The following is a 144,179-nucleotide window of genomic DNA, read 5'->3' as shown; positions in this document are numbered from 1 at the left end:
TTCTTTTCCCTTATACAGAAAAATCTAAGCCAATTGGTTAGTGGCCTAAAAATTATAAAGCTGTTATATATTTGGTCAAGACTGGAAACAAAACATTTGTTCAACTTAATAACAAGAGAAACATGGGTTCTACCTTTCATTTACTTATGAAACATCTGGGGCAATTGTATTAAAACTGTGTGGATATATCCAATGTCATCAAAGTAGGCTCTTGGCTGCACTCAACTTCTATGGTGCTTATAAGATTCTATTTCACCAAACCTGTGAAGAAGTGACTTCATAGTACCCTCTTTCATTCAGCATGGGAAGTCATCCTACAATAATCCTTCCCTTAACAAAACAAATTCTCCATGTTAAGAAGATTTTTAAAAATTGTTAGGAGCAATAAATACATTTAAATATGTTTATAATCACTGAGTGGGAAAACTGAAAAACCAGAAGCCACAAAGGAAGATACCAACACATTTGACTGCATAAAAATTTTAAATTTCATTTGGCAAAAGACACTAGAATCAAAATTAAAAGAGAAACAAACTGGAGGGAATATCTGCAATATATACACAAGAACAAAGAGTTAATATCTTTACTATATAAAGAAGTCTTACAAATCAATACAGAAAAGATGAACATTACAGTAGAAAAAAATATGAACAGACAATTCACAGAAAAAAAATCCAAATACTATTCACTACATGAAATGATCCTCAACTCTACTGATAATCAAAGGGATGCTAATGGAAACAATAACATATTATGTTTCCCCTGGTATAGGTTTGGTGTGAGACAGATAAAAAACAATAATAATAAAGCCCAAAGCTGGTGAGAGTGTAGGGAAATGGTGATCCTTATGCTGCTGGCAACATAAATAGTGTTGCTTTCCTAAAGGGTAATGTGTATCAAAACATAAACTCTATTCAGTTCCACTTCTAAGTATACGTCCTGAGTAAATCATGTTCAGGTAACAAAGATGTACATACATGGATGTTCATGGGGTTGCTATTTGTAGTACCTGAAAATTGGAGCAGCATAAGCACCTGTCAATAAAGATCTGGTGAAGTAAACCATGCTATAACAATCCAATAGAATTTCATGCAGTTGAAAACATGGACAATGCCATCAACATAGGAGTAAATAAAGAAGACTACTGTCTGTGTGGTATCACCCCATGTATGTTTTGAAAAATGCATAAAGAAAAGTGGAAAATGACATACCAAATCTTTAAATGGCTGACTCTGGGAGTTATGCCCTGGAAGAGAAGGCAGGGAAGGCATGACTAAAGGCCCTAGGATCATTTGCACAGATGCCTCCCTAGAAGACTGAAATTTGGAAAGCAAAACAGAATAATGAAGCCTGCAGGTAAAGTCACCTTCGCCTCTGGCCCCAGCTGCCTGCTGCTCCAAGTGTTCTGTCATTAAGGGTGCAGGGAGATGTCTTCCAGTTACAGCAGTCCCTACAAGTAAGGCACCATGAACACAATTGGTTTGTGTAACCAAATCAGGGGGCTTAGAATGCTTTTTCATTTAGCATCACTGAGCTAGCTATTCCTGGCTGCAATGCCCTCAAGAAAAGGGAGATGAAAGGGTCTGTTGTAACACTGGAATGGGGTGAGAGTGTGGGAGGGGGGGTGTTACAAATTGCTAAGGAACTCTGGAAACCACCAAGACTGACTTAATGAGCTGTGCCCTGGCCTAGGCAGAGGAGATGGTAAAACAAATCGCTTCATCAGGGAGGGAGGGAAATGGCAATGGCTTGCCTTCTGGGAGCTGTCAGAACATGCTGGGGCAGAGTCCCTTCAGAGGCACACTCTGCAAGTTGTCAATTGAAAGACAGAAGGCCAAGCTTCGGTAAGCAGGAAACACCACAGAATAGTGGAAGCAACCTAATGAGACTCTTAGCAGGTGCAGTGAATATCCCTATCTGTAAACCCATCTGCAACTTTCTGGAATCTTGTGCTCGTCATGTGCATGACACAGAGTGGGAGGTAGGTATGGTCTGGGAGTGACCATGCTCATCCAGTGTCATGACAGAGGAACATTTCCAAGGCTATAGAAAGCCAACCCAATGATAGAGAATAAGAGTCACTGGGGCAAAGAATAGATCAGAGTTCTCTGGGTCAAGGTAAACAACAACAACAACAATAACAACTCCTCTCATTCCTCTCCTTTCCTCAGTCACGGCTATTCCCAGAATGAGAGACTGACTTAGAGCCCCAACCCCTGGAGACGTAGGGAAGAGCAGAGATTTTAGTGGTTGACATTCCATCTCTTGCTCTCTGTACTCCCACCACCTCCAACAATAGAGACAAAACTTATCTACTGTTAAATATGGGCTTGAAGAGAGAGTACTTGAAAAACAAAATATCTGGTGGAATACAGCTTTTCTCAAAGGAACCAAAGTAGTCTTGCTTTGGATGTAGGCAGGGAGAAGTTGGGGTCCCACCAATCTTGATACACTCGTCAACTTGAACCCAGGACAGACAAGAGGAAGTTAGACAAAAACAAAGAGACTTTCTGCCAAGAGTTCAAAGAAAGAAATGTCTCTACTTTCTTAGTAATGTTTTACTCTTGAATACTTTTAATATTGAAACAGATTAGACTCTTAAATACTGAGAACAAACTGAGGTTTGATGGGGGGTGGGGAAGAGGGGAAAGTGGGTGATGGGCATTGAGGAGGGCACCTGTTGGGATGAGCACTGGGTGTTGTATGGAAACCAATTTGACAATAAATTATATTTAATATTTAAAAAAAAGAAATAGATTTTCTCAAAATTACAAAGTAATTATGGGACCAGACAACCAGGATGGCAAAAAATGGTTTCACTGTGATATCTGAAATAGTTTCACAAGATAGATTTAAACATGTTAACATTTTCATTTCATTATACTGGCAACATAATTAGTTTCAGAATGTAAGTACCAAAGGTGTTGATTCAAATGTAATCTCAGTATTTTAGCTTGGAAATATAAATGTCAATGAGTTACAGTAATATATTTTTAAAAGTCAAAATGTATACATATATATACATACAAATCTTTGCTTTATACTTTTTTGGTACGTCACAGCTCAAGTAGTGGGATAACAATGGCCGTAAGTGTTAGGTCTTAACCACACTAATGAATTTAAAATTTATACAATTTTGATCAATGAAATAAAAGTGAGAGCTCAGAAATTTTATATATACACATATATGGTGAATTGATTTTCAACAACAACAAAAAAGGCAATTCAGCAAATGGTCCTCAAATAATGGAATATCCACTTTTGAAAGGAAAAAAGGGGAAAAGAAAGGAAGGAGAGAGGGATGAAGAGAGAGAAGAAATGATGAAGGAAGGCTGAAAGGAAGAAAAAAAGTAAAATAACTACATCTGTACTTCCTCACATCCTCACAAAAATGGACTGAAAATGGATCATAGACCTAAAAGTAAAATTTAAAACTTTAAAAGGGCATGACTGAATTTTTTTGGTTAATGGAAATATTCTATATTTTGATTGTGGTGGTGATTACATGACTGTAAGCATTTGTCAAAGCTCAGAGAACTAAACATACAAAAAAGAGTGAAGTTTAATGTTTACAAATGGCAACTTAATTTAATTTTTTTTAATTATGAATGCTAGAAAGGGATCACTTTATATAAAACCTATCAACTCTATTACTAACATCAAATGTGACTTAAGTCAGGATAAAAACCTAAATTTTCTCATCTCTTTAATAAGTATACTGAAGTCAATATAAGTGGTTCCTAGAAAATAAAATGAAAAATAAAATGAGAAAATATATTCATAAATATGTCATGGGTTGATTAGTGGGAAACAAAACCCCAATGAATTGTATACAGTTCAGAAACCATGAACTGTATACAATTCAGAAACATTGTTATTTCAAAATCATATTTCTTAGCCCTTGAAAACAACTTTTTAGAGACCTGATTTGTTTTTTAACCTCTGGAAACATGAATGTTTCTTCAAAATATAACCGTAAGATGTAAAACAACCAACCAAGGTCTTTCCCTCTTTATCATTAACAATAAAGCTTTTAGTGCAAAAGCAATACAAAATAGCCATGCCACAAACAAGCACTATATTTTCAGCAAGCATGCTACATACAGCAGTTTCCCAACAGTGGAGATAAAAATTTTAAGACCTTTTGAGCCCATCTCTTCCCTGCACGTAAGTTCCTGCATAAGGGGAGACTTGTGCAAAGGCATTTTCTTTCTCCTCTGCTCTACAGGCATACTTGTGAGCAACGTCATGACAGCCCAGCACACATGCAAGTGTGCCCACTGGCATTTCATTTGGAGGCATGGCTGTCAGCAGGGCTGGTAACCCACACACAGCAGCCTGCTACAAGAGGAGTCCAATGCCTAACCCTTAGATATACACATATTAGATACATGGAATGGGGTTCAGGACACTGTACATCGGCTTCCTCAGAGGCCATGCCATTACCATTACACTTGTACAAATTGATTTAAACTCTATTTAGACAAAAATTGAAAAATAAGTGGAGGTTTTTCTCCTTTGGGAGGTTAACAGGATACACTGAAAATCAAAGAACCTCCACACTGGAAGCTATATAGTACCACCTCTCATCCAAGATAGTTTTTCCTTTACTGCAAGTACCTGAGGAGTTGTCCCTTAGCTTATGCTTCCATGTACCCACCCATGAGAGCAGGAAAAACTTACTGGCATTCCCAAAATAATTCACAGTTAGAAGTGGATTTTCAGGGGCGCCTTGGGGGCTCAGTCGGTTAAGTGTCCAACTCTTGATTTCAGCTCAGGTTCAGGAGATAAAGCCCCAAGTTGGGCTCTGCACTGACAGTGTGGAAGCCTTCTTGGGATTCTCTCTCTCTCTATCTCTCTGCCCTTGCCCCCTTCAAAATAAATAAACTTAAAAAAATAAAATAAAATAATTTTTCTACAAGTTCCTTACATTGAATTAAGACTTGACTACATGGAAATTTTAATTTCCACTAATAGACCTTTTGGTGCCATTAAGAACAAATCCAATCTCTCTTTCATATTATAACTCTCTAAATATTTGAAGGTGGCTTTAATTTTCCATTTAAAGACTTTTATGTCAGCTGGCAATTCGCAGAACAAAAAATAAGTTGTTAAAATAAATATACAAAATTCTACAGTCTAATAAAGTTTACTTTGTGGCTACTAAGTGTTTAGCACACTTCACTTCCAACATGTAAAAAGCTTGGATGTCATCACTGTCCTCTTTACAACAAGCAAAAAGCTGAACAAACTGAAAACCAAAGGCTTTTCTTGGACCCATTAGAGAATTGAGGATGCAAGGCTGTCTGCCACCTTGATATCTGGCAAGATAGAAAACCTAGCATGTCACAGCTGAGCTCTGCTTACCTGGAGCAGAAATGCTAGAGCCATAAACTGGTAGGGACCCTTAAATGGTAAATTTGATTAACTTCTAGAGGCTGAGGGTAGACTAGTGTAACAGTGAGAATATCTTGGGGGGCTCAGCCTTGAGGGCATCTACACTTCTTGAGGGGGGAGGGGGAACCAGCTTCTTATGGTAAAAAACCAAGAAAGATTCCCTCAAGACTGTGGCAGGGGAAGGGGAAAAGTGACATTGTGAAATACACACAGAGAATTCCCCTACAAATGCCCACTCTCCAGTGGGAAGGACTTTACCAGAGACTTCTCCAACCTGGGGAAAGAACATTTCTCCAACTCTAGCCCTCTCTAGCTTTCCTGCCTCACCAAAGATTGTGGGGAGCTAAGAGACATTTCTGACAGTCACACTCAGGGACAGAGGTCCACTAAAAGGCTGAGATTTAATAAGATTATAGAGAGGCACCTGGGTGGCTCTGTTGGTTAAGCATCTAACTTTGGCTCAGGTCATGATCTCACGGTTCATGAGTTCAAGCCCCACATCAGGGTCTCTGCTGTCAGCACAGAGCACTTTTCAGATCCTCTGTCACCCTCTCTCTCTGCCCCACCCCCCCCTCAAAAATAAATAAACATTAAGAAAATTAGATTTTTTTTTTTTTTTTACCACCACACCATCAGGGCTCCACTATAAAAGCAGCGGATTATAGCCGAAAGAGCTTCAAGACACAGACTCTATTTAAGAGAGTCCTTAGTTAAGCCCTAAAACAACAGGAGAGACAAAAGCAAGGACACTAGAGAAATTTGAAGCCCCCAGCATCTATAGTTACAGAAAATATTAAACACAGCCCAAATCTTAGCCAGATTAACATTAACATCTTACACTAAAATCCTATTTAACAATTACTATTGCCTAACACATAATGTTTGACTTTCAACAACAAAAAAACTAAAAGGCATGTTAAAAGGCAAGAAGAAGCACAGTCTGAAGAAACAAAATGAGCATCAGAATCAAACTCAGACATGGCACAGATTTTTTATCAGACAGGGACTTTAGAATAACTGTGATAAATATGTTAAGAGATCTAAGGGAGAAAAATGCACAATAAACGAGAATGCAAGGGTAAGAGAAGCATAAAGATGGAAACTCTAAGAATCAAAAGGAAATACTAGAAATCAAAACCACTCAGTGGGCTTGAAGAAGTGTCAATAGAAACTTCCCAAACTGAAATATAAAAAGAAAAAAAAAAGAATGAAAAAGACAAAAGTATCTAAGAATTGTTGGACAATTTAAAAATATATAACATACACATAATTGGAATACCAAAGGGAGAAGACATAAGAGAACACAGTAGAAGAAATACTTGAAATAATAATGGCCAAGAATGTTCCAAAATTAATGGCAGACACAAACTAAAGATCCAGGAAGCTGAAGGAACACCAAGTAAGATAAATACTGAAAAAAATCTACACCTAGGCATATAATATTCAAACTGTAGAAAACCAAAGACAAACAGAAAACTGTAGAAAACCAAAGACAAACAGCCAGAAGGGAATAGGGCTAAGGTTATTATAGAGGAGTAGGGATAAAAAATACAGCACACTACTAATCAGAAACATGTAGGCAAGAAAGAGTGGAGTCAAGTTTATATAATCAGCACTGTGGTAAGTGCTACGAGGAAGAGACGATATTATCTGGAACCAAAGAGTTAACTAATTGGAGAAAGAAGATTAATATATTAAAAACAGGTAATCTTAACAATTAGAGCCAAGTTGGGGCGCCTGGGTGGCTCAGTCGGTTAAGCATCCGACTTCGGCTCAGGTCATGATCTCGCGATTCATGGATTTAAACTCAGAGTCGGGCTCTGTGCTGACAGCTCAGAGTTTGGAGCCTGTTTAGGTTTCTGTGTCTCCCTCTTTCTCTGCCTGTCCCCTTCTTACGCTCTCTCTCTCTCTCTCACAAAAATAAATAAACATTAAAAAAAATTGCATCCATGTTTAAAAGTGAAAATTCCTTACTTTATTTCTCTACTTCTGCTCCCTAGGAGTAATTCTGTGTAACTGTTCGGTGTGCCTCCTTCCAAATAATGTTTCAGGCATATAAACAGATTGATGAAGTTTTAAGTGTATATTTAAATACATGATTCTTTTTTTATTATTTTCTTTCTTTCCATCTTTTTTTTTTTAACAAAATTGGATTATAGTGTATGGTTTTGCAACTCGCAAAATCACGGATATCTGTTCATGGCTATGAATGCAGCTGAATGCTGCCCTCCCCCACTCTTTTCAGTGACTACCTGGCATTTTCCTGTTGATGGGAATTCATATTATTTATAATACTACAAATTATGCTACCATAAGGACAGAATATGTGTGTGAGTGTGTGTGTGTGTGTGTGTGTCCTTGTCCAATATATTCTCATCAATAATGTGCCTTTGTGGTCCTATTTGGAATTCTCCAAATTCTAGATAGAATGTAAATCTTTCTGGGAGAGAGAAGTGGCTTTTCATGGCCTTTTTAATTTGGAGGTTTCTAAATACTACTGGGGAATGAGCACCTTTTCAGGTGGTTATTAGTCATTTGTGTTATTTATTTTGTAAATTATCCATTCTCTATTGACTTACTTGTTTGAAGGCACTTTTATAGTGGCAATATTAATCCTTTGTGTATAAGTTGCATGAAAAGGTGCTCAACATCATCAGGAAAATGCAAATTAAACCACACTGAGATATCACCTCACACCTGTTAGAATGGCTATTATCAAAAGATAAGAAATAACAAGTGCTGGCAAGGACATGGAGAAAAGGGAAGCCTTGTGCACTGTTGGAGGAAATGCAAATGGTGCAGCCACTATGGAAAATAGTATGAGGTTCTTCAGAAAATTAAAAATATTATTATTATATGATCCAGCAATTCTACTTCTGGGTATTTATCCAAAGGAAATAAAATCACTATCTTGAAAAGATAATTAGTTTTGCATGTTCACTGCCCCATTATTTACAATAGTCAAGACATGGGAACAACCTAAGTGCCCATTAACAGATGAATGGATAAAGAAAATTATATATATATATATATATATATACACACATATATATATGTATATATATATTATAATATATAAATATATATATTTCCATATATAAACATGTATATATACAATAGAATTTTATTCAGCCATAACAAATAAGGAAATACCACCATTTGCAACAACATGGATGGATTTTGAGGGCATTATGCTAAGTGAAATACTGCATGATCTCACACATGAAGTCTAAAACAAACAAACAAAAGCCAAACTCATAGATACAGAGAACAGATTGGTGGTTGCCAAGGGTGGGGGGCATGAGGGAATAAACACAGGTGGTCAAAGGTCCAGTTATAAGATACATAAGTCCTGGGGGTGTAATTTACAGAATAGTGACTATAGTTAACAATACTGTATTATATATTTGAGAGTTGATTAAGATGAGATTAAATGTTCTCATCACAAAAAAATGTGTAACTATGTGCAGTGGTGTAGGTTAAGTAAACTTATTGTGGTAATCATTTCACAATATATACATATATCAAATCATTATGTTGTATACCCAAAACTAATACAATGTTTTGTGTCAAATATATCTAATTTTTTAAAAAAGAATCCAGCTTGGGGCGCCTGGGTGGCGCAGTCGGTTAAGCGTCCGACTTCAGCCAGGTCACGATCTCGCGGTCCGTGATTTCGAGCTCCGTGTCAGGCTCTGGGCTGATGGCTCGGAGCCTGGAGCCTGTTTCCGATTCTGTGTCTCCCTCTCTCTGCCCCTCCCCCGTTCATGCTCTGTCTCTCTCTGTCCCAAAAATAAATTAAAAAAAAAAAAAAAAACGTTGAAAAAAAAAAAGAATCCAGCTCTTTCCACATAATATTCTCCAACAATGACAAAATAACAACAAAGACAATAAATGTAATTGATAAATCTAATTGTGCACTAGGAACTGTAAGTTGGGGTAGGGCATCAGTACAGAGATCAAGAGGGCTGGAGTGGCCATAAGGTCTTTATGGAAGAGAGAATTTAAGCTGGGCCATGATGTGTGAATGGTTATGTGGGTTGTTAGGAGGCAGGACTATCCTTGGAATATCCACAGGATAATAAGACTGGCTGACTACATCCCAAGATGTATTCTGGAAGTAGGATGGTTAGGAAATAGTCATCTACAGAGAGATATTGCTAGTGCTATAAGAACAATGTATTTTCTGAATGTAAAGCTGGGGAATCCAGTCCTTCTTTAAAAGACTGGCTTTTTACTTCCCTTTACCCATAAGATGAACAGAGATTTGAGCTGGTGGTAAGATGTCTGGTAAACTGGAAGAGAAGTGCAGAGCTACTGTACTCTTCTTCTCCCTGCTGACTATTCAGAAAAAGTGGTGGCAGCAACCAGCTTGAGAATCCACCCATCAAAGTTTGAGATCTGCTAATCAGAATATCAAGGACTGGGTTTGAACAGTTTTTTAGTTGTGAGGGGTGTGAAGAGGAGATAGAGTCAGTATAGGAATCACAGAATGAGCATGAGGTCAAAGGGGAAGCAGTACCAGAAACTAAGGAAGTTTCTCCCAAAGTGACGATAGTCAGTAGCATCAGCCGTAGCACAGAAGTCGAAAAAAAGGTACTGGATAAAATCTGTTGGATTCGACATAAAGTTTTGGTGGCCAGGTTTTGTTTTGCCTATTATGCCCCTTCCTCCAGTTGGGAGCTGTTCTCTATCCTCCTCTCAAACACACACATATTTTGAACCTGATAGTTCTTGTGGTAGCTGCCTATTAGAATTGTGGCCAAAGTGGACAAGCACTCTAAGCCAACATTAGAATTAAAGTAGAAATGACTCTGAGAAAGGAACCACAGAACAGGAGGCCCAGAACTGTTACTGGCCATTTCTTGCCACATAGAGGAAACTGATCTACAGTAGGAGAAACACCACCAACATGCAGAAAGATATCGGGAAATGAGTGTGCTAGTGACATTTAAGTTTCTGGTTCCATTTCTGACACCCAGCTGCATGCCTATCCTTCTCTGGCCTATGAAACTAACTCCAGTATCATTCAAATAAATCCCCCTCTTCACATAAGCTACTTCAAGGTAGGTTCCTATAATCTGAATCCAAAAATAGTTGTGAATAATACAATATGGGTTTAAATGCAAATTAGTGGAATGAATTTCTACATGGGGCTATGTATTTTTTTTTTAACTAAGTTGACAGGTCTACAACTGCTAATGGTGGATAATGGAGATGGCTTCACATGTGGTGACGTGGCAGACATTCACTAAATGTTCATTGACTTAAAATGCCTCTTCAAACATGCTCTTCTTCCTGGAATACCATTTCTACCTTCTAACTCACTGATCTATAAAGTTCATCCCATATATCACTTCAGCCAGGTAATCTTCCTTGATTTTCCACAACCCTTTTCCTCTCCTCAGACTGAGTTAGTGGCTCCTCCTTTGTAATTTCATAGCCCCTTATGCATAACTACCAAAGCACTTTAAAATAAAAAATAAATTGTAAATGTTGCTCACTTATCACTCTCTCTCCTTCACCCTTCCCTGCTCCTACCACAGGACTTCATTGAGCACAGAACCTGTCCTGTCTTCTTCTTTGTTATCTATAGCTTAGCATGTTGTGGGCAATTCTCAAATGTTTATTGGATAAGGGACTGAGTGGATAAAGCACATATTCATGTATGTGTGGAAAAGGGCTAAAAGCCATTCCGTCTCCAGACAAAGATTCTGTAGTTGTTAGTTTAGCAGCCAAACAATACTGGAATAAAGTTACTTGCAAAATATTGTTCTAGTTACAGAGGTATCCTTTAGTAGTATACCATTTGTTGTACTGGAGAGTTCCCATCGAGGGTTTTTTAGACATAACCTTCCAGATGTTTCCACCTTGACATAGAACTACCCAAAGGGAAATTATCTGCATAAGAAACCTTTCAGTTTGGTTGATTCCAAGATTATCCAGATAATTTTCTGGAACAGAAAGGTATTTCTTTTGTGCCTGAAGATTCATGTTTTCCCAAAAGAGAAGATAATATTATTCAACACTTTGGCTGTAGGACGTCATGGAAAAGAAGAGATTAATAAGTGAAGGGGAGGTGCTGGAGGATGGTAAAACTCAGTCCTCAAAGGAATAAATCTTTCCACACGTCCAAATCCATTTCTATACTAATGTTACTTCTCAGTTATCTTCTTTGACATATTGTGGGTTTCTAACTGCTGCAATAAAACATAGTATTTTAGGAAATATGTCCTTTTCTTGTTCTCAGAAAGAAAGCAGAGCAAAAGAAAGCAATAAGGTGAATATTTTATGGAACTGAGAGGTGATTCCATCTATTACTTAAACACATTTAAGTTAACCTTCACATTTTTACACATGAGAAAATTGAGTTCGGAATGGTCAAGTAAAGTTTGCAACCAAATTTTACAGTTTGGATTACAGTAGGATTCAACTGAAATCTAATTCTAAAGCATAATCTTTTTGTATTATGCCATATACCCCCTCAAAGAAACACAACAAGGAGAAAAATGCAAATATATTAGAGTTGTAAGCTAAAATTTTAAGCTCGAATACTTATTTAAGAGTGGGTATCCCTGGATGTATTTCAGGGGACTTTCCCCTTCACACTTTATATATTTCTTGGTAAATTTTCTTGTTTTTTAAATAAACTGTAGTACTTTAGTAAAAATAACAATAAAGAGATACTAAATTATGTATGTAAAACTAGATTGGTAAAAAAAAATTAATGATTATCTAGTGCTGGTGAGAGATGCAGGGAGAAAGGAGTAAGTACACCATACACTGCTGACAGGTAAACTGAGATGACTTTTTGGAGGGTAATTTCTTTTCTTAAAAAAAAAAAAAACTTTTTTAATGTTTACTTTTGAGAGAGAGACAGTCAGAGCACTAAGCAGGGGAGGGGCAGAGAGAGACGGAGACACAGAATCCGAATCTGAAGCAGGCTCCAGGCTCTGAGCGGTCAGCACAGAGCCTGATGTGGGGCTCGAACCCATGAACGATGAGATCGTGACCTGAGCCTAAGTTGGACACTTAACTGACTGAGCCAGCCAGGTGGGCAATTACAACACCTGCCAAAATGGTAGGTGTATTATTAGCCTTATCCCCACCTTATAAATGGGCTATATTCTAAAAAGTTCATTAGTAAGTCAATTATACAATAAACTTACCTCTGATCCAATTCCACTTCTAGAAATATAGCCTGCAGAAATATTTGTACCGGTACACAAAGATCTGCATGTGTGTTCACTGCAGCACTGTTTGTAATAGAAAGGGGTGGGGAGAGAAGAGAGGAGGAAGAGAGGGAACAGAGAGAGGAGAGGCGAGAAGAGGCTAAACTCATTAACAGGGGCTGATGAAATGTATAGTAAAACCGTATCACAGAATATGATATGATCATTAGAAGGAATTAACATCTATGTGCAATGCCATAAAAGCATATATTTGTACTGACAAGGAACATACGTATAGGTACTGATGTGGAAAGTGAAATAAAATATAATTGAATGAAGAAAGGAAATGAATATATATGTGATAATAACCATTATATCATTTTAAAGTATGAATATAAGGTCTAGACACATAAAGAAATATGTATATACATTCCATAGTGTAAAATTACAAAGATTTAGTGACTAAAAACTCAGTAATTTTTATGTTGGTTATTAAAAGGACATTTGTATATGCTGGGTTAAATAAGATGTACTTTTATTTAACCTCACCTGTTTATTTTTACTTTATTTAATGTAGCTATTAGAAAGTTTAAAATTATATATGTGGCTCACATTGCATCTCTATTGGACAGAATTGCTCTATATACATACATATTATTTTCAGTTTGTCTGGCAGCAAGCTTCTATTTGTTCCTTTAATAATTTTAATACTAAGCTGATATCAATAATTAATGCCTGTAATTCACAAATTAAATATTTACAATTCACTATAATCTGAGAAATTATACTGCTAATTTTTCTAAGGAAATTACTTTATTCTGTAGTCAGTATAGGAAAGAAACACCTTTTATCACTGCTCTATTACAAACCCTACTTATAGTCACTTAAAGCTTCCAAACTTTCTGCTCTCTTTATAGAGAAAATGTATACAAAACAAACATCAAGTTGAATAGTAAGTTTGTAAACTTCTCTAGATAGCCATCAAAATAGTCTAACAATGTAAGAATAGTCTCATTAACAATAGCTACTCAAATATTGCATAAATTCTGATCCATCAACCTTGTAGAGATGCTGGAAAGCAGTATAAACAATTTTCTTTGATATCTCTTTCCCCACTCCTTTTCAAAATATTTTTTCATTTGAATTCACTGCCAATGTCAATCACACTTTAAGTTCTCTTCTATTGTAACTGTTACATGAAATAAACACCTAAACGTGCCTAGCACACTGGCAAAAGATTAATAAATGTTAGTGAGTTTTAATATATTAGGCTTATCCCCACCCTACAAATGGGCTATACTCTAAATAAAGTTCATTAGTAAGTCAATTGTTTAGAACTTGACATGTATTTTCATACACACAGCCGTCCATAAACACACATATATATTCACATGTACATAAACATACACATGTGTACATATAACTTAAAATAATAAATACATAATGTACATATAATTTAAAAGTACTGTTTCAAGATCTAGATACATATGCCACGAATAAGTTTCTGCTCTCTGGTATCAGAGGGACTCTCTTCCCAATTTTCTAAAGCACTCAGGATACTCTTCAACATATAGTAATCACTTGACAAATTATTGGCTAATTCAGTTGTGCATGTCCATTCCAGATATTTTTGTTCTGGGGGTTATTTTTGTATGAAAAGAAGAAAACATAAGATAATATCATAATAATATACCTTCTTATATTTAGAGGGCTTTACAGAAAAAGGCTAGACAGAATTTGGCATGAGAAGACTGAAGTAGGTTCAATTTGTATAAATCACAGTAACTTAGCCTCAGTGTAAGAACTTTCTAATACCAAACTGTTGAACACTGTGGTGGCTTTTAGGAGGTCTTCTTTGGAAAGTATGGAATTCGTTTCTGGAATATCAGAAGGCTGCATATCTGGACCATATTATTTTGCTCCCACCCTTCAGAGTTACCTTAATTAAACTGATTGGTGTTGCGGGCTCAAATTTTTAGGCATGGCCACCATAATGAGCTAACCTTAGGGAATAATAACTCTATCTGTTACGGAACTATTAAGTACTTTATGCTCCCTATGTGAACCCCCCACCCCATGAGGAATTTCTAAGTGAAGTGTTAGAGGAAACAGGGGTTTTTTTTCCCTAAAAATAAAAAGAGTGGAAACAGGCTTTTTAAATTGGCTGTTAGGAAGCTTAGAGACAAGTGAGAAGTTCAACTGTAGGAACATAGTAGGCTTCATGGCCTATATAGTTGTTTTTTTTCACCTAGATCTTAACTTCCTTCTCTTATAGGATCTTTATTTATGAAGTTCAGATTCTCACTAAATGTTAAAAGTACATAAATCTATTTATTTATAAACTGCCTCATATCCTTTATGAATCAATGTAGAGGAAGAATAAATGTATAATTAAGCTTTTCTCTTTTGCATCATATAATTAATTCCTCAGTCTCTATGTCAAAATATCTATGTAAGAGAGCTACCACTTACTCCTTGAACACATAGAAATATGGCAATTTATATGTGGAAGAAAGCTAAGGACTATTCATGATTAGACTTTGACTATGAAAAGTGTTTGATTTTTGTATTTACATATATTCATTAATTGCCAAGAAGCGAAAGGCAACCCCACATGGAATGCCGAATATACAGAATATTCTGTTTCCCCCTTTTGAAATTGGTATAGAATAGACACTCCAATTTGTTCATTTAAGATCCATGACCAAATAATCTCTTTTTCCCACATAAATATTATTTTTCATGAGCAGAACACTTATACCACACTTATACCTACTAAACCAGGGTTTTATGTGAAAATGATTTCAGAGGGCATTGGAAACCCCAGGTTTCTTTTCGATCCTCCAGTGTCTTTAGAAAGCAATTCCTAAGCCACCATTTCCATCACCCTTTTAATCTCCGTAAATTGTTCATAAGAGCTGCATCAAGGCAGTCTGCCATCAATTATGTCCACAATGGCAGCTCAATCATATATGCACTACACCAATTATTCTAAAGAAATATTACATTTAAGAGAATTAACTATAGAAAAAATCACTGCACATACCAGAGAACTTACAGAAAAATAAAATGTCATATGTGAAAGTTTTATTCAGATCTTTCAGAATATTTTATAACAGGGCATAAACACAATGTGTTGTGCTATGCACAACATTCAGCCTTAACATACGCTTCACAGTTCAAGATTTATTTATGCCATTAAAAAGTGAACTTTAAACGATTATAAGCTCAATTTTAAACTTCCTTTCTTTATACTGTGTAATTTTTAAAAATCTTTCAGCCATTGAAGTTTGCCATTTATTCTTATGGTTAAGTTAGGGGTTTTTTTAAATTATTTTTTAACGTTTATTCGTTTTTGAGAGAAAGAGAGAGACAGAGCTTGAGCGGGGGAGGGGCAGAGAGGGAGACAGAATGTGAATCAGGGTCCAGGCTCTGAGCTGTCAGCACAGAGCCCGACACAGGGCTCCAACTCGTGAATTGTGAGATGACCTGAGCAGGAGTTGGACACTCAACCAACTGAGCCACCCAGGTGCCCCAAGTTAGTTCTGTTTTTTAAACTTTTTTTTTTTTTGGATATATATGCTTTTTATTTTGGAAGAGATTTTGAGTAATCTATTTCTTCTATTAGATAATTATATATTATACCATATATCAGTAAGTTGCTTTCATTCAAACTGGTACTGATTTTCTCAAGCAATTCTTATTTGGTATTTTTCACCGAATTCCAACAGTTTGTAGCTTGTAGCACTTTTGTAAAACTTCTATTATTTCTAGTTCTGTTTGAACCAGTCTGAATGACCTTTGCAGTCTTACCTGTTGTCATTCCCTGTGTGGTAAATCAAACTACATTTTAAATTTAGTGCTGTACTTCATTTTCCAGAACTTAACAAATACTAGGTTTACTGAAGAGTCAGATTCCATTATTCGTTTACTTCACAAACTTTATCACTCAGTTCTCTTTATGGCATTCAATGTTTGGATAAAGTAGATTAATGAAATTATTTATATATATTTTAAAAGCAAATTACTGAACCAATAATTAAGTTGTTTAAAATCTACCCAAATTCATATTGATTTATGAAGCAAACACTAGCCTAGAATGCAGATACATACAACTATCTGTCAAATAGCTCATCATTAGCAGGACACAGGACAAACTTGGGCAGATTATTCTCAAATTATATTACTGTCATAGTTACTTTTTCTAAAATGTATTTTGTAAAACTCTATTAATAAATGCAACAGATAAACCATTTATTAAAATATCAAAAATTGGAATTTCTCCTTCAAGTGATGGCAACAAATAACCTAATTACCTGACTTAAGTGTAAAGACTGATATCTTCCTTTATAATTACAATTCAATTTATAAATGTAAGGTGACATACACATTTAATGGAATTTGCTGTAAGAGATTTTACATTAAATTCACTGAGTTCCTTAGATATGGAAGAACTGAGAGCATATGAGAGAAAAGTTATAAAAGTGCATATTTTTAAAAAAGATATATATATTCACTAATGGGGTATGTGTAGAGACAGGGTTAAATCTTTATAATGACTAGCTCCTCCTACAAAATAATAAATAGAAATGTGGTTTTGCCTAAAATTCAAAGGATTCTTTTTTCCTATAAAAAAAGCTATTTAATGACATTCCAAAACATGTGAAAATATGTCAAAGGTATTGTTCAATGGAAATGCTATTATATTCTAAAAGGTCTTAAACATTCTATGTAAGCAAGATACATTCTAAGTAAGCTTGTTTTTCAGAAATAAAAAATATATTTCAATATTGGCATTGTTTCCCTGATCTAGTATTTTATTACTTACTCTAAAATATTTTTTTAAACACACAAAAATTCAAATTTCTAGCTCAAGCTCAAAATCCTAGGGTAAGAGAGTTATGACATACTAGTCAATTTTCATGTATTTACATCCCTAGGTAGCCTAATGTTATTATCTGTTACTATAAAACCTTGTTGTACATCTTGACCCCAGGAAGGGAGGCTTCTAGTTTTTGCTTTTTAGGAATCATTTAACCGGACCTCCTTATTATGATTATTTCAAAAGCAATATCTTTAACACCTACCGTTCATTCTCACATTGTATTAATAACCATCTTAATTTAAAATATATTCATTGGTCAGAAAACTATCTTCAATCTAAAATATCTGAATCTCGGGGTGCCTGGGTGGCTCAGCCGGTTAAGCATCCAACTTCAGCTCAGGTCACGATCTTGCGGTCCGTGAGTTTGAGCCCCACATCGGGCTCTGGGCTGATGGCTCAGAGCCTGGAGCCTCTTCGGATTCTGTGTCTCCCTCTCTCTCTGCCCCTCCCCCGTTCATGCTCTGTCTCTCTCTGTCTCAAAAATAAATAAATGTTAAAAAAAAATTTAAAAAAAAATCTGAATCTCAAAGAGTAACTCAAGGTATTTTTAATTGCAGAGTTTGCATTTGGTGAAGCAAATATGAAAGGGTGACTGTAGGGATGAGGTGAGGGGTGTCAAGTTCTCTAGTTTCTTCCTCTTTTTCTCCCAGAGAGAGGTTACCATTTCTCCTCAGCCCTAGTGTCGAGCTCCCAAGCTGCATTTCTGTGTACTGTGGAGAGATGGGCTGAGGGTTCGGAGAGGGAAGCATGGCAGGCAGGCACACAGGTACTGCAAAATCCTACCTCTGTGGTACCCCGTTGGGAAAGGGGGAGAGAAGCAACAAAGTTGCATAAATCCAAGTGTAAAGTTATCATAAAAGATTGAAAATAATTGAAATGAACATTTAAAACAAAAGATTTTTATGATTAAAAAGAAATGAGGACTAAATTTCAGAAATTGATGAAATCAGCACTTTTCAAGATTTTATTTTTAAGTAATCTCTACACCCACTGTGGGGCTCTAACTTACAACCCTGAGATCAAGAGTCCTATGCTTCACCGACTGAGCCAGTCAGGTACCTCAGAAAAAAAATGTTAAAATAATTTTTAAAAACTTTTATGTTTTATCTGTTTTGTTTCCTCTTTATAACCTCAAATTTTGCTACAAAGTACTATCCTGACACGTTTCTTTATTCCTTCCCAACTGCAAGGATGGCATTTTAAAGTTACCTCCACAAAATAGGCATCCTATTAACCAAATTATTTCACAATTATTTTAAACTAATCACAAATGCAAGTGTCTCATTTCTAAAAGTCACTTATCTTCTTGAATGTCAAGCAAAAGTTACATTTTCAAACACAGTCTGTCTTTATAAGGAAATTTGGGACACATTAGAAATCTACTTGCTAGACAGAAGAGCAACAACCTAGAAAAAACACATTTCCCTTTAAGTACTGGCTGGATATATCAGACGGTTTCTCAACAGCTCACAGGCCCCTTTCTCTGAGCTTCTATCTGACAAGAGCAAATCCCAAATTTGGAAAAGGCTTCTACTTCAGATTTTTTTTCCCAAATATCTTTGGCCCTAAGGGTAATGGACACATCAGAGATTTTCAACAAATGCCACATTTTTGTCAAGAAGCCAAGAGATCTTAAACTTTTTGTCCAGAAAATTTTCTCTCTCTGCCACAACCCATTTATCAAGTTGCCAGTGTTAAATGGGATTTGTAAAATTACAAAAACCTAAACTATGAAAAAGACAAGGTACCAAACCATACAGAACATGCTACCTCTAGTGTGTAAAATGGTCGTATGCTTCAAATTGTACAGACTACCCCAGGAGAAACAGGTAACAATGCATCTGAAAAGAGAAAGTGAGAGGCTAGAGCAGAGCAATGGGAGGGCCCTCTCTTTTCACTGTATTCCCTTTGGTGGTATTTGCTTCCCCCCCCCCCCCCCCCCCCCCCCCGCCGCTGCCCTGTGTGCCAGCATTGTTTTTAAGGAAAGAAAAATCCACCCCCCCCAAAAAAAATCCTTAAAAATACATTTCCTGTGAAATCCAATTTAGTCAATAGTATTTAAGAATCTACCGAGTATAAATTTCCATACATAACTTAGGCAGACAATAATCGGATGAAGTGAATTTGATGAAAAGTTTTAATGGAGTATCAATTGGACTGTTTTAATCTGTCTGTATATGAATGTACATATACATCCTCCAGACTACATCTACTTTCAGAATCATCTGCATATATCCAAATAGTGTTTCCAGCATAAAAGTACATAATTTCTAAAATGAGACACAAATAATTGAGAAAGAAAAATGTTAAAGATTATGGATTTTTTTTACCCCACAACTACTGACTTCTAGTGAAGGAGTAATATTCAGGGCATCAAGTTCCCCAGCAGCCAGAAAGTAACTCTCAGCAGAGAGCCTCCAGACAGGATAAAGTGGGTTTTTTTATTTAAAAATGGGAGCCTTCCATATGTAAATGAACCCGTAGTAGGAACAAATACAGTTGAAAAACAAAATAAGCAACAACTAGATGTGAACTGCTATCCTGTGGTTCTATAACAAACTACACAAGGTGAAGTATACAGCGTGAACAAAGAGTAAATAATTATCTGGAAAAAAATCTTATTAAACACTTTTTCAAGTAGGTAACTAATCAACATGAACATTATGACACTAGGTTTCATTTCTGAGACATGTTTGAACTTGAAAAATAAAACATAATGGTTCACAACAGACTTTTTAAATCCATAGATGCCCTAAGACAAATATTTTTACTTACCTTGTTGTCGCTGAGAAAAGTTTGAAATGAAAGATTTTCTATTTTTTATTTAAGCGAATACAAGTAAACAATACTATTTGAATTAAACCAGAATTTAAAAGCCAAACTGCAGTTTTCAGGATTCCAGCAATCACAAGTACATATGTAAATGCTTCTTTGTGTGTCACTAATTTAAAAAAATGAATAGGCAATTCCAGTGCAGGTGAGGATGAAGACCTAGCCCAAATGTTTCATGTTCAGGAAAGACCTGTAAAAGTCTGTGAAAGTAACATCATGTTAAATTGTAGCAATACTGATCTTGCCAAGTCAATTAACTGACAACTGCAAACAATTCATGTAACTTCGCCTTTCCTTCTTTTAGTATTTTAAAATACTACTCTACACACTTGCCTGGTTGACACTTTGTCCTCATAGATGACCATACTGATCCCTCCCCATACCCCTTAGCCCCACAGAGGGCAGATTCTTTGCAAAACTCACTGAAATGAACAAAACAAAGATTAAAACAATAAGAGCAAAGCTATGGAAGACATTCCAAAGGGCTGAAGCCAAACAGGAAAAGGAATAGGTAGCACTGTTCTTGCCTTCAAGACATGTACCCTTAGGTTAAACTGGAATCATTTTCACACATCTTTTTCTTCTTCTTAAACAATAAAATCTGGCTTAAGAAAGCATTCTCCTTGTTTTCCTTTCTCTTGCCCCACCAGTATCCAGGAAAACTTAAAAACAGTATCTTCATCTCCCCATTTTCATTTTTTTTTTAACTGCAAGGTTGTTTTCAAAATTTAGACAATATGCTTTACACACTTCTTTTGTCTTATTCTTTGCCATGTTCAGCATTTGGTGGAGAGAACTTAGACTAAGTTCTTTGCTCTGCAGGTAAATTTGCAAATTAAAGAGTGACAAAGTTGGTTTTTTTTCTTAAATCAGTTTATCTATGGTTTCATATTTTTCAAAAGAAATTATCATTTTTACCTGGTTTCTGTATCCACTTCATATTCCTTGAAGAGGTTATGTATTTTCTGACAACAAAAAGACCCCTTTCAAACAACTAGAAATATTTAGGTTTTCAAGGTTTTTTTTTTTTTTTTCTTTTCTTTGATCATGGTAGTGATAGGAGAATAAACCCTAAGTTGGATATTTACTTGACAGCCAGAGAGGGAAGGCGGGAGGGAGGGGAGAAGGAAGAAAGCAGCAGCAACAGCAAAGGGAAAGAAAACTGTGATGAACTTTACATGTGCAAATTGAAGACGAAACAGCCCAAGAAATAAAAATGTACTCTTTTTCTTATCCAACCTCCATCCCCACAGATAAAAACAGAATACTTACAAGTTAGCATCTGTGTATTTGTGGGTGTCTCTGTGTGCATGTTTTCTCTCTTCTTTGGATTTGGCTACTTGGAGCTAATTTAGAAGTGCCTGTTTGGTTACCCGCAAAATGACGCTTAAGGGTCTAAAGATGCATAAATTAGAAGCCTTACAAAGGCAGAGGGTGGTCATTGTACCTCATCTCTTTATGCGCTCTTATGGTGGGACCCAAGAGCCTTTTTTTTTTTTTTTTTTTTAACACTTTAGATGATGGCGCGAATGAGAGGCTGGTCACCGGGGAGGACCAGGAGAGCCCTGCACACCCCCCTCCAACTCAGCACCACATCGCCGCTGTCCCAATATACCGGACTTTGCTACAAAGTCCCTTTTGGAAAACTGCGGTCTGGATGGAAAGAAGCGCCGAGTCCTCGACGTCAAGCCTGGACGCCGACCTCAGAGTTTTCTATTTCTGGTGCTCGAGGGCTGGGGTAACTGCCGGGGATCCAGGCGGGAAGGATGGAGAAAGCAAAGGGGGGTGATGTTCTCAAGAAACACCCAACTGCCCCCTTTACCTTTTTTGCCTCCATTACAGGGGGTGGAGGGTAGAGAAAAAGATGTCAATGACCATTGTTTGCTCGTTTGGGATGTTGCTCCGCCCCCCGAGTCTGTCGTAAACCTGGCGGCGGACTAAAATAAACCCCAGATCCCGCGGCTCGGGGGTTCGCCGCGCCGCCGACTCCTCGTCACAGGCGCTACCGCCGCAGCCGGGGTGGCGGCGACGAGCGGCCGCCGCGTCCCGCCCGCGCCCGCCCCGGGCACCCCTACCTGGCCGTCCGCCGAGCCATGTCGTTGAGCCCCAAGCACACGACGCCCTTCTCCGTGTCCGACATCCTGAGCCCCATCGAGGAGACCTACAAGAAGTTCGGCGGCGCCATGGACGGCGCGCCGCCCGGCCTGGGGGCGCCCCTGGGGGCCGCGGCCGCCGCCGCCTACCGCGCGCCGCCGCTCGGCCCCTCCTCGCAGGCGGCGGCGGTGGCGGGCATGCAGCCGCCGCACGCCATGGCGGGCCACAACGCGGCGGCGGCGGCGGCCGCGGCGGCCGCGGCTGCGGCGGCGGCCGCCACCTACCACATGCCGCCGGGCGTCTCGCAGTTCCCGCACGGCGCCATGGGCGGCTACTGCAACGGCGGCCTGGGCAACGTGGGCGAGCTGCCCGCCTACACCGACGGCATGCGGGGCGGCGCGGCAGCCGCGGCCACCGGCTGGTACGGCGCCAACCCGGACCCGCGCTACTCGTCAAGTGAGCGGGGCGGGCAGCGCGGGGACTGAGGGCAGGCGGACGGCGCGGGCTTTGCCTGTCACCGCCCAGGTCGCGCGCGCGTGGCTGGGGGTGCTGGGCTCCCGGCCGGGGGCGCGCGGGGCGGGGGGTCCGGGGACCCAGCGCGGGGCCCTGGGCCGCCGGGCGCGCGGAGGGTGCTGGGACCCAGCCGGGGGCGCGCGGAGGGGGGGTGGTGTCGTGGGACCTGGAGGGGGGCGGGGGGCACTAGGCCCCTGGGCGCGCGGAGGGTGCCGGGACCCACCCGGGGTCCCGCGGGCGTCGCGGCCGGCGGGGTGTGAAGAGCGCGGGGCGGCGGCGGGAGCGGGCTCCCGGCGGGCCTGGCGCTCACAGGGCTTCCCCTCGGGCCCCTCCCCAGTCTCCAGGTTCATGGGACCATCCGCGGGCGTGAATGTGGCCGGCATGGGGTCGCTGACGGGCATCGCGGACGCAGCCAAGTCCTTGGCGCCGTTGCACGCGGCGGCGGCGGCGGCGCCGCGAAGGAAGCGCCGCGTGCTCTTCTCGCAAGCGCAGGTCTACGAGCTGGAGCGGCGCTTCAAGCAGCAGAAGTACCTGTCGGCGCCCGAGCGCGAGCACCTGGCCAGCATGATCCACCTGACGCCCACGCAGGTCAAGATCTGGTTCCAGAACCACCGCTACAAGATGAAGCGGCAGGCCAAGGACAAGGCGGCGCAGCAGCTGCAGCAGGAGGGCGGCCTGGGGCCGCCACCGCCGCCGCCACCGTCCCCGCGCCGCGTGGCGGTGCCCGTGCTGGTCAAGGACGGCAAGCCGTGCCAGAACGGTGCCGGCACTCCGACACCCGGCCAGGCCGGACCGCAGCCGCCGGCCCCGACGCCGGCGCCCGAGCTCGAAGAGCTGTCGCCCAGCCCGCCAGCGCTGCACGGCCCGGGAGGCGGTTTGGCGGCCCTGGACGCGGCGGCAGGGGACTACGGCGGCGGCGTGCTCGGCGCCAACCTGCTCTATGGCAGGACGTGGTGACCGCGCGGGCGCCCCGGGTTGGGGTCCTGCCTGCGGCGCGGAGGGTGTGCAAGGAACTTCGAAAACGGATGGGGAAAACACACCGAAGCGGACCCTTGTGTACGCGACTATCAAAAACTAACGAATAGGTCAAGGAGAGGGGCACGCTCTGGACCTCTCCGCTGGGGGTTGGGGGACCGCGACGGCCCTGGAATTGAATAATACCACGCCAGGAGACTGAAGTGGTGATTTCTTCTTTCCAGAAGTTCCTAAATTATTCGAAAGCTGGCTGTGTCTACATCCACCACGTTCCTAACCAAAGCTCTCAGAGTTTTAAAAGTAGGAAACGTTGTTGGTGTTTGTAGCTCTAAAAACCAACCCAGCTTTAACAATGAATGCTTTTTTGGAGTGGAACTTGAGAGATTAATTTTCAAAGGCCTCCCCCTTAAGTGCAATTTCATTAATGTTTGATTGAAAGTAAATTGTAGCTCAAGGTGGATCATGCACATAGCAACATTATTGCAGGGGAATCATTGCCATTTAGGTAATAGAGAAATGAAATAAAAATCAAAACATTGCTTATATGCATTGATAACAGCTTTTTAAATTTAATGCTGATTTTAGAATGTTTTAATCGTTATTTGGCGAATTAGTGTTCCTATATTACCCTGAAAGAGGATATTTCCTTCCGTAAGATTGCAGCTCATTATAAGAAAGAAGGGTTGCAAACTACTTTTTATGTGAAATCTGGTCTCACAGATCAACTGATAAAATAAATGCACGCTATCCTTTCATAGACAAATTATTTTCTTTAAATTATTTGCTTGTCTGAATTTGAATACCTTACCAGAATACTAGAACAAGCAAGCAAATTTGCTAAAATTGACATCAATTAATCTATATTTCAAAGCATGTCAAGGAGAATAAAGTGATTTATTGAATTGTAATCAGAATGTAAAGAATAAGAAATATTTACAATCTTCCCACATCTCGAACTCAATAGGGGTTGCACACCGATCTTGTTGGTGTTTTATTGTACAAATAATGTATTTACTCTTTAATATGCCAATTTATATTTCCTATGTTTCAAATGGATATTTAAATATAACTTAAAAGAATCCGAAGTATTTTTTTTGTAAAAGTCAAGTGGTCATTTCTTTTTCACTAAGTTGTACAGGTTTTATTTTGGTTTGGCTTTTTTTTTTTTTTTTTTTTTTGCACTTTTTGGCATCACATGACAGTGCAGCTCAGTTTACTCACAATTTAAATAACTGGTATTGGAGTAAAAACACCAAAAGCAAGCTGAAGGACTTTAGTTTATATAAAATGAATGAAAATTATAACGTGGATAAAGCATGATTTATAAATGATAAACAAATGGTTGCCAAAGACCCTAAAACTCCTATACATTTGAAGTTTTAGAATTAGTTTGAGGCTGAAACATTTCATTTCACTTCATTGTTCAGGTGTTTTTTCTGAATGTGCAAAGTGAATCCTATGGAAGGTGTTTTAGAAGTTAAACATGCACTTTCTTTAAACTGTATTTTACATAATAAGTAATAGTAATCATAAAACTCCAGTCCCTTTGACAGAGGGGAAAAAGCAACCACTGAAGAAACAAGGGGATCAGCCTTTATCAAAAGTCTGTGAATGCATTTTTGGAAAAGAACTAATTTTTTGAAAACATTTTACATGAAAAATAATTTGAGCAGAAAATAATACTATGAAAATGGTGCAGTCACACCTACAGAAAATTCTCCCAATTTGGGCTTTTGCATATTAATTGAATTAACTTTTAAAATGTTTGCCAAGCTAACATAACTATTTTTGATGTGCCAAGTTTCGAAATGTTTGTTTATATTGATTTGGTTTCCTCACAGTAGTACCAGAATTTTGAAATTTTACTTCCAGAAAACATGTTCCAAAAGTCCACAAGATTTGCAATATGTATATATATTTTACAGCCCAATACTTAACAATAATAGCTTATGGACTAAAGGCTCCAAGTAACAAAGAAAATAAGTCTTCATGGACAGTTTTTTCCCTTGATATAATTTATTTCTAGAGCAAAGAGTCTCTTAGACTAAGTGAACTCTGAATCGAAAAGAAAAAACAGCCGCCTTTATACAGTATTTTCTGAAAGTGTATTTGCTGTAGGCGTATCTTTTTCCTTTCAGCATTGCTCTCAATAGTAAGGGAACCACTGCCAGAACTAACTGCTGCAGATGGCTTGACGTTCTACACCCAGAAATGCACTGAGTTTATGTGTGCACATCCTGAAATTAGGATAGGGTTTGGTTCTTGAAACATTAAAATAGAAAATGTTTTTGCTAAAGAATTCCACATTCTGATTAGCGCAAAGCAAGAGCTTTTTTTCCTTCTTTTGCAATTAGTGCTTTGCAGATCTTTTATAACAACACAAATGGCCAGACTAGGTGAAACTCATTAACTGAAGAGGAGGATAAGTGTCTTCACAACCAAAAGGGAGGGCCCGCGCAGGATCTGAGTGGAACAAAGCCCCCTTAAAGTTTAGCAGAGGCCACAGCAAAACTTGGTTCCAGAAATGCTAACTGCAGATGTGGTATTTTTTAAAAAAATGTTTTGGGGTTGTACAACAAATTTATCTTTTCCAGTTGATGCACGGAAACAAAAACCCAGAATCAAAGTTTCAGAAAGGAACAGCAGGGATTGCAGGTACTTTTTTTGTAATCTGTGTCGGGATGCAAATTGAACCACTGGGTGTGTGACAGTGCAGTGTTAAAGGACACAGGAAGGGTGTTTTGTATATGGAACTCGTGGAGGGTGTAACCCAGTGTCTTCTATTTAAGGCTTTGCTCAGAATTAAAACCTAATGGTCAGAGCAAGTAGTCAATCAGACTTTTATCAACACAGATGTTGTGTTCAAATTCCATCCTGCTATCAGTTGTTTACTTTCAATTTAAAGCAAATCAGAGAATCCTGTTCATTAAGTGCAAGCACCTTCCAAAGAGTTGCTTTGTTAGCTGCATTGAATACTGATTTAGAAAGACTTTTGGAATAAATTTGCGAACCACAATCACATAAAGACCCACGGACTGCATTGTTAGATATCAGTTTGTGCATAAAATAATGCATTATGTAGTGGCAAGACAAATTTCAGATGTTCAAAGCATAAATGATGTTGCCCAACTGTTTAATGTAACACTAACGTGTGAGGACAAACCCCTGTATGTTAACTATTTCAGTCCAGTTTTTTTAAAATGCTGCTACTTCCATGTCCAAACCCAATGAGACAGAGAGTTAGGAAACATTTTATTAAAAAAATTTTTTTTGGAATAGCCTTTTACTGCTAGTGAAACTGGTGAACATCTGGAGAAGATTCAGAGAAAATGGCAGATGGGAATTGCATTCACATCCCTTCAGGAATTCCCTCTCCCTAGTAAGTATTGAGATAATTTTGTAATTTCAAGATTACTTTTATTATTTTAAAGTTGGGACGTAGTGGAAGCTTCTGGGAGGGTTTTTTTGGTTTCACTGTTTTTGCTTTATACATTTATCTGCAATTGGATAAAATGTGTACCCAAAACTGAATGAAAGACCATTTTTTAAAATCCCTTGTAACCTCTATTTCAGTCATTGTTTAAGTGACTTCTAATAAAGGTTTAACCACTAATACTGCCTAACTCTAAGTTGTGCAAACTTAGAGTTATTTTGCAGTAGTGAATAAGCTCTATTCCCATTTCAAATACAAAAATCATACCATGTTCTCTTTTGGCCCTCATTCCATAAATACGAAATTCGAAACAAGCAACACAAGCAGTTAACGTTACGCTGCGTGGAGGAAAAATCCATCGAGAACGGGCCGTTTGTCATTTTATTGTTTGTTGACTTTTTTCCTGGTCAGTAATAGTAGGACAGTCGATCGCCAGGAACAGTGTGGCGGGATCTCAGCTCCATGATCCTCTGGGGCGGTCGGGAAGAGGTACCGGACTAGCCGGACGGAACCAGCCAGCTTTCTGCCGTCCGGAATGGGGAGTGTTGACTCATCAGACAACGTCTAAATTTTAGATTTCTAAGTTTAGCTCACTTCTGTTACGTTCAGACTTAGAACTTAAAACTGCAGCCTTGGAAGAAGATTGCCATCATCTCTTCACGGGTCCGGTATTTGCATTCGTGCACTGAACTGAGAAGGCGAAACGAGCTGGTTGGGGAAGCTTCGGCGCCGCCTCCAGGAACCGAGGGCGGCTGCTGCTGCTGCTGCGATGATCCGCTTTGGGCCAGGCGGGGGCCGCGACACACAGGCCACCCTGCGGGTCGGGGGTCTGAACTTTCCCGTGCCCGCCCTGCTTGAAACGGCGGCTTGCGGGGGAGGGGAGGCGGGCCGGAGAGTGGCGGGACGGGGGACTCCGGCGGGCGGGGCCGCGAGGACCGAGAGGAGCGGGTGGACGCCAGGCGCGACCCCCACGTGCGGCGAGGGCCGAGCGTTCCCCCGCCCGCCAGTCCCCCGTGGGTCTGGGGGACCTTGCGTCGGAAAAGCGGCGCGTCTGTTCCCGCCACGCCAGGTCCGCGGCTCCCGGGCGTCGCCTCTATCCCCGTCTGGCTGCGACGTCGCCGCGCCCCGGGGCCCTCGACGCGGTCGGAGGTGCGCCCGACCTCCAACGCGCCTGGGGGAACAGCGGAGCTTGGAACCATCAGCCGCACCCCCGCCGGTCCAGACGCCCTGCGCCCTGGCAAGAACATTAACCTCTCGCTCATTACACCCAATTTGCCTTTGTAACGCCAAATGGCTAATAGTTTGTAGACGGCTTTGTATTTTAACGTGCATCACCTCATTTGATCTTTAAAGGTTAGACAACTGCGCATTAAAGGCCCTTAGCGCCACAATAAAGTCACTCTGTTTTCATGTTCCAAGATTTTAAGCATCTTTAATATTAGACCCTGAATTACTGTGTCTTACTGAAAGATAATATAATTATTTAAATCTGGCCCATTAACTATTTTTATACCTGAATGCGGAGGGAATGTTTATAGCTTTAAATATTCTATTTGAAGTTCTAAAAAGCGTTTACACTTGTTGAATAGAATGCATTTTTTTCTGGCAGATTCAGACGTGGGAAGGAGAGGAAGAGTAAGCAAGAAGAGGTGGCAAGGGCGAAGGAACGGAGAAGGCCCGTTAAGTGAGGGTTCAGTTGGCTGGCAGGTGTGCTGCGGGGCACCAAACCTCTAAGAGGGAATCTAGGAGGCAGGCACAGCTTTTCCATTAGGCTTTTTTGCTTAAATGTCTTCAAAATACTCTAAACGTTCGTTTTCAAACTTAACAGTTACACGTAATTGAAAGGCCAAGCAAAAACTATTACTTTATAGACAAGCTCATGATAGCTTAAAATTAAAACCTAAAAGATCTGAGAAAATATAGGTTCTGTCAAAGTGTGCGTTTGGGGTATCTATAAAGCTACAGACAGGAAGACATTTATATGGGCTCCTTTGGAATATGCAATACTTGATTTAGATGGCTATTCATTTGTAGTATTTGGAAGATAGAGACATTTAACAGAAGGTGTTATCACTTTAATGTATTGTGAAGGTTAATATACAATAGTTGTGTTGTTAATGCCCAGCAGAGAGATGCTTTGTCTCAACAATAAAGGACCCTACTCTATTCACCCATCACCAGCAAAGAACTCAATAGCTTCAAAATAACTTCCTATTCAAGGTTAAGGTGGCCTTTTTTCCACATAGGCTAAGAGTAACAAGTGTGCCTTAGCTGAAATATTAAAGCAAAAATGTCCTAAGTCAAAAGGTCAAAGAGAAACCTTTTTCTACAATCTTAGGCTAGAACAGGCAAATGGAAACAAAGCAGCAAGCGTGCGCGCGCGTGTGTATATGTGTGTGTGTGTGTGTGTAAATTTGTCCTGGCAAACAAGTGAAAATGCATGTGCAAGTGCCATGTGTCGAATGCAAGCATAAATATAAGGAGTAATAACAGTGTGCTAAGTAGCAAGAAAAAAAATGAGTGAAAACAAATCTATTATAACGTAAAAAACATGCTAAGGAGTACAGACTAATTAGCTATGAATTAAACTTTTCACCTTAAAGATTTAAAACAAGTCCTTAAAACTGGAGTACAAGTCTGCATGAAGTTTATAAAATGTATGTTAACTTATTCTCACAGAGAAGGTATAGTCAAATCAATAGCTGACATACTTATTAATATAGGAGATGGCTGGGTTTTCTTGCTACATTGGTTTTCTTTTGATATCTAATTATAGAAATAGTTTTCTGAAAAAAATGACTTAAAAAAAAACACATTTGGCCAAGATTTTCAATGTTTATAAAAGAATAAGGACACAGGAGACCAGAGGTTTTTTTTTTTTTTTTTTTTTTTTTTTTTTTTTTTTTACTAAAGTTCAGAAATTTTCATAAGACAAGTACATTAATGAAATGTTTCCAAAGAAATACTGAACAATATATACTCTAGTTGGCTGAGGGTTCCAACTCAAGAGTTCATACCTAATTCTTGTGCATTAAAAATCAGCATGGATCTCAGATGATCTAGAATACACTGTGTTTTAAAATCCACAGCTGGTTTGATTTTTAACCATAATGAAAAACCAGTATTCCTATTCCATCAAATGTGTTTTACAAGCAATAATAAATTCAGATCCACTGTATTATGCAACACACATCTTTGGAAAGCAACATAAACAGTGAGATCAGATCAGTAGAAATATACACAGTTAAAAGAAATACACAAAGTACTGTAGTTTTATTAAAAACTACTACTTGAGAAAGAAATCTTTCCACAAATAGCATAAAATTGTAGAACGATGAAGGGATTTGGGAAAGCTTTACAAAAGCCTAATTCCAACTGTATCTTCCTGAGGGTGGTGGCAAAGGGTATTTCCTTCCTTCTCTGGGATATCCCTGAAAATAAGCAAAAGCAAGAGTTTATTTTCTGGATTAACACCTCTAAAAAGAAATTAATTTTACATTGCTCTGGAAAAACACACCATAAAGAAGCTGAATAGGTCTTAAAAGTATATCATATGGAAGGTGTCTCATAAATAGGTGCTTTGGGCCCCCAGTTTTATGCAAAGCTCATTGCAAAGCTGGACTCTGGCACAAATGCTACTGCTGAAAACTACCCAAATGAGCCATAACAGGCACTTAAGAAATTCCCTACAATGTACACAAATGAACTATAGTTAAGTGTTCTGTGGTTCTCAATCTTCCCTGCCATCCCTGGCATTAATTCAAGCCACACTGTAGTAAGATGCCTACATCATCTTTAGACATATTACACTAGAAAAGTCATTTTTGCTTAACCAAGGCAAGAGCTTGCTAAGTGAGTTGAGGCCTAATGAACTACTTATTTTAGGGATTTTTTTTTTTTTTTAGCTATAGATTGTAGAGTATTAAGTAACACATTAGATTGTTACATGAACAATTACCGGTGACATTCATAACATATCCTAGTAGACTTGCAAATAACATTTCTGCACAACATAAGATTCCATCAAAATTCCTTTCTAGGCTTCCAGGATTCTGAAACAGACTGTCCTGCCCCCATGTTGTCACGGAGTAGTTTAAATTATGAGTCATATAAACCTCACTAAAATACAGTGGGGATCATAATTAACATTGTTTTTAACAATGAACTTCTGCAATTAATAGTGTTTCAAAACCTGTGATTTAATAAAAAGTATCTCCATGAAAAGAGAGATTGAGAAAAAGAAATGTATTTCTAAAAGGTCCTAAAAGAATTACAAACTTACCAACTAGTTTATATCTTCTAAGTGAATAATTATTTTACCTGCTATAACAGCAGAGAGTCCCTTACAAGGAAGGCCTCTGAAGGAGATGGGAAACATGATGAACCAGGATCAGAAGGACAGGGCAGCCAGGCCCCAACTCTGTTGCCCAAGTGCAGGCACCACGTGGTTTCAGTTTCCGAATTGGAAGATGAGGTGGTTGGACTGAAGATTCTCCAGGGTTTTTTCTAGTTTATAAGTATGTCCCCATTTCAATAATACTCATTATTTAGACTGCCTAGTATCATCCCATCAACTCTCTAACATAAATAGTCTCAAACCATTGATGGGATTTTTAGACATCTTGGGCTGACAGTGTTCAAAGTCTATGAACAGACTTTAATGGATTGTAACAAAATTCTCTCAGAAGATAATTAAAATGATTATTTTCTTGTGAAGTGAACACTTATAAGAACACACACAAAAAAGTATAATTTTTTTTTTCTTAGCTGTCAAAAGAGCAGTCTTACATAAAGGGATGCATGGCAAGAACCTGCATATGAAAATTAATATTCAAAGCACTGCAAAAGACCTGCAGGCAATACCAGGTAAGCAATTTTAAAACCACTTCACATCACCGCAGATGCCAAACTCCATGAACACCACACACACTAAAACACTAAATTGCAGCATTCTGACCCTGTTCTCTGGCTAGGATTTGATTGCAGAGCATGTAAATACTGACCAGGGTGTCAAATGGCTGGGGGACAAATAGACTGAGACAAACAGACCTCTGGCTTAAATATGCTAAAACCGGATGCTTTACAGAGAAGAAAGTGAAGCTTACACATACCAAATAAATTTGTCTAGGAATTATTATACTGAATCAAGTATGGCTATTTAAATTTAGTAAACAAAAAACAAAAAACATATGATGAAGGAGAGATTTCTTTCCATGAAAAAGGGTATTTTATGAATCAAGATAGGAGACTTCTAAGATGAATAAGGTTAAAAGGTTAAAAGGATAGATTCTTACTTTCAGTTTCTAGAACATTAATATCTATCATGAGATCTAGTTTCTATTTAAAGAACAACATCCTTAAATGATAAAAAAAAAATAGGTTTTGGCAACTGGCCCTATTTGTGCTAAATGCCACTGACTGCTATGATTGAAAGAGCCTTGGGGATGAAAATTCTTCATGGTGTAACAGATTTTAGTAAGGCAGATTACCACCCTATATACATTTTACAATGAGGGAGCCAAGTTCAGCTGAGCTACTCTATCAGTGACCTTTTCCAGAAATGTTTTTAAGAAAACATGCTAAGTATAAAGTGAGCAGCAGGCTTTTTGTCCCATGGCCCACGCTGTATCACCTGTCTCCCTCCACGATCATCACGTCTGGGTGGATACCCGCCGGGTCCAGCTAGCATCTGGTACTGGTTTGGCTGGAAGGCTGCATTTTGGGTTTGGAGCATCCGGTTCCATGGCAGCAGAGGTTCAGCCCCAACGCCTCTGTGGAGAAGAATCATGTTGGCATTAGAAGTCATATCTGTTATACAGCCCATTGTCTCAAACTATCCAGCATCATCTCCACATCTTAGGACAACCTAATTTGCCATTTGTCAAATGGGACACACAGTATTAGAGTGACATTTATGTCCCTCATATTCAACGTAGTCTAACATGTTTCATAAAGTATCACCATTTTTTAAAAAGGTACTTAAACTCCATTGAATCAGAAAGGTAGGACTTAAAATATTTTGCTCATTTTCAACTGTGAAATTTCTGTTTGGTCACCCAAAGATTTGGACTCAAGATCACCGAGGTGGCTACATTTAAGATGCTATCCGAAGTGTAAACATGTACAAGATAGGAAAATGGGCTTGATTTTTAAAAATGTCTAGACTCGTTCTTGGAGTCCATTCTTTCTAGTTAATTGCAGGTTGTAAATGAATTCTTACTGCTCAGTATTTTGAATCTAGGGTAGGGGACTTGGCTGTTTTTTCCCATCCATTATTCTGCTCAATATGTCAAAAGGTCTGATCAGGAGGAAATCTTTTCAAGTTCTATTGATGCAGCTTACAATTGACCATGGTGACCTAGCAACATGAGCACTAATTGGCATGGGCTGACTGGCATTTGGTGTACAGTTTACATGGGAACACAGATTCAACAGCTATTATAACCCAGTTTGCCGGCCCAGATTACTAGTCAAAAGAAATGTTTTAATTGTCTTCAAGTGCCTATTTTAACTTTGCAGATACAAAGCTACAGGTATGCTGTATTAAATCATAATTTAAAACCGTCACATAAACAAGGTAGCAAAGATACACCTTCTAAGAAAGGCAATCACCATTTAAGATACAACTTTCTCCTTGAGACATTTTCCTCAACTTCCATTTTATAGAACAGTCACTAAAAAGAATAAACAGAAGCAAAATTCTCCAATATATTTCAACACCACATGCTTTGGGGCCATTACAGATGTTAGGAGAAATTACAGTCAAACTTTAAAATTGCTAAAGCACTGACTCGTATTAATGATAACCATACCAGCACAAGAATTTCACCTCCCAGGTCTTCGAGGATGGGAGCTCAGAGCTGGGCTTACTGGGTAGTCCAATTTTCTCATAGCTATTCAAGCCTCAGTCCATCTTCTCCACCCTCCTACTCTCCTTGCCTTCACTTGGAACTTGCTTTTTTTTTTTAAACACCAAAGATAATTCTTTTTGTGTGATGGCTCAAAGAACGACTCTGAAGAACTCCAGAGAAGCCAGCCAATACTGTTTTCTAGTTAGTGGTGAAACCAGAGCTCTAATAAATATAAAATTTGCTGTAAGTGAATCAAAATAAAATTAAAAAAATCTGTATCTCAGAAAGAATATCCACATATTCAGGCTTTTAATTATTTTTCAGGTTTGTTATTAATACAAATATATTTTAGCAAGAACAGCTCTACAGAGATAGGAATGGTCTCTTCTGGTCTGTGCATGAGGGAGGGGTTAATGTTTTGTACTATAACCAAGGAGGCTCATCAAAACTGGGCCATTCACACAAAACCCACATACCAAAAATGCAACTCACACATTGTGTTAACTGTAATCAATTTTTTTTTTCAGTTCTGCAATGATCAAACTCACTCAATTGAGCTTCTGGAAAATCTGCTCACATGGATGGAATATATTATAAATGCATTTTTACATTATTTTATGTTCTAAAAATAGGTTAGAAACAAAGCCAAAATTTAAAAACACAAAGTCCTCTCTTTGTTCATAATAATTACTTAAAACATTTTTTAGTCATTTTTTAATAAAAATAACTTAGTTGAAATTAAACAGAAAAAACAGTAAGAGGGACAGGAATTACCCTCTTTTCCTTTTTACTGGCAGAGAATCCCTTACTTTCCACAAGTTTACCATATTTCTATATTAATTATATTAATTTGCAAATAGTTACAAGTATAATTTGCCTTCTATTTAAATCTGGGACAGAAGCATTGAGGTTGACAGATTTCAACTATTTTAAATTAGTAGCTGTTTATTGAGGCAACCTATCTGAGGCATTTGGCATCATGGATGGCAACACTTTTTTTTTTTTTAACATTACTGTCAACTTTCTATTTTTTTTTTTTAATATTTATTTAAAAAAATTTTAATTCCAGTATAGTTAATACACAGTGTTATATTAGTTTCAGGTATACAATATAGTGATTCAATACTTCCATACATCACCCTGTGCTCATCAGGACAAGCGCACTCCTTAATCCCCATCACCTATTTCCCCCCTTACCTCGTACCCTCTGGTAACCACCAGATTGTTCTCTATAGTTAGGAGTCTCTTTCTTACTTTTTGTCTATGGCAACAATATTCTTAAGTTTCCAAATTTCTGTTTTGGAAAGTAGCTGGCAATGCGAAGTAACTACTTTGGATATTTTTAATTTATATATATGGCAAAATTTTTAAAGATTTTCAAAGACTAACTAAACTTAATGGCCATATGTTAAAAATTAAATGGCCACCTTGATTATGGCCAGAAAAGAGAAGGCCTCCACTAGCAAGAATTACAGACAATAGGGCAGAACTCGAATGCTCTGTTTACCATTAACTCAAAGTTAGCACTGGCTTGTCTGTGTGTGCATGTGTGTGTGTGTGGGGGGGGGGGGGGGGTGTGGGGGGGAGAAGCAGTGTTCCTATTGCATTTTTAAATGAACATATGGATTACAGATACTATCTCAAAGTAAGAAAAAATTCAAGAAACCATGTATTTCATAAAAAAAACCATGTATTTCTTTTCTAGTAGGGCTCTCAACCAAACACTCAAAATCATGTGGCAGGCAACTACTGAACTAATAAGGATCAGTAAAACTGGTTCCAGTAAGAATTCTATTACTTACTAGTTGTGACATCTCAGCAAAGTCAAAGTGACTGCCGGTGTGTATCTTCTCCTCTACATCTTGTGAAGTCAGAATGGTTAGACTGGTAAGTGCTCCAGAAGTGAGCGATGTACTCACTGCATTTGCTAACAGGCTAATGCACAAGTTTAGGAATGCCAAATTCAAACTGTTTTCTTTAGGAATAAATGGTATGTTTCTTAAAAGACCACAGTCTAAGACATAAGACAGACTTCTATTAAGCTCACATTCAACATTTGCCTTAAGGTATGATTTCCAGTTTCAGGCTAAAACTAAACCAAAAATGAATGCCCCACAAAACTTGCTCCTAATCTGCAGGGTTCACAAAGGCAGTCAGGATAATACCAGTACTTGGCTAGAGCAGAAGAACAAAAACCCGATGGATATCAGGACAATGATGATGATCTTAGAGAATCTTTTAGTGTACACAGGGAAGGAGAGCCACTGGGAATGAAAAATGAGCACCTCCTCAGAAGTGGAAGGAGACCTTTTACTTCCTCTAAGTCCTGGCGGCTTTACTATAACATTATGCTCAAGTCAGTGTTCTGATGAACTCTGCTCATTCAAGTGAAAGTTTCTTAGTAAGAATGCTACAGAAGAGAAACCTTAGGTAAGTTGTCAGATTTGTGGGCCTAGGTTTCCTCATCTGTAAAAACAAACAAGATCTACTTCAAAGGGTTGCTAGGAGGAATAAATGAAGTCATGTTTCTAAAGGTATATTTACACAGTGCAGACACATGATAGGCAGACAATAAATGTCAGTGATTATTAACAATATGGGAAAGAAGTAGAGAAATTGCCTGAAAATCAAACTCAACAAACTTAATGCAGAAGGATGGTTATTTAAAATGAGATCAGTTCTAATGTGGTCATTTGTAATTTAGGAAAGATTTACTCCTTGCTCATTTAATTTGTTTGAAAATGGTCCTATCCTGAGGATGCTGAAGTAGTGCATATGGTGTTCTCTGAGTACTTATACTGAACAAAACATAAATACAGGCATTGTATCAGTCATCTGAAAATGAAAAAGCAGCTTGCACCAAGTAGTTGATACTATTAAAGCAACTGAGTAACATTTCTTTTATCTTCTTGAAAAAAATAATGAAATGATGTCTGAGAGTGTCTAAAGAAAGTTTTCTTAAAAGGGGAGCATCATTTATAACCCTGTTCCTAACACATTTTATTCATTTCAGATATGAACACATCAGAATGCTAAAACGGTAAAGGCAAGAAAAACAAAACAGATTAGAACTGGGAAGGCAAAGAGGGAAGCCTTACTATGGGCTTCATTGGTTTCCGCATTTACTGATGCTGGCAAAACCAGCATAAAATGATAGATCTTAAAGACGCCCTCTAAAAAATTATTCTACAGATGTTACTATAATTATTCATAACATGCCTAGCGGTCTTGTTGTGCAGACACCACCTGACTTAGGAGCACACAACTTATCAATGAAAGAACACAAGTCAAACATCCCTCGTTATTAAACCATGTCACACTCTTCCTAGTTCACGGTACTTATTAGACTGCAGATCCCATAATCCTCTTCTGAGTCCCTTCTGCGTTTAATTCAGTTCAGTCTTAAGTAGTTAAAGAAACTGTTTTCAGTGGCAACTAATAACTACTGACCTACAGTGACACTGCCCTACAATAGGCTTGTCAGCACTGAAAAAGTTGTACCAAAGAAGCTGATTAGGACTTCAAGAGGTTTGTAGCAAGAATCAATGGTCGGTCTGTACTAATGCTGTGTTGCCTGCACAGAAATGATAAAAGTGGAACACCATTAGTTATGCCTCATTAAGCTGCGCAACCCTTCTAAAAAGAAATTTGTTTAGCCTGACCAAAATCTAATACAATTTTAAGCTCTCTGTGTTGCATTTTTCAGGGTACCTTAAAACATTCAATAAAATAAAAGGCCAAGGACCAAGAAAAGTAGGAAAGTATATAAACAGGAGTCTTTTACTTCAACGTGTTAGCCATCTGTGTCTAAAGAACAGATACAACAGAAACTGTTTGGAGGGAACAAAGTACATTTCAAACCATGGAGAAAGCCCAAACCTCAAATGTTGATGTGGAAAAATACTTAAAAGTCATGTCTGCTTTAGTATTACCTGTCAAATCTTTGCTGCTGGAAAAGGGGAGGAGGACCCCGCCAGGAATCCTGGGGCCTCATATCTGGAAAATAAACAGGGAAGGGTTAACAGAAAATTTTAAGATGTAATCAAAACCATAAAAACCCTAGAAGAGAACACAGGCAGTAATTCCTCTGACAAAGGACACAGGACCTTTTTCTAGATATGACTCCTGAGGCAAGGGAAACAAAAACAAAAACAAAAACAAAAACAAAAACAAAAACTATTGGGACTACATCAAAATAAAAAGCTTCTGCACAGCAAAGGAAACAATCAACAAAACAAAAAAGACAACCTAGTGATATTCGCAAATCATATATCCAATAAGGGGTTAAAATATATAAAGAACTTCTACAACTCAACACCAAAAAAAGAAAACAAAACAACAAAAACAACAAACACAATCCAATTAAGAAGTAATCATGATTCAGCTACCTATATATTTTTGTGATTAAAAATTCTTGAAAAAAATCTAAGATTGAATATAAACCAAATAAACTAGCATATTATACACAATGCAAATGTACAAAGATATAAAATCAACTGGGTCAGTAAATGTTTTGCTTTATTATTTTTCCTTTGATAATGAAACATAGTTTTAGGAACCCTGGTCATTATACTCTCATTTCTCTCTCCCTGCCTATGTATGTGTGCATGTGTATGTTAAGGTATATACTTTTCACATTTTTTATTTTAAATACTGTGCAAAAGAAAGGTAAAGATTTAGGTTCTTTTCCATAAATACAAACTGAAAGAATAGTAACTTCAATAGAAATCCTGAAATTTTCCCCCTAAGCACGGCAACTGGAAGGAACCCTGCTTCACCTAGCTATTATAAAGTGTAGCCCACACATCTCTCCCAACACAGGCCAGAGAGATGCTAGTAAAGGGACCGCCCACTTTCCTACTGTTTTCTGAGTCAAACCTCTTCCCCTAACACAAAGCTGAATTGCCAATATCTAACTCCAAGAAACAATTACATGGCTGCTGGTTCTGCACGTAAAGGAGCTGAAAGGAGCAGCCCCAAACACTGGTGAGGAAGGCACTCAGTAGCTCAGAAGGTCAGTGTTAACCAACTGCCACTCCATTCCTGTCTCCAGTCTCACAGTCACCTTGGCCACCCTTCTTTAGTGGGGTCCGTGTGTGACCTAATTAAAACAGCTGGTTCCAGGAGTTGTCTAATGAGTTCACTGTGTGAGGACAGTAACCTCCTCCAGACTCCCAAGACCCAAGGACAACAAGGCTTACCATAATGTATTCAGGCTCACATTTTAATGGAAACACAAACTAGAAACATGCTTTTCAAAATTACTTTCTTTTTTAAAATTTTTTTTTTTTTTAACGTTTATTTATTTTTGAGACAGAGAGAGACAGAGCATGAACGGGGGAGGGTCAGAGAGAGGGAGACACAGAATCTGAAGCAGGCTCCAGGCTCTGAGCTGTCAGCACAGAGCCCGACGCGGGGCTCGAACTCATGGACCATGAGATCATGACCTGAGCCGAAGTCGGCCGCTTAACCGACTGAGCCACCCAGGCGCTCCCAAAATTACTTTCTTAAAGGAAAGAAGAAATGAAAGCTCATCTCTGGTTAGGAACCAAAAAAACACAGTCTAGGTTTGCTTTAAAAAAAAAAAAAAAAAAAAAAAAAAAACGGAGAAAAAGAAAAGTAAAATTGTGCTTAAAAGCCCCACAAAGGAGAATATGGAACAAGTACAAGTAGAGGACCTGGCTGTTCACATGATTCCAGTGTGAACAACCCACTACTACTGCCTTGGACTCCCCTGGCCTCGACAAGGTTGACTATGCCACCTGAAGGAAGTTTCCTACGTGGAGAGGTGACCCTTGGCCAGGGTAGGGTGCAACCATAGCCTACTGCTCCTCGGCCAGCCTGAGTGTCCAGCAGCCAAACCCAGAAGAGATGCTTCTCTTACAAAGGAGCAGGAAACTTTCACCACCATTACTTTCATGCAGAAACCCATTTTGAATGAAAATGTGGTATCTCTAGTCAATTTCAATTAAGTCTCTTTTCTTCTCTTCTCTTAAAACCAGACTAGTAATGGTCAAATTGAGGAACACTGCTGAGGAGTTTTCACAGTGGTCATTAGAAATTCCAAACCTGAATGGGAACTCACGAGGCTTACCACACAACCCACAGAAAACAGGGCAAAAAGGATCTCTACAGGCCCAGAATAACTTCTGAATCACTACTACAGACGAAACACAATCAGAAAAAAATCATAATCCTAAGAGGTTAAAACCAGAAATTTTTACAAAAACAGCAATCATCATTTGTATGGTTTATTCCTATGGAAAAACATAAGACACACTTACCTCAAAACATACGTGACTTTCAACACATTACCATTTATGAGAAAGTGATCTACTGAAAGTAAAATCAACTTTTGCGCCACTTTCTCTGATCATTACCTTGTTAAACTTGAAGTCCATTGGTCTATTCATATATTGCACACAAATTAGTTTAGTGAGAATTAGTTTAAATGTTTCCAGAAGTATTTTAAGTGTCTTACATATAGAAAATTAGCTTAACAAAAGTCAAAGGAAATACAGTAAATTTCATTTGATCCCTGTCTAGCTCTGTACTTCATATGTCCATGTCCCAGGATCACAGTGGTAATTAACCCTGGAAACATGACCTTTTTTTTACCATGAAGACTGAATTCTGTGATTCTGGTTCCATAGAATACAAACTCTGCATGGTACTTAACAGAAGCTTCCAAACGGGATCCCTAATAAATTTAAAATCAAGTGAAGGTAACAGAAAGATACATCGACATTAACAGAAACCTTCAGAAATGCTTATCCTAATGTTTCATGACCAATAAAGACAGAAAAAAAGCTTGTATATCTTCTCCTAGAAACAGTACCAATGGAGGGAAAGTCACCATGATCAAGAACACATGTTGATTAGGTTCAAATACGCTACTGGTTAGATTAAGCACAAGATCTGTAAGTAGAACTGGAATATAAAGTTCATTAGCCATGAATACTTTCTTTGGAAAGAAGGAACCCTCTCAATAGTCTACTCATATAACTCTAAGTGCCTAGACAAATGGCCAAAGTCCCTATTCCATCACTTTTAGTATTACAGGTACTTCCCACTCTACTTTGCTTTTACTATTTCTCACTTCCAGAACAAGTGTTTTTACATAAGCAAACTCAGCACATGCAAAAACTATAGTTCTTTGTTAAAATCTAAGCAAATTTCCTATGACGTAAAAATTCTAACACAATTATTAAAACATCTCTTGCTTTCAACCCATAAAAGAAAAATAAAAAGGATCAAAGAAAACCTTTAAGGTACTTTTAAACAGATCTCTTCGTGTGGCTCTGAGAAATATATATAGCCCTTAAGTATTCATAAAGCAGAAATATTTCCTGGCTGATAAGTAATGAAGTAGAAGGTAAAACAAACTTATTATCATTCATTTGTATGGCTCTAACAGAAGATCCATTTGAGAGGGAGAAAAAAAAATTCTGAAGCAGTGAATTGCACTTCAGAAAGGCACAGGCAAGAGAGGAAAAATGACAGTTATTTTTTTCCTTTGGTCTTTAAAAACTTATCTCTTTTCTAAAGCTCTAAGGCCATATAAACCAAGGCTTCACCAATAGCTCCTCAAGTGACAATTTACCTAATCAGCATGGCAATCACAGGAAAGATTCCATGTTTACTGATTGCACTAATCAAAAATCACTTTTCAAATGCGGCTAATTGACAAGTTTACCAACTGAAATGAAGTGAAGTGACATACTGGGTTCTCTGGGTTGGAGAAATGAAATGCTTCATTCACATGGAATGCTCAAGACTGCACTTGACTCCAACAAGTTTTCAGTACCCGGGCCAATTACTCAGCAGCCAAAAACTGACACATCAAAGACAAATCACAAACCAACAGTAAGAAACACCTACAGCAGATAGAGTTTGACCAAATGGTCTCTCTTGTTATTTTGCACCACATGAAGAAAACAGCTATGACAGTACGAACATTAAAAAAAAATTAAATGGCTTATTAGATTTCCATTTTACTAAAACTATTTCTGATCAAATTTTACAGCTCAAGATTCTATAAAAAAGAAGGCTGATCTATCATTTATTATTTTTAAATATTTAAATATTTAAATATTTATTTATTTATTTATTTATTTATTTATTTATTTATTTCTTGTGAGAGAGAGAGAGTGAGCACACCATGTGTGAGCTGGGGAGGGGCAGAGAGAGGGAGAGGGAGAATGTCAAGCAGGTTCTGTGCTAATCACGTGGAACCTGACACGGAGCTCAATCCCACAAATCATGAGACCATGACCTGAACCAAAATCAAGAGTCAGTCACTTAACCGACTGAGACACTCGAGGGCCCCGGGATTTCCTTTCTTGATAGTAGGCACCATTTCTCTGGGCTCATCATATTAACTGTGACCAATTTACTATCTTGCAGTGACCATTCTAGATTAGGACAATTATTATCAGGGAATAACTTGTGAAATGACATGGCTGCCTTCAAGGAAGTCTACTCTCAGAACCCCAAGCTTTTCTAGGTTTTCTTATAACCAAGGGCAATTAAAATTCATTTACTTATCCAAATCCTTCTAAAGCTTTTACAGTTCTGGCTTGATTCCCAATTTTCTCTCTCCAAACCCTCTCCTTTCTGCTGAGCAAGAATCAGACCGTATTACTAACTACCAGCACATGAATGTCTTCAGGTACTTCAACGTGCACAAAAATCAGACTCAGCATATTCTTCCGTATTCCTTTACCCTCCTGGATTTCCAAATTCTCAGTAGTCACCCAGGTGTCCACAGTGCAAAAGTGAGCCTCATCTTCTCTCCCTCGTGTAACATATTCAATTATCCAGCCCTTCAGTTGTTCCTCTCCTATCTTCTCCACTTTGAATCCACTTTGCCATAGATCAGTTCAGATCTTCATCCTTCCCTAACTAAAACAACCACCAAGTCTTTTCCATAACCAACAGAGCTGTGGTTTTAGAAAGGAGATGTAACTGTGCACTCTTCTACTTTAAAAAGAGCTTTAAGAAGCTCTTATACATGAATAGGAAATTTATTAAGGAAAAACTGGTTAGTAAAAATTAGGATCAAAGTACCAATTTTAAAAATTATCCCTTAAAACAAAGATATATTATTCCTTGCTTATCAAATTAGCAAGGACTTTTAAAAAATGATAATACCTGGTATTGGTATATCATTACCAATGGTTAATGCCAAGTTGCTTTAACCACATAACAGAAGGAAAGACAAACAACATCATTACCATCTCAACATGGAGGAAAAGCATTTGATAAAATTCAATACCCACTAGAAACAAGAAACAGAAAAAAACTGGTTCAATATTTCTTATCTAAAAGAAAAAAAAACTACAGTACACATATTTGCTTATTTATTTTTTTAAATTTATTTATTTTGAGAGAGAGAGAGAGAGAGAACAAGCAGGGTAGGGGGAGAGAGAGAGAGTCCGTCCAAGCAGGCTCCACACTGTAGTGCAGAGCCCAATGAGGGGCTCAATCCCCCAAACTGTGAGATCATGACCTAAGACAAAATCAAGAGTCAGACACAACTGACTGATCCACCCAGGCACCCAGCAAACATCACTATTTAATGGTGAAATATTACAAACTTTCCCTTTAAGGCTAGGAATGAAACAAGGATGTCTACCATTACCCAATTACACCAGAGGTCCTAGACAGTGCAATAAAGCAAAAAAGACCAAAAGGCATGAAGATTAGAAAGTCAATAAACAAAACTGTCACCACTTACAGATCACATGATTATGTAGGCATAAAGTCCAGAATATACAAACTTTCAGAATAAATGATTTTAGTAAGGTTGTTGGATACAAAGTCAAATTCAAAAATCAACTACGTTTTGGGGTGCCTACATGGCTCAACTGGTTAAGCATCTGACTTCGGCTCAGGTTATGATCTCATGGCTTGTGGGTTTGAGCCCCATGCCTGCTTCAGATTCTGTGTCTCCCTCTCCTCTGCCCTTCCCCTCCTCTCTCTCTCAAAAACAAATATACATTTAAAAAATTTAAAAAAATTAAAAAACCAACTACATTTCTACATACAAGCAACTGGAAAACGACATTTAAAATATTACTTCTAAAAACACCAACACACATCAAACATCTATGAATATTTTTGTCCTCAATTTTTATTGTGATTTCAACACTTACAGAAAAGCTACAAGAATACAAAGAATTCCCACTGCTCTTCACCCAGAGTTCCCAAATGTTGGCATAAACCTATTCCTCACCTGATGCCAGTTAAAGTGAGAAGGAAAACTAACAGTGATAGTGGAAAACGGTATTCCCAATATAAAAATAATCTCATAACCAGAATATAAAAGAACTCCTAATAAAGCAAAAGGAACAGATTACCCAGTAGAAAAATGGACAAAAGGCTCAAACAGGCATATTACACACACACACACACACACACACAAATGTTCAAGGGTCAATAAATATGAAAAAAGCTCAACTACAGTAAGCATCAAGAAGATGCTAATTCAAATCTGAGTGGGAGACCACTACCCATCCAGTAGAATGGCTAAAAGTGAAAAGCCTAATAATATTTAGGGTTGATTAGAATGTGGAGTAACTGGATCTTCCCTGCACTGATAAAGGAATGCAAACTGGTATAAACTGAATGTAATTTGGGAAACTTATTCACTACAGGTGAATGTGTGCAGAACCCTGACCTTGCAATTCTACTACTAGTCCATACTAATCAGAGATGTTTATATTATGTGTGCTGAGAAACATAAGAATTTCACAGCAGTGCTACTCCAGCAGCCCCAAACTGACCGACCCAAACACAACCCCAACTGGAGAGGGAAATGGTGATGTAGTCACTGATGGAACAGTGTAAGTGATGAAATTTGCAGCAACAATATGGATAAATCTCAGAACAAAATGTCAAACAGAAGAGGGCAAATTTTTTAAAAGGTTAATGGAGTAAGAGTCCCATTATATAAAGTTAAAACAAACCGATGAAACAAATCTATGACACCTGTGTCAGGATAGTAATTACCTTTGATGGGCTAGAGTGGCACCTGGGAAAGCACGTGATGGGGGGAAGGGTGGGCTTCTGGGGACTGGTCCCCGTCTACATTTTGTTTTATTTTGTTGAGAGAGAGAGAGAGAGAGAGAGAGAGAGAGCGAGCGCGCGCACATGTAGGGGAGGAGCAGAGGGTGGGAGGGAGAGAATCTCAAGTAGGCTCCATATGCAGCACAGACCCCACACAGGGCTGGATCTCACAACTGTGAGATCATGAGCTGAGCTGAAATCAAGAGTCAGGCACTCAATTAACCGAACCACCCAGGCACCCCTCTACTTCTTGACCAGAGTAGTGATTACATGAGTGTGTTCATTTCATAAAAATTAATCAAACTGTACACTTGTGACTCAGAACTTTATATGTTACATTTTAATAAAAAAAATATGTGAAAATACATGTATGATCATCCAATTTTCAAAAATTACATATAAGAAGAATATAATGAAAAAAATTACCGCTTTAAAATTGCAGGATCACGGGATTATGGGAGTCTGTTTTATTACCTGCCACATTTTAATTAACAAGAACTACAGTTAAAATTCATTTAAAATGCCACTACAAATATGGAGGAAAAAACCAGCCTCTCCACCCTTGTAATCTGTCCCCATTATGCTCCTGGAATTTTGCACCAGTTATTCTAAGCTTAATACCACCTGACTTTTTGCTGTGTATTTCTAAGCCCAAATGCCCCACTGTAGTAGGCTCAATTTAAATAGCGTATTCTTCCTGATTTTTTTCCCATAAACGTTTTCATTCCTACCATTCCCATCCCCTTTGAAAAGATGTTAAGTATAGAGTTCCAGCACTAATCCTCAGGTAGCTCAATGTTACAAGTCACCACGCAGAGAGGGCCACTTGTGTCTTGCTCTAAGTCAATCCTTACTTTATAAAACTTATTTCCCATTTTTAATGATGTAATTAAAATAGAGACTAACTGGAATAGATTCTAATTAAAGTCTCTTTCTAAGTATAAACAAATTAGATCTCATAAGAACTGTAACAATGGCAAAAGAGGAGTTACTCAAAGTAATAAAAAGGGAGAGGTGAACCCACTATTTGAAGTAAAATGCACAGATGCTCGTAAGAGGTAACTGTTCCTAAAGAAGGCAAACTAAGAACTATAAACTTGCAGGCCCCAAAAGACATGAAATTCTCTACCTCTGGTGTGACCCTGATAAATAAAAGAATTTTCTGACTTCCTTCTTTCTCTTACTGTTGGAGAAGAATTCTGCAGACTGATAGGGGACCTGAGAATGAAGCACTCAGATTTATACAAACTGCACACTGAGTGAGTGATTTTCTGTGAAGGGAATCCATGTTTTGTTTACAGATTCTCATGTGGGCCTAGGATTCCCTAAAAGATCTAGGCAACATTTCCCAAAGTGTATACCATGAGTGATACACACAATCAATTTCTGGGGGTCTGTGAACAAGCTTTTTGTCTTTACAGTTATGTATTTGACATATATTTGAAAAAAATACAACTAGCACATCAAACTCATGTCACACGGTATTGATATACAGTAAAACCTTGGATTGCGAGTAACTTGTTCTGCAACTGTTCTGCAAGACAAGCAAACATTTCCAATAAATTTTAACTTGATAAAATGAGTAGTTGATACGAGTAGTACGTGATGCTGAATGTCACATGATCACAACTGAGCCAATGGTTCTTGAAATTCGCTTTGATATACAAAGTGCTTTGGATTACAAGCATGTTTCTGGAATGAATTATACTTGCAAACTAAGGTTTTACTGTAATTTATGTATTCAAAATAAATCAAGTTAAAAAAAAAAAAGACTTTAAAAAGTTTTAAGTAAGTAGCTGGGTGATTATGGTGGCAGCAAGCCCAGTGACTGGGCCTTAGGAAACATGAAATGGAAGGAAGCTGCATAATGGAGAACACATGCTTTTACCTTTGCTACTCAAACCTCTTTCCAAATCTCTCAAAGTTTACTAGACGCAACAACCTCAGGAATGCCACATAACCATCATCTTGAGAAAGAACCTATGGAGATTATACTTGGCTCTAGCATTCTGTGTCTCAATTTTTTTCCCCACCTGGAAGCTGTGATACCATTATGCATAGAAGTGCATGGTGAAGAGCCATTAGAAAAAAGGAACTGGCAAGGAATGTGTCAATAAACAGCTGGCTTTAACTGTGGAGGGGTGCCTAGGTGGCTGAGTCAGTTAAGCATCCGACTTATGCTCATGTCATGATCTCAAGGTATGTGAGTTCAGTCCCCGTCAAGCCCTGCATTGGGCTTAGTACTGACAACTTGAGCCTGCTTTGGACTCTGTTTCCCTCTCTCTGCCCCTCTCCTGCTCCCAAATGAGCATGCACATGCACTCTCTCTCAAAAATAAACATTAAAAAAAAACCAATAAGCTGGATGTGCTTTCAGCATTTACTAGTAAAATTTCAGGGCATAGGTAGCTCTTTCAAAGGGATGAGACTCTTGTTGTATGTGGCATGGCTTGATAATATATATATGGAAATATACAGAAATGTTATTTGCTGAATCTTGGGGGGAAAGGAATTAAGTAAATTACTGCACCAAGCAGATCCCCACAAGACCCATTAAATTCTGTACCCCTTCTGTGTTCATTAAATAGAATAAAACCGCTGAACTCCATGGTTTTCATGGAGTCTGATAATGCTCCATTCAATGTCAAGCCACATAGCATACAGAGAAAGAGAGACAGAATACACTGAACACAGAGGGCTCTGAGAGAGACACCTTTAGAACCCATTTCTTCCTGGATACTAGATTAGGAAAATCTGGGTGGGCTTTAGGTTAAAATATGGGTTTATAACTTAATTAGCATGCAAACAGTGGTAGGCACATATCATAAATACTTCCCAACAATCTTCACATTAATCTGGTATTTCTTTGACAACTCCAAGATTGATTTTTTTATTTAAAAAAAATTTTTTTTAATGTTTATTTTTGAAGGAGAGAGAGACCGAGTGTGAGCGGGGGAGGAGCAGAGAGAGAGCAAGACACAGAATCCAAGGCAACTTTAGGCTCTGAGCTGTCAGCACAGAGCCCAACGCAGGGTTTTATCTCATGAACCGTGAGATCATAACCTGAGCAGAAGTTGGACGCTTAACCACCTGAGCCACCCAGGTGCGCCCCCCCCCCCCGTTTTTTTAAACATTTTTTAAAATGTTTATTTTTGAGAGAGACAGAGACAGAGACAGAGAGACACAGAGAGAGAGAGAGAGCACACACATGGGACAGTGGCAGAGAAAGGAGACAGAGAATGCCAAGGAGGCTCCATCCGTGCTGTCAGCGCAGACCCTGATCTGGGCTTGAACTCCTGAACCCATGAGATCATGACCTGAGCCGAAACCAAGAGTCGGGTGCTCAACCACTTAACCAACTGAACCACCCAGGCACCCCTACAACTTCGGTTGAAAAAGATTTCTTACAGCAGCTCCCTCTATTTTTGTTAATTAATTTTCATGAAATATTTCAAGCATTCAGAAAGAAACTTAAATAAATGACACTTAGATTTAACAAATGTTAGCATCTTGCTACAGTCAAATCCCCCTGCTGCCATGCTGCCATTGTTTGGTTGGGTAGCAACCAGACAACTAGGAATGACCTTACAAAGAAAATGGTTTTGAGAACCTGGCACATGACTTCTACTTTCTTGGTAAACAAACACAACCACGGAACTCAAAAATAACAATATGGGAATACAGTTTAAAATTAATACAGAATCTATGAAAAGTCTAACCTTTAACTCTTTCTTCCCTCTGTCCACTGCCAATTCAAATGCCATGTAACTATTTTCAATGGGTAACATTTCCAGACCACTTCTGTGCACAAAACTGGTTACCAGGGGTTAGGGAAGGGCCAAGATTTTCATAGAACCAGAGTTAAAGGAGTATTACTACCTAAAGCAATGCCTGGCTTTATCCTAAGGAATCCTGAGATACAATATGCATCGTGAGAAAGGGATACTGTCAGCTTTCAATTGATTAAGAGGTTGCAATTCCATATCTAGCATCTGATTTAACTGCCCCAATACTTGTATTAATGAAGTAAGTAGCCAATCTCTCCACATATTTCTTTCTGCATACGTTCACTCTAGTAGAGTTACAGATGAAAATAAGAAATCCAGTTCATATTATTCAATTAACTATACACAGCCAAGATAAAAGTATCTTCAAAATTTACATGAAGCATTCTCTTACAGTTCTCCTAAATTATGTTTTTTAAGTCCACTATCTCTGCCCTGATAAATCTTTTTAGCAATGAGATTAGGTTGGTTTACCTTTGTTGTAATATTTAATTTAGCATGTAAAATAATCAACTAACAAAAACTTACTTGACATGAGTTTTGGAATCTGGGCTTGTCCTCTCAACAGTGGCCTGTATAAGTTTCCCTGATAGGTCGCAGGTGGTGGTGCAGCATTGCCGTAAACGCCAGCCCCTGAGCCCCTTGGCATAACATGGCTGTAAAAGGACCCCACCAACCAGAAAACAAATTATAGATCTAGCCACCACATCATAGCTGACACAAATTAAATAAATGCTAGTAGTGGTCTCTTTACTACTAGATGTGATTAAGAGAACACAACCTTAAAAGATTTATAATTAACAAAGTTCAAAATAGTACCACGGATAGTAATGGTGACAGAATATGTTCATTTGCCACACCAAGATTCTTAATTGGTAATTATTTAAGTATGTATTAATTAATTGCTAATTACTAAATTAATTAATTTATTAATTACTTCATGCAAAAAGTGAGTCTACTTTTCTTTTTTGTATCATATTTCAGTTTTGTCCTTAAGGACCCATGCTGTTGCTATCACTGTATACATTGCTGCTCTGTATCTTGCTATTTTCAATTATATCAAACATTACCCTATAGTTGTCATAGTCTGCAAAATTATAATATGTACACCTACAGAATACCATGGTGACATCTTCTAGTTTACTAAACTATTCCTCTCATTGAGTATTACTATTATTGATAACAATTCATTAGAGATTTGGGCATATAACTTTATGCTTCTCTAAAATTATTTTCTCAGGACAAATTCCAAGGAGTAGGAATTTGGATCAAAGTTAAGAGTTACTGTATTGATCATGTATCATACTACGTACTTGTTATGTATTACGCATTACATATATGGTAACATATTGAGTAACACTTTAAACAGATTCTGCCGCATATTAATTCAGCTAAAACTTTGAGGGTAAAGAGAATGTTTTATTCCTTTGAAATAACTGTCAGAAAGACAGCAAAACCTCTTAAGGGAAAATAACAGAATTCTCAAGCAATACATAAAGCATAATACATATACCAAAGAAACGGAAGTGAATTTTAAAAAATGAAGAAGAGCATAAAAGCATCAAAGTCATTAAAATATTTGCCAACTAGGCTTCTTAAGTATTTATGACATAAACATTGACCTAATGCCTGTGAATGATTCCAAAAAAGCAAAATATACAAAGGACAGCAAACTACCACTCACCCCAAAGTCCTGAATGCAGCCTGATCCAGATGGACAGGCCGCCGGTCCCGACTGAAGCCAAGCTGGGGCTTCCACTGCCGTCCATTGCTGGACTTTTCCCAGTCACTTGGTTTCAGTACTGGTGCTGGTTTTCTGACCATTTGAAAATACAATATTCAGTACTGGGATGAACATTGTTCATACAAAATAAAACTAGTTTATATTTAATGGCCACATCGCTGTTACCTTGCTCCTGGAAGCATTACAGCTTTAAAAATGTAGTCTTCAGCAAACTGTGGGTCTTTAAAATTAATACTAGAAGAGAGCAAAATACAATTTAGTGATTTTAATATTACCTTGGCTTAACTATTTTAAACTGAGGTACTTTTCATGTTTTAAAAAAAGAGTAATTAAAATTCCAAAGTCTTCTCCAAAAATTCTTTTAACTGATAGTTTCATCAAATGGCTGAATATTTCCTTCCCCAAGCTAATCGCTAGTACACAGCCTTCATGTAATTTTCTGTGTGGGAAGAGCCATGCTCTCACTAACTGTGGGTGACCACAGACAAAGGACAGACCCTGCCTCAACTCTCGAGAAATACCAACAGGATACTGGAGATAGATGGAAGAGGTTTGCAACAACAAGAAATTTCAAAAAACGCCTTTCATTCTGTTTAGTGTAGGGCGAAGACTTTCCCTCTAGCATCTTAGGGAAGATTGGCTCTTGTCACAAAAATAAGATGCAAATGCCACCGGAAACACTTGCAAACTCAGAAAGTGAACACAAATAATCTATGGAGAAAAAAACATTAAATTTCCCAGTTGGAACCCTGTATCATGCTCTATTAGGATGTTTCTCTTCCATCAGGAATGGTCACACTTTGAAAACTGCAGAGTGACTTTTTTATAAGTCTGTACTCTTGGACTGTGAATATAAGCTTGATCAAGCTTCCTTTCTGGTGGGGTGAGTGTGTCCCAAAGCCTGGTAAGTACACAAGTTTTCCTTTTGACACAGCAGTTAAGACTCTGGATACATACAAGGTTTATACCTAAGGATATTCACAACATTAGTATTCATGTTGAAAAACTAAAACCGAAGTGTATGAGTAATAGCGGAGTGGTTAAAGAAACTAAGGTTCTCCCTAAAAACGGAATCCTCAATTGACATTACAAAAAATTTAGTAAGAGAACACCCACTGACATGGGGAAAATACATATACAACAGACTAGACATATATTCACCAAAAAGTTATCAGTGATGTTCACTGTATTATCATCGCCTTTCCTTCTCTGTGTTTTTTTAGTATTTCCAAAATTCCTCCATGACTGCAATCAGTTGAAAAAGGTTTTATTCAAAAAGGTTTTATTGAACTGGTTGACATTTGAGACAGCTAACTTTTTTTTCTTCAAATACTGCCACTTTATATTATTAGGGTCTATTTTCGTTGCACTGGGATTTAACTGTATATTTTAAGTACAGAAAAATAACTTCATTTATAATAAAAATGCGGAGTTCAAGAGCAGCTGAACAATACTTCATTTACTCAATCCATTCCTCTTACAACTCACTCTTCACTGGCAACCGCCTTTATCTCAAATGTTCTCTACTGGGCAAGGTGGCTTAGGGCAGTGTTACAGGTTTAAAAGGGTGGCAGAGAAAATGGTAGTTAAGTACAGGAGTTCATTAGGGCCTTCTAGGTACAAAGTAAAGACAGAAAATCGGTAATAAAGCAACACTTGCAACTAAAGTGTCTCAAAGCAGGTATCTTTGTGTCAGCAGGGCTTTTCGGCAGTTTACCAAACAAGCTTTAAGAGTTCCCACAGCACACATGGTCTCAGAGTAGTGTGGGGGCACAAATGGCGGCCAGGGAGCAACCCTGCTTCCCCTTCTGTTAAAGGAAATAAGAAATGTTTAATAATATTTTCATAAGGAAGGAAAGTGGAAAAGGCAACAACACATGCAGAAAAGATGCTGAGTCAAAGCATGTGTATGCACATGCCTTCCATACATGTCTTTGTGTGGGATCAAAGCATGTGCGTATGGAGAAGAGGGAAGAGTATTCTTTCACAGGGGACCAAGGAAAACATCATCCAAGAGGCCTTGGTATAAGGTGGGACAGGACTGGTTACCAAATGAGAGAGGAAATAAATGTAACCAAGATGTGGAAAGGGGTCCCAGGACCAAGGAATAGCTCAGTTGAATTGGAACAGCAGCTGTACGAAAGTGATCTGAGTGATTACATCCTCAATTCTCCCAAGAAAGATTCATAACTAGTTCCATTCTAAAGGAGCAGGACGACACAAACCAACTTGTTACACGCAATGAATGCTTTAAGTTCTCAAGCCTTAACTCCCAGGTGGAACCTCAGTTGGAAAGAGCTAGACTGGACCAAAAAGTTTGTGAACAGAAGTGGGCAGGAAGACAGGCTGCCTGAACTGGGTTAATGTCATCAGGAGGCTGTCCTGAACACAACATGAAGCTGCTTCAGGCAGTGATGGAGTAAATATAATCAAGGAGGCAATTCAAACAGAACCTCCTGGCAACAGTGTGTCAGAGAGCAGAGGGAGAGAACCAAAAGAAGGTCTTCAACACAGTCTAGACAAGGGCCTTCAATGTGTGCTTAAGATGAGAATGCTGGGCAGGCAAAAGAAATGGCAGGGCTGCAAGTGGAATGAAGAACACACTGAGGTGAGGGCTTGAGATGAAGATCTGCAAGTCATGTGCAGGAAGACTGGAAGCTAAGTGAAGGAAACAGCAAAGGTAAGGAGATAACCCCAGGGTCACAGGGATAATCTCTCCTGAACGACAATGGTTACAATCAGAGATTTAGTAAGACAGCTGAAATCAGTGTTTGAGAAAACAAATCCATTTATTTATGAAAGATGCAGTTTACTGTATGTCAACTGTTCCTCAACAAAACTGCTTTAAAAATCCCATCCTTGGGGTACCTGGGTGACTCAGTCAGTTAAGCATCTGACTCTTGGTTTCAGCTCAGGTCATGATCTCGAGGTTCATGAGTTTGAGCCTGTCACTCACTGGGTGCTGTGCTGACAGTGCAGAGCTTGCTTGTGATTCTCTCTCTCCCTCTGTGTCTGCCCCTTCCTTGCTTGCACCCTCTCTCAAAATAAATAAATCAACATTAAAAAAAAATTCCATCCTTCATGCTCATGCTCTAAAAGGGAAAACATTTCCAAGGTAATAGGAAAAAAAATCTCCAACATCTCCCCTACTTCCTCTCAGAACCAAACTCCACAAAGTGATCTATATACTTAATAGGGAGGGAACAAACCATTAGGAGACAGAAAGGGTGCATCTAAAAATAAGTTTGGAGGTCCCTATTGAAGGGACAAGGGATACTATTTTTGACCTCAAAGATTAAAGCATTCTTTTCCCTTGGACCTTTGAGTACAATTTGAAGACTTACTCTCTCCGAAATGAATTAAGCTTTCACTGGTTGAGATTTTTTTTAGTAATTTGTTCCCAAAAATATATACTAAGAACTATTACATTTTTAGAAATTAAAGAACAAAAGAAGCTAAAGCACAACTCAACTGTATTTTTCCAATGTGATAACATCAGCTGCAACTTAAACAAACATCTCTAAAAAGAGAAACATGCAAAGAGGCGGGAACTCATTAGGCAAAGTCCCAAAGGGGAACTGTATTGAGATCCAAGCTTTTAAAGTTCCTTCATTTTTTTCAGGTTTATTTATGTAAGTAATTAAAATTCTTATAGGCAGAGAAACTAAAATAATAGAAATTATTTTATTATAATAAAATATATAAGTAAAAATAATAGAAATAATAAAGAAAAAAATGCAGATTACTCTGACAAATTTCTACCACCAGAAACAAAAGAGCTTAACTGTAGAGCGCACCAGGGGAAGGAAAGCAGTATCAGGGACATAAGACAGAAGCAGCTTCAGGGAGGAAATGAGTTAACAGAACAGCTTATACATTCAACAGACTGTCCAGCTAAGGTAAGAGAACTGTGTTTAGACGTACACTGCTTCATCCAGCTTCATCTAATTCTGTAAACAGGACTATTTTCACCACTTCTAGGTGGCACCGTGCTGACTCATCCGGCACAAACTTCTACCCACCGAGAAGCCCTGCCCCAGGAGAAGTATGATGGACCCCTCCCTTGGTAGGGAACTTCCCTATTATTTCATATAATCACCTAGTTGTTATCACAAACACACTAAGGACAAAAATATAAAAATTGTAAACTTAAGCATGGTTGAAAATAACAAAATTGAGCAGTGCTTTTATCTGTATCACAAGTAGCACTTTAGACACTATTAGAAGAAAATACTACAGCAAAGTCTTAACAGGAAAGGAAAGGAATGTACAACACCCCTTTCCAACTCAATTCACTTTAAGAATTACCCTTAGAAATGCTATTTTAAGTACTATTACTGTTTGAGAGTGCTAGTACACTTCACAAAGATAGCAGAAAACTCTAAATATCAAGTTACTGCCTGCACTCCCCATTTTTACCCCACCTTTCCCTGATACCTTCTGTAATTAATGCTAAATCAGCATACCACTGCAAACTATTCTTGTAGGGAAAACTTCATGATTCATATACTTGACATTTTAAAGCACTTAAAGAGTTTATAGGACTTAAGATGTCTTTTCTGACATGCTGTCAGAAGTGGCTAACCAGGTAGTGGAAGATAAACCCTTCCAAGAGTTTTCACCATCAAGTCTGTGACTGTATATACTCCACTTCCTCTAGGCTTCTGATTTCAAATCACCTGCTTGCCAGCCATGAGCATTATAGACACTGCAGTAACAGTTACATTAAAAAACCTCCTTGAAGAGATAAAACACTCTATCCCTTGCCTGAGTCATCCAAAGGTGACTACAGAAAGTTTAAGAAACACTTCTTTGAAGAAATAAGGGCTCCTGGAAGGCTCTGTAAAACACTGGGCTTTGACACTATGAACACTATGAACAACTGGGCTTTTACACAGGTTCAGAACTATGCTAGGTGCTATGAGAAAAAAAGAAAACTAAATGCTGCTGATGAAAATAACACACAAGAAGATCATATAAATTACAGATCACCTTGTAGAACAGAAGAAAAGCTATGAAGGATAGGCTATAAAGGAACGGGCATTCCAAACAATGAGAGGAAGATACAGAGGTCAGTGTGATAGTGATGGGAAGAGCATGGTTACAAGGAGGAGGGACGTGTCTGTGAGCAACTGCGTGGATTTAAGCACAGAGCAATGGCTCTGCCAAACTGACAGACCTCGACAAAGCAAAGTTTAATTCCACTGGCACTCTAGAGCAAAGATTTCTGAGGACTGGTAGTGCTTTTAAGAGAGAGAAGACTTATAGCATATGCCAACAGAGTCAGTGGGAAGGTTAAATCAAATAAATCAGCTGGGAAGTCACTATAGTAATTCAGGAGAAGAAACTATAAAATAAAGGAAAAAAAAAAAAACCCTACAAAATAGGCCCACTGGGAAGAGCCAGGGATAAAAAATAACAGGGGAAAAAAATTCCAGAACAGTGGTGTAGATACAGGGATTATTGTAGAATGAGAGGCTAAGCACATGGAATGTAATATAGAACTAGAGGCTCCTGAGTCTGGGCAACTGCTCAGAGACAGAAAAGAGAGATCAGCCAGGAGAACAAGTGACAGGCACTGGACAAAGAAGTACGGAACACTGAATGTGAGGTAAAACAAAGAGGCGTGTGTGTGTGTGTGTGTGTGTCTACTCCAGAAGAACAGAAAATTGTGCCGCTGCAGTGGAAGAGAACTTCCCTTTAATTTTAAAATCATATGAGGTTGTATATACTTATGAGGTTTTATATATTTAAAGTTAACAAACAATATTCTAAAGATATTACAGCTAAGCAAATTACAATGGTGAAATGCAGGATGAGGAAAATTAAAGGGGATAGCTCAGTTCTATTCAAAGTTAAGCTACTAATATACTGACTGATTTATGGGATCAGAATTAGAAAAGAATAAAAGATTTCCTAGGTCACAGCCACCTCTATTTTCTAAGGGTCCTTCTAGGAACTTAAACACTTCAACAACCTCTCTCATACACTTTCCTACTACAAGTAAGACCAATGCGATGGGAAGAACCCACCTACACTCAATGGTTTCTCTGATGTGGAATGGAATACCAGATGCACCCAAACAGAGAAGGGAAAAGATGCCAGGAGTCAAAACAGAGAGAAATAACTGCAGTTGGCACCGGAGGCTGCATTCGTAGATTTTCCCTTACAGAGCAAACACAACACTGGGATGAACAACAAGCCCCCAAACAAACAAACACACACACAAAAATATGCAGTAAACTGGATCAACCTCATTACCCCTCAGGGGAAACAATGAAAATTACCTCATAAGGTAAAAATTAATGTGGTCTTTCACAAATCTCTAGGAAATTAACTCAAATCAATTTTATTATGAAGCTTTTTTCAACATGTACCTGAATATACACGTAGGGATTTATCTTATACATCAGATAATCTTGTGAACATAATGGATACCAAATAATACCAAAGGCCCCTCAGGCTCATAACCAACCAACACTAACACCACCATACAAACAGAAGCTAAAGGATTTGTCAATTTTGTAATTCTTCCCTTGGACAAGTTTCTCTATCCTAATTAGAAAGGTAAGTAAAGTTAACTACTTCTAGAGGGCTGGGCAGAAAGGCTCTTGAAAACATGCAGAAAAACAGAGGAGCACAAGCAAACATGTGACAATCTGAAGACGGATCCAGTGGGATTAAATGACCTGAAGCACCACTGCAAGGCAGAGACCCCAAGGGTGAACACAGAGCATCCTCAATGGATCTGCCCAAACCAGACTATTCATGAAGGGCTCAAGAGCTTGGCTCACAATTCTAACTCCACCCATAACAGAAGAGCTCAAAGACAAAGAGCTAGAACAAATTATGTGTAAAGATAAACAAAACATGTGCGTAAAGATAAATAAAAGCAACTAATCTAGAAAGATTTTCCAAATTCATGACAGTTTTTTTTAAATAAAAGTCCTTCTCACTTGTTGGGATGAGCACTGGGCGTTGTATGGAAACCAATTTGGAAACAAATTATATTATAAAAAAGAAAAAAGAAAAAGAAAACATCACATTCAGTCTATCACCACAATAAATACATACATACATACATACATACCTCCTAAAATTGCAGGTGCTACCTAAATCCATTAAGGATAGGAAAATGAACATGCTTTCACTTTATAATGATAAATCTAAAATGCTTCCCAAGAATCAGAGAAATAGTATGAGTGGGAAATCGCCTTCCCACACAGGCTTTTACAAAATCCTCGATTCACTAAGATGTGTTTGCCTTAGTCTTGCCTGAAGACTGCAGAAAATGATAGTAACAAAAACCCTGTTGTCAAGATTAGTAATTACATACACTAATTAAGCAAATAGTAATTTGTTGGTTTTTAATTCTAAACAATCATATTATATTTTACACACAGAAAATGCTATCATCATGCAAGAAATGAAATATAAGTAAGTTTTCCAGGTAGCAGAAATTAGCCCTTTAAGTTTATCTATTAATTGTTGGTAAAAATTTCTATAAAATCATTCTATCTCAACCAAAGTAAAGGATGTAATAGTTTTGTTTTTAAACTCTGCAGAGCCACAACTGTAAATATAATTAAAATAATCTGCTGTAACACAGTGAAGCTGTGTGGGCCTCTGGGGTGTAGAGGTCTGTTTGCTCCTACATACAACTACTCCTACAAACTCTTACTTTCTACCTCCCACTTACTAATCTGGGAAGAATTAGAGGTTGTCAAGGGAAACCAGAAAGCCGAGAAGCAAGCTTGTTCAATCAGTAACTTTAACAATATACATAATTTAAAGTCAAGAGGCTCTGTTCCAAGGTTTGCAACACAGGGACTCTCGAATCTCAAAGCATTGGTAGATTAATAGCTGCCATTTCCTTGTGATTCAGAGGTCTTTTTAGACTTATTTGCAAGTTACAGAGCTGTGTTTTGGTCAAATGACGTGAATTTTGGAAGACTTACCTGATTGCAGTGTTCTGTGCCAGATCTCGTAACATGGGGACAGGAGAACATACTATTCTAAAGACAAGGAAGACAGTTAAGTTGTAGCCTTCTGGATACGTGGAAGTAAGATATTACTTTAGGAAAGAGAACTCATTAAAATGTACCAACAAAAACAACATAACCAATTATAGCTTTCAAAAGGACCCTGTCTTCCTTGTTTGCAATCTCCTTAACAGAAAACTATTTTCTGCAAAAGGCTCGTATCAGAATTTGTAAAGGATACAAACAAATCAAAAAAGGGGCGTCAGGGGAATAAATAACCAAACAGAAGAATAGAACAGGTACTTTATAAATGAGGAAAACCAACTGGTTAATAAATATACCATATGGCATTTGATTTCATTAGTAATCAGAGAAAGGCAACTGTAAGCCAACAGGCATCCACTAAATTGACAAAAATTAAAGTCATGACAATTCCAAAGGTTTACAGGAATGCAGAGCAACACCTCTCACAAACTGCCACTGAGATTATAAAATAGTGTAATCACTTTGGAAAACCATCCAATATTATGTAGAAAAGAAGATACACATACTCTGTGACCAAGAATTCCCAAACTCTTATCTCAGAACGCCTTTAAAACATTCCTAAAAATCAAGGACCTCAAAAAGCTTTTGCTTACATTGGTTATGTCTATCAATATATACCTTTTAAAAATTAAAACTACAAAATTTCTAAAATACTAATTTAAAGATAACAATAATAAACCTATAACATAAATAACATTTTAATGAAAAACTATATTTTACAAAATGAAAGAAAAATAATGAGAAGTGTCATTGTCTTACATTTCTGAAAATTTCTTTAATATCTGGTTTAATATCTATCTCAATAGCTGGATTCTCTTATCTGCTTCTGATTTAATCTCCTAAGATATCTATCACACTACATTCAGTTTCTGGAAAACTCCATTGTACACTCAAGACAGAAAGAGAGTGAGAAAAGCAAATATATCACAGCATCTTAGTATTATCATGAAAATAATTTTGACCTCATGGATCTCCTGAAAGGGCTTTAGGAAACCCCAGGGCTCCCTATACACAGTGACATAGCCACTGGGTTGAAGAGCTGGGCTCTCACCCCAAGTCTTTTTCATAGTGCAGCAGGTTTTCTGTTTTGTTTTCTCACTATTACTAGAAAATAAAACATGTAGGCAACAAAGACAAAATGCTAACTAAACTTCTTCCCAGTTGTACCAATTTACACAAATAAATGCTTACTGATCTGGAAGAACGGCTTCTTCATCCAAAGAAAATTTTCCTTGCATTCCATGACATAGTTCAGGAGGTACATCCACTGGCTGTGGAAAAATGCATTCTTGATCATATATCCAGAAGAATGGAAAGCAGGGACTCACACGTCTACTTGTATGCCAATGCTCATAGAAGCACTATTCTTAAAAGCCAGGAGGAGGAAACAACCTAAGTTCCCATCAACAGATGAATGGATAAACAAAATGTGGTATATACACACAATGGCCATTAAAGGAATGAAATTCTGACACCTGCTACAACATGGATGAACCCTGAAAACATTAAGCTAAGTAAAGTAAGTCAGACACAAGAGGACAAATACTGCATGATTCCATTTATGTGAGTTACCAAGAACAGGTAAATTCTTAGAAAGTAGAATAGAAGTTACCAAAAGTAAGAGGAGGAGAATGGAGATGTATCATTTAATATTGTTTAATGGATACCCAGTTCTGGAACTGGACAGTGGTGATGGCTGCACAACACTGTACACAGACTTAATGCCAAAAAAATCACACACTTTTTAAGGGTTTTTAAAAAGTTAAAATGGTACACTTGTTTCTGTTTTATCAAAATTTAAAAAATGCATTTCTGATTAATCAAATAATTACACTGTCTAAAAACACCTCATGATGGAAAAAGAGACCATACCTCTGTGGAACCTGTCTGATAGAGCTCCAAAATGAAGTCGTGAAGTGGGTGATGTTTCCCCACAAATAAGACATCGCCTCCAAGACTGTTTCTTTTAGCTGGGAGGAAAGTAAGGAAAGAATAAAGATCAAACAATTACATCTACAAGCACAACTTTTATGAGAAAATTAAACATCTAAATTTTGTTTTATTTTTTAAAGTTTATTTTGAGAGAGAATCCCAAGCAGGCTCAGTGCTGTCAGTGCAGAGGCTGACACAGAGCTCAATCTCACAAACTGTGGGATCAAGACCTGAGCTGAGATCAAGAGTCAGATGCTTAATCGACTGGGCCTTTCAGGTACCCCAAGAAATCTAAATTTTTAAAACTTAAACCTAAGTTTTTTAAAACTTAAACCTAAAAACCTAAATTTTTAAAACTTAAGTATAAAGTTTACAAAAAATAATTTAAAAGTTATAGGCCAAAATGTGTGAAGCCTCTATGAAAGAAAAATAATTTTTGACAATAAGGTTTCAAAGATCAATGACTCGGAAAAAATTATCACTAAAAGATATCTGAATATAGTATTGTAAGGTAAGGGACAAAGTTATCTGTACAGAACTCATTTGCGTTAAGAAATATAAAACCATTTCATGAGGAAACCCAAACAAATTATACCATCTGATAACAAAGACTATTCTAAGGATGGCTGACAGAGAAATTATTTCTATAGGTTTATCATACTGGTGTTAAATAAATTTCCCAATAGAATCTAGCTTCCCAATTTCCCAATACTTTTAACTATCAGTATTAATGACAAAATGCCACTGTTTGTAATAAAATAACATTTTAGGTTAGCAATCTGAGAGAAAATGCCTTTGTTTGAATCTAACTTTTCAAGCAAACTGTTATTGAGGGGAGATGAAGGGAAGGAGGATGGAGGAAACTAATACAACCCAGTATGGAAAAATACTTTTGTGTGTACATATCATACAAGAACCAAAAAGTCAAAGGATATTCTTGAAGTGTTGCTTTTTAATAAATCTAACAAACACTTGTGAGTTAAAAAAATTATAATTACTATTCAATTTATGGATAATAAATTCTAAGAAGCTGACTTTCCTTATAAAGAAAACATCAAAGGTTTAGGCCTTTATGTGAAATTTGACAAGTGGAAGAAGAGTCTAATTTCACAGGGAAATGTAAAGTCTGTATGATACAGACTCAATGTTGAGATCAAGTGAAAGTACAATTCTTACTCTCTTCTGGAGTGAGGTCTGGGTACACCTCTTCTAGAGCAGCTCGCAGCCTTCGCTCATCCACAAAAGGCAACAGAGCAACACCTGGGGGAAAAAATGCACACCAACCACCCAGCTATTAGGATCATCCAAATTCCATTTATCATTGGTCCAAATAAACATTTCTAGTAGAATGTCCTTGCTGATGTAAAAACACTTCGAAACTGAACTCTATTTGGTCAAATCTCAGATGCAAATACTTCCCATGTGGTGAGAGAAGACAAAAGTTCTATATATTTTCCATCCTTAAAATGGCTCGTAAGAGCCATATTTGCAGAATCTTAACTCTATGATGATAAAATTTTTAAATTAATTGAACAAGTAGCCACCTGGACACGAGTCTTTGTTCTCGCCTTACTTACGAGGATGCCCTTGGGCAAGCCAGTTAATCTGCCAAGGGCTTGAGTTTGTCCTTTCATCTTTCTGACTTGGTTTTCAACATTTAAATACTCAACTAGAATAAATACATGGAATGTCTTCCAGCTCTAAAACTTCACAGTATTTTGTTTACATTTTAAAACCTAATAACTAATTTATATGCAAGAAGTTTTTAGAGACTTGCTTAAATAACTGTGGGGAGTATTCAGGCTGAAAACTGTTCTCTGGAATGTGCCAGAATTAAGGTAATTGTTTTATTTCAATCTAAATTCATAATTTTCAAAGAAGCACACCAGTAGCACAATGTCTATTACTAGAAAAATATATGAAGTTATTCAACCAAATGTGTATGTGGTACTGTATACAATATAAATAGTCTTTTGGCTAAAAAATTTAAAATAAATGGCAAAGAGTAATGCTAAATAGAGCTAAATAATTTTGAAACTACTGACAGTCAAAACTGCTCTACTTGTGATTGTTCCCTTTAGAATGAGAAATGAAAGGCTCCTCAAGTTGTCATTAATTACTTAGCTACCATATTTTCAAAGTTTGGAAACAAGTTCAATTTCATTACCTAGTAGGGAAACATGTATTTTTTTTAAAGTTAAAAAGAAACTAACTTCTAGTGTGAAAAGTGATTTCAATATTAACATCTATCATCTGAGTTAGGCTATTTCATTTACTGGTAAACATCCACACAGAAAAAAAATGTAGGGAGCTTTTCAAGTTTTGTTTAGTCATACACTTAAAACCCAAATTATCAAGCAGACATTCCATCAACTCCAAAAGCCAACTCCAACTGGTCAGCAGCTAATGACAACAATAAGGTTATTAAGCAAAAAATCAGCCCTAATGGCCAGGGTGGGAAGAAATGCATTACACCCAGATGTGATAAAGATAAAGCCTGAGTGAGCTGATAGTAAAAATGACATTAACACCTAAAATTTTCCAGAGTGCTTATTTACAGGTAACCTAAGTAGCAGTAAAACTTAGGTAAACATAGTGCTCATACTCTCTGTGTTCAGATCTTAGTTCTATTGCTCTGTGACTTTGATCAAAATACTTAAATTCTCTGGTCATATATAAAATACACAACATTCGAAATGACTATGCTATATTTCTCTTATATAAATTAACTAAATATAAAAACACAACATTGAAAGTACACATGTTCAACAAATGTTTTTTTTTTTTAAAGCATGTGTATTTATTTTGAGAGAGAGCTCAGCAGGGAAGGGGCAGAGACAGAATCCCAAGCAGGCTCCGCGCTGTCAGTACAGAGCCTGAAGCAGGGCTTGATCTCAAGAACCATGAGATCATCACCTGAGCCAAAATCAAGAGTCAGATACTTAACTGACTGAGCCACACAGGTGCTGGAGTATTATTACATGAATACTATAAAAGAACAACATTGCACGTTCAATAAATGCTGAAAATGTACCCAGATATATTTTATCTTCTATCATTTTAAGATGCACTCAAGTTAGGCAAGAACTTAAATGTTACCATTACTTTGGATAAATTTTAAAGACATATGAGAAAAATTGTAATAGTACTAAATTTTACCTTAAAAAAATTTTTTTTATGTTTATTCATTTTTGAAAGACAGAGAGAGATACAGCACAAGCAGGGGTGGGGTGGAGACAGAAGAGGGGGACACAGAATCTGAAGCAGACTCCAGGCTCTGAGCTGTCAGCATAGAGCCCGATGTGGGGCTCAAACTCACGAATGGTGAGATCACGACCTGAGCCAAAGCAGGACGCTCAACCAACTGAGCCACCCAGGCACCCCTACTAAATTTTACCTTAAAATATGTTGTGTTCTTGCTACAGTCTAATAAATGAAAATACTTACACAAAATATAAAAATATTAAAGGCCTGAGTTTCAACCCACCCTAAAATTCATTTAGAATCTCAAGGGACCCCAAATACCCAAAACAACCTTGAAAAAAATAAATAAAGTTGAAGGACTCCCACCACTTGATTCCAAAACTTTCTAAAGCTACAGGAATTAAAACAGTTTGGTACTGGCATAAGATTAGGAATACCAGGCAGCGAAACAGAGAGCCTATCAATAGGCACTCAGATACATGGTCAAATGATCATCAAAAAGGGTGCCAGGACCATTTGATGGGAAAAGAGCAGTCTTTTCAACAAATGGTGCTGGGAAATGGATATCTACAGCAGAAGAATGAAATTGGACCCTAACTTTACACCATAGACAAAAACTGCCTCAAAATGGATCAAACCTAAATGTTAAGACCTAACACTATAAAACTCTCAAAAGAAAACAAGGAGGAAGCTTCATGACACTGGATACAGCAATGATTTCTTGGATATGACAACAAAAGCACAGGCAATGACAAAACAGTCCAACAAAAATTGGACTTCATCAAAATTTAAAGCTTTTGTGCATCAAAGGACACTATCAAACAAAGTAAAAAGACAGTCACAAAATGGAAGAAAATAAATGCAAAATCTTATATGAGACTAGTGTCCAAAATATAAAAGTACTCCTGCAATACAACAAAAGCACAATTCAAACATGAGCAAAAAACTTGAATAGACATTTCTCCAAAGATGTAGCTAAGCACAAGAAAAGATCCTCAATATGACTAATCATTAGGGAAGTGCAAATCAAAAATATAGTAAGATCCCACTTCATAACCATTAGGATGGCTATTACCAAAAAAACAGAAATAGACACAAATAAATGGAAAAGATAATCCATGCTTATGGATTGGAAGAATACTGTTAAAATGCCCATACTATCCTAACCAATCTACAGATTTAATGTAATCCCTTATCAAAATATCACTAGCATTTTTCACAAACTAGTTAACAAGGAATCCTACAATTTGCATAGAACCACAAAAAACCCAAATAGCCAAAGCAATCCTGAGAAAGAACAAAGCCAGAGGTATCACACGCCCTGATTTCAAACTATACTACAAAGCTACAGTAATCAAAACAGTATGGTACTGACATGAAAAGAGACATATAGACCAACAGAATAAAACAGAGAGCCCAGAAAACCCCCACACGTATACGGTCAATTAATTTATGACACAGGAGGCAAGAATATACAATGGAAAAGAAGAGTCTCTTCAACAGATGGTGTGGGGAAAACTGTAAAGATACATGCAAAAGAGTGACCATTTTCTTGCACCATACACACAAATAAACTCAAATGAATTGCAGACTTGAATGTAAGACCTTAAAGCATAACACTCCTAAAAGACGGTTCTAAAACCAGACAAAGACCCCACTAAAAAGAACTACAGAGCAATTTCCCTAACGAACATGGATGCAAAAATTCTCAACAAGATACTAGCCAACTGGATCCAACAATACATTAAAAGAATTATTCATCATAACCAAGTGGGATTTATACCTGGGATATAGGGCTGATTCAATGTGATACATCATACATCAATAAAAGAAAGAACAAGAACCACGTGATCTTCTCAATAGATGCAGAGAAAGCATCTGACAAAATACAGCATCCTTTCTTGATAAAAACCCTCAAGAAAGTAGGCATAGAAGGATCATACCTCATAATCATAAAAGCCATATACAAAAGACCCACCGTTATTATCATCCTTAATGAAGAAAAACTGAGAGCTTTCACCCTAAGTTCAGGAATATGACAGGGATGTCCACTCTCACCACTGTTATTCAACATAGTATTGGAAGTCTTAGCCTCAGCAATCAGACAACACAAAGAAATAAAAGGCATCCAAATCGGCAAGGAGGGAGTCAAACGTTCACTCTTCACAGACGACATGATACTCTATGTGGAAGATCCAAAAGATTCCACCAAAAAATTGCCAGAACTGATTTATGAATTCAGCAATATTGCAGGATATAAAATCAATACAGAGAAATCGGTTGCATTTCTATATACCAATAATTAAGCAGCAGAAAGAGAAATCAAGGAATCAATCCCATTTACAATTGCACCAAAAACCATAAAAATAAACCTAACCAAAGAGGTGAAAAATCTATACACTGAAAACTATAGAAAGCTTATGAAAGAAATTGAAGAAGACACACAATAAAGGAAAAATATTCCATGCTCATCAACTGGAGGAACAAATATTGTTAAAATGTCGATACTACCCAAAGCAATCTACATGTTCAATGCAATCCCTATCAAAGTAACACCAGCATTCTTCACAGAGCTAGAACAAATAATCCTAAAATTTGTATGGAACCAGAAAAGACCCCAAATAGCCAAAGAAATACTGAAAAAGAAAACAAAGTCCATCACAATTCTGCACTTCAAGCTGTAAAACTAAAACACAACCGACTCAATGGGAGAAGATATTTGCAAACGACATATCAGATAAAGGGTTAGTATCAAAATCTATAAAGAACTTCTCAAACTCAACACCCAAAAAACAAATAATCCAGTAAAGAAATGGGCAAAAGACATGAACAGACGCTTCTCCAAAGACATCAGATGAAAAAATGCCAACCGACACATGAAAAAATGCTCAACATCACTCATCATCAGGGAAACAAACTAAAACCACAAGGAGATACCACCTCACACCTGTCAGAATGGCTAACATTAACAACTAAGGCAACAACAGATGTTGGCAAGGATGCAGAGAAAGAGGATCTCTTTTGCACTGCTGGTGGGAATGCAAGCTGGTGCAGCCACTCTGGAAAACAGTATGAAGGTTCCTCAAAAAATTAAAAATAGAACTACCCTACGACCCAGCAATTGCACTAGTAGGTACTTACCCAAGGGATACAGGTATGCTGTTTTGAAGGGGCACACGCACCCCAATGTTTACAGCAGCACTATCAACAATAGCCAAAGTATGGAAAGAACCCAAATATCCATCGATAGATGAATGGATAAAGAAGATGTGATATATATATACAATGGAGTATCACTTGGCAATCAAAAAGAATTAAATCTTGCCATTTGCAACTACATGGATGGAACTAGAGGGTATTATGCTAAGCAAAATTAGAGAAAGACAAATATCATATGACTTCACTCATATGAGAACTTTAATATACAAAACAGATGAACATAAGGGAAGGGAAGCAAAAATAATATAAAAACAGGGAGGGAGACAAAACATAAGAGACTCTTAAATACAGAGAACAAACTGAGGGTTGCTGGAAGGGTTGTGGGAGGGGGGATGGGCTAAAATGGGCAAGGGGCCTTAAGGAGGATGCTTGTTGGAATAAACACTGGATGCTATATGTAGGGGATGAATTACTGGATTCTACTCCTGAGATCATTATTGTACTATATGCTAACTAACTTGGATGCAAGTTAAAATTAAAAAAAAAAAAAAAATCCTAGAAGAAACCATAAGCTCCTTGACTTCAGTCTTAGTAATAATTTTTTTTTTTTTTTTGGCGAGTGCCCTCAGGCAAGAGCAACAAAAGCCAAAATAAACAAGGGGGACCACATCAAACTAAAAAGCTTGTGTTTCAGCGAAGGATACCACCTACAAAATGAAAAGGCAACCTACTAAATGGGAGAAGGTATTTGCAAATCATACATCCAGTAAGGGGTTGATATCTAAAATATATAAAGAACTTGTACAACTTAATACCAAAAAACCCAACTCAATTAAAAAATGAGCAGAAGATGTGAACAGATATTTTTCCAAAGACATGCAGATGGTGAGCAGACACATAAAAAGGTGTTCAGTGTCACTAATCATCAGGGAAATTCAAGTCAAAACCACAATGAGATATCACTTCACATCGTTAAGAATGCCTATTACCAAAAAGACAAAAAAATAACAAGTGTTTGTGAGAATGTGGAGAAAAGGGAACCCTCATACACTGTCGGTGGAAATGGACACTGGTGCAGCCACTATGGGAAACAGTATGAAGGTTTCTCAAAAATTAAAAATAGAATGAATGTATGGTCCAGCAATTCCCACTTCTGGCTATTGATCCAAAGAAAACAAAAACACCAATCTGAAGAGATATATGCACCCCTTTGTTTACTGCAGCATTATTTACAATAGCCAAGATACGGAAGCAACCCAAGTGTCCTTAGACAGACGAATGGGTAAAGAAGATGTATACAATGAAATATTAGTCACAAAAACGAATGAAAGCTTACCATTTCCAAAAACATCAATGTTACCTACAAGGTATAATGCTAAATGAAACAAGTCCCAACAGAGAAAGACAAATACTGTATGATTTCACTTATATGTGTAATCTAAAAAGAAAAAAAAAAAAAAACCCCAAACAAATGAGCAAACAAAACAGCAACAGACTCATAGATATAGGAAACAAACTGTTGGTTACCAGAGGGGGAAGCAGGTGAGGGGGCAGGCAAACTAGATGAAGTGGATTGAGAGGTATATGCTTCTAGTTATGTCAGTCATGGGTATGTTATACTGCATAGGAGTACACTCAATAGTACTGTAGTAACTTTGTATTGTACACCTGATGTACAAATGATGTACACCTGAAAGAGGGTATTGTATGTCAATTATCTTCAATAAAAAATACCTAAATACGTAAAAGCCATTTACCGAATAAAGAAAAGAAAATAACAAAATGTTAGCAAGGATGTGAAGAAATTGTAGCCATTGTGCATTGCCTCACTTTTCCTCCGGATGATTTATACTACAATGGTATATACAGAAAGCAAGACATCTGCACACTTATGTACTTACTTACTTGACATTTACGTAAGTATACTTATATACTTATATTTTTACTTCACTGCCTTTTATTCTCCTATGCCTCCACTCCCTGTAATCAAAGCATTCTCCACAAAGCACCTTCAAAAACAATCTAAGACTCCAATCCATTTACATATAACAAAATATGACCACAGAGCATACTTGCTAACCTCAATCAATGGGTTGCATTTCCCATTATCATTCCATTAAAGAAATAATGAAATGTCTTTCACTACGTAAACCAAAAGTCAACCCTAAAAATCTCATAAAATGATTTTCAAATGATACCCCTTTGTCTCACAATTCTGAGTCATGTTATTGGTCATCTGCACCAGAGGAAATAACCAAGGAAAAAGTAAACACATAACCTTACCAAATTGATTATCTTAGAAAAATATATGGGGGAAGAAAAGATTAAAATGATTGCTGAAAAGGGCTTTGGCATGAAATAATAGTTGACTTACTGTGTGACAGAATTCTTTATTGTGTTTTACATTCAGTCATCATCAGACATTTGCTGAGTGGTAAACAGCACCTTAAATTTAGTAGTACTAATTTAAAATTGACATTCTTATAAAAACTGTAACAGAAGGAATGAGAAAATAACAGCTAACTAAACAAACAGGAAACGATTACTATCAAGTATTTAAAACTAAATTTCTTATACATTTTTCATCTTCAAATTTCCATGGGGTATAAGTGAATCTCCACATGGACACAATCATGTTTCTTTATTTCTCAGCAATCTTACAAGGTGCCAATGAGCAAGTCCCAAGTCCCCTTAATCACAAAAGAGACAAAAGACAGAATGACTAATCTCTTTCAGTCTAATTTACTGTTTATCAGAATGTTACTAATTACTACTAATCACTGATAATCCCAGGTTGGATAGAAAAAAATGAAATTTTCACATGTAATTCTTAAAATATTTACTTTTTAAAATTATTTTTTGTTATGTTTCTTTATTTTTGAGAGGCAGAGAGAGACAGAGCATGAGCAGGGAATGGGTAGAGAGAGACAGAGACACAGAACCCGAAGCAGGCTCCAGACTCTGAGCTGTCAGCACAGAGGATGACACGGGGCTTGAACTCATGAACCGTGAGATCATGACCTGAGCTGAAGTCAGACACTCAACCAACTGAGCCACCCAGGCGCCCTAAAATATTTATCTTTTTAAAAAAACTTTATTATTTTGAGAGAGAGAGAGAAAGCGTGAATAGGGGAGGGGCAGAGAGGAAGACAGAGAGAATCCCAAGCAGGCTTCAAACTGTCAGTGCAGAGCCTGATACGGGGCTCGAACCCATGAGTGAGTTCATGACCTGAGCCAAAGTTGGACGCTTAACTGACTAAGCCACCCAGGTGTCCCAAAATATTTCTCTTTCACAGAAATTCTTTCATCCCATAAATCATGTTTTCTTACAGTTTACCAAAAAGAGAAAATTATTTTAACAAAAAGGAATAACGTCTAAATTTTACCTTGCCATGCATATTTCTTCCCATTCAAATCAATAGCAAAATCTTCAGGGTAGAAGTCAATTATACTAGAATCCTGTATCAGGGAGAAAAATAAAGATTCAAAACAAAAGTCACACATGCATGAGTTATAAAGAATTTGACATTTCTTTCATTCATGTTATCAGGCCCGATGAGAAAATGAGGTTTTATTCCTTCAAAAACTCGTTATTAAGATATCAAGTCATTAACCCCAGTAGTAAAACAAAATTAACAATTTTATTTAAAAAATGGGGGGTGGGAAGGCATTACTATAGAAAAATTTTAGAACTGACAACTGTGAACCCAAGACAGTCAATGAAGAGTTTACAGACTCTAATAATTCCTATTTCATGCCAGGGTCTCCCCTGCTCTCTATCTGGCAGATAAAACAAGCGCAGAGATGATCTGAGGTAGCCCAGTCTGAACTCTGGAAGCCACTACACATGGTGGAAATAAATAAAAATAATAACTTACAGGTAGGCTGAGAACAAAGTAACTGTTACAAGAATTTCTCCCAGGGGCCTCTGGGTGGCTCAGTCATTTAAGTGTCCGACTGCAGCTCAGGTCATGATCTCGCAGTTTGCGAGTTCGAGCCCCACACTGGGCTCTCTGCAGTCAGCATGGAACCCACTTCAGATCCTTTGCTCCCCTCTCTCTCTGTCCCTCCCCCACTCACGTGTGCTTGCTCTCAAAAATAAAAATACACGTTAAAAAAAAAAGAATTTCTCCCCAACACAAATTAATTTTATTTGCTGGGTAAGGGTTCTGATGACCAAGGAAAGTAGAAAATAAAAAGGTGAAAAGTATAGAGAACTCAGTACTAAGACACTTACGGGATCACTCATGAGCTTCCGCCATGATGGAGGTAGAAAGTTACCACTTGCAGCTGGAAAAACTCCCATAAGTTGTTCCAGTGGTTTAAACTGCAAGAAAGAAAAAAAGTTTAAGATAAAATACACAATTTTTATCTAAGCCAAAATTCTATGAATTTTATGACTCTAAATAACTAGGCTTACCGGTTTAGTGCCCTTCTCAAAATCAGATGGCATGTCTGCAATTCCTTCAAAGTCTGAAGCAAATGGTGCATAATGGAATGGATAATACCATTTCCAGGAAGCACAGCCCTAGAATCATCACCAAAAAACAAAACAAAAAAACAAAAAACAACAAAAAAACCCAAACCCAAAAATCTATGTTCAGTATGGACACAGTAAAGCAAACAAAACTTAGAGTATTATTAACCTATAATATTCTATTTGTAAAACACGATTTCCAGTGCACATTCCATATATTAATTTTGTCCCATAAGTCCTAAAAGTTGTTTTGATTAACTGAACTTTTACTTTATATCAATGGCTCCTTGATTTAAAAACTGCATGGGGTACGTGGGTGGTTCAGTTGGTTGAGCATCTGACACTTGATTCTGACTCAGGTCATGATCCCAGGGTCCTGGGATTGAGCTCCACATGGGGCTCCATGCTGAGTGTGGAGCCTACTTAAGATCTACCCCCCCACACACACTCTTTCTTTCCCCTCCTCCCTCCCTCTGGCCCCTTCCCCACTTGTGCTTTCTCTAAAAATAAAAATCTTTTTTTCTTTTTAAAGTTTATTTGAGAGAGAACACGCGTGCATGCACATGAGCTGCGGAGGGGCAGGGAGAGAAGAGAGAATCCCAAGCAGGCTCCGCACTATCAGCACAGGGCCTGATGAGGGACTCAATCTCATGAACCATGAGATCATGACCTGAGCCAAGATCAAGAGTCAGACACTTAACTGACTGAGGCACCCAGGCACCCCCACCAGGAAAAAACAAAAACAAAAAAAACCACAAAAAAAACCCCACAAACTACTGCAAAGCATTTTTAATAATTAGTAGTTAACACCAAACTTTATATTTACAAACAAATTTGGTGAAGATTTTTATCCTTAAAATGTGCTTGGTGGTATTTCTTTTCAATTCTACAGCTGCCATCACCAAACAGAATGAAGAGCGGTGGTAGCTGGCACTTACCTATAGCATATAGATGGTAAGGGACATCACTGAAACAGTGACTGAGTAAAACTGCCAACAAAAGTTTCATTTTACAATTCCCTATTTCATTTTCATTGTGACAACTTTCTCTTTACTATAAAAATATTTAAGGGGCTCCTGGGTGGCTCAGTCGGTTAAGCGTCCGACTTCGGCTCAGGTCACAATCTCACAGTCTGTGAGTTCGAGCCCGGCGTCAGGCTCTGGGCTGATGGCTCAGAGCCTGGAGCCTGCTTCCGATTCTGTGTCTCCCTCTCTCCCTGCCCCTCCCCCATTTATGCTCTGTCTCTCTGTGTCTCAAAAATAAATTAAAAAAAAAACGTTAAAAAAAATTAAAAAAAAAATATTTAAGTAAACCTATCAAAAAGAAAACAATAAGTTTTACTGATAGAAAAGTCCTCCTAATATGTTTTGATTCTATGCCTAGGGAATTAAAATCTTGAGGACAAAAGTAAAACATGAATTTGCAGTATTTTACAACCTAATTTAATGCATCCAAATTACACTTTCCACTTAATGACAAACTCCCTCTTTTCTCAGATCACACCAAACCTAACTTGTTTTGCTCTCCAAGAACAAAACCAGGTATTAACTACTAGTGTCACAATCCCCTCTATGTCTACCTAATCTCTCACAATCTGACATCTCAATTATCAAAAGCTTAAAGTCAGATACAGATTACTCCAATTATCATGCATTTCATGTAACATCACTACATTACACGGAGGAAATGGTATCATTCAAATGTCTTCCAAGTTCTTACTAGTATTTTCTAGGCTTTGTCCTTTGTTCAGTCATTTAGTGACTGTCTATTAATTACTTAGTTATTTTTAATTTCCAATTAAAAAACCATTATAGTTTAATCACATTAAAGACAAAGTACACTCAACCATACTACTTGACGCCGAAATCTTTAATAAGCACAACAAAAATTATCTTTGTTTATATATTAACACTTGAGAAGCTTCAAAGGGTTTACAAACAAATATTATTTAAGGTAATGAATTTCTGAACAAGAAGCTTTTAAAAAAATGAGTCTGGATTTAATTTCATAACACAGCTCAATAATACACATGATTATAGAAATTACTATCTTCCTTAAATGATTAGGTAGGTTTAGAGGAAAATATTCTCTGTACCTGGTAATAATATCGAAGAACCCAGCAGAGCCCCTCAACGTAAGACTGTACAACTTTACGACGGAATTTCTCATCAGCTGCATCAACATCAAACTTGTTCTTGTAGTACCGCTGTTTCCAACCAGCTTCCCATAGCCTAAAATCCAGGCAAAGCCGATTCATGTCGAATTAATACTTTCAGTAATTGTTCACCGATTTATCACCCAAACCATTTTATATTTAATATCCAGGTGAAATGTTAATGAGTTAAGCAGTAATGCTAACACAGCTTCATTTAATTATTTAATCACTTCTAAAAGCCCACTTACACAGGACTTATTATCAACTTAAGCGATAAACATCAAAAACCCAAATGATGATTCTAGTAAGACCATTAGAAAACAACATTTTGGAAAAAGAATAACTATTTATTAAAGTAGATACTGAGTATTTGTTTGCTCAAATGTTAATACTGTTTTACATGTTTTTTGATTGTGGACCAATTCTAAAACTACATTTTAAGATTCAAATACTGAAGATATTTCAAGGTCCTCCGTTTGTAAAATACATTTAAACTAAATAAAGGAAGTCAATCAAATTACTTAAAAAAAAAAAAAAAAGAGTTGCATGTGTAATTTTTTAAAAGGTAAAAATGGTTTATAAGATAATCTAGGAACCAGGCAGAAAATTATGTTTATATCTACTTTCCCCATCCGTGGGCCTTATTCTTCTTTCAGCTAAGAGCTGTTGGCTTAAGGGAAGGACACATAAACACACATATGCATGTTCTGGTAAAACTTAGAAGTAGGTTCACTTCTAATTCACTAAATTCTCATTTGCCACTGACAATACATGTGAACTATACGTTTTTCACTCAAAAGTATATATATATATTTTTTAAATACTCATTTTTCATTCTCTGAAAGATTTAAACATTTTATCGAAGAACACAAAGAAGCCAAAGAACACTAAAAAAACAAATCAAGACAGATCAAGAACATCAAGATGATTCTCATTAAGGGCTATTTTCTACCATGTGCCACATCTTACAAATTGCAGTCATGTTCCAGAATACACCACATCAATTTTAATTCCCTCCCACCTGCCCCAAGGATTCACAGGACATCACTTAGGAGAAATACCCTCTATGATGCGGACTGTAATTGTTTTACAGAAAATATTAATGAAATACATGTTAAGGGTCCCAAGCATTTCTTAATAGAAGCAGTTCTACCTTGACTATTCTCAGTACCGGGATTACACAATAAAGTACTAATAAATCAAGTTAACTATTAAGCTGGTATTGATCAAGATGGCTACACAATAAAACAGAAAACATACTCTAAGAGGAAAATCCAGAGTTGCAGAAACAGAGGATCAGGTAAATGTTCAATCACAAGTCACCAAAGATCTCAGAATCTGACATCAAAGGACGTTAGGAAAATACAGAACCATATATGACACTTGAGAAGTTTCTCATCATAAATGCAAACATACCATCCACGTCCTATAAAAGAAGCATGAGTTGTGGACCACTATTGTTTAACTTTGAAATATATCATTTTGCTAAATTCTTAATTAGTTACAATCATTCAGATTGTTTGCCTTTTGCACTTGGAACACAGGGTTGAAATATGGATTTAATTACATGAGAGGCTGTTAATCTTACATAATGATCTCAAATCTCTGGATAAAGAATCAAAATTTCTCATTACAAATTTCAAGTATACAGCTAAAGGGAAACTTCCCTGTCATGAAATGTAATTGTACAGATCGAAGTCTGTGGTTTTAAAAAATATACATGTTTATCTCTTTTGCATATTTCATTTGAGGAAGAACCTTTCCAACTGAGATTAAAGCAAACTATATTAAGTATCCAAGTGTAACTGAACTTTCTGTGTTAAGCAGCCTGAAGATTTAATCTCAAAACAGTAACATTCAGATCACATAATCAGAGCTAAACACCTCATGTCTAGCCGATCCAGTGCCTGGTCTCAGAGGGAAAAGTGGCTTGGAGGACAAAAACCTGCACGCATACTAATCTAGATACTTAGGTTTAACAGCTATAGCTTACACATCTCACTGGAATTTACTGACTATTCTAACCCTCCACATTAATTACTGGTGGATAAAAAGATCACAGGCAAGCATCTGAAGGCAATGCTGCTCTAAGCTAAATAGCATTAATTAGACAGCATCTATTTCAGCAATTTGATAACAAAGTGTTACCAAAAAATGGTTTCACCTGACATTATCCTCTGGCTCAGGTTCACTGTCACTGTCTTCTGCTTTTCGCTTAATTCCTCCTATCGGAGATGGGGAGCCATCAGAAGTGAAACTTGTATTAGGAGACACTGAAGGACTCTGCAAACAATTATAACATTACAGAGAAAGGATTTAATTATTCATTTCACACAAGAAGTTACATCCAACTGTTGTTACAATCATGTTTCATGATAATACATTTTTTAAAGCTATTAAATAGATATGGTAAACATATTTAGAAAATACAAAGACTTATCTTGGCCTACGCCACTTCTTCAAAAAAGAATAATATAGTTCCAAGCTTCCTATGCTTAAACTCAAAAGAATCTAAACATTATTAGAATAAAAATTATTTCAGAAGAAAAAAGAATTTAATCTTATAAATTTTTAAAAATTATAGGGCTTGATTATTTTTTCTTTGGTGGTTCCTCACATTATGAATTCACAACCACTTTATACCAAACAAATAGCAAAGTTGGGAGGGGGAAAATATAAATACATAAATTAATAATATACAATATAATCAATGCTGGAGACAACGAAGTTAAATGGTAAGTGCTCAACCTCACGCAACCATCAGGAAATCAACAGTTTAAAGACACTCTGCCAGGTAAGTGATAAAATTATTGATAATGTTTTAAAATTCAATGTACAAGTAAAAATCTATCAGTAACTTAGAAAAATGGAGATTTAGTATTTCAAAGACTTGGATACCACTTTAAATTCAGTATTATCTTCCCTTTGTAACTAACTCAGGAAACACAGTGAACACTCTATAAAGTATTTCAGTATTTCATTAAAAAATTAAAATTTTCTGCAACTTTAGTTTTTAATGTTATGACCAAAAACACAAGTGGCAGAAAAGGTTTTAATGATAAGGTTTTTCTTCTGTTATACAGAGTATATTAGATGTTGTGAGTAAACTCAATTATTTTTAAATTACTTTATGAATGTAGTTTACACCATAGGTCAAAAAAAGTTACAACAAAGCAGAGCTTATAACTTTCTTTTAAAAATGTATAATTTCCATTTTTTTCATGATACTATATGGCCAATACATTAAAAAAACACACAAAACTATAAAAATAAATTCAGGAAGGTGCGGTTGTACTTGAAACTGAGATGGGTATTTTCAGTCAGACAGATCTGAGTTTGAAATACCAAGTCCAACCTTTACAGGTTATACAGCCTTAGACAATTTACCTCTGTTAGCCTCAACCTGAAATGGGATAATGTTCTCTTTGGAGGTTATTGCGAGGATTAAAGGAAAATGATATGAACGATACGTATGAAAGATCAACAACACAGGCTGCCTACATGGCGTAAGGTGGGTCACCTTTCAAGAAGTCATCACTTTTATTTTTCAAACCCAACACTAAATCCATTTGGATTAAATTATGAGATGATACTCATAGCAATCATCTAAGTACAAAGAAGTTGGATAAAAAGCAAACTTTCCCAAACTGACAAACAAGATAAAAAAAAAACAAACAGAAAACTATCTTTAGATAACAAATACAACTGCAACGGAAAACAAAAAGAAGTAGCTTGTTCTTTAATACCAAATCTCTACTGCTCTTTTTTTGCTCTCTACCAACAAAAATAGTCTTTCCTGAACATACCAGATTTATACCAATTTATTCAAATTCCTTTTTAAAAAACTCTTTTTTGCAATCAAATCTTATCAAATGGCTGCAGATATAGTCAAACCATACTTTTCAGAATGCAAAACTTAAAAACACAGATTTATGAGGAAACAGAAGCCAGCTAGTAAAACATTAACAACGGTGACCATCAAGTAGACACTACTCAATACTGGACATGTCCAACAGCTTTAAAAAAAAAAAAAAAAAAAAGCACAAACTCTGTAACTCAAAAGGCACCCTTTAAATGAACTGGTAATTCAGCCTTGTGATTTCCTTAAATTTATAACATCCTAGATGAAAAACCCTCTACGCCAAGACTCCAACAGAAATAACTGTGTCAAGGGGAATTAAGATAGGATCAAATAAGCAACCTAATCACCAATCTCCCTACTCCTACTCCCATGGCAGACATTATTAATCAATGGTGGGTCTAGTCCTGTGGAGCTTTAGTATGATACTGGAATCCTTCTCAAAGCAATCACAGCTGGCCAAGTTTAACTCTGCCGTACTCCCTGAGATTAAGAAAAAAAGCACTGTATCATCAACATGGTGTCTGACAATACAAGTCACTTAGTTCCACTCTGTGGAGAAGGCAGTCACTATTAAATGATGGACATCAGCCTTTTCTGTTCTATTCAAGTGTCTCATCGCAATCCTTCACTGACCCTCCATATCCCACTGTTAATGGTGAAAGGAATAAGACAAGAACACAAAAATCAAACAGAACAAAAAACAGAACAGAAACCCAGGCTGCTTCTCTCAGGAGATGCAAAATCTCAGTTCCCAAATTCGAAATCTAAGGTTCTAAAACTTCAAAATGGAAACTGGCGAGAATATAAATCAGTCTCCTAGTATGGCAAAGATTCCACAAACAGGACTGCCCTGTAATAAAGGATTTGAGCATCAATAGGATAACAGAATAATGAAACTTAAATATCAAAACTTATACAATTTCCTTGAATATATAACAAAAATTTAATTAGATCTCAAGCCTTACAAAACATATTTCCTCTCTCTATAGTACACATTTTCTCTCTTATGCCTACCAACCTGAAATAAGCAATCGTTTTGATTATTTGCTGTCCTTCAATTCGTGGTCTGTTCCCTCACCCCTGCTGCTGCCCTGTCATGTGCTCTGTGCTCAGTGTTGCCACTGAACAACAGGAAGCTACTGGACAGAGTACAGCCTTGCTGGCTGAGATGATCTGCTTCTTCAGTTTGGATCACCAAGTTTAAACAAGGAAGGACTGCAGGTGGCAAATCCATTCAGTTCCTGAGTTTCTAAGTACAGAGCAACCAGAATTTGGATAGCGAGAGCTACCTTAAAATATATATTCAAATCTATTCCATGCCTGAGTTGGAGGGTAAGGGTTTGGGCAGTGAGAAGTGCTTATATTTGACAGACTGGGATTATTCTGTAAAATGTCTATAACTGATCCCTGGAAAGAAAGGGGAAAACCCATTTTTCTCTCTTGTCCCCTTCAAGCTTCTAGCACCCAGTACCTTTGGTTGCATTACAGAAACCCTACAGCCTCTTAGCTATCTATATTTGCATGCATTTTCTTTTCTTTCATGTTATTTAGATATTTACATATTGATAATCATGGATTCAGCAAAGTTAAAAATATCTCAAGGCAAAAGAAATTGAGAAAACTACAAAACAACTCCAGGCTGAGTGACAAAATTCACACACAACTGCAAGAGACCTCTGATGGTCACCACTTTTCAATGCCACATGAAAGTAAGTCACTTACAGAGTTATTCTGCATCCTCATTTCATAGGCTGCTTGTCTTGGATTACTGGCTACTTGAGAACCTGGTGAATTTCTTGAACCCAAGGCATGTGGGGTTAATATTCCACCAGGAGAGAAAGCTGGTTGATCTCTCTAACATAAGTGGAAACAAATGTAGAAATTAAAATTACATCACAACACAGATGACAGGAAGAAAAGAAGGCAATGGAACAGGAGTCTCACTGTAAGCACTTAAAGGAGGAACTGGATTTCTGTTAGCATTTACAAACTGTTAGCACAATTTGATCTGATGGTAACTCACCCTGTAAACAATATTCTGTAACATTTAATAACTGTTTTAAAAGTACATAATACATTGTTCTGATACACAGAATCTACTGATGTCTCATTAAGCTATTCTACAATTCCTGACAATTTCAAAACACATTCAAGAAACAATTTCAGGCACAGGAAAATAATATAACTATTAAGGTTAAAAAAACTAATCAAGAGTTTAATCTATACTTAGGAAAAACCATTTTTATTTACCCTTCACCTTGCTAGAATTTAACTCTTCACTTCCAATTAGAGCTGTAATTAGTGACAGTTGTGGCTGACTGATACAACACACTTGTTACACAAGTACTGACTGAAAGAAAATAGCAATACATAAGGTAGAAATCAAATATGCCCCTCTGAATCTAGTGGTTTTGAACATACCTCTAACAATAAGGAACTCTACTTTTCTCCCTTCCAGAGTCCCCAACTTGCTTACTTCTAATAAAATATAAAAATAAATGGGGTGCCTGGGTGGCTCGGTCGGTTAAGCATCTGATTCTTGATCTCAGCTCAGGTTATGATCTCACAGTTCGTGGGTTCAAGCCCCGCATCAGGCTCTACGCTGTCAGCACAGACTGTGGGATTATGTCCTTCTCTCTCTGCTTCTCCCTGACTTGCTCTCTATCTCTCTCTCAAAATAAATAAAAATAAACTTAAAAAATATAATAATAATAGTAATAATAATAAAAGGCAGTCCTTAAACTCCATGAGTTTAAAATCTAGTAAAGAAGCAAGAAAAAGAAGAACTAAAGAAGTAACTACAGAGCATTATGCAAGAAGTAAGAAAACAAATATCACAAGCAAAAGCAGCAGAGTTCAGAGAAAGGACTGCTAATCCTGGATGAGGGTGGAGGCCTTAAGAGAGGCCCTGGTGGAAAAGCTAAGATGTGAGGGAGTCGTGAAGTCAGAAATCCACTCAGAGCTTGCAAGTGCAGGCAATGCTCTGAGTCAGGAGGGACGTGATACATTAAGACAGGAGGGAAAAGCCGGGCGGCTACAATCAGACCGGATCAGAGTACGTTCTGCATGCCAGACTGAGACAGAAGTGGGTTCTGAGGGGACTACAAAAATCACTGGTCATTTCCAAGCAGAGAAACAACAGTTTCAGGAAGATTAACCTGACAGATGTAGACAGAATGCAGTAACTTTTAAGAGGATATAAAGGGTTGACTGCTTTTATTACACAAACAATACCTGATAATGACAAAAAAATTCAAATAGCTAAGTGCCCCATGCCCATCAAGTGCATCCTTTCAGACTCCAGAGCTTAGAAAAAACACTAGCATTCTTTCTCTAGGCAAGACAGCAGCTGGGTAGACATTACATCCCTAACCAACTCCTATTAGAGAAGAAATAAAGCAACTGCAATGAACATCTTTCTCCCAAACTGTAAACTTATGCTATTGCCCATCTTACGAAATTAATTAAAACTCACCTTCATTCTCTTTCTTTTTTCTTTCTGTCGTCTTCTAAAACTGTCCTAAAAGTATAAAATCCACATATTCTGTCAAATAATTACACAAAAATGTCAGAGTTAAACATTACCAGGAATGATTTGGGAAACAATTTAAGTTTTAAAGGAAGACCCCAGAAACCTAGACATATATAATTAAACTAGGCAATGGACCATATGTTCAAAGTGCTGTTTATCAGAACCTTTGACGGACACAGATCATTCTAAATGGAGTTTAGATATAATTTGTTCCTCTTAATTTTTTTCACTTAAGCTTTTGACATCATTTCAGGAAAGAATGCAAGTCATGACAAAGACTCTTGGTCTCACCCTGGAGCAAATAGGCTGTCAATATGGAGAAGATGCAAGTAAGTAAGAAAACAAATAATTCTAAGTTTTAGCTGAATACAGTTAATAACCAAGATGTCCATTTAAAAACAAACTGACAATTTAATAATGAGCTTGTGTTACCTAAAAAGGGCTTGACAGTTCCTAATTCTGTAGCATGCATGGCACAGAGTGGGTAAAGAGAGAAGTGGGGCTCTATACAAACATCACCTCCCTGCCCCACACACCAGGTTCTAAGAAGTCAATCTAATGAAAGAAAGGAAGGAAATTCAGATGTCTGCCCTGCTCATTCTGAGCCAATTTAATCCACAAGAAAGGGTCCACTCTGCATGGATTCTTCCCCTCTGCTCATTTTCAAAATGTAGTCACGGTTTCAATTAAACAGGATTTGGGGTTGATCTTGTTTCCCACTAACTGTTTGGCCATTCAAAGGCCTCCCTGGCCCCAGCATTCCCCCCATGCCCAAGATTCTGTGAGAATCAAGGCACTGGAATGTCAATTGAGGTTTTATGACAGCCCAAAACAGGGGCTAGAATTACTGTACTGACCGCCACCTTACTAGCTGCACTTCTCTGCCCTTCCAGATCAGTAATGCCAACTGCAAAATAACATCCTTAATAAGATCTTTAATTTGTACTTTCTGTCAAAAGAGAAGCTGAATGTTGGATATATGGTGAATGACTACCTTAAAACCTCCGAAGATATGAAATGCACCAATTTCTTTAAACAAGATTTCCTCTCCATCTTTAATGAAATGTCTCTTATCTAGGGCACCAGTGAGCTACAGACTGTAAAATTCACTAGTCAGTTTTCAGTCCACATCTGACCATGACTCTCCATCTTGAATCATGCTCTTCACTTGGGTTCCCAGCCACTACACTCACCTGGTTCTCCTCTTTCACTCTTGCTGCACGCCTTTGCTCCTTGACTCCCCAACCTCTAATGTTAGTGTTCCTCTGTGCCTAATACTTGGACTTTTCTACTCTCATGAGAATAGTCATCTGGTCTCATGGCTTTAAACACCATCTAAATGGTGATGAGTCTCCAACCAGGACCTCTCCATCACCTCCTAGTCTTCTTTATCAGTTACTCAGACCATTTTTCAACTGCTCAGACAAAAATGCCTTGGAGTCATTCTTGATACCTTTGCTTCTCTCAACCTAACATCAGCCAATCCAGTGGCTCTACCAAAAAACATATTCAAATTTCAACTACCTCTTATCATCTCCACTGCCACCATGCTGGCTCCCTTGGATTGCTGCAAAAGAGCCTCCTACCTAGGCTCACTACTTCCATATAGTCTCAATACAGCAGCTAGAGTGATCAATCCTTTCACAACATGTGCCAGATCTTGTTACTTCTATACTCAAAGCCCTCCACTGATGTAGAATGAAAGCTAAGTCCTCATAATGACCTACAGGATCTTCCCAGAATGGGCCCTGAATCATTGTTCTGATCTCTTCTCCTGTCACTTCCCTCTTGTTTCCTCTGCTCTTGACATACTGGGTCCTTACTGTTCTGTCAACATCCTAGGTACACTCCCTACAGCTTCTGCACAGCCTATTCCCCCCCGGCTTGAAATGCTCTTCTTACAAACACCTGTATAGTTTACTTCTTCACATTGTTAAGGTCTTTATTCAAATTCATCTGTCAGTGAGGCCTTCTCTAATCACCTTTTCTAGAACTGCAATGACCTCATATCCACCTTCCCAGATATTTTCTCACCTGCTTTAATTTTCTTCATGGCACTCATCACTAACATATTACATACTTTACTTAGTTTTTGTGCTTATTGTCCACTTCTGGAAGAATGTAAGCTCCATAAGATCAGGAACTTTTGTCAGCTTTTTGTATTTTTTTGTTATATCAATGACACTCAGAATACTATCTGGCACATGATAAATAATAAATATTTGCTGAGTATTTGCTGAATAAATGAGCATTTGTGAGATAAAAGACAAACATAAAAGCTTATAAAATAAAAAGCATCACCTTCAACTGCTCAATTTTAGTAACAAATATTGAAGCATCACTTTTCTACCATCTATTTTGTGCTATGAACTCTTCTGGAAATCAGTCAAAAGCCACAGACACACTTTCCAGGAAAAAACATATACCCAGATACTTTTACATTGAATTTCTGAGGGTTCATAAATTTCCCCAAAGACCAACCTTGCTGATGAACACTGTATGATGTCAAGGAACACCAAAAAAGATCCAAAGCTGTAAAATACCCTCTCTGCTAGTCCAGTTGGAAACCATATTAAGTATTTTGGTATCTATCAAATCCCATAATCCTGCTCTAATGCCAAATATCACCAATATTTATTAGTACAAAGTCTGCTAAAGCCATGTACGAGCGCGGTTTTAATAAAAGTTTTTATATCAAGTAGTACACAGTACATACGGTTTTTTTCTTAAGCGTAAATGGAAGTGGGTCAAGTGGAGCCACTGTAATTGTTGATGATTTAATTAAAAATGGCTATTCTGGTAGACATTTGATATCCCAAAGTTAGTTCTGTTATTTGAACCTTACATGTGAAAATTTCTTGCCACCACAATGGATTACCAAGTACCAAAGGCTTTGGAAGGAATGCTTACAGTCCACTCACTTTGCTACATAAAATGGTACCCAAAGTTCTAAGAAAGAGATCACCAGCTACAGTAAAGAAAGTTGAAGAAAATATTGTCAGATATAATGACATGTTTGAATCTGACAGGAGGTCACAAAGCAACGTAGCAATATTACTATATTGCTATTTGCTCAAAATAGGCCTATGAATTTGCTTAAGATCTGAAAGGACTTCCTTCATTCTCTAAGAAGCTATTATCTGCTCATTTTACCCACTGTTTGCCTTGCCCCCCTTAACCCTCCCCCACAACCATCCTCCAAGCCCCTCTGCCTTCAGGCTGCTGCCCTTCCTCCTCACTGACTCCGAGGGCCTCCAAACCCCTGGCCACAGACTAGGGGCCTGTCCTTTTTTTTTTTTAATTAACTTGTTCTATTTTCAACTTTTTAAAATTTACATCCAAATTAGTTAGCATATAGTGCAAAAATGATTTCAGGAGTAGATTCCTTAGTGAGGGGCCTGTCCATTTTTCTTGGACACCTCAGACAACACAAATGGCTTCTCTTCTCTTTAGGGATTTCCTCCCCTCTCTCTAGAACTGGTCCCTCTCCCTCCTTAAATGTCCATGTTTCTCAAGGTTTCTGCTGGAGGCACTTTCACTCCACACAGGCTCCCAGGGACTTCAAGTTCACACCCATAGCTTGAAGTACCCCCCACCTGCTAATTAATAGTTCTCCAATCTCCTTTCAAAAGACTTCTGCCCTGAGCTTTACACAAATCCATCTAATTGCTTCATGGACTTTTTCCTCTCCAGTGTCCTATGGCCTCTCAAACTTAGTATCTCCAAAATCAATTCAATTTCCACCTTGTCCCCACCCTAACCTGCTCTACCCCAAGTGCTTGCTATCTCAGTGAATGGCACCAGGAATCTCCCAACTGCCTGAGCCAGAAACCCAGACTTCTCACCTAAGCATTTACCCTATCACATGTAATCAATTTCCAAGTGCTTCCAAGTGCTTCTGCCTTGGCTGATGCAGTCCAACCCTGATTCCCTACACTCTACTACCAGAGTACAAAGTTCCTTGGTCTTAACCTGTCTTCCAGGGCATAAATATTTTCTATAAAACATGGCAGCCACAAGTTCAATCCCAGCATTCTTCTAATGTTGGCATCCTCATTTCATAGCCTATCTTAAGATCATGAAGAAAGAAAAAATTACAATGCAACTCACACAGTGTACAATACATAGTTCCACACAGCAAGCATCACAACCTTTATAAAATAAAGCACTGACCACTCATGATTATGTTGGTGTTTGATACACTATAATAATATAAGAACGCACTCAAAGAGGTTAAAAGTACAATCACAGGATCATCATAGCCTATTAGAGACAGGAGCAATTTAGCTACTGCAATAGAAACACTTTACCTCATCATCTTTTCTCTTTTTAAAAATGCTATCCTCAACTTCACCAACTGCTAACATGATCATCTGTACTCTTTGCAGATTGACATAACCACTTTCTGTAAGGTAACCCTGTAAGTGATAAAATACATGTAAAATGATCTTCTTATAAAAGCAAATACTTCTGTTTTGAAATTATTCAAGAGTGAACTTACCCCAGTTTTGTGTACCACATTTTTGTATATGTTAACCAAACGGTCAATTGCACCTTCCCTGCCACCAGGAAACAAACATTACGCATTAGGACCAGTGTGCACTGTAAAGGCAAGACGGCTAAAACACTAGTGTGAAAACTTACACAAACACACATACCTAATTTCTAATGATGGCAGGTGAGGAAGGAAGTCATTTCCCACAAAGAAGCACATGAAGACCCAGTCATCAATGCTCCTCTCGACATCAAATGTGAATGGTAGGCTGGCCATGGTGAGCTCTCTTTCCAAATACTACAACGAGAAAGAAATGCTGCCATTATAGCTATCAAAAGCCACCCTGCTTCAGAGCACCGATCCCAGTGTTTATTGCTACATACCTCACGAAGAACATTAAGACGAAGGAAGATAAATTCTCCTTCTGCACAAGGAAGACTATCTGCAAGTTCATCATGCTGCAGGAAAGTGAATCAAGATTAAACAAGTATACTCTAAACCTTCTCATTTTTCCCAACTCAATAAATATTGTGACTTTCTCTAAAGAGAAATTTTACAAGTATTAAAAAAAATGGAACTCACCAAACCATCTTAAAAAATTATCCATAATCCCAATCACACCTAGACCAGGGATCAGCAAACGCTTTTGCAAAAGACCAGATAGTAAACATTTTAGCCTACAGGACACACACATGGTCTCTGTTGCATATTCTTTCATGTTTTTCTTTTTACAACTCTTTAAAAATGTAAATACCATTCTTAGATCATTTGTCAAATCTGGAGGGCTGTAGCTTATCAACCCCGACCTAGAGCCAGCCAATATTAACATTTCAAGGTATATGCCTCTAGACCCTCCTCTGTGAATATATAGTATATTTTTACCTTCTTTTTTCACTCAGCATGTCTTTTAAAGAGGCACCATATTCTTAAATCAGATAAAAATCCATTCAAAGGGGACTGAATATAATCAAGTGACAAGTGAACCCAAAATATGTAGGAACTAGAGGTAACTTAAAAGTATCAAGATTAATATATTTGATTTATACTTCTTTTTAAGAAAAATAACCATTTGAAACAAATACTTCTACAAACAAATCATGTGCAAGAAGTGTTATTAATAGGAGACCTAAGACTCGTGTAGATATAATAAGCTATGTTAGAAAAAACGGAGAGAGTAGAAAGAATGAATGCATGCATGCTTTTCAAACCGTGTTTCCTTTAAAGAGTTCCAAAAGACACATTTCTGTGAGGGGTAACAGAGCAAGTAGGTAAAAACTGAATCAACTAGTCGGTGCTCTTTAAAGTCTTTTTTTTATCCATTTTAAAAATGAAGCAACCTGAATATACTTAATGCCATTGAACTGTAAACTTAAAAATGGTTAAAATAGTATATTTTATGTTACATAGACTTTATTACAACAAAAAATAAAACAGAAAAATTTTAAACGACAGAACTAACATCTCAAAGTTCTTACCTTTCCCTTCTTTTCTCTTGGCAAACCTTCACAGTCCTTGACCTCATGTCCAAACTGATTACAAAGACCACATGGTTTGGGTTTGTTTGGTTTGAATTCTTCTCTAATGATGGTAAAGTTGGGTTCATGTGTAGCAAGGCCGAGCATAATGAGATCAGCTATCAATCAACAATGACAAAACACTGAACAGTGAGCACTTTGAGAAGACCCTACCACAAACAACGATAGAGGACACCACCATGACAGAAGACACCAACACAAAGAAAAGCCCAAACACATAAATAGAAGTGGCAAAGCCAAAAAGCCAAAACTTCTTAGTTGTTCTCAGCTAACAAGTTGTCCTCCAGACACATGGGCACAGAATGTGGACTACCATTCAAGAGTCAACACTTGGGGAAACCTTCCATTTGAACAGTATGTGCAGCAGTATCAAAAGATTGAAAAATATATAAATAAACATTAATCACAGATTAAACAATACCAGTTCCTTCTCAAACATAAAATAAGCAAGACATTTTAGAATTTCCAGGCAATCATGAATAATCCATTACTACACACAAACCCATCAGCTTGTTTTGCTTTAATCCAAGAGAATCAAACCCAAAGAATAAACTTACCATCTGCTCCACATAAGCAATGATGAGTGTTTGGGTCATGGTTAGGCTGGGCTAAAGAGGGGGGAGAAAGATGTATTATATTTTTATAAATGTGTTTTATAGCACAGGAATATATTTTCTATACAGTGGTTTATCTTTTTAATAGAACATGTAACATAATATTTATAAGGAAGTTTTACCTCTTTGTCGTCTAATATAATCCATGATTTTGTGTTCTCCTTCACCAGGAGCACTAGCATCAGATAAAATAACCTATAAAAAACAGTTTTTAACACTTTCAGTTCATCCCCAATTTTCTAGCACAAAAAAATCAAAATTGAATACCTTAAAATAAATTGGGATAATTCTACTAAGATAGTGTCATTAACTGGGAAATTTTCATAATGTGTGTGTGTGTGTGTGTGTGTGTGTGTGTGTGTGTGTTAAACACCAAAACTGGGGGCGCCTGGGTGGCTCAGTCGGTTAAGCGGCCGACTTCGGCTCAGGTCATGATCTCGCGGTCCGTGAGTTCGAGCCCCACGTCGGGCTCTGTGCTGACAGCTCAGAGCCTGGAGCCTGTTTCAGATTCTGTGTCTCCCTCTCTCTGACCCTCCCCCATTCATGCTCTGTCTCTCTCTGTCTCAAAAATAAATAAACATTAAAAAAAAAACAAAAAACAAAAAACAAAACACCAAAACTGTTTCATTGGTAAACTTATTACATGGACTACAAAAATGAAATGTTTTGGTCAAATTTAGCTAAGGAAGAATTGATCAGCTTATAAATTTCTAGTATTCTCACTGCTACCCAAGGATATAGCCACAAACTATATAAGCCCTGGGAGTAATCAATAAAAGATACCCATTAAATGTAATTTACTATATCTAGTTTATAGTGAAACCATCTTTGTACTTAAAATTACATAAAAGTTCTTCATTTAAATTTTACTTAAACACTTAGGAGAACACAGCTATTCTTTAAAGGCAGTCCCATAACTTTAATCTTGCTGCATTTCAATTTATAACAACAGAAATTTTAACTTAAAAATTGCTTTCCTGTATATATATATATATATATATATATATATATATATACACACACACACACACACATCTATCTATCTATCTATCTATCTATCTATCTATCACAGGTCCCATTTTACAGCTTCATAGTGATGGTAAGAGGACAAAATTGGCATTGAGAGAAAATTCAGCAGTCTAAAACTGGACCATGCAGGGCATCCCATCTCTAATAACCCTGGAAGCTTCTCTTTCCTCCGACAGTCAACAGCATTTTACAGGGGGGAAAAAAAAAGACAGTATCAGTCAAATCAAAGTACAGCCTAAAATGATCACTCTTATCTTTCTCAAGTACTAAAATGTGAAACTTACTGTCAAGTTTTTCCACCCAGGGTCATTATTTAAACGATCAGCTATGTAATAGCGAAGGCATTTAGCAAGATTGTCCATGAACTCAGTTCCCTAAAATGATAGAAGGAAATAAATTAACCTACCATTTAAGAGTTAGCAATAGCTGGCAAAGTATGAGACTACTTACTGGTGTAATACAGTTGCTGTCAAATCTTTCTTTTATTTCTTCTGGAGGAAGAAAGCCACCTAGAGAAAAAGAGGCAATGTTTTGTTCTCCCCATAAAAAGTGAGGTAAATTACCCAGTATTAAACCAGAACAAGAAAAACAACCAGTTCAAATACAAAAGAAAGGGAAGTGCTGTCACCCGAGGAATAAATGTTCCCCATTTTGGGAAGAAAGTAAGATTCATCCCTTCAAATTTAATACAACATTTAACATGACCATCAAACAATATACGGTATACAAAAAGATACTATAATATAGAAATATGAAAATTATGGTATTCTTCATGATGCCCTCAACAGCAGAACACACACACAAACACACCACAAACACACACAGGTTAGGAGTTCTCATTTTGACGATAATTCCTGAGATAAAGGCACCTTAGAAAAACAAAATTAAAGTGCTGAGTTTATTACAGCTTTATATGATAAGACATAAAATTATCACTTGGGATATAAAAGTCCTATTTGTCGTATTACTTTTTTCAAGACAAATATATTTCAAAACATCTTCAAGAAACAAGACATCTTTAAAATCAAAGACTACCTTTCATAAATACAAACACGTTTTAGCATAGTAATCACAAGATGCAGCTATAGTTACTATGCAGCTGCACACGTCTAGCAAATTCAAACAGAAAATGTATCATAATTGCAGGCCTGAGCTGACCATACTAGCGTATCCTTTTTCACTGGCAAAGTACACTATCCTCACCCAATGAATCATAGCTTTCTTGGTCTATCAGATTGCCTTACCTAACAAAACACCAAACAAATCATCCTGCTAAAGCCACACCCAGTTCACAGGTAAGTGTCTCAGTAGAGAACCGGTCCCACTAAGTATCAGGACTCCCTGACCTTCCTTCCCCTCCAAGACTCTGGCAACTTCTACCCATTAGTACCCACTTCTCTCCCTTATGTACCCACTAGGAATTCCAAGGCTCTAGAGGAACTACAAAAATCATCCCCCAAACCTCCCCCAAATCAAGGGAACCCTGGGTACTTCACTGCCTCAATGCCTGTTGCATCCACCTATACTGAAGTGTGAAAGCCTGTAAATATGGATCACATCATCCTGGGCCTCCTCTCACAGACCTCTGAGTTCCAAAAAGAAGCAATAAGCAAGCTACCAAGACTGATTTGAGGAAAATGTATGCAAAACTGTAGCTTTCTACCAGCCCACACAGAAAAAACAAGTAAGAAGCACTCTTAATGTATCTCTCCTTTACAGATACATAAAAGTTAGCTGAAGAGCTGTGCTCACCTTGAAAGGGATTGACCATCTCCTTTCCCTACCAGAATTCCTTCCTTTTTATTCCCAAGTTTCCCTTTTACTACAGAGTTTGGAAAAGAAAAGTTTGTTAGTGGGAGTGACGGAGTCCATTAACTATTTTTGACAGTGAACATAAATCTTCCGTGGATATTCTGGATCCTAATTAAATTAAAATCATTCCTGTTCCGAGGGAAAGTTCACACACCCTCCCCATTCTATATATATTTCGTAAGAAATCCAACTTCGAGATGCATATTCTTTACCTTTTGACAGTATTTCTTCCCTGACTCGCTGCTTCTCCACTGCTGCTTCCATTCCTTCTTTTGATGCTCTGAACCTCCTGGAACGCTGCTGGTTCATTTTAGCACGCGGTGCCTGAAAACATTATTTCATAGTCATGTGATGCTATTGGAAATATGTCCAACTAAATCTGTACATTATTTTCAATCAGTTGTCCTTATAAAAATAGTATACTAAAGTGGAAAAATAATATACATTATCCTTTCATAACAGATAATAACTCCTGAGAACTTAAATTTTGGACCAAGAGCCTAAAAGCTGACCTCAGTCAGGTGAGTGACATGTCAAACAGACAAACATCCTAAGAAGCCACTTAATACTGCAGAGCCCACAATCCAATGCCACTTCCACTGGGTTATAGTCCTTCAAGGCACCCAAGAACAGCAGCTCACTTTATTCAAAGACCCAGCCAGCATGTGATGAGTAGTTACTAGTACATAAAGACTGGGAAGACCTTACATCCATGCCTAAAAGGAAGGATGGTCTCCACATGGGATTCACCATGCCCCATGAAAGCAACAGAAAACTACTTCTTAATCTGTAGGACCTCAAGGCACTTCTATTTTTTTTTTTATTTTTTTTTAACGTTTATTTATTTTTGAGACCGAGAGAGACACAGCACGAACAGGGGAAGGTCAGAGAGAGAGGGAGACACAGAATCTGAAACAGGCTCCAGGATCTGAGCTGTCAGCACAGAGCCCGACGCAGGGTTCGAACTCACAGACCGCGAGATCATGACCTGAGCTGAAGTCGGACATGTAACCAACTGAGCCACCCAGGCGCCCCAAGGCACTTCTATTTTGTATTTCCCACAATAAGGTAGGAATGATTACCACTCCATCTCTACAAAGCAGGTAGAGAGGGAACAAGGTTTTAACAGGCAATACTTTTAAATCACTCTTACCAAATGTAATTTAAAATCACTATATAAGTTTGAATGAAGTGAACTGGACTCTAAAGTTTTTAAGTTCCTGAACTTCGTTTTGGGGTTGGAAGGAACTCTTGAGTACCCTGTCTACATAAAATAAATTATTTTAAATTCTCTTTAAATAGTTCCCTTTCCTACAAAATAGTTCTATTTTGTATTAAAACTATTAAATTCTCTTTAAATAGTTCCCTTTCCGGGGCGCCTGGGTGGCGCAGTCGGTTAAGCGTCCGACTTCAGCCAGGTCACGATCTCGCGGTCCGTGAGTTCGAGCCCCGCGTCAGGCTCTGGGCTGATGGCTCGGAGCCTGGAGCCTGTTTCCGATTCTGTGTCTCCCTCTCTCTCTGCCCCTCCCCCGTTCATGCTCTGTCTCTCTCTGTCCCAAAAATAAATTAAAAAAAACGTTGAAAAAAAAATAGTTCCCTTTCCTACACCTAATCTAAGTACCAAGTTCTTTGATCTACATTTATATTTAAACAAAACCATGTTATAGACACGAGTGAACAAACATGCAGACAGACATACAGACACTCATACAGATATGCACATAGTTTATACTTGACCTAGCAGTTAAGGATACACTGGATGTAAACTGACAGATTTTCTTCAAGAATTTTCACTAATATGAATTAGAATATGCTCCAAATAAGATATTCTTATCTCCTCTATTCTTTATTGCACTTTAACAGAAACTTAATAAGTTATCAAGTAGCTAAGATTTTTCATTGAATAAAGAGAACCTTACAGAAAAGTTCATCTTCTCGTACCCCAAGTTTTCTAGATTTTCAAAATCATTCTATTATCTATTAGGATTACTAAATCTAAAAGAAAGAGAGTCTATTTGTATACAGCTAAATAAATTTTAGGGTTATAATCTACTTTAATTTTCCTTGAACTCTGATATATAATGTGGTCATTTAGAAGCTAAGCTAGCTGGTTTATCATCCTAGGTCAGTAAGTAAGTTACTGCCCTCTTAAAGCATTCTGATGACTGCTCACTGCCTATAAGATAAAACCCGAATTCCTGAAGTAAGGCCTTCTCAAGTCATTGCTCTATTTCCCTTTCTGATCTAAAACACCTATGATTTCCCAAATTTGTCAGTGTGATTAAAGGCATGGCTTTGAGAAATCTGGAAGGTCTTCTTTCTTCCCATCTATTCCAGCAATTCCACTCCCCTCCCCACCTGTTATTCTTTATGCTTCAAGAAATGGGACAAAAGTGGAGCACCTGGGTGGCTCAGTCGGTTAAGCATCAGACTCTTGATTTCAGCTCAGGTCATGATCTCATGGCTGTGAGATTTGGGCTCTGCACCAAGTGTGGAACCTGCTTAGGATTCTCTCTTTCTCTCCCTCTACCTCTCCCTCAAAATAAATTTAAAAAGGAAAAGGAAGGAAGGAAGGAAGGAAGGAAGGAAGGCAGGCAGGCGGAAAGGAAGGGGAGGAGACAAAAATTACTCCTCTTTCCTAATTCCCTTAGTAGCACTGATTTCCTCTTCCCTCAGCACCCTGCAGGTGTTATCTAGTACCTAAAGCCCACAAGTAAGTAACCTTGCTTATCTCTGTCCTGTTAGTGGTAAGTCCTTCAAAAGCAAGAGCAGTCACCACTAATCCCCAGCATCTCACAATCTGGCACAAAACACTGACAGAACGATCAGGCTGTCTCAAATTCACCACAGTCAACCTTTACTGTTATTTAGCTGACTTTCATTCTACACACTCAAAACCCAGCAAAAACAAAAACAGGATTCTAGGTGAACTTACCACTCCATCTATTGCCATATAAAGAAGTCGTCTTGGTCTCACAATATTGAAAAGCCTGTCAATGTACTCAAAAATCGCAACCATCATTTCATCCTCATTTTTCGGGGCTGGCCTAGAAGGACAAGCAGACGGTGTCATTTAATACAGTACTCCTCTGTAACTTTTAGTACCAGTGACAAAAATGGGTTACGTACTTGTCTTCAGGATGAGTACAGGGATGGATGATTCCATTCATATCCAAATAGAGATTATCAAACTCCACATCATTTGGATTTGGTTTACTGGCATCAACAGGAATCTTGACACCATTGCATTCTTTTGGCTATGAGGAAGTGATAAGAGTAGTTTGATTGTTCAAGTCTAAAATTAACACATCCTAGGGTCAGTATGAACCCATGTTTCACCTCTGAATTGGAAACAAAACACTTTAAGTCATCTTTACATTGTAAGATGTTATTTTACTCCTTAAAGCAAATTGAAGCAGATATTTTGTCTGTGGAAAGTGGGCAGCTATCAAACTCTCAAATCATTCAAGTGTCCAAGTGAGAAACCCTGGGAGTCATCTTAGAATTCTTTTCCCTTCCCACCCATTATCAGAAAGTCCTGTCAATTTAACCCAAAAGATGCCTCTCCACTTCATTTCCTCTCAGCCCCACTGCCATGGCTGTCACTGCATCACTCACCTCAAAGATGTGAATGGCCTTCATATGGACTGCTTCACCCTTAGACTCTCCTGTCTCCAGGCAACCCCACAAGCGGTCAGAGTTTTCATTCTAAAGTACGAATGTGGCTGCATCTTCATCTTGCCTGAGGTTTTCAATGATTCCCAAGTACAGACCAATGAGCCTGGACTCTTACTAGCTTTCTGTCCTACCAAAGTACCATTCAGACCAACCCTATCTCTTCTAAGTTCCTGGAAAACCCTCATGCATCCCTCAGTGCCTCTGCACACTGCTTCTCCTTCTGCCTCCATACCAACACCCACTTCCTGAAACCTTATTAATTTTCCACGGTCTAGACTGCGATCGAATGTCACTTACTTTATAACTCTTTGGACAGATCTCTCAGAAAACTGCTCCTCCTTCTGTATTTCCTCAGAATTTTGCTTATTCACTTGTAGCACTTCCATGGTTTTACAATTAGTCATTCTAACTCAACTACACTGTGAGTTCTTAAAAAGATAAGCACTACATCTTACTCACTCCTGGAGGCACTCAATTGTATCTTTGTAATTAATACTACCTTTGTTTTTTTTCTAACAGTTTCAGCAAATGATAAAAATGAGATCATATGAAATCACTGTTAATAAAATCATTTTTTAAAAAGTTCCGTAACACACATAAAACATCATTTGTAATAGCAAAAAACCGTGAACTTAAAAGCCCATCATGTACATGCTACATCATGGATGAACCTCAAAAACATTCTGTTAAGTGGAAGTCAGTCAGTCACAAAAGACCACAGAAGATTCCATTTATATGAAAAATCCAGAATAGATAAATCTATAGAGACAGAAATAGAGGAGTTTCAATCTGAGGGTGGGGCAAGGTTGAGGGAGATAGGAAATGAATGCAAATGGGGACAGCATTTCTTTGGAGAGTGATACAAATGTTCTAAAATAGATAATGTTGACTGTTACACAATTCTGTATATAAACCAAACCACTGAACTGTACACTTTAAATAGGTAAACTTTATGGTATATAAATTACATCTCGAAACTATTTAAAAAAAAAAGAAATAAAAATGAAAGGTCAACTTAATTAGGGGGAAAAAAGAGCCCACAGAATGGATTATGTGGATGTCCATATACTAAATGCCAGACACAAGTGAGATTCAAAAAACAGGGCAGGATGGTCACAAGTATATTGCTGGGCCAAAAACAAACAAAAAACAAAACCAAAAACACCAAGCTGCAGAAGAATATATATATAGTACCATTTATAGAAAGGTATAAAACAGACTAATTATTGGTATTGTTCAGGGTTGACAGTCTGAAAAATGCAGGGAGGAGCTCTTGCCAAGAAGTGGGAGAACACAAGGGGCTCCAAGCCCAGAGGGGAGCTCAAGGGACAGCCTCTAGATGATCCATCAGCACCAGCAGCAGTAACAGCTGGGAGGCTCACTCAGACCCTTCACTACCCCCTCGCTTACACTCAGGCTCCACAAGGACCAGGCAAGATGGGTGCTTGAGAGGAAGGGCAATGCAGTACCCTGGCTGATCAGTGGGTCCCTGGAGGAACAAGGGGCACACCCACCCAGAGGGCTGGCAGTCTAGGCAGTTGTGCCTAGCAGGATGCCCACTCCTCCTCCACTTCATGGAGAAAGGAGTATATACATTCTAAACAGGCAGTTGATAAATTATCCTATATTTGATAAAAATGTCAAGGAATCAAGATAAATATACTTTAAAAAGTAAAGATGATACAAATACACAAATAGTGAGTCTGTATAAAAATACATTCCATAAGCTTTAACGTAAACCCGTCAAAAAAATTTTCATACCAACCTTACAAGGCTTTCTGGCTCCTCAAATGTGAGGCAGAAACCACTACTGTTAGTCATAGTTAAGTAGATGTATTTTTGTTTAAGCCTGCATAGCATTTAACAGCAACATCAGAAAAATCGTGAATTACGCCTTAGATTCCCCTGTATTGAAAGTTCCCACTATTGAAGTCAAATACCACACTACAGAACTGAGTTTTAGACTCCACTAGTTAGATTTCCTAAACCAGCTAGTTTGCAGGAGAGAACCAGGGAATAAGATGGCTGAGACAAATACCCAATTTAATCTCAAAAACTAATCCCTGGAAGGATCCAGTGTGACTGCATTAGTTTGTAGAGAAATTTATGACCCAGGGCACTGCTGAAACTGACAGAGTAATGGGCCATAATTAGTAAAGTTTAACTGTTGGGTGTGATCAGATAGATGGGAGAGAGCCCTACTTGTACCACGGTCAGCTCAGGGTGGTTATGGGCGTGCCCCAAACTGCACCTCCCCAAGGAGCAATATTAGATGCATAATGCCATGAGAAAGAAACATAGCTCACTACAATAAGCTAGCTAGTAAATACACAAGGAACACACAAGCCCTGGAATGGGGAAGGGAGGAGGCACTAGTACCTAGAAAGTGCTATATTATCTAAAATGTCCTGTGTGCAGCAAAAAATTACTAGGCATGTAGAAAAATAGACCAAGTATGAGCCATACGCCAGGAAAAAAGCAGGCAGCAAAAACTGCCTGTGAAAGTGTCCACATGTCACATTTAACAGAAAAGATTTTAAAATAGCTATCATAAATATGTTTGTAGAACTTGAGAGGAGTATGCCAATAATGTTAAAATGTCCACACCATCCAAAGCAATCTACAGATTTAATGCAATCCCTGTCAAAATGCCAACATTTTTTACAGAGCTAGATAGGAATCACAGAAGATCCCAAATAGCCAAAGCAATTTTAAGATAGACTAAGAAAGCTTCAGGTATCACAATCCCAGATTTCAAGATATACTTACAAAGTGATAGTAATCAAAACAATATGGTACTGTCACAAAAAGACATATAAATCAGTGGAACAGAAGAGAGTCCAGAAATAAACCTATGCATATACAGTCAATTAATATATGACAAAGAAGGCAAGAATATACAATTGAGAAAAGACAGTCTCTTCAACAAATGGTGTTAGGAAAACTGGCAGCTACATGCAAAAAATGAAATTGGACCACTTTCTTACACCTCACACTAAAATAAACTCAAAATCGATTAAGGACCTAAATGTGAGATCTGAAACCATAAAACTCCTGGAAGAAAACACTGGCAGTAATTCTTTGACATTGGTTGCAAAAAACAGTTTTTTAGATATGTCTCCTCAGTAAAAGGGCAACAAAAGCAAAATTAAACTACTGGGCAGGGGTTGGGGGTGGCTGGGCATTGCCTGGATGGCTCAGATGGTTAAGCATCTGACTCTTGGTTTCAGCTCAGTTCATGATCTCAGTTTGTGAAAAAGTGAAAGTCAATGGATGGGGAAAGATACCATGCAACAGCAACCACAAGAAAACTAGAATGGTTGTTATACTAGTTATCAGACAAACTTTAAAACAAAAGAAGTTACCAGAAATAGTGATATTTTATGGTGGTAAGATGGTCAATCCATCAAGAAAATGTAATAATTAAAAACATACATGCAGAGGGGTGCCTGAGTGGGTCAGTGGGTTAAGTGCCCAACTCTAGATTTTGGCTCAGATCATGATCTCCTGGTTTGTGAGATCAAGTCTCTCGTGGAGCAATGACAGCATGGACCTGCTTGGGATTCTCTCTCCTTCTCTCTTTGCCTCTCCCCCACTTGCACACACTCTGCACATGCTCTCTTTCAAACTAATAAAAATTAAAAAAAAAAAAAAGTGTGCAACTAATAACAGAGCATCAAAATACATGAAGCTTTCCAAACCCAATGCAAGAAAGGAATAAAGATTACAGCTGGAATAAGTGAAATAAAGACTAAAAAATCAATAGAACAGACCAATGAATGAATCTCTCTCCTCTGCACCTCCCCTGCTCACTATCTCTTTCTCAAAATAAATAAATAATAAACATTTAAAAACGAAAAACTACTGGGACTATACCGAAGTGTCTGCACAGTGAAGCAAACCATCAACAAAACAAAAAGGCAACCTACTTTATAGAAGACATTTACAAGTGATACATCCTATAAGGGATTAATATCCAAAATATATGAAGAACTTATGCAACTCAGCACCAAAAAACCCCAAATAGTCCAATTTAAAAATAGGCAGAAGACCTGAATAGACATTTTCCAAAGAAAGAATACAAATGGCCAACAGACATGTGAAAAGATGCTCGACACCACTAATTATCAGAGAAATGCAAATCAAAATCACAATGAGATATCATTTCATACCAGTCAGAATGACTAAAACCAACAACACAAGAGATAAACAAGTGCTGGCGAGGATGTGGAGAAAAAGGAACCTTGTGTACTCTTAGTGAGAATGCAAATTGGTATAGCCACTGTGGAAAACAGTATGGAGGTGCCTCAAAAAATTAAAAACAGAATTACCATATGATCCAATTAATTCCACTAGTGGGTATTTACCAAAGAAAACAGAAACACTAATTCAAAAAGATATATGTACCCCTACATTTACTGCAGCATTATTTACAACAGCCAAGTATGGAAGTGAACTGACTGTCCATACATAGATGAATGGATAAAGAAGTTGTGGTATACATACACAATGAGATATTACCTGGCCATTAAAAAAAACGAGATCTTGCCATTTGTATCAACATGATGGACCTAGAGGGTAAAATGCCAAGTGAAATGAGTCAGACAGTGCAAGACAAATACCACGGGATTTCACTCATTTGTGGAATTTAAGAAACAAATGAACAAAGACAAAAAGACAAAAAAAAACCCCACTCAAATACAGGAACAAACTGGTGGTTGCCAGAGAGAGGTGGATGAGGGGATGAGTAAAACATATAAAGGAGGTTAAGAATGCTCTTATCCTAATGAGCACTGAGTAATGTATACAATTGTTGAATCACACTGTACACACGAAACTAATACAACACTGTATGTTACCTATACTTCCATTAAAAAATAAAAGAGGGGCGCCTGGATGGCTCAGTCAGTTAAGCATCTGACTACTGATCTCAAGTCAGGCCCTGATATCAGGATCCTGAGTTCAAGCCCCACGTTGGGTTCCACATTAAGCGTAAAGCCTACTTAAAAAATAAATAGAATAGAATAAAATAAAACAAAATAAAAAGCTATTGTAAAAAATACTTTTTAAATACATGAAGCTTTTTAAAAAATTTTTTTTGAGAGATAATTCAAAATATGTTCTCCAACCACAATGAAATGAAAATAACAGAGGGAAACTTGGCAAATTCATAAACGTGGAAATTACACAACACACTCGTGAACAACCAATGGGTTGAAGAAATTAAAAGAGAAATCAGAAGATAATTTGAGATGAATGAAAATGAAGATACAACATACCAAAACTTATGCTATAGAGCCAAAGCAGTGTTCAGAGGAAAATTTATAGGCGTAAATGTCTATATTAAGACAGACCTCAAATCCATAACCTAAACTTCCACCATAAGAGACTAGAAAAACAATTGCAAATTAAACCCAAAGACAGCCAGAAAAAATTACATTATAGCAGACATTAATAAAACACAAAATAAAGAGAAAAAAAAAAAATCTATGAGACCAAAGTTGTTTTTTTCAAAAGATCAACAAAATTGACAAATGTTTAACCAGTTTGACCTAGAAAAAGAGATTCAAATTACTAGAATCAGAAACAAAAGAGGACATTACTGACAACTTTACAGAAACAAAAACTATCATAAATGGTACACCAACAAATTAAATAACTTAGATGAGATGCACAAGTTAACAGAAAAACTACAAAAATGACACAAGAAATAATCTCAATAAACCTACAATATGAGGTAAAACCAGTAATAAAAATATACCCACAAAGAAAAGTCCAAGTCTGGATGGTTTCTTCACCGAATCCTACCAAACATTCAAAGAATTAACCCTAATTCTTCACGAATTCTTCCAAAAAACAAAAAAGGAAGAATCACTTTCCAACACATTTTATGAGGCCAATGTTATCCTGATACCAAAACTAGACAAAGACACCACAAGAAAACAAAACTACTGGTTTTGTAAGAGACTAGTATCTCTTACGATGTAAAAGTCAACAAAATATCAGCAAACTGAATCTAGCAATACATAAAAATAATTACACACCATTACCAAATGGGATTTATCCTAGCAATGCAAAGTTGGTTTAACATCAAAAAATCTATTAAAGCAATACGTCACAAGAGTGGAATGAAAGACAAAATAACATGACCATCTCATTACATACAGAATAAGCATTTGAGAAAATCAAATACCCTTTCGTGATAAAAACAAAAACCAAATGACCACTCAACAAACTAGAAAGTAAGTAGAAAGTAATAGAAAGTAAGTTCCTTCTATAAAGGGCATCTATAAAAAAGCTGTTAACATATTAAATGGTGATGAAGTAGTTGGTTTCCCTTTAAGGTCAAGAACAAGGCAAGGATGTCCTTTGTCATTTGTATTCTAAATTGTCATGGAGGTTTCACTCAGGGCAATTAAGCAAGAAAAATAAAAAGAGCACCTATATTGGAAAGGAGGAAATAAAACTATCTGTTTGCATGATGTGATCTTGTATATAGGAAATCCTAAGGACTTTGCTAAAAAACTATTAGAATATATGAGTTCAGCAAGGTTACAGGATATGATATTAAAAAAAATACTTTCTGCACACTTGTAATGAACTCAGAAATAAGAACACAATTCTATTCATAACAGTATCCAAAAGCTAGAACTAAAATTAACCAAAGAAATATAAAGTCTGTACTCTGATGTGGATTCTAAAATTCATATGGAATTACAAGGAAGCCAGAATATACAAAATAATCCTCAAAAAGAATACACTGGAGGACTTATACTTCCTGATTTTAAAATTTACTACAAAGCAACGGTAACAAAGACAGCATGGTACTGGTACAAGGATAAACATAGAGATCAACAGAATAGAAATGAAAGACCAGAAATAAACCCATACACTTATGGTCAACTGATTTTTAAAAAGGGTGTCAAGACCATTCAATTAGGAAAGAATAGTTCTCAACAAATGGTGCTGTAACTATTGGATAGTTTATTCATGCAAAAGAATGAAGTTAGACCCATGCAAAAGTTTACTCAAAATGGATGATACACCTAAATTTAAGAGCTAAAACTTAAAACTATAAAACTCTCAGTAGAAAACACAGACATAAATCTTCATGACCTTGGATTTGGCAATGGATTCTTTGATATGACACCAAAAGTGCAAGCAACTAGACTTCATCAAAATTAACAACTTCATGCTTCAAAGGGTACTGTCAAGAGAGTGGAAAGACAATCCAAAATGGGGAAAAAGAGGGGCGCCTGGGTGGCGCAGTCGGTTAAGTGTCCGACTTCAGCCAGGTCACGATCTCGCGGTCCGTGAGTTCGAGCCCCGCGTCAGGCTCTGGGCTGATGGCTCGGAGCCTGGAGCCTGTTTCCGATTCTGTGTCTCCTTCTCTCTCTGCCCCTCCCCCGTTCATGCTCTGTCTCTCTCTGTCCCAAAAATAAAAAAAAAATAAAAAAAAAAATGGGGAAAAAGATTTGCAAGTCATATATCTATTAAGGGGCTTGTGTTCAGAACATGTATTCTAAAAACTCTTATAATTTAGTCAAAAGACAACCCAATTTAAAAACAGGCAAAGAACAGGAATAGACTTTTCTCCAAAGAAGATATACAAATGGCCAACATGCACATGAAAAGATGCTCAGTATCATTCAGTCCTAATGGAAACACAAATCAAAACTACAGTGAAATACCACTTCATACCCACTAGAATGGCCAAAATAAAAAAGTCAGATAAGAAATGTTAGCCACAATGTGGAGAAACTAGAACCCTGAAACACTGCTGGTGGTAATTAAAATGTTGCAGCCACTTTGGAAAATAGTCTGGCAGTTCCTCAAATAACCAAACACAGAGTTACCACGTAGCCCAGGAATTCTAAGTATATACCTGTGAAAACATGTCCACACAGAAACCTGTACACAAACGTAGCACATTAGTCACAAAAGTCAAAAGGTGGAAACGAACCAAATGTCCATCAACACACAAATGGATAAATAAAATGTGGTATATGTATATATCCACACAATGAAGCATTATTTACTCATAAAAAAGAATGAAGTACTGATACATGATACAACATGGATGTACCTTGAAAACCTAGTAAATGAAAGAAGTCAGCCAGAAAAAACACATACTGTATGATTCCATTCACATGAAAGGCACAGTAGAGAAATCTAGAGACAGAAAATAGCTTAGTGGTTGCTTAGGGATAGGAGTAGTAGGGGCAGGGAATAGTGGGTTGGTAGCTATAGGGTACAGGTTTCTTTCTGAAGTGATGAAAATGTTCTAACACTGTGGCGACGGTTGCCCACATCCGTGAATATATACAAAAAACGCACCGAATTCTAAATTTTAAATGGGTGAATTGTATGGTATGTGAATCATATCTAAATAAAGCTGCCTAAAAACGTAGTCATCTCCCCCCAAAATATTACACTGATGAAAAGTGAATGCAGAGTCAGGGACTAATAGCCTCCTTAATTATTGTCCTTCCTGCCCTTAAAGTAGTGCCTGTCATAAAAAAAAGTATTCACTCAATCATACAGAAGAGAAAAAAAGCAGGGTAGGAAACCTGGATTTCACTATGTGAAAACAGAGCACAATTTTACACTACACAAGAGTTAGACACAAAAATATCCCCACTTTTACCTGGGCATACAAACTCCTGAAACTTAATTTAGCAATAAAATTTTGAAATATCAAGTGTTTCTGTACAAAGCAATGTTTGAAGCACTTATATTAAAGTGATTTAATTCACACAACCACCCTGTGTGATATACATACCACTGATCTTCATTATTCATGAATTTCGTATTTGCAAATTCACCTCCTTACTAAACATTTTTTGGTAACCCCCAAATCAGTATTTGCAGCACTCCCACATTCATTCACAAACATTAGCAGAGCGGTAAAAAATCTGAGTCCACCAACATGCACATTCCCAACTGAGGTCAAACAAGGCAACACTCTGCCTGGTTTCAGCTCTCACACAGAAATGACCAGACTGTAGGGAGCAGTGCAGTGGAATGCAAGAAGCACTAATTCTTTAGACTTTAGGAGAGTTTAAGGCACTTTTTCAAGATGAGAAATCTAATGAACAGAGGACTGTATAAGCCAAGGATGCAAAGTGAAGAAACTGATGGCTGAATGAATAAAGAGTAGTTAAAAAGTCAAAAGAAGAGAAAAAATGAAATCATAAAAAATATTCAATCCAAAAGAAGCAGAGGAATTGGAAGATGGAAACAAGGACCAGATGAGTCAGAAAACATGACAAATTTAAATCTAACCATACACGTAAATATCCTAAGTGCCTCGCTTACAAGGTAGAGACTAGAAAAAGCAGTTCCTCAAAAGGTAAAAGGAATTACCAAAAGATCCAGCAATTCCACTCATAAGTATACACCCCAAAGAACTGACAGTAGGGACCACTTATGGACATCTACCCTAAGCTCTGATATGTATACAGATCATTGTACACCAATGTTCACAGCAGCATTATTCACAGTAGTTAAAAGGTAAAAATAACCCAAGCGTCCAAACAAAATGTGATATATACATACAATGGGTATTAGCCTGAAAAAGGAACGAAATTCTGATACATGCAAACATGTGTAAATCTTGAAAACACTATGCTAAGTGATAACCAGACACAAAATGAAAAGTGTATGATTCCACTTACATTAGATACGTAAAGTAGGCAAATTCTTAAGACAGGAAGTAGGGGAGGAGGAAGTACAGAGAATTATTGTTTAATGGGTACAGAGTTTCTGTTTGGGATGATGCAAAAGTTATAGAAATTAATAATGACAATACTTTCATAATATTGTGAATATACTTAATGCTACTGAATTCTACACTTAAAAATGGTTAAAATGGCAAGTTTTATGTTACGTGTATTTTGCCACAATAAAAAAGGGGCAGATATCATCAAATAGCATTAAAAAACACGACCCAACTGTATGTTGCCTATAAACACAAACACTTTAAATATAAAGACACAAAGAGACTAAAAAAGAGTGGAAATAGACCATGCTACCCTAGTCTGAAGATCTGGCTATCTTAATATTGAACAAAGATTTCAGAGCAAAGAATATTACCAGGGATAAAAAAGATAATTTTATGATGATAAAAGAGCATATTCATTGAATACATAACAATGTTAAGCATTTATGCACCTTATAAAAAAGCTACAAAATGCAAGGAGCAAAAACCAACAGAACTGAAACAAGAACAGACAAATCCAAATAATTATATATACCAGGAGATTTCCATGCTCCTATCAAGTAACTGAAAGGACAAAATCAGTAAATGTTATTCAAGTCTTCCATGTCCCATCAACCAGCATGATAACATTTATAGAACACTCCATTCAACAACAGCAGAACCTGTATCTCTTTTAAGGCAAAATGACATTTACCAAGACCAGACTCTGGGCCATAAAACAAAGCAAATAAACTTTAAAAGGACTAAAATTATGCGAAGTATGTTCTCTGACAGCGAACTAAATTAGAAATCAAGAACAGAAAAAAATGTCTGGAAATCCCCAATATTTGAAAACTAAGTAACACTGTTATAAATAACTAATGGGCCAAAGAGTCTATTAGAATGTTACTGAATGAAAATGAAAAACAGTATCTCAATATTTGTGGTATGTAAGGTAGCAGGCACTCCATACCTGCATGAGAAGAAACAATGTATCAAAGCAATGATATACAATTGTAGAAAAGGAAAACTTAGAGACACCAGGGTTGAATAAAGATTCACAAGGCAGGGGCGCCTGGGTGGCTCAGGCTGTTAAGCATCTTACTGTAGCTCAGGTCATGATCTCCAGGTCCGTGAGTTTGAGCCCTACGTTGGGCTCTGTGCTGACAGTTCAGAGCCTGGGGCCTGCTTCAGATTCTGTGCCTCCCTCTCTCTTGGCCTCTTCCCCACTCGTGCTGTCTCTCTCACTCTCAAAAATGAATAAATGTTTTAAAAAAAATTAAAAAAAAAGATTGGCAACAGGGAGGGGTTTTAAGGAGAAAAAACAAAGGGGCAGATGGAATGTCTTAAAGTTATGTTTACTTGTGGTGATGGTTTCACAGACGTACACATTTGTCAATCTATTAAACTGTATACTTTAAATATGCACAGTTTGCCGTAGGTCAATTACACCTCAATAAAGCTGCAAAAGGGAGAGGGGAAGTGGAGAACAGAGAGAAAAGAAAAATCAATCGGAGGACCAGTATCCAGAATTCAGAGGGCTGAGGAAAAGGCCAAGAAAAAAAAAAATCAAAGAGCATTCTCTAGAACTGAAGAACACAAGTGTCCAGACTCAAAGTCAACCAAGTACTGCTCAAAATGAATTTAATTTTTAAAAAAAAACCTGTACATAATCATGAAAGCTTACACTACCAAAGATAAAGATTTTTTAAAAATCCAGAAAGAAAAATAGATCAACTACAAAAGAATAAAAGCAGAACATAGAAATAAAGAACGTGGTCTTTCCCAGTTGACACTGGCTTTAAACACCCATTAGCCAAGTGACCTTGAGTGCTCTGTGCTTCAGTTTTCTCACCGGTAGTAAGTAATAATAATAAGCAGTAGCAGTCATATGGTTATTATGAGGATTTAATAAACTTCTCTGTATAGTGCCTTGAACAGCACTTAGTACATGTAAAACACTACATAAGTATTGGTTAAATAAGTAAATCACATTAACATCGAATTTCTCATCAACAACAATGAATGACAGAAGTCAAAAGAACAATGCTTTCAAAGTTTTGAGGGAAACAAATTTTCAAACTCAAACTATGCTTAGCTAATGATGTGTACAAGGATAGAATGGACTCAGAAAACTCACATCTCACATAACATTTCTTAAGAATTCAACTAAAAATAAAAACCAAGGAAGGATTTAAGCCAACAAAGATGATGACCAGAAAACTACCTCCAACAGAAGAAAGGAATTTTTAAAAACCTCAAGAAGCAGTTTTCCAGCAAGCCTAAATAAATAACCAGGTGTGACAGCACAGAAATAAAAGACCTCAAAAAGCAGTCTCCAAGAAGAGGACTTGATAGAATACCTGAGACAACCGGCAGTTTGGATGAGGAACCATATAAACAGGAAAAGAGAGAAGCAACTTAGCAACACTAAGACAAAAGTAGCACATAACCTAAATCAGCATCGTGACAATAATCGACAACACTTTTTGATTTTTTCAGCTTTTAAAACAAACCAGTATAGCCAATGCCCTGACAATTTAATTTTGGATGCCAATAAGGGAAAAATGTAGCTGACAGGCTTGGGGTAAAGAATAAGGGCAGCAGGGGTAGAAAACCTAATACTTAAGCTTAGATGATGAAAACTCAAGGTATACTTTATATAGGAGAGCCAATTAAAAAAAAGGCATATTAAAGCTATCAAGTTTACCCACAGAAGAAACATGGTGAGGTACTAATATTAGAAGGGGGGGGCGGGGGGGGGTGCTGCATGAGCGCCTAAACCCTCATCTATCACAGCTGGAATTCCACAGCTAGATCCAAAACAAATAAATCAGGTATAAACATGATACTTAGAACGAAAACACTTAAAAGTGGTTATCACTGCAGAGTAGAAACGGAGTAAGATCCAAGTTAGTAAAGCTTGATGAAAGTTTTAAAAACAAAGGAAATGAGCATTCGGTTTAACAGTTTCTCTGACAAAAACACAAGGAATATCATCAAAACAAAGCTTTCGATTCCTCCTTGGATAGAAAATCAGCAAAAATCAAGACCTCAACAGCTTTAGCAAAAGAAATGTTTTCACAGTGACGGATGCGTACTTCCTTCAAAAACGAAGGGGTGAGAAGCATGATGTGTCCCTGAATCTTCCCAATCCAGAAATTCTAATTCAGAGTACAAAACCAAACTTGGACTGGAAACACGGAAACAGTAAACACAAAACAAAAGAATGAGCACAAGTCTACATGTATATTAACAAAGTAACAACAAAAAGTGTATTGTTCGAGTGCACTCAGGAATTCCGAAAATTTTTACAAGCATACTGCCTAGAGAAGGGGGCACTTATCAGACTTCTATCTTGTCCTAGACGTTTCTAAGGTGCTGCTTTCGACGTAGGGTTAAACAGCAACAAATAGCCTCTCACACTAGGAGAAAACCTTTCTGTCACGAACAGTAAACAAAAATCCGCCGCCGGGGATTACTTTACAAGGCTGTTAAAGGCCGGGATCAGCATCCGTGCAGCCCTAACCAGCTAACTCAACGGACTCGCCAGAAGTGGCCTAAAAGACTTTGAGTCTCTCCAGAAACGACAACGCGCGGTGCCGGAGGAAACAAAGCCATGGGCGGGGCCTTCCGGTCCGGGGGGAGAAAGCGGGCGAGGGAGTAACAGCCCTCCGGCGAGTTCGTATCCCTCTCGGCCCTCGCCCCGCCCCTCCCGCTGGCCCGGGTCCAGATTCTGGGTGCCGGCGCCCAACCGCGTGTCGGGCCACCGCAGTCCGCAGGGCTGAAAGAGCCGCGCGGGACCGAGCACCGTGACCCAGGGGCAGGCGGCGGGCGCCAATGGCCGCGGCCTAGACGTGCCGGAGCGCCAGGCTTTAGCGGGGTGGCCGTCAGGAGCCTCCTCACCTTTTCTTCCACGCAGTTGACAATGATGGACGGGTACTTGCGGCTGAGCCAGCGAAAGAAAGCCGGGACTCCCATAGCAGCTGCCCAGCTCGGAGGCGGCCGCCCGACCCGCGGACGAACGTAACCAGAGACACAAGCAGCAGCGGCAACCGCGGGCACTAGCACTTCCTCCCACGTGCGCGCCGGCGACAGGAAGTGACGTCACGACTGCGCCGCTTGGTGCGTAAACTGGCCTGTTGTTGGGGGCGGGGTTCGGCCGCCGGCCGGAAGGTGAAGGGGGTGGCCCTGCCGGGTTCAGAGCCCTTGCGGTCGGTGGGGCCAGTCCCAGAGCTGTGACGCGTCTGAGTCGTGGGAGGGGCCCAGGCGGTGACTTCGCCGCGGCTCCCGCTGAGCTATCCCGGCTCCCGGAATAGCTGAGTCCTGGCGCTCTGCAGATCCCAGGGGAGCTCTTTGCGGGTTTGATCACCTCTTTCAAACCTATCTCAAGTCACAGTAGAACTACAGCATGTAAACCCACTCGTTATTTCTGCTTCCTGGTTTTTCTCGGTTTTGTGATACTGTACATACCTGGACTATTAAAAGGAGTACTTTTTAATATTATGCCGTCATGATGACTGGTTTGCATAAGTTCACTCTAAATACTTAAAAAAATGGAATGTAACCGGAGTTCAGCATTTAATTCAACTTTCCAGGTACATTTATGAGTGCAATTGCTGATATCTAGTGGGGTTTGTTTTTTGTTTTTGTTTTTTTTTTTTTTTTTTGAGCGTTTACGTTGTGTTAAAGCATTGGCTAAGGGATTATCTCATCTAATCGTAACTCGAGCCTTAAGGTACTATTATTTTTATGTAACATGAGAAAGTCAATTTGTAGGGGGATTTAGTCACCTGTTTATTCACACAGTTTTTGTTTCAGTCCAACTAAAGATCATGTAATCCTCTATCCTTGCTCTAATAGGATACTTTTATCCTTTGTTTTGTGGTGGCTTCAAATACATTTTTCCAGCATATAAAAAGAGAGGTCTGGAAGAGGAGGTATTTATGTCCATTTGCTCAAGCTTGGAAGTCTCTCTCCCTGGAATCCCCTCTTGGCTCCACAAATCACACTCAATCCTAAAGGCTCACCTCAAGAGGCCACTGAAAGTATTTCTCCTTGCTACCTGGCATGCAATATTCATTGCCCCATCCTCCTCTGTGATCTGATGCCACTTTGTTTAAACTGTTGGTGTGGAAATTAGAGAAATTGTTATCCCATGTTTTACTTAAGAACAGCTGAAACTATTCCAGAGTATTAATGTCTATGGTGAAATCTCTTATGTCTCCTGGAAATAGCTCCTCCTCCTCAAGTATTTGGTTTCCTTGGGAGGTGCTATGTTCTTAGAACTCACACATCATATGGGGGTATGGACAGCTAGGCAAGTTGGGCCATTGGGAGTCCTTGCTGAGCATTTTTGTACTTCGAACCATAAGGAAGGTAAGGCACCCCTCCCATATGGTTGAAAGCTGAAAGATAAGAATGGGATTTATTGCCAGTCTGCAACCAAAGAAGCAGATTTAAGTCCCTGTTTCCGGTGGCTTTTGAATACAGCTAAATCCGTCTTCCTGCAGTTTGGTTGCTAAACCTCTCCTTTAATTCCATGAACCAATAAATTCTTTTCCCCTAAGCTGGTTTGGGCTAAATTCCTATCCCTTGCCAAGGAAATAGTACAAACAACCCAGTAACAACATTTGAGGAGTACACAACTAATTCACTGGGTGCTAAAATTGCTTTGCGTAAATTAGGTACAAAAATTGAAATTTTGGGCAGAAAAGGGGAGAGTGAAAGGTAGAGAAGAGAGGGAACCTGAAAGTGGCAGGAAGATACAGGCTGTGTTGTGAGATACCTTTCTCAGCCTAGTGTTTCCAGTAAAATCTACTAAACTCAGGATGGGTGTCAGTTTTGTTTTGTTTTGTTTTGTTTGTTTTGTTTTTTTTTTGTTTTGAAATCAAAAAAGAGGATGAGTCTCATGTTGGGGTCACTGTTGTCTAAACCCACAGAGCTACGCAACATAGCAGATTTCTTTTTTTTTTTTTTTTTTTTTAATTTTTTTTTTAAATTTATTTTTTTATTTTTTAATATATGAAATTTACTGTCAAATTGGTTTCCATACAACACCCAGTGCTCATCCCAAAAGGTGCCCTCCTCAATACCCATCACCCACCCTCCCCTCCCTCCCACCCCCCATCAACCCTCAGTTTGTTCTCAGTTTTTAACAGTCTCTTATGCTTTGGCTCTCTCCCACTCTAACCTCTTTTTTTTTTTTTTCCTTCCCCTCCCCCATGGATTTCTGTTACGTTTCTCAGGATCCACATAAGAGTGAAACCATATGGTATCTGTCTTTCTCTGTATGGCTTATTTCACTTAGCATAACACTCTCCAGTTCCATCCATGTTGCTACAAAAGGCCATATTTCATTTTTTCTCATTGCCACGTAGTATTCCATTGTGTATATAAACCACAATTTCTTTATCCATTCATCAGTTGATGGACATTTAGGCTCTTTCCATAATTTGGCTATTGTTGAGAGTGCTGCTATAAACATTGGAGTACAAGTGCCCCTATGCATCAGTACTCCTGTATCCCTTGGATAAATTCCTAGCAGTGCTATTGCTGGGTCATAGGGTAGGTCTATTTTTAATTTTCTGAGGAACCTCCACACCGCTTTCCAGAGCGGCTACATAGCAGATTTCAAGAAGCAGAAGAGGTGAGGAGAATTTATAAGTATTGGAAATTAGAAGGAATATTTAACCAGGTTGTAAACTTCTAAAGGCTGGGAACTATTAGGTTTTGAAACATTAGGTTTTTTGCCTAAGCCTGAAGGGGGCAGAGAAAGGCCCCCAGCTGACATCTGGATTACATTAATATGAAGATAATATGAAATATATAGAAACCAGTATTTTTAAACATTCATAAATTTATTTTAAAGCCCTATTAACATTGTAATTATAGAAAAGAGTCTTTGTGGGGCGCCTAGGTGGGTCAGGTAGTTAAGTGTCTCACTTCAGATCATGATCTTGTGGTTCACGGTTGTGAGCCCCACGTCAGGCTCTGTGCTGCTGGTTCAGAGCCTGGATCCTGCTTCAGATTCTGTGTCTCCCTCTTTCTCTGCACCTCCCCCAGTTGAACTCTGTCTCTCTCTCTCTCTCCCTCTCTAAAAAATAAATAAACATTAAAAAAAATTTTTTTAAAAAGAATCTTTGAGAAACTGTTGCCGTGATTGCTCTCTGGATTACCAAGTGCTTCCTTTCCCTCATTGTCTTTATAAAATTCATTTTGAATAATGTGATATGTTTGAAATAATAGTTGTGATGGTTAATTTTATGTGTCAGTTTGACTGGGCCACAGAATGCCCAGATACTTGGTCAAATTTTATTCTAGGCTTTTTTTTTTTTTTTTTTTTTTTGTGAGGGTGTTTGCATAGGAAATTAACATTTTAATTGGTAGAGTAAAGCAGCTTGTCCTCCATAATGTGAGTAGGGCTCACTCAGTCAGCTGAAGGCCTGAATAGAGCAAAAAGACCAGCTTCCTAGAGCAAGAGGGATGTTTCCACTAGACTGCCTTCAGACTTCACCTGCACCCTCCCCTTTGCTGGGTCTCCATGCTGCCAGCCTTTGGACTGGAACTGCACCATTCATTCTCCTGGGTTATCCAGCTCATACTGCAGATTTGGACTTGACAGTCTCCCTAACTGCATGAGCCAATTCCTTAAATATATATCAAATAAATAAATAAATAATCATTCTGTTTTTCTGGAGAACCTTGACTAATATAGATTTTGGTACCAGTCTGGTTTTAGAGGACTAGAATCTTCAAGATTAATTTTCTGAATTGGTTTTGGGGCTTCTGGAATTGACTGTCCAATCTGATTAGAATTAAGCACACTAATGACTGTCTCCATTAGTAAAGAGAGCACTGAGAGTCCACGGTGTGACCTGGCAATAGAGAGATGCAAAATATCACCATTGGATACCCTCATCAACCTAATCAACTTGTAAGAAGAACAAAACATTTTTGTCAACCAACAAATATGTAATGAGATTGGCTGGTTGCTCCTGGCATCATGGGGCAAAGTAGAAGAAGAAAAAGATGAGATCAGGGATTCAATTTCCCAGCTCAAACATCATATAAATGACCTCACAGTGTCTGCCCTGAAAGAGACATTTATCACCTATGGCACAGCTGATATTGCTGAGAGCCAAACTCCGAACCTCATCATGGGAGTAGCTGACTTATAACACAGATGGCATTCCCAGCCTCCCAGGTGTCTACTGTTAAGATAAAGGCACTGACTGGAAAGGAATGAGGTCCTGAAAACTGGAATGCCGACATGTGAGAAAATTGATGGAGTTGGGAGCCTATGACCATTCATTCTGATTCGTCTTTGCCCATAGAAGCAGCCTCTCTATTCCCACCTGTGGAGATTAACTCTGCATTGCTTGGGGAAACTATAATGGCCTCCCCTCTTTCAAGGCAGTTGCCTTGAAAGATGATACTGATTCTCCTCAGGACCCACTCCCACCTCCCCTCTTTGCTTCTAGGCAATGTCTTAGTCTCTTTGGACTACTGTAACAAAATAGCATACACTGAGTGGTTTATAAACACTAGACATGTATTTCTTACAGCTCTAGAGGCTGGGAAGTCCAAGATCAAGGAGGTAGCAGGTTCAGTGTCTGGTGAGGACCTGCTTCCTTATTGACAGTCCTCTTCTCAGTGTAATGTCGCATAACAGAAGAGGCAAGGGTTCTCTTTAGAATGCACAAGCATTCATTCTATCTATAGCAACCTGTAATTAGACACAAGTCCCAGCAGGCCACTAAAAGTGAGGTGCAAAGTGTGACCCATGAGGTGCACTACATTCCAAAAGAACTACTTAGATTTTCTAATTTATACAGACAGAAATCCAGAGAGTATGTGTGGGAATGGATACAAAGTGTGTGAAATAATGGTAGAAGAAACCTAAAGTTGGGTCAGGGCAAATTTATTGATGTGGGCACACTGAGCAGGGATTCTGCATTGAAAGCTCTGGGGCTTAGAAACGGGTCTGACAATTTGGTTGGCTGAAACATGGACAAAAATATGGCACACTGTGAGCAAGTTAAAAATGCTGGACCTGCCTTGGTTTAATATAAAAGAAGAGAAAACTCAAGCCTGGTTTACAAATGGTTCTGCATAATATTCAGGCACCACTGCAATACTATAGCCCCTTTCTGGGACATCCTGAAGGACAGTGGTGGAGGGAAATCTTCCCAGTGGGAAACACTTTGAGCAGTACACCCTTGTTCATTTTTCTTGTTAGGAGAAATGGCAGATATGCAATTATATACTGATTAATGGACTGTGGCCAATGGTTTTGCTGGGATCAAGGACTTGGGAGGAACAGAAGTGGAATATTGGTGACAAGGAAGTCTAGGGAAGAGGTATGTGAATAGATCTCTGTGGAATGGTAAATCTCTGTGTCTTGTCAATGCACACGAAAGGGTGACGTCAGCAGAGGAGGATTTTAATAATCAGTTGGATAAAATGCCCCATTCTGTGGATAACAGCCTCTTTCAGAGCCACCCCTGTCATTGCCCAATGGGCTCATGAACAAAGTGACAGCAGAGGCAGAGATGAAAGTTATGCATGGACTCAGCAACAGGGACTTCCACTCTCCAAAGCTGACCTGGCTACAGCGATGCTGAGTGCCCAATTTGCCAGCAACACAGACCAGCACTGAGTTCCCAGTATGTCACCATTCCCAGGAGGCATCACCCACTACCTTGTGGGAGGTTGATTATATTGGACCACTTCCATCATGGAAGGGGAAGCATTTTGTTCCTAATGGAACAGATGTGCACTGGATATTGATTTGCCTTCCCTTCACACAATGCACCTACCAAAACTACCATCCGTGAACTTACAGAATGTCTTGTCTATCATTATGGTATTTCAAACAGCATTGCTTCTGATCAAGGAACTCACTTCATATCAGTGAAGTGTAGCAATGGTCTGTGCCCATGAAATTCACTGGCCTTTCCATGTTCTCTACCATCCTGAAGCAGCTGGCTTGCTAGAACAGTGGAATGACTTTTTAAAAAATGTTTATTTATTTTTGAGAGGGAAAGAGAGAAAGGGTGCAAGTGGGGAAAGACAGAGAAAGAGGGGGACAGAGGATTTGAACCAGGCTCTCTACCAACAGCAGAGAGCCTGATGCAGGACTCGAACTCTTGAACCATGAGATCATGACCTAGCAGAAGTTGGATGCTTAATTGACTGAGCCACCCAGGTGCCCCTGGAATGTCTTTTTAACTACTCTGTTACAGTATCAGGGGGGCAATATCTTACAGGACTGGAACAAGTTTCTCCAAAGAGGCTGTATATGCTCTCAAACAGCATTCAGTATATGATGCTGTTTCTCCCATAGCCAAGACTCACCAGTCTAGGAATAGAGGTGTGGAGATAAGATTGGCACTACTCACTATTACCCATAGTGACCCAGTAGCAAAATTTTTGCTTCCTATATTTGTGATCTTACACTCTGCTGACCTAGAGGTCTTAGTTCCAAAGCAGCAATGCTTCCAACAGGAGACACAGCAATGATTCCGTTGACCGAGAAGTTAAGACTGCCACCAGGCCATTTTAAACTCAGGCAAAAAAGGAAGTTACTTGATGGACTGGAACTACCAGGGGAAATGGGGCTGCTACTCCATGGTGGAAGTAGGAGAGGGTGTGCCTGGAATGCAGGAGACCCCTGTGTTATGTCTTAGTGAGATTAACATTCAAATAGGTGGACTTTGAGTAAAGCAGATTACTCTCCAGAGTGTGAGTTAAAGTCTTCATAGAACAAAGACTTCCACTGCACAAGAAAGAATTCTGCCAGCAGACTGCCTTCAGACTTGAACTGCAACTCTTCCCTCAGAATCCAGCCTGCCAGCCCCACTCCCCATCAGATTTTGGACTTGCCAAGCTCTCTCAATCTCTCTATGTCTCTCTCTCTCTCTCTCTCTCTCTCTCTCTCTCTCTCTCTCTGTGTGTGTGTGTGTGTGTGTGTGTCTGTCTCTATGTCTCTCTCTCTCTCTCTCTCTCTCTCTCTCTCTCACACACACACACACACACACACACACACACACACACACACACTTTTGATTCTGATTATGTTTCTCTGGAGAACCCTGACTAATATATTGGTCAAGATACCTAACCTTTCTGCACCTTAGTTTTCCCAACTATAAAATGAGGATTATATACTTCATGGAGTTTCTGTGAAGATTCAATGATACGACACTCAGAGCATGGCCCAAAACATGCCAAGCACCCAGCAAATGTTAGCCATTGAATGGTTATCTGTTGGGTTTTTGCCTTGAGGAAGCCTCACAATTTTGTTAGTGTGATCCACCTAAAAGATCTTGGACAATTTAATCACCTAATGGAGCTTCATTTTTACATCCCCCACCCAGCATTAACTTTCTGGCATCGAGGCTGTCTTCATTCTCTCTTGGTTGTATTTCCTACACATTCTCACCTCATTGAGTGTATGCTGCTAGTCTTCCCACCACCTTCCTGCCAATTCAAATTACACTTTTTCTCTCTCTCTTCTCCATGAATGTCTTCCAGAATGTGAGTGCAAACTGGCTCCTGCCCACTGTCATCTTCCATAGCATTCCCTGACTTCTACATGGCATCTCATCTTCCATTTCATTATTCCTATGAACATTGTGTTTAATCTATCAGGGTAAGCTGGGTTTTGCTATGGTAATAAATAATGCCTGAAATCTCATTAACTTACTGTAAATGGGGTTGGGCTACTCCCCAGGGATATCCTCCATAAGGTGACTCAGGGCTTCAGCTGCTTTCTTCCTGTAATTCTGCCAGCTCAACACATGACCAGACCATTGTTACTAAAAGGAAAGACTGAGCAGGAGGGATGTCCTGGGTGGTTTTTTTTCTTAAAAATTTTTTTTAATGTTTTTATTTTTGAGAGAGAGAGAGAGAGACAGAAAGTGAGTAGGGGAGGGGTAGAGAGAGAGGGAAACACAGAATCTGAAGCAGTCTCCAGGCTCTGAGCTGTCAGCAAGAGCCCAACGTGGGGCTCTAGCCCCTGTACCATGAGATCATGACCTGAGCTAAAGTTGGATGTTCAACTCGGGTGCTCCAGTCCTGGGTGTTTTTAAAGTCCAGGCTTGGTTGTGGCTTATTCATTTCCACTTTGGTCCATTTGACCAAAACCCAGTCACATAGTCCCAACCCAACTGCAGAGACACACCTGCAGAGGAGATAAGGAAATACAGTCTTGCATGCCCAAGGATAGGAAAAGGAAAGAGGATTGGTGAACACATGGCTTTGTCTCTGCCACACTCCTCAGCAAATTTGCAAATCAAATTGGTAAATATATATTTATGGTCCACAGTCTTTGCTATGTATGTTGGGTACCATAAGCAAAATAAATTATTTCTCCCAAAGAGCCTACCATCAGTAGCAAGGATAAGCAACAGCCACAAAATATAAAATAATAAAATAAGTCACAGTTTAGCCAACAATAAATAAGTCTCATATCACAGTGTATGACTGCAAGCCCAAATGAGCTGCATAGATAATAATTGCTACAGACATTGAGAAAAGACAGAGATCTAGTCATCTAACAGGGTCGTCAGATGATAGGGAGAAAGAATACACTGAGTCTTGCAATAACAGTAAGATTTGATTGAAAATAAAGAGGTGTGGAAGGAGATACTGTAAGTTCCCTGGAATCCAGCAGATTCTCAATAAATACATTGATTGAATTGAATTCTTAGAGCAATAGTTCTCAAAATGTTGTCCAGAGATCCCTTGGGTCCCAGAGACTCTTTTGAGGGGGACTTGAGGTCAAAACTATTTTCATAATAATATTCAAGTGTGATTTACCCTCTTCACTTTCATTCTCCAAGAGTATAGTGGGATTTTTCAGAGGCTATAGGGTCTGATATCTTAACAAATTGAATATCAGAAGTAGATGTGACAGTAATCCAGTTGTCATCTATGAAGCCAGACATTGAAGGATTTCAAAAAATGTAAAACAATGTCATTCTTCTCACTAAATTTCTTCTGTTGGGGAAATATAGATACTTTCATAAGATAGGTTAACGTGCATGAGTTTCCTGCTATTTTAAGTGAATTAATAAATTAGTATTTTAAAATTTTCTCAAGTTTGATTTGTAACATGGGAAATATTGATAGATATAATACACAAAAGCCCCTTGGAGTGGTCATAATTTTTAAGAGTATAAAAGAGCCCTGAGACCAAAAACTTTGAAAATCTCTGTCTTAGAACATAAAATGGAAATGGAATCTACATGTTTCTGCTCTTAGAAACAATGCAAAGCTTACTTTTCAATTTTCCAAGATTTTTGTATATTCAGATGTTGTCTCAAGTGCTCCTTGCTACCTAAAACACTCTGCAATCATTATCACCAAGTACAAATAATAGCTACAAATGAACATGACATTGGCGAGCTGACACACAAACATGTTTGTTGATACACATCCTATCTCTGTTGAACTTCAGACTGGAGCTCAGAAATAAAGGTACAGGAGGGCAATACATGGATGTAGATAACCAAAAGATGTATTTTTTAAAGTTTGTTATTTACTTTGAGAGAGAGAGAGCACAAATGGGGTAGGGGCAGAGAGAGAGGGAGAGAGAATTCCAAGCAGGCTCCACATTGACAAAGCACAGAGACCAACGTGGGGCTCGAACCCATGAACCGCGAGATCATGACCTGAGCTGAAATCAAGAGTCAGGCACTCAACCAACTGAGCCACCCAGGCACCCCCTTCAAAAGATTTATTTTTAAGGCCGTAATATACACATTGCTAAATTTATTCAGAAAGATTATTTAACTCTAAACTTTCTCAGTGTATACTCATGCCTTAAGTTAACCAAAGAGCTATAACAATAAGTAGTGTACTCCAAAGTATGTGAGAAATAGGATCTGTGGTCAAATAATTTTGAGAGCTTTGGGTTAAATTGAGCTGAGTAGACCGCAATTCTATCGCCCTCTTTGAGCCTTTTTGTATGCCCCATTTCTACATTTCTCTAACCATGGGAAACCCCCCCCCCTTTTTTTTGCAAGGCATTTTGCAGGTTTTGTATCCCTGGGAAACAGTGTGAATAGATGCTATAAGTGTAAGTGTGTACAGGCTGCTACTGATGTTTTAGCAAGCTTTGGCTGCCTGTACTCAGGTTGCCAAGAATAGGATTTGACCAAAACCGTGAGTCTAAATCCATACTTGTTATTACATGGATTTAGATGACAAATCCCATGCTCTAAAATGTAACCCCAAACAGTCAAAGCCTGCTAGAACATGATTCGCTTGTAAAGCAGGTACAAGATGTCCTAGATCCAGCACTATGAAAGGGTCCTACTACATTTTATTTCCTAATATGACATCTGAGAAAATTCTGGCAGATTTCTGTTTAAGGCCACAGTTTGTATTGTCTCCTAAAGCAAAAGACAGGGAGTTGACAGAAGGCACATATTTCAAAGAGTTAAACGGTAATAATTCCCTCTGGGTGTATAAATGGGGGAAGCTGGCTAGAAAAGACCTTGTTTAGAGGATAATAAAGTGTAAAGCACTCAGAAGTGTTGAAGGTAAGACCTCAACCCTACAAGCTGATAAGCAGGCCCAGACTTTTATTTATAGTGACATGAGTGACATTTATCTGCCTTTCACTAGAACATCTAATCCACTTGTCAAGGTGTGTCTTGAACAGAGACCTGGTTTCTGGCCATGGTTGGCAGGCTTCGCATACAAATGTGACTACCCTGGCTGAAATTCCCGATTGAAAAACACATCAATGGTATATGAAATTATGGAGTAAATATATCAACCCAGTTTCAATTTGCCTCAGAGACAACATTGTCTGAAAAGGGTCTTGGCTTTGTGATAGAAATTATAGTCTGTCCATGAAAGTAGAAGTAGAGATAAATTACTGAGGGGTTCACAAATCCCAGTGTCTCGCTCCATAGTCCCGAAGTACAAGCATAACAGGGCCGTAGATGTCTCTTCCTTACCCTCAGTTGTTAACACAGTTCACTTTTAGGAACTGAAAATCAAAATGAACCGAGAACACCTACAAAAACTGCCCAGCTGCTATAGTTAAGGAACCGTTAGAGATTCAGGATACAGTGCTCTCTTAAGGAGCTTTTTACAGATTATAAGGCATGACACATTTAAAGTTAGTAGTGATAAGCAATTTGAAGAACAGTTCAAGAAAAAGGCCATGGTTATTTACAGACAAATTAAACTTACTAGAAGATTACAGAGGAGAGAAAGAAGAAATGGTTGCTGTGGGTAGGGACTCCAGCTAGAATTTATGAAGTGAAATTGGAAGTGGGTCTTGATGGAAGAGTAATATAAACAAGATCTTCAGCAAAACTGATATGTTATTAATTAATTACAGGCCATAGGTATCCTTACACACACACACACACACACACACACACACACACTCGCATGCACACTCTCCTCCTCTATTTCCTATTCATATGCTGCTTTGGTCACTTAATCCACACTGCCATTTATTGTTCTTCAATGTAGGGCCTTTATGTCATAGGACTTCACCTCATCTTCATACTAGATGACAAGCACCTTAGGAAAGTTTCTTCTGTCTCCTCTTTGCCATGTGTAGAACTGTGCCCAAACAGTTCTTTTGTTCTTCACCAATCAACTTTATTAAGATATCATTTACACACATTAAAATGAATCCATTTTACATGTACAGTTCAATGAATTTTGACAAATGTATGTACTCGGGTAACCACCACTACAACCAAGATATAGAACAATTCCATTGTCCCCAAAAGTTCCCTGTGCTCCCATGTTGTGGCAACTCCTTCCTCACCCCTGGTCTCAGGCAACGTTGATCTGCTTTATGTTCCTGTAGATTCGTTTTTTTCTAGAGTTTCCTATAAATGAAATCATACCATTTGTAGTCTTTTGTCTGCATTCTTTTACTCAGTATATGTGTTTTTAGAATTCATCCACGCTGTGTGAACCCATCGTGTTTTTACTGCTGTGTAGTATCTTGTTGTGAACAGGGTACCACAGTTTGTTTACCCATTCACAAATTGATGGATACTTGATTTGTTTCCAGCTTCTTGAAATAAAGCTCCTATGGACATTCCTGTACAGGTTTTTTTTGTTGTGAGGAAGTACATTTTTACTTCTTTGGAGTAAAGACCTAGGGATAAGGGTTGCACTGGAGGTATATGTTTAGCTTTGTAAGAAACTACCAAACTGTTTTCAAAGTAATTGTACCATTTTACCTAACTATGTTTGATGATTATAGGAATGACCTCCATGAGCATTTTTGTCACTGGAAACCTTGGAAGGCTCTCTGATTTCCATAGAATAGAATTCACACTCCTTAGGCTAGCATCCTTGGCCCTCTACAATCTCCCTTTATTTTATTTTTTTTTCAGACTTTGTCTTCCACTGCTCTGGTATATGCTCACTTCACTCTCTCATGCACCATTGTACTACTTGCTCATCCACAGATGAGCCATACCTAAGTCACAGTGCAAGTGGATTTGTACAAGTCCAGCTCCTCTGTTTACCTTGTTGTCCATGTAACCAATGTCACATGCTTGGCAGCCAAATGGCCAGGGTTAGGGCTCAACAGGATCAGGATTAGGCAACAATTTACATGTGTGACTCAATACAGTCCTAAGACAGATTTCATAAACATTATTTTTTTGAAGTTTTTATTTCATTTTATTTTATTTTTTTAATTTACATGTAAGTTAGTTAGCATATAGTGCAACAATGATTCTAGGAGTAGTTTCCTTAATGTCCCTTACCCATTTAGCCCATCCCCCCCCCCACAACCTCTCTGGATTACTACAGAGGATAGTAATCCTCTGTTTGTTCTCCATATTTAAGAGTCTCTTATGTTTTATCCCCTTCCCTGTTTTTATATTATTTTTGCTTCCCTTCCTTTATGTTCATCTGTTTTGTATCTTAAAGTCCTCATATAATGAAATCATATGATATTTGTCTTTCTCTGACCAATTTCGGTTAGCATAATACCCTATTGTTCCACTCCACCAAAAGTCTGCTAGAACTGATACATGAATTCAGCAAAGTCGCAGAATACAAAATCAATGTACAGAAATCAGGTGCATTCTTATACACTAATAATGAAGCAACAGAAAGACAAATAAAGAAACTTATCCCATTCACAATTGCACCAAGAAGCATAAAATACCTAGGAATAAACCTAACCAAAGATGTAAAACATCTGTATGCTGAAAACTATAGAAATTGAAGAAGATATAAAGAAATGGGAAAACATCCCATACTCATGGATTGGAAGAATAAATATTGTTAAAATGTCAATACTACCCAAAGCTATCTACACATTCAATGCAATCCCAATCAAAATTGCACCAGCATACTTCTCGAAGCTAGAACAAGTAATCCTAAAATTCGTATGGAACCACAAAAGGCCCTGAATAGCCAAAGTAATTTTGAAGAAGACGACCAAAGCAGGAGACATCACAATCCCAGACTTTAGCCTCTACTACAAAGCTGTAATCATCAAGACAGCATGGTATTGGCACAAAAACAGACACATAGACCAGTGGAATAGAATAGAAACCCCAGAACTAGACGCACGAAAGTATGGCCAACTAATCTTTGACAAAGCAGGAAAGAATATCCAATGGAAAAAAGACAATCTCTTTAACAAATGGTGCTGGGAGAACTGGACAGCAACATGCAGAAGGATGAAACTAGACCACTTTCTTACACCATTCACAAAAACAAACTCAAAATGGATAAAGGACCTGAATGTGAGACAGGAAACCATCAAAACCCTAGAGGAGAAAGCAGGAACAAACTTCTCTGACCTCAGCCGCAGCAATTTCTTACTTGACACATCCCCAAAGGCAAGGGAATTAAAAGCAAACATGAACTATTGGCACCTCATGAAGATAAAAAGCTTCTGCACAGCAAAGGAAACAATCAACAAGACTAAAAGGCAACCAACGGAATGGGAAAAGATATTTGCGAATGACATATCGGACAAAGGGCTAATATCCAAAATGTATAAAGAGCTCACCAAACTCCACGCCCGAAAAACAAATAATCCAGTGAAGAAATGGGCAGAAAACATGAATAGACATTTCTCTAAAGAAGACATCCAGATGGCCAACAGGCACATGAAAAGATGCTCAACGTCGCTCCTCATCAGGAAAATACAAATCAAAACCACACTCAGATGTCACCTCATGCCAGTCAGAGTGGCTAAAATGAACAAATCAGGAGACTATAGATGCTGGAGAGGATGTGGAGAAACGGGAACCCTCTTGCACTGTTGGTGGGAATGCAAACTGGTGCAGCCGCTCTGGAAAACAGTGTGGAAGTTCCTCAAAAAGTTGAAAATAGACCTACCCTATGACCCAGCAATAGCACTGCTAGGAATTTACCCAAGGGATACAGGAGTACTGATGCATAGGGGCACTTGTACCCCAATGTTTATAGCAGCACTCTCAACAATAGCCAAACTATGGAAAGAGCCTAAATGTCCATCAACTGATGAGTGGATAAAGAAATTGTGGTTTATATACACAATGGAATACTACGTGGCAATGAGAAAGAATGAAATATGGCCTTTTGTAGCAATGTGGATGGAACTGGAGAGTGTCATGCTAAGTGAAATAAGTCATACAGAGAAAGACAGATACCATATGTTTTCACTCTTATGTGGATCCTGAGAAACTTAACAGAAGTCCATGGGGGAGGGGAAGAAAAAAAAAAGAGGTTAGAGAGGGAAAGAGCCAAAGCATAAGAGACTCTTAAAAACTGAGAACAATCTGAGGGTTGATGGGGGGTGGGAGGGAGGGGAGGGTGGGTGATGGGTATTGAGGAGGACACCTTTTGGGATGAGCACTTGGTGTTGTATGGAAACCAATTTGACAATAAATTTCATATTTAAAAAAAAATACCCTATAGTTCCATCTACGTGGTTGCAAATGGCAAGGTTTCATTCGTTTTGATTGCCGAGTAGTACTCCATTGGTGTGTGTGTGTGTGTGTGTGTGTGTGTGTGTGTGTGTATACACATATGTGATATATATATACACATATATATACACACACATATAGATCTATATGTGTGTGTATATATATGTGTGTGTTTACACATATATATACACACACATATAGATCTATATGTGTGTGTATATATATGTGTGTGTTTGTGTGTGTGTGTGTGTAGTGTGTGTATATATTTATACACATACACATCTTCTTTATCCATTCATCTATTGATGGACATTTAGGTTCTTTCCATACTTTGGCTATTGTTGATAGTGCTGCTGTAAACATTGGGGTGCATGTGACCCTTCAAAACAGCATACCTGTATCCCTTGGATAAGTACCTACTAGTGCAATTGCTAGGTCGTAGGGTAGTTCTATTTTTTAATTTTTTGAGGAACCTTCATACTGTTTTCCAGAGTGGCTGCACCAGTTTTCATTCCCACCAGCAATGCAAAAGAGATCCTCTTTCTCCAAATCCTTGCCAACATCTGTTGTTACCTGAGTTGTTAATCTTAGCCATTCTGACAGGTGTGAGGTGGTATCTCCTTGTGGTTTTGATTTGTATTTCCCTGATGATGAGTGACATTGAGCATTTTTTCATGTGTCGGTTGGCCATCTGGGTGTCTTCTTTGGAGAAGTGTCTATTCATGTCTTTTGCCCATTTCTTCACTGAATTATTTATTTTTTGGGTGTTGAATTTGATAAGTTCTTTATAGATTTTGGATACTAACCCTTTATCTGCTATGTCTTTTTGCAAGTATCTTCTCCCATTCCATTGGTTGCCTTTTAGTGTTGCTGATTGTTTCCTTGCTATGCAGAAACTTTTTATTTTGATGAGGTCCCAATAGTTCATTTTTGCTTTTGTTTCCCTTGCTTCCGGAGACGTGTTGGGTAAGAAGTTGCTGTGGTTGAGGTCAAAGAGGTTTTTGCCTTCTTTCTCCTTGAGGATTTTGATGGCTTCCTGTCTCACATTTAGGTCTTTCATCCATTTTGAGTTTATTTTTGTGTATGGTGTAAGAAACTGGTCCGGATACATTCTTCTGCATGTCGCTGTCCAGTTTTCTCAGCACCACTTGCTGAAGAGACTGTCTTTATTCCATTGGATATTCTTTCCTGCTTTGTCAAAGATTAGCTGGCCATATGTTTGTGTGTCCATTTCTGGGTTCTTTATTCTGTTCCATTGATCTGAGTGTCTGTTTTTAATTTCACAAACATTATTAAGTTTGAAATTATGTTTGTCTCTAAACATGCCAAACATGTATCTAGGATTTGAGAAATCGTTTTTTGAAAGGGAAGGGAATACAGAGGGCATTCTCTCTTCATAGATGCAGTCCACAAACATTTAGTGAGCATCTTTTATGAGCAGAGCTTTGTGGAACATACAGGCACATAGTGTCTCTGCAGGATGAGTGTGAGTCACTGCAGCAGTAGGAAAGGGGAAATAGCAGATGGCTCTTAGAGAGCCTAAAGTATCTAAGTGGGTAGATGTGACTTTAACTGAAGCACAGACTGGAAAATTAGAATATATGATTCATGACAATTACAAAGAGGAAGAAAAAAGAAAAAGAGCAATGTAGTTCACCCTGCCTCATTATTCATTCACTGCTTAAGCAAATAAACTTAAAATCATCCATTTGGTGATGCTGAATTTGAATGAAGTCTATTGCTATTAGAAATATCATCATGGGCAAGATTAGGCTCCATAATGTCTCCTGGGCTCAGCTTGTGGTTTCTTCAAGGTAATGCTAATCGTGAGAATAAGAACAAGGTTAGAAAGGAGCAGAATTGTGCACTTAAAAAATTTCCAATGGCTAATTTTGCTTGTAATACAATGATATCAATTTGAACAAGAAAATACATCAGTAATTTAGTGTATAGAGTGTGCAAGCACTATTTCTCATTTCTTCTCTCTTTTTTTTTTTTAAAACCTGATTCACACTGTTCTGCGAATCCCCATATTCTTTCCCGAAATGAATCTTCCACCTGAACTAGTGTGTTTCTTTGTCCTAACAGATGTTGCTTAAATAGAATGATTCAAGAAACTTGAATAAGAGCTAAAAGATAGAATTGGACTCTTGTTTTATGCAAAAATGAGTCATTATTTGGTTTATGGCTGCACAATGTGTACTGCTCATACTCCAGATGTAGTATAGCATAATAGAAGAACACCTTAAATTAATTAGCACTCTCAGAAATGCAACAAAGGTAGGGATCCAAAAGCTTTTCAGTGAGTGAATAGCAGTAAAAATGTTTCTATCTTTCTATCATGGAATCACTTTCCTGAGAATTGGCTCAAATCTCTAGCTTTTACAGAGAGTTCTTTAGCTGATGGTGGGGGTGGGGAGGAGGGTGGGAAGGGAGAGGATTTTATGATACCAAAGACCAGGAAACTTTTTCACACAGCTTATCCCACCACCCAAGGCAAATCAAATGACCTAAAAACTCCAAAAGGAATGCATTGTCCTTCTGTGTAGTACACAGAGATTTTGCCCAACACATGAGCCTGAATTGTATCATCCAATTCGTATCATCCAACTCATAGTCTTATTTCTAAAATCTCATTTGTTTGTGTCCAGCCAGCATTGCCAGGCTAGGAATGCTCATTTCCAAAAAGTTGCTGTACTGAAGAGAGGGCTGTCCTTCTCCAGAAGAATAAAATACCTGGAGTTTTAACTTTACCTCGTTACCCAAGTCATGGAGCCTGGTTCCTAAACCTACTGCTGTGTGACCTTGAACAAGGGTCTCCCCTCCTTTGGATCCTACCATCTTCACCTGTAAAATGAGGAGCAACACCAAGTCACCTCTAAGGATCCTTCTGGCTCTAATGGCTCAGAATTAGACATTCCTTCCATTGTCTGAAAGCCTGTGACAATTGTGATCTGTATTTAAAATGTTGATATACATGGCCTTAGTGCCACTTATTTTCTGCTGTGTGGGTCTTCCTTTCCTGGAGTCATTCAATGCAGTCAATAACATTTGAGAAATCTGAACTGAGCAGCTACTGTGTGCCAGGCTCTGTTGTATGTGCTGAATATTGGGCACAAAACGCCTGGTCTCCTAAATTTTACAGTTTTATTTGGGGTGGGGGATGGGGTGGGAGAGAGATAGCAAATAAGTGAAAAAACAATGTGTAATACTATGTTGAGTTATGGTAAGTGCTTTTTGTTTTACTATAAAACAGGGCAAAGGGATGGGAGGTAATGGTGGGGTGGGGCCTCTTTTTTAGGGTCAAGGAAGGTCATTTTTCTATTTTTTAAATCGGGCTATAATTGAAATATCATAAGATGAACAGTTCTTAAAGGTTCAGTCAATGGGTTTTGGCAATTGTTCAGACCTGTGGTGTGTTAAAACATGTCTGACAATTCTGTGGCCTTAGTGACTTGATTCCAATGCACAGAATGTGGTGGAAGGGACATAGTGTAACTTTTGAGGTTAGGTTAGAAAAGGCAATACAGCTTCCATCTGACACTCTTTCTCCCTCTCTTTCTCTCTCAACCCATCCACCATGCTGTAAGGAAGCCAAGCAGTCACATGGAGAGGCCAGTGTAGGTATTCCGGCCCACAGTCCCAGCTGAGGTCCCAGTCAACATCAACATCAACCACCAAATATATAAGTGAATGGGCCTTTCCAGCTCCCAGCCTTCAAGTTTTCTAGCTAAGGTCCCAGATATTACAGAATATATTGTTCCTGTTGTGTTCTGTCCGAATTCCTGTCCCACAGAAATTCTCAGAGATAATAAATAGTTGTTTTGCGTAACTGAATGTGGGGTCGATTTGCTACACAGCAATAGATAACAGAAACATCCATGGGAGAGTCACTATCCAAAATGAAATATAGAATGTTCTCTTGTGCCCTCCAGGCAATTCCCCCTCTACCCAGAGGCACCTCCCTCTAACTTTTACTGGCATAGATTAGTTTTGCTTATTCTAGAGAAGGAAGATGCTCAGGATGAAATGAGTTTTGATTAGACACCTGCAGGTAGTAAGGGAGTGAATGACACTGGCAAAGATCCATGGGATGTAGACAAAGGGAATAGCCAATGCAAAGGCCCTCAGACAGGACAATGACTAGGGAGTTTGAGAAACATTAGGGACTAATTTGGCCTGAATGAGGTGAGTGGGAGATAGGAGCTGGGAAAGGGGGCAAGGATCAGATGAGATAAAGTTGACAACCACAGTGAAGAATTGCAGTTTTAGTCTGGACAAGAGGAGAAGCTACTAGAGAGTTTTTAGGATAGGAGTGACATGGTCTGGCTTATGTTTTCAAAGGAAGTCTGGAAGTTATGTGGAGAATTATGGGGTGGGAAAAGTGGAAACAGGCGCTATGGGGGGTTAAAAATGACCACAAATTCTTGGCTGCTCTGCTCATCCAGAGGTGGACTTTATTCCTCCTGATTTAAATCTGGCCAGTCCTGTGACTGCACTGACTAAAAGAATGCACAGCAGTTATTCTGTGTAACTTCCAAGGCTGTAATTTTAAGGACTGTGCATTTCCCTTTCAGTGCTACTCCCTCATAGAAGTCATGCTGTGTAGCAGCCTAACCAGACCCCTGGCTAATAACTCCAGCTGAGCTCCTAACTGGGAAGTCATCACAAACTGCCAGCCATGACAGTAAGGTCATAATAATCCTTCTAGCCATCCCACACCCCAGCTGACACCACATTAAGCTGTAGAACCACAAACAAACAAACAAACAAACAAACAGAACAAAAGCTGTAGAACCACCTGTTCAACTCACAGAATCATGAGAAATAATGAAATGGTGTTGCCTTAAGCCATTAATTTTGGGATTGTTTGTTACACAGCAATAAATAACAGAAACAACCTGTAGGAGACTATTAGTCTGGGTGGGAGATAATGGTGGTGTGACCTAGAGTAGTAGAAGCAGAAAACAAAGATGACAGGATTTGTTATTATGTAATAAAAGAGAGAGACAAGCTCTGGGTGATGCCAAGGATTTAAGCCTGAACACTTAGAAGAACAAAGTAGTCATTTACTGAGATAAGAAGAATGCCTGAAAAGCAGGTTTGGGGAGAAATCAGGAACTCAGATTTGAACGTGTTGAGTGTGATATGCTGATTAGACTTCCAAATGGAGATGTTGAGTAGGCAGGTAGATTTGTTGCTCTGAAACACAGGGGAAGAATTTGGGCTGGAGACTTAAATTTAGAAGTCTGCACTGTATATTATTTAAAGTCATAAATAGAGATGTCATTACTTTGGACTGGTGCTAAAAAGGAAGAGAAGAGTTCTGAGCACTAAGCCTCCAGGGAACTTCAATATGTAGAGTTCAAAAAGATGAGGAAAAATCTCAAAGGAGACTGAAAAGAAGCTGCCAGTGAAATGAGAAAGAAATCAAGGGACTGTGTCCTAGAGGCCAAGAGAAAAACATGTTTCAAGAAAGAACAACTGTGCCCAGTGCAGCTGATGGACTCCTTGAGTACAGCCATGAAGTCTGCTATTTTACCAATCATTTTATATTTGTTGAAACTTGCTCTGTGGCTGAGTATGCAATTGATGTTTGTTAATGTGTCTTCTGCAGCAGAAGGGAGCAGTATTCTGTACATGTCAGATAAAACTTGCTAATTGTTTTCAAATCCTTTATATTTTTCATTATTCTTTTGGCCTGTTTGATCTCTCTATTACTGAAAATAGCTTATTAAAACTACCCACTAATGGGTGATTTTATATATTCCTCTTTGTAGTTTTGTTAATTTTTTTCCTTTGTATATTTTGAGGCTATGTTATTAGGGGCATTCAGATTTAAACTGTTTAGATTATTACAGTGTTACATCCTTATGAAGTAGTTCTTTATTTTGAGAAATGCTTTGTGTCATAAAATCTAATTTGTATAACATTAATATAGCTATACTAGCTTTCTTTTGATACTTGTCAGGTATATAATTTCTCCTTCGTTTTCTTTCACTTATCCTATATTCTGCTTTTTTTATGTGTTTCTTTCAAATGAAAAACAGCTTTTTTTTTTCCTTTTTAAATCTGACCATCTCAGTTCAGGTGCCAGACAGAGAGTTAAGAAGCCATCCTAGACATCCAGCCCAGGTGAGCATTCAGATGACTCCATGTTCAGCCATGGGGTTACCAATGCAAGATCCCAAGCAAGCACCGCCAAGCTAATCCCAGTCAACCCACAGAACTGTGAGAAATAATGCATTATTATTTAAAGCCGTTAAGTTTTGGAGTGGTTTGCTACACATCAGTAGGTAGCTGAAGAGAAAACTAATAAGAGAAAATAGAATAGTGGAAATACTCCCTCCCCCATAAAAAAAAGAGCTAATGATTTGACTATGTATAAAATATTAAACTCTTGTATGTTCAACTAAAAAATATATAGAAAGATAGAGACCTATTCTGCTTCCAGTATCATGTGAAACCAAGAGCTCTGGGCCCCTCTAGCCCCACAACAGGTAGATACTACACATTCTTTTATATATATATCTATATAATTTATTGTCAAGTTGGCTAACATACAGTGTATACAGTGTGCTGTTTTGGGGGTAGATTCTCCTAATTCACCGCTTAAAGACAATACCCAGTGGTCATCCCAACAAGTGCCCTCCTCAATGACTATCACCCATTTTCCCCTTTCTCCCACTGCCCCCCCCCCCCGCATCAACCTTCAGTTTGTTCTCTGTATTTAAGAGTCTCTTGTGGTTTGCCTCCCTCCCTCTCTGTTTGTAACTACTTTTTCCCCTTCCCTTCCCCCATGGTCTTCTGTTAAGTTTCTCAAGTTCCACAAATGAGTAAAAACATATGATATCTGTCTTTCTCTGACTGACTTATTTCACTTAGCATAATACCCTCCAGTTCCATCCACATTGCTGCAAATGGCAGGATTTCATTCTTTCTCATTGCCAAGTAGTATTCCATTGTATATATAAACCACATTTTCTTTATCCATTCATCAGTTGACGGACATTTAGGCTCTTTCCATAATTTTTGAAAGTGCTATTGTGCTAAAGTGCTATTGTGCAATAGCTAAGTGCTATTGTTGAAAGTGCTGCTATAAACATTGGGGTAAATGTGCCCCTATGAATTAGCACTCCTGTATCCTTTGGAAAAATTCCTAATAGTACTATTGCTGGGTTGTAGGGTAGTTCTATTTTTAATTTTTTGTGGAACCTTCATACTGTTTTCCAGAGTGGCTGCACCAGTTTGCATTCCCACCAACAGTGCAAGAGGGTTCCTGTTTCTCCATAACCTCCCCAGCATCTGTTGTTTCCTGAGTTGTTAATTTTAGCCAGTCTGATTGGTGTGAGGTGATATCTCAATGTGGTTTTGATTTGTATTTCTCTGATGATGAGGGATGTTGAGCATCTTTTCATGTGTCTGTTGGCCATCTGGATGTCTTCTTTGGAAAGGTATCTGTTCATGTCTTCTGCCCATTTCCTCACTGGATTATTTGTTTTTCAGGTGTTGAGTTTGGTAAGTTCCTTGTAGATTTTGGATACTAACCCTTTATGCGATATGTCATTTGCAAATATCTTCTCTCATTCCATCAGTTGCCTTTTAGTTTTGTTGATTGTTTCCTTTGTTGTGCAGAAGTTTTTTTCCTCAACGAAGTCCCAATAATTCATTTTTGCTTTTATTTCCCTTGCCTTCGGAGATATGTCAAGTAAGAAGTTGGTGCAGCCGAGGTCAAAGAGTTTGCCGCCTGTTTTCTCCTGTAGGATTTTGATGGTTTCCTCCATTTAGGTCTTTCATCCATTTTGAATTTATTTTTGTGTATGGTGTAAGAAAGTGATCTAGTTTCATTCTTCTGCATGTTGCTGTCCAGTTTTCTCAGCACCATTTGCTAATGAAGCTGTCTTTTTTCAATTGGATATTCTTTCCTGCTTTGTTGAAGATTAGTTGGCCATATATTTGTGGGTCCATTTCTGGGTTCTCCATTCTATTGCTGTATGCGTGTATTTTGTGCCAATACCATGCTGTCTTGAGGATTACAGCTTTGTAATACAGGTTAAAGTCCAGGATTGTAATGCCTCCTGCTTTGGTTTTCTTTTTCAACATTACTTTAGCTATTTGGGGTCTTTTGTGATTCCATACAAATTTTAGGATTGTTTGTTCTAGCTCTGTGAAGAATGTTGGTGCTATTTTGATTGAGATTGTATTAAATGTGTAGATTACTTTGAGTAGTATCGAAACTTTAACAATATTTGTTCTTCTAATCCATGAGCATGGAATGTTTTTCCATTTCTTTGTGTCTTCTTCAATTTCTTTCATAAGCTTTCTAGATTTTTTAGCATATAGATGTTTTACCTCTCTGGTTAGGTTTATTCCTAGGTATTTTATGGTTCTTGGTGCAGTTATAAATGGGATCAATTCCTTGATATCTCTTTCTGTTGCTTCATTATTGGTGCATAGAAATGCAACTAATTTCTGTACATTGATTTTATATCCTGCAACTTTGATGAATTCATGGATCAGTTCTAGCACGGTTTTTGGTGAAATTTTTTGGGTTTTCTATGTAGAGTATCGTATCATCTGCAAAAAGTGAAAGTTCGACTACTTCTTTGCCAATTTGAATGCCTTTTATCTCATTTTGTTGTCTGATTGCTGAGGCTAAGCCTTCCAACACTATGTTAAACAACAGTGGTTAGAGTGGACATCCCTGTCATGTTCCTGATCTCAGAGAGAAAGCTCTCAGTTTTTCCCCATTGAGGATGATATTAGCTGTGGGCCTTTAATATATGGATTTTATGATGTTATGTTCCTTCTATCCCAACTATCTTGAGGGTTTTTATTAAGAAAGGATGCTGTATTTTGACAAATGCTTTTATTGCATCTATTGACAAAATTATATGGTTCTTATCCTTTCTTCTATTAATATGATGTATCACATTGATTGATTTGCAAATATTGAACCAGCCCTGCAGCCTAGGAATAAATCCCACTTGATCATGGTGAATAATTCTTCTAATATACTGTTGAATTTGATTTGCTACTATCTTGTTGAGAATTTTTGCTTCCATGTTTATCAGGGATATCGTCCGGTAATTCTCCTTTTTAGTGGGTTTTTTGTCTGGTTTGGGAATCAAGGTAATGCTGGCTTCATAGAATGAATCTGGAAGCTTTCCTTCATTTCTGTTTTTTGGAACAGCTTCAGAAGAATAGGTATTAACTTTGCTTTGAATGTCTGGTAGAATTCCTCTTGGAAGACATCTAGCCCAGGACTCTTATTTGTTAGGAGGTTTTTGATAACTAATTCAATTTCTTCACTCGTTATGGGTCTGTTCAAATTTTCTGTTTCTTCCCTTTTGAGTTTTGGTAGTGTGTGGATGTCTAGGAATTTGTCCATTTCTTCCAGATTGTCCAGTTTATTGGCATATAATTTTTCATAGTATTCTCTAATAATTGTTCATATTTCTGTGGTATTGGTTGTGATCTCTCCTCTTTCACGCATGATTTTATCTATTTGAGTCCTTTCTCTTTTATTTTTGAGAAGTCTGTCTAGGGGTTTATCAATTTTGTTTATTCTTTCAAAAACCAGCTCTTAGATTCATTGATCTATTCTACTGTTTTTTTTTTTTCAAATTCTATATTATTTATTTCTGCTCTAATCATTATTATTTATCTTCTGCTGGCTTCAGGTTTTCTTTGCTGCTGCCTTTCTAGGTGTGAGGTTAGGTTATATATTGGGGACCTTTCTTCCTTCTTGAGATAGGCTTGAATTGCAATGTATTTTCCTCTTAGGACTGCCTTTGCTGCATCCCAAAGGGTTTGGACTGTTGTGTTTTCATTTACATTTGCTTCCATATATTTTTTAATTTCTTCCTTAATTTCCTGAATGACCCATTCATTCTTTAGTAGGATGTTCTTTAACCTCCATGTATTTGGGGCTTTCCAAATGTTTCCTTGTGGTTGATTTCAAGTTTCATAATGTTGTGATCTGAAAATATGCATGATATGATCTCAATCCTTTCATATTTGTTGAGGGCTATTTTGTGACCCAGTATATGATTTATCTTGGAGAATGTTCCATGTGCACTCAAGAAGAATGTGTATTCTGCTACTTTTGGATGAAAAGTTCTTAATATATCTGTTAGGTCCATCTGGTCCAATGTGTCATTCAGAGCCACTGTTTCCTAATTGATTTTCTGTCTAGATTATCTGTCCATTGCTATGAATGGAGTATTAAAGTCTCCCACAATTATTGTGTTATTATTAGTAAGTTTGCTTATGTGTGTGATTAATTGATTCATATATTTGGGTGCTTTATATTGGGGGCATAAATATTTACAATTGTTAGCTCTTTTTGATGGATAGACCCCTTAATTATGATATGATGCCCTTCTTCATCTCTTGTTACAGCTTTTGTTTTAAAATCTAGTTTGTCTGATATAAGTATGGCTATTCCAGCTTTCTTTTGACATCTATTAGCATGATAGATGGTTCTCCATCCCTTCACTTTCAATCTGCAGGTATCCTCAGGTCTAAAATGAGTCTCATGTAGACAGCATACAGATGGATCTTATTCTTCTTCTTTTTTAATCCATTCTGATCTTATGTATTTTGATTGGGGCATTTAGTCCATTTACATTCAGAGTGATTATTGAAAGATATGGATTTAGTGCTATTGTATTATCTGTAGGTTCTGTGTTTGTGGTGATACCTCTAGTCCTTTGTAGTCTTTACAGCATTCCACTCAGAGTCCCCCTTAGAGTCTCCTGCAAGGCTGGTTTAGTGGTCATGAACTCCTTAGTTTTTGTTTGCCTGTGAAAGCCTTTGTCTCTCCTATTCTGAATGACAGCCTGGCTAGATAAAGGATTCTCAACTGTATAGTTTTACTATTCAGCACTTGAATATTTCCTGCCACTCCCTTCTGGCCTGTCAAGTTTCAGTGGACAGGTCTGCTACTACCCTTATGTGTCTACCCTTGTAGGTTAAAGTCTGTTTGTCCCTAGTTGCTTTCAGATTTCTCTCTTTATCTTTGTATTTTGCCAATTTCACTATGTTATGTCATGGTATTGACATAATTTTGTTGATTTTGAAGGGAGTTCTCTGTGTCTCTTGAACTTGATGTCCATTTTCTTCCCCAGATTAGGGAAGTTCTCAGCTATAATGTGTTCAAATAAACCTCCTTCCCCTTTATCTCTCTCTTTTTCTTCTAGAACTCCTATGATATGGATATCATTTCATTTCATTGAATCACTTAGGTCTCTAATTCCCCCATCGTGGTCTAGTAATTTCCTTTCAGCTTTATAACTTTCCATAGTTTTATCTTCTGTTTTACCTATTCTCTCTTCTGCTTCTTTCATCCTTGCTGTCACTGCATCTGGTTTATTTTGCATCTCATTTACGGTATTTCTTAATTAATAGTGACTATTTCTTAGGTCTTTGATCTCTGCAGCAATAGATTCTCTGCTGTCTTCTATGCTTTTTTCAAGCCCAGCTATTAGTCTTATGACTAGTAGTCTAAATTCTTGTTCAGATATATTGTTTATATCTGTTTTGAGCAATTCTCTGGCTGTCATTCCTTCCTGGAATTTCTTTTGAGAAGAATTCTTCTGTTTCATCATTTTGGCTAGATTTCTGTCTTTTTTGCTTATGTGTCCTGTACTTGTAAGTACTATATTAAGGGGTCATATGCTGTCCAGGGCCTGGCACTTCAGGAAGTGTTTTTGGAGTGTGTTGCGTGCACTCTGTTGTTGCATATTTGGCTGCCCTATTCCACTACTCGTAGTGGTGGACTGTTTGGGCCTTCCACCAGGTGTGCTTTGATTTGCTTGTTGAAGTAACCCTGGAAAAAAGGAAAGAGGACACCTTATCCCATACAAAGAGAGAAATGAAAGGGGTGGGGAAAAAAAAAAACACCAGGCAGAGCTTCAAAGAAACTATAAGGCTTAATTTAGGGGGGGGGGGAATAATGAAGAAAGAGATACAGGAAAGGTGTAAAAAGAATAGAGTAAAAATGTCTGATTAAACAAACAACCAGAACAGAGGAAGAAAGAAAGAAAGAAAGAAAGAAAGACATATATGATAAGAATGGACCAAAAATCAAATCAGAAACTATGAGCCTGATTCCAAAGGAAAAAAAAAAAAGAAAAAAGAGAAGAGTAGAAAGAAAAAGAAGGGAAAAGAGAAGAGAAGAGAAAAAGAAAAAAAATGAAAAATAGAAAAAAAACCAGACTAATGTACAAAACCGTAGGACAGTTGTCAGTTGGTGCCTGGGACTGATGGCTGTACTGGTTTGGAGGAGAGGCCAGCTGGTTCGGTCAGTGTTAGTCCCACTCAGTATACAAACAGTTACCAGGCTCAGAGAGGTGAGGCTTGGTGTAAGTGGTCCCGCCTCCACTGGGGGCCCTCTGTTCTGTTCCCTGAAGGAAGATGGGGAGAAAAATGGCAACAACCCAATCTTTTATCCCTGGACCAGGTGCCTCAAACCACACTGTTCAGGCAGCCCTCACAGAGTAGTGTAGGTGACCAGCTTGCACTGCTCCACAGTCCCCCTCACCTTCTGGGCACTCAGCTGAGATTCAACCCCCAATGTCTTAAAGGGTCTCGCACCTCGCAGACCTGGTTCCGGGGTAGCACCACTCTGCCCTTGCCCAGCTGACACAAGGTCTTGAACTCCGGGTTCTTTTGTCCTTGGGGGTGGCAACAAACTCTCTTCCCACAGTGCTCAAGAGAAGGGACTGTTGTCTCCCAGTGCGCCCCTGAGATGGCTACTGTTCCCCCCCCCCACCCCAGGGGCTGGCTCCCTCTCCTCCAGATACACCCACAGGGCAGGAGCTCCCGTCTAGAGAACATTGGCATCACTGAAAATTGCAATCTTCAGCTCCTAAGGCTGTTTGTAAAGTAGAAACTGTATTTATTGCTCCCCAGCCCATGGTCTGGAGAGGTTTTTCTCTTGTCCAAACACACAATCCCACACTTCCACAGCCTCTCTTTCTCATCCTTTTGTTTCTCCACAGAAGGGGCTCCCTCCCTTCCGTGCCTACATTTTATCTCTTCCAATTCACGTAAACGCACCTCTGTCCAGCCAAGTTGTCTCCATCCACCTGTGGAGATTTTTCTGTCACTCCACAGCCTGTATACCCGGGTGTTCCAGTGTTCTGACCTCAATACAGCTGAGTTTGAGGGACGAGGGCAATCCCGGTGCCCCTACTTCTCCACTGTCTTAACTCCTAGTCTAATGCAATCTGCCTCTGGTCGTGCCTGTGGCTGGCTCAGCCTCCAAACAGACTGCAGTCTGTGTCTTAATTATTTGTAGTATAGTGCATTGTAAAATACTTATTAAAAAGAGAGACTTTTGGTTATGGTCTCATGGTTCGTGAGTTTGAGCCCCGTGTCTGGCTGTGTGCTGAGAGCTCAGAGCCTGGAGCCCGCTTTGGATTCTGTGTCTCCCTCCCTCTCTGTACCTCCCCCCCCCCATGCTCTCTCTCTCTCTCTCTCTCAAAAATAAACATTGAAAAAAAGTTAAAAAGGGAAACTTTGGGGCACCTGGGTGGCTTAGTCGGTTAAAGGTTGACTTCTGATTTCAGCTCAGGTCATGATCTTGCTGAGAGTGTGGAGCCTGCTTAGAATTCTCTCTCTTTCCCTCTCTCTCTGCCCCTCCCTTGCTCATGCTCTCTCTCTCTCTCTCAAAATAAATAAATAAACTTTAAAAAAAATTTAAAAAGAGATACATTTGATGTACTCTATATTTTTAAATGTCTTATGAAATATAATAAATATAATATGGTTTCCTACCTTTTGTTTTGGGTAAAATGAATATTTTCGGCCACACAATGGGGTACATAAGCTTCTATAGGCTTATCTGAACACCTTCCTATAATCATGTAGAGTACAGTATGGGAAAATGCTTTCTGATGGTAAAAACAACCAATTTGTAAATGGACTTTGAAAGATAAATTGTTCATAAGATGGGTTCAAAGGCAGTTGAACTATCCAGTAAAGTTTAAATTCTCCATTACTCCTGAAATTCTTCTGCTTCTATTCATCTGTAATTACCTTTAATTGGGAACCAACTCAAAGCTTGACTCTTGCCATTGTTGGAAGGTATTATTTTAGCATATAACTCAGCTCTTCTATTCTTTTCCATGTTCTACTAGGGATCAGTTCAGAAAATATTGTCTAATAAACTGCAAGAAAAAAAGGGATTTTCTACCATGTCACATAATTTGGAGACATGGTTCTCCCAAAGTATGAGGATGTGCAAAGAAAACAAGGTGAGAGAAGGTAATCGATGCCACAGAGATCTAAGGCAGTGTTTCTCAAACTGTGGCCCCTGGACCACCAATAATAGCATCTCCTGGAAACTTATAAGAAATGTATGTTCTCAGTCCCCACCCCCAGACCTCTGGATCTGAATCTTTGTGGGTGGGGCCCAGGAATCTTGGTTGTAAAATGCTTTCTCCAGGGGATTCTGATGATTCTGATGCCACTCAAGTTTGGGAACTGATGTTCTAAGGAGTGGGGGAGGAGGGTTAGAGCTTCACTGCCTAACAAGCCAGCTGGTTTTCCAGTGGACACAGGCATGCAAGCAGGAAAGGGAAGCATCTTATACTAAAGGGGCAGGTTCAAACAGTGCCAGGTTTGTCCAGATTCAGGTGTTCAGGTGAACCAGAAATTGCAGGAACATCTCCAAGTAGAGGGTTTTCTATGTTCACAGAAAATCCACAGGGAACATGTTAAAAGACAAAGTGAGGCATATTAAAAATTATAAGTTAATTTTTGGAGTGCCTGGCTGTCTCAGTCAGTGGAGCATGCAACTATTGATCTAGGGGTTGTAAGTTTGAGCCCCATATTGGGTGTAGAGATCACTTAAAATCTTAAGTAAAAATTATAAGTTAATTGGAGGAAAAATTGATTTGAATCAGGGAGCACCAAACAGGAAGTGGTTAGGAGCACTCCATGCACAAGAGCTAGAAAAGGAAGGACTTCCCTAAAGAAGAGGCCAAAGCAAAGCAAGGAAATTATTGATTGGCTGTAACTTGAGTGGTTGCCTTATTTGGAAAAGTCTAGTTGGCTGTGATTGCTTGTCCTTGGGTTTTGATTTCTAAACTTTGAGAGATTTATAGGCTTGAGTTTTGGTTTGTTTATGCAGGCTACTAAGGCATTAAGGCCACCTCACTGATTGGCCTCCTTGTTTAATTAATTTAACACTAGTGAGAGCAAGAATAATTTCTGTTTGCTGTCTCCACTGGCTCCCCAGCCTATACCTGATTCTGTTTCAGAGAAATCTTCTTGGGATGTTGGTTTTCTCATTGTTGAGTCTCACCTGACAAGTAAGAATGTGGAGGTTCCAAGATAATAGCTATGGGGAGCCTTGGCAGAATAATCTTATGGGGAAAAGGTTGGGGGCCAGGGGCTGAGGGCTAGTGGGTAAAGACAAAGGTGCAGGGAGCTTCTCCCTGACCTTGTGGTCTGCCTTTCACAGGCCAGGGAGCATCCCCCAAGTCCATCCCTTCAATAAGAATGTGGCCACCTCAGAATCTCTGTTTATAATCATGAGGATGGGGGAAGATGACCATGATCCCAAACTGCAGCCATAATACTATTTGACATCTATTTACAATTTCAGGATTAAACTTTTTGCTGTCCTAGAAAAAGAGACTGATGGGTTTGGCAAATGGATGCAGAGTTACAATGGAGGGGTGAAGAATGGTTTCAAACAAGCCTTGTAAATAAGCTATGCAAACAGGACCTGGTGTGCTATTCTGGACTCGTGTGGGCCAATGTTATCTCCCACTTTCTGCGAAGAGAGGCTCAGAGTGACTTAAACCTTAGGCTTCTTCAGCAAATTACAAAGCTAGGAGCTGTGACAAATTCTTTCCTGACCAGGGCAACAAAGGTAGCATGAAGATCTAAACACTTTGTACTTAAAGATGAATTCAGGCCAAGACTGGCCTCAGAGGGAGAACCGCTTAGTCTCTTTCTGCCCACTCAAAGCCAGGCTTGAGAGTCCTACTGGGCTGAGAGGCTCTTCAAGGATCTGAAGTTTGCCCAGCAGGGATGATGTTGACCTTTTGTTTTAATCAACGGTTCTTCCCCTGAGGCCGCACAGAAGATGGAGCCTGCAATCTGTCCTTTCCCCTTCTTTTCTCTCTCTGAAGCCCTTCCTTAGTCCTTGCAGAGCTGTTTCCTTGGGAAGAAATAGATAAACATTTACATCTGACTTCCATGGTCCTAGGGATAGTCTGTGGGGTTCCCATAGTGGTCTGTTTTCTGATGGTTTCCTGGGGTAGAAGGTGGAAGAGGGGAACTGTCCAAACCAAAGGTCATGCATGGTCCCTTTCCCTGCAGGCAGAGGACTTACAGGAAAGGGACTGTGCCTTAGAGAACTGAGAACATGAATAAACCTTCCAAGGCCCTTGTACACATTTTGGTGTCTATTAGAATAAAATAATGACTTCCCTACATGATGCAAAAGCAGTAGAAGCTCATCAGGACCCTTCAGGATCCTTCCATGCAGTATCAATAAGAAGCTTGTGAATTTATTTGACTTTAGGCTAGATAATGTGCAAACCAAGAAGAATTAGAACAGTGTATGTCTGGTTCTTCCTGCAAAAAAAAAGATTACTTTTGTTAATGACATGACTAGTGTTAATAGACTCTTGTATTCTGGACTCCTCCCTGTTTCTGGAGATATGCTACCATCTCTTCCACCAACAGAAGCAAGAAGGTCCTGAGCTGACTTACTTTCACTCTCTTGATACCACATTGCCAAAACTGTCCACCCTCTTTTCTTCCTAATCACCTGGTCTCATTCTTTCTAAGCATCACTTCCCAGAGTGATTAATCTCTACTCAAAAAAGGTACCCTGAAGTAAACATTAAGGAGGTAGGCGTTCCCCTAAAGGAAACAACTTGGAATTACTAATATTATTACAATATACCATATAGCAAGGACACTAAGTGTTTATGTATGACCATAAATGAAAATAATATATATGAAACATGTTATAACCTACAAAAGACTAGTTTAGAATAGTCTTTACCACAAATGATAGCCCCTGTTAAAACTCAGGACCTGTGACAAAGGTAGAACAGGTGTTGCTCCCCATTCTGAGAGGAGCAAATTGCTGCCAGGTAATAATCACACTGTGAATTTCTAGTTATGATCCTTTTCTTCAGTAAGTTCAAGAATTCTACATGTCTCTAAAAACCAAATGCAGTGAGTAAGCCTCAAGTAGCTTCTGCAGCTTAAAGAAAATTGCCCTAAGGATTCATTTGGGCACAAATAACAAAACTCAAATATAGACTATCCGTTGAATGCCATTGCTGAGTTAATGTTAATTGTCTTAAATATGACCATAGTAACGTGATTAGGTAGGAGATGTCCTTATTCTTCAGAGATGCAAGCTGGAGGATGTAGAACATCCATCAGGGAAAAGGGTACCACAGAGGAAAGGAGAGTAGAGGTATCAGAAGCCCCCACTGGTTGGCTCAAGACCCCACTCAGTTAGATGGAAAACATACTTTTTTGCACATCTCTTTCTGCATAAATAAACCAGCCTGAAACATAGAGGCTTACAACAACAATTGCTTGTTTGTTCCCAATCTGCACTTTGGGCAGGCTGCTAGTATCTCCTTTGTGTGGCATCACCTCTGGTGCTCAAAGGGTTGAGGGCTGGACTTGCTGTTGTCCAGGTTCCTTGGTTCTCCTCCTCAGATCTTCTCATGTGGTTAGCTTGGGCTTCCTTACAGCATGGTGTTCTCAGAGAAGTCAGATTTCTTACACAGTAGCTGATTGCCCTTGAACAAAACTTGGAACCTTCCAAGTGTTCATAAGTCTTACGCCTAGAATGGGCACTGTGTCAGTTCTGCTGCAGGCCATAAGGCCAGGCCAGATTAAAAGACTTAAATACCAGAAGGAGGGGCTCATTGTGGGGGTCACTAAATGAACAGTTTGCCACACATAGAGATCAGGGACTGTGACCAGTGATATTTCCAATGGGCCAGCAACTGCTGGAACAGGGTACATGAGAGGTGACTATGTTTCAAAAATCTTTGGCTCCTTGATCTCTGTTAATAGTAGTTGAACTGTTCCGTAAAAACAGAGGGAAACAAAGGTATTCTTCTTGCAGCTCCTCTACAAGAATTGAAGAAGCTCATCTACATTGGGATATAGTATAAAATATTTCCCAGACATATTTGACCATGGTGAACACTTTATAAGAGTATGCTTAGAGACATTAAGAACTGTAAAGACTCAAATTTAGATGAAAGTAAATTTAAAATTTAATAACACTTTAAAAAACTGTGGTAAAATATACATGACATAAAATTTACTATCTTGGGGAACCTGGGTGGCTCAGTTGGTTAAGAATCCAACTCTTGGGGCGCCTGGGTGGCTCAGTCGGTTAAGCATCCGACTTCGGCTCAGGTCACGATCTCGCGGTCCGTGAGTTCGAGCCCCGCGTCGGGCTCTGGGCTGACAGCTCAGAGCCTGGAGCCTGCTTCAGATTCTGTGTCTCCCTCTCGTTCTGACCCTCCCCCATTCATGCTTTGTCTCTCTCTGTCTCAAAAATAAATAAAACATTTTAAAAAATTAAAAAAAAAAAAAGAATCCAACTCTTGGTTTTTGCTCAGGTCATGATCTCGAAGTTCACAAGTTTGAGCCCTGAGTCGGACTCTGTGCTGATGATGCAGAGCCTGCTTGGGATTCTCCCTCTCTCCCCTCTGTCTGCCCTTACCACCCCCCGCACCCCTCTCAAATAAATAAATAAATAAATAGAAAAAAATTACTGTCTTAACCATTTTTAAGTGAATAGTTCAGTGGTATTAAGTGCATTCACATTGTTGTGCAATGATCACCACCATCTGCAGAAGTCTTTTCATTTTGTAAAACTAAAAGGCTATATTCATTAAACACTGATTCCTCATTTCTATCTCCTCTCAACCCCCCAGCAACCACCACTGCACTTTCTGTCTCTACAAAATTTATCCACTCTTAACTATGTAAGTGGAATCATACAGTATTTGTCTTTTTGTGATTAGCTTATTGATAGCCACCCTTGCTCTCTTTTGGTTACTATTTGCATGGGATATATTTTCCATAGTTTCACTTGCAATCTGTTTGAGCCTCTAGGTTTAAAGTGAGTCTCTTGTAGACAGCACAGAGTTTGATCATGTTTGGTTTTTTTTATCCATTCTGCCAATCTCCGTCTTTTGATCAGAGAGTTTAGTCCATTTACATTTAAAGTAATTACCAATAATAAGGGATTTGCTTGTGTTATTTTGGTATATTTTATATGCCTTGTAGCTTTTTGGTACTTCATTTCCTTCATTATTATCTTCTTTTTTGTTTAGTTGATTTTTTTTTTTTTGCAGTGAAATGTAATTCTTTTCATTTCCTTTTGCATATATTCTATAGCTATTTTCTTTGTGGTTGCCATGGGAATTACACTTAACATTCTAACATCATAACACTCCAATTGGAATTTATACCAGATTAACCCCAGTAGCATACAAAAACCTTGCTCCTATACAACACTGTCCTCACCCTCTTCCAGTTATTGATGTTACAAAGTTACATCTTTATACATTGTATGTCCAAAAACATAAACTAGCAATTGTTTTTTAATGCATCAATCTCTTAAATTATGTAGGAAGCAAAATGTGAAATTATAAAACCAAAGCTATAATAGTAGCTTCTAAACTAATAGTTTTACATAGTATATTAGTCTCTTAAATCATGTAGAATACAAAAATTTGAGTTATAAACCAAAGTTAAACTAATACCAGCTTTTACACTTGTTTGTGTGTTTATATTTACTGAGATCTTTATTTCTTCATGAAACTTCAAGTTACTGTCTAGTGTCCTTTCATTTCAACCACAGCATTCCTTTTAGCATTCTTGCAGGGCAGATCTAGTGGTAATCAACTCTCTCAGCCTTTGTTTATCTGGGAATATCTTAATTTCTCCCTCACTTTTGAGGGACAGTTTTGCCAGATGTCAGATTCTCGGTTGACCTTTTTTTTTTTTCCTTCAGCACTTTGAATATAACAGCCCACTACCTTCTGGCCTCCAAAGTTTCCGATGGGAAATCTGCTAATAATATTACTAAGGATCCCTTATATGTGATGCATTGCTTCTCTCTTACTGCTCTTAAGATTCCCTCTTTGTCTTTGTCATTCAACAGCTTGATTATAATGTGTGTTGGTATAGTTCTCTTTGAATTCATCCTACTTAGAGTTTGTTGAGCTTCTTGGATGTTCATATTCATGTCTTTCATCAGACTTGGGAAGTTTGGGGCATTATTTCTTTGACTAATCTCTCTGCCTCTTTCTCTCTTCTTTTTCTGAGACTCCCACAATGCATATGTTCATCCAATTTATGGTGTCCTACATGTCATATAGGCTCCATTCACTTTTCCTCAGGCTTTTTTCTTTCTGTTCTTCAGACTCGGTAATTTCAATTGTCCTATCTCCAAGTTCACTGATTTTTTTTCTTCTTCTGGCTGCTCTGCTATGCCTTTGAATCACTCTAGTGAATATTTCTTTTTAATTATTGTACTTTGTATTTCCAGAATTTCTTTTTAGTTTCTTTTTATGTTTTATATCTCTATTGATATTTCCATGTTGCTCACATTATTTTCCTGACGTTCTCCCTGTCTTTCTTTAGTTCTTTGAGCATCCTTACATACAGTTGTTTTAAAGTCTTTGTCTAGAAAGACTGCCCTCTGGTCTTTCTTTGTGACAGTTTCTGTTGGTTTCTTTTTTTTCTTTTTCCTTTGAATGGACATACTTTCCTATATACCTTGTGATTCTTTTTTTTTTTTTTTTAAATACTGGACAATTGAACCTAATAATGTAGTAACTCTGGAAATCAGATTCCTCCATTTTCTTGGGATTGATGCTTTTTGTTTTTGTGTTTTGATTTTTGTAGGCTGTGTCTGTGCTGGGGATAAGCCTGAGGCATAAACTTAAGGTCTTCTCAGGGCTTTTTTTAAGCCTGTGCCTTTCCTGGCCATGTGTGGTGATTTTTTAAGTGCCCTCATATATGTGATTCCTTTTGAAAGTCCCAGACTTTATATGTCTGGCTCTCATAAAGGGGAACGGAGAAAGGAGAAAAATGAAGAGGATAAAAGAGGGAAATAAAAGGAGTGCTGGCCCTTGAATTCCCCTGGAAGTTGTTTCAGTTGGAGTGGGAAGGGCTTGCAACATTGTGAGGAGAGGTGCAACAGTGGACACCTGCCTATGTTTCTGCATCTCCAAGATCAGAAGCAACAATCAACAATCAGAACACA

General features: G+C 38.3%; 2 protein-coding genes across 3 annotated transcripts; one reads left to right on the top strand and one right to left on the bottom strand.

Moving 5' to 3' along the window:
- The first annotated feature begins 22,367 nt into the window (after positions 1-22,367).
- On the top strand, positions 22,368-23,850 carry NKX2-4 (NK2 homeobox 4). Its single transcript, XM_049650354.1, has 2 exons — positions 22,368-22,836; positions 23,231-23,850. Exons 1-2 carry the CDS (start codon positions 22,380-22,382, stop codon positions 23,848-23,850), a joined length of 1,077 nt encoding a protein of 358 aa, XP_049506311.1. The 5' UTR covers positions 22,368-22,379.
- A 6,397-nt stretch (positions 23,851-30,247) lies between these two features.
- XRN2 (5'-3' exoribonuclease 2) lies at positions 30,248-108,054 on the bottom strand. Of its 2 annotated transcripts, XM_049651208.1 has the most exons (30): positions 107,868-108,053; positions 93,713-93,840; positions 93,519-93,630; positions 90,796-90,907; positions 89,222-89,280; positions 89,056-89,145; positions 87,865-87,937; positions 87,686-87,736; positions 87,069-87,226; positions 85,977-86,051; positions 85,757-85,890; positions 85,600-85,657; positions 85,409-85,516; positions 81,042-81,086; positions 79,289-79,420; positions 75,869-75,987; positions 73,645-73,780; positions 71,493-71,600; positions 71,310-71,399; positions 70,459-70,531; positions 61,886-61,969; positions 60,650-60,747; positions 59,969-60,048; positions 58,709-58,765; positions 50,916-50,984; positions 50,691-50,822; positions 49,535-49,662; positions 38,085-38,148; positions 32,934-33,072; positions 30,248-30,732 (listed from the first exon to the last, which is right to left on the bottom strand). In XM_049651208.1, exons 1-30 carry the CDS (start codon positions 107,940-107,942, stop codon positions 30,667-30,669), a joined length of 2,853 nt encoding a protein of 950 aa, XP_049507165.1. In that variant the 5' UTR covers positions 107,943-108,053; the 3' UTR covers positions 30,248-30,666. The 2 variants fall into 2 exon arrangements, with proteins under 2 accessions (XP_049507165.1, XP_049507166.1); XM_049651209.1 differs by lacking the exon at positions 85,409-85,516 and having other exon boundaries at positions 107,868-108,054.
- Positions 108,055-144,179: the final 36,125 nt, after the last annotated feature.

Source organism: Panthera uncia (genome assembly GCF_023721935.1).
Source record: "Panthera uncia isolate 11264 chromosome A3 unlocalized genomic scaffold, Puncia_PCG_1.0 HiC_scaffold_11, whole genome shotgun sequence".
Classification (NCBI taxonomy): domain Eukaryota; kingdom Metazoa; phylum Chordata; class Mammalia; order Carnivora; family Felidae; genus Panthera; species Panthera uncia.
Note: the sequence above shows the minus strand (reverse complement) of the source record. Positions and strands in the feature narration are given on the sequence as shown.

What these genes read in the sequence shown, in the direction of transcription:
- NKX2-4 (XM_049650354.1), top strand. Translation starts at nt 22,380, where the DNA reads ATGTCGTTGAGCCCCAAGCACACGACGCCCTTCTCCGTGTCCGACATC. An exon ending in GGACCCGCGCTACTCGTCAA is followed by an intron (nt 22,837 to 23,230) that starts GTGAGCGGGGCG and finishes GCCCCTCCCCAG; the next exon opens with TCTCCAGGTTCATGGGACCA.
- XRN2 (XM_049651208.1), bottom strand. Translation starts at nt 107,942, where the DNA reads ATGGGAGTCCCGGCTTTCTTTCGCTGGCTCAGCCGCAAGTACCCGTCC. An exon ending in CTGGGTGGAAAAACTTGACA is followed by an intron (nt 87,938 to 89,055) that starts GTAAGTTTCACA and finishes TGTTTTTTATAG; the next exon opens with GTTATTTTATCTGATGCTAG. An exon ending in AAAAAAGAAAGAGAATGAAG is followed by an intron (nt 79,421 to 81,041) that starts GTGAGTTTTAAT and finishes CACTTATGTTAG; the next exon opens with AGAGATCAACCAGCTTTCTC.